This window comes from Mastacembelus armatus, chromosome 23, assembly GCF_900324485.2.
Source record: "Mastacembelus armatus chromosome 23, fMasArm1.2, whole genome shotgun sequence".
Taxonomy (NCBI): domain Eukaryota; kingdom Metazoa; phylum Chordata; class Actinopteri; order Synbranchiformes; family Mastacembelidae; genus Mastacembelus; species Mastacembelus armatus.
In genome coordinates this window covers 4,502,777-4,624,672 of record NC_046655.1, presented here as the reverse complement: position 1 = coordinate 4,624,672, position 121,896 = coordinate 4,502,777, and the positions used below count along the sequence as shown (strand labels likewise).

At 39.7% G+C, this 121,896-nt stretch overlaps 8 protein-coding genes and 1 long non-coding RNA gene across 25 annotated transcripts; 5 read left to right on the top strand and 4 right to left on the bottom strand.

Annotated features, from left to right (window-relative positions):
• Positions 1–2,160: 2,160 nt before the first annotated feature.
• ccdc3a (coiled-coil domain containing 3a) lies at positions 2,161–7,906 on the top strand. Its single transcript, XM_026327041.1, has 3 exons — positions 2,161–2,567; positions 2,755–2,932; positions 6,997–7,906. The coding sequence occupies exons 1-3, from the start codon at positions 2,161–2,163 to the stop codon at positions 7,300–7,302; spliced, it is 891 nt and encodes a 296-aa protein (XP_026182826.1). The 3' UTR covers positions 7,303–7,906.
• An 8,577-nt stretch (positions 7,907–16,483) lies between these two features.
• On the bottom strand, positions 16,484–58,804 carry camk1da (calcium/calmodulin-dependent protein kinase 1Da). The gene is made up of 11 exons (XM_026327177.1): positions 58,518–58,804; positions 38,814–38,945; positions 33,316–33,390; positions 26,339–26,477; positions 25,934–26,060; positions 23,839–23,914; positions 20,132–20,244; positions 19,753–19,831; positions 19,525–19,612; positions 18,599–18,857; positions 16,484–17,321 (listed from the first exon to the last, which is right to left on the bottom strand). Exons 1-11 carry the CDS (start codon positions 58,613–58,615, stop codon positions 17,197–17,199), a joined length of 1,311 nt encoding a protein of 436 aa, XP_026182962.1. The 5' UTR covers positions 58,616–58,804; the 3' UTR covers positions 16,484–17,196.
• Positions 58,805–61,682: 2,878 nt separating this feature from the next.
• Positions 61,683–66,531, bottom strand: cdc123 (cell division cycle 123 homolog (S. cerevisiae)). Of its 2 annotated transcripts, none has more exons than XM_026327172.1 (13): positions 66,374–66,531; positions 66,050–66,121; positions 65,741–65,807; positions 65,140–65,172; positions 64,853–64,948; positions 64,488–64,594; positions 64,180–64,231; positions 63,918–63,993; positions 63,478–63,600; positions 63,235–63,263; positions 63,051–63,155; positions 62,832–62,969; positions 61,683–62,481 (listed from the first exon to the last, which is right to left on the bottom strand). In XM_026327172.1, the coding sequence occupies exons 1-13, from the start codon at positions 66,445–66,447 to the stop codon at positions 62,431–62,433; spliced, it is 1,023 nt and encodes a 340-aa protein (XP_026182957.1). In that variant the 5' UTR covers positions 66,448–66,531; the 3' UTR covers positions 61,683–62,430. The 2 variants fall into 2 exon arrangements, with proteins under 2 accessions (XP_026182957.1, XP_026182958.1); XM_026327173.1 differs by having other exon boundaries at positions 61,683–62,478.
• A 445-nt stretch (positions 66,532–66,976) lies between these two features.
• nudt5 (nudix (nucleoside diphosphate linked moiety X)-type motif 5) lies at positions 66,977–70,103 on the top strand. Of its 3 annotated transcripts, none has more exons than XM_026327174.1 (10): positions 66,977–67,083; positions 67,358–67,458; positions 67,606–67,673; positions 67,762–67,814; positions 67,890–67,997; positions 68,072–68,167; positions 68,329–68,430; positions 68,669–68,677; positions 68,765–68,818; positions 68,904–70,103. In XM_026327174.1, exons 2-10 carry the CDS (start codon positions 67,405–67,407, stop codon positions 69,011–69,013), a joined length of 654 nt encoding a protein of 217 aa, XP_026182959.1. In that variant the 5' UTR covers positions 66,977–67,083; positions 67,358–67,404; the 3' UTR covers positions 69,014–70,103. The 3 variants fall into 3 exon arrangements, with proteins under 3 accessions (XP_026182959.1, XP_026182961.1, XP_026182960.1); XM_026327176.1 differs by having other exon boundaries at positions 66,999–67,083; positions 67,388–67,458; XM_026327175.1 differs by lacking the exon at positions 66,977–67,083 and having other exon boundaries at positions 67,090–67,458.
• A 359-nt stretch (positions 70,104–70,462) lies between these two features.
• Positions 70,463–82,052, top strand: fbxo18 (F-box DNA helicase 1). Its single transcript, XM_026327451.2, has 21 exons — positions 70,463–70,831; positions 71,113–71,280; positions 71,399–72,072; positions 72,327–72,463; positions 72,805–72,952; positions 73,073–73,254; positions 73,349–73,417; positions 74,236–74,327; positions 75,033–75,201; positions 75,760–75,979; positions 76,086–76,173; positions 77,416–77,511; positions 77,602–77,738; positions 77,958–78,054; positions 78,166–78,332; positions 78,762–78,855; positions 78,958–79,149; positions 79,740–79,865; positions 80,031–80,137; positions 81,221–81,346; positions 81,496–82,052. The coding sequence occupies exons 1-21, from the start codon at positions 70,813–70,815 to the stop codon at positions 81,655–81,657; spliced, it is 3,270 nt and encodes a 1,089-aa protein (XP_026183236.1). The 5' UTR covers positions 70,463–70,812; the 3' UTR covers positions 81,658–82,052.
• LOC113142430 (uncharacterized) lies at positions 71,576–79,057 on the bottom strand. Of its 9 annotated transcripts, none has more exons than XR_004463039.1 (9): positions 78,923–79,057; positions 77,421–77,539; positions 75,293–75,417; positions 75,083–75,180; positions 74,447–74,550; positions 74,178–74,358; positions 72,295–73,818; positions 71,797–72,044; positions 71,576–71,701 (listed from the first exon to the last, which is right to left on the bottom strand). It is a non-coding gene; the product is annotated as an uncharacterized LOC113142430 (long non-coding RNA). The 9 variants fall into 9 exon arrangements; XR_004463040.1 differs by having other exon boundaries at positions 71,797–72,491; positions 73,045–73,818; XR_004463034.1 differs by having other exon boundaries at positions 71,797–73,818.
• A 325-nt stretch (positions 82,053–82,377) lies between the features above and the next one.
• il15ra (interleukin 15 receptor subunit alpha) lies at positions 82,378–87,338 on the bottom strand. 3 transcript variants are annotated; one of them, XM_026327456.2, is made up of 7 exons: positions 86,967–87,319; positions 86,080–86,280; positions 85,346–85,375; positions 84,271–84,393; positions 83,722–83,892; positions 83,404–83,482; positions 82,378–83,269 (listed from the first exon to the last, which is right to left on the bottom strand). In XM_026327456.2, the coding sequence occupies exons 1-7, from the start codon at positions 87,040–87,042 to the stop codon at positions 83,209–83,211; spliced, it is 741 nt and encodes a 246-aa protein (XP_026183241.1). In that variant the 5' UTR covers positions 87,043–87,319; the 3' UTR covers positions 82,378–83,208. The 3 variants fall into 3 exon arrangements, with proteins under 3 accessions (XP_026183241.1, XP_026183242.1, XP_026183243.1); XM_026327457.1 differs by having other exon boundaries at positions 86,090–86,280; positions 86,967–87,124; XM_026327458.2 differs by lacking the exon at positions 84,271–84,393 and having other exon boundaries at positions 86,967–87,338.
• A 119-nt stretch (positions 87,339–87,457) lies between these two features.
• Positions 87,458–95,622, top strand: rbm17 (RNA binding motif protein 17). 3 transcript variants are annotated; one of them, XM_026327454.2, is made up of 14 exons: positions 87,458–87,599; positions 87,906–88,053; positions 88,223–88,339; positions 88,661–88,827; positions 89,068–89,180; positions 89,736–89,786; positions 90,170–90,308; positions 90,604–90,755; positions 91,323–91,373; positions 92,847–92,923; positions 93,189–93,287; positions 93,368–93,440; positions 95,334–95,438; positions 95,531–95,622. In XM_026327454.2, exons 2-13 carry the CDS (start codon positions 87,931–87,933, stop codon positions 95,435–95,437), a joined length of 1,266 nt encoding a protein of 421 aa, XP_026183239.1. In that variant the 5' UTR covers positions 87,458–87,599; positions 87,906–87,930; the 3' UTR covers position 95,438; positions 95,531–95,622. The 3 variants fall into 3 exon arrangements, with proteins under 3 accessions (XP_026183239.1, XP_026183237.1, XP_026183240.1); XM_026327452.2 differs by having other exon boundaries at positions 95,334–95,622; XM_026327455.2 differs by lacking the exon at positions 91,323–91,373 and having other exon boundaries at positions 95,334–95,622.
• Positions 95,623–99,026: 3,404 nt separating this feature from the next.
• Positions 99,027–105,256, top strand: pfkfb3 (6-phosphofructo-2-kinase/fructose-2,6-biphosphatase 3). Of its 2 annotated transcripts, none has more exons than XM_026326797.2 (14): positions 99,027–99,243; positions 100,715–100,840; positions 100,950–101,046; positions 101,143–101,209; positions 101,305–101,379; positions 101,469–101,525; positions 101,641–101,765; positions 101,855–102,062; positions 102,160–102,306; positions 102,395–102,499; positions 102,647–102,776; positions 102,861–102,988; positions 103,282–103,470; positions 105,057–105,256. In XM_026326797.2, the coding sequence occupies exons 1-14, from the start codon at positions 99,165–99,167 to the stop codon at positions 105,108–105,110; spliced, it is 1,587 nt and encodes a 528-aa protein (XP_026182582.1). In that variant the 5' UTR covers positions 99,027–99,164; the 3' UTR covers positions 105,111–105,256. The 2 variants fall into 2 exon arrangements, with proteins under 2 accessions (XP_026182582.1, XP_026182581.1); XM_026326796.2 differs by having other exon boundaries at positions 100,712–100,840.
• Positions 105,257–121,896: the final 16,640 nt, after the last annotated feature.

Below are 121,896 nucleotides of genomic sequence, written 5' to 3'. Positions count from 1 at the left end.
GTTAGAGCAGTGGTTCTCAAACTTTTCCTGCCATTCCCCACTTAAGGCCGAGCATAAAGTTTCAAGGCCCACTTCACCCCAAAAAATGACAATGAAACTTATTACAAACTTAAAATTTTCACATTTATTCAAAATAACTAATACAGAGTTGTGAATCCAAGACCCAGGTAGGCTTCATCGTATTTTCTTTTTGGCTGGCTTTTTGCTGGATTTACTTACTGTCTGTCGTGTTTTTGTCTGCTGGCGTGGAGTCGCCTGCTCTTTTATGGGTCCGTGTAACAAATGTATCCATTGTTATGCCCACTAATCATTGCGTCGCTGCGTGAAGGTTTGCTTATTGTTCCGCTACAATTAAGTGCCGACGTTAAACATTTATTTCCCACACCATGGTTCCTCTTGTTTCCCTCTGTGTTTTTTAATGACACGTTTCTTTGTATGTGGTTGTTTTATTTTCCGTGTATGGTGTTTGTCAGTAAAGAAAATTATGAATTAGGATATACACAAGATTAGACTAATTTACTCCCGTTCACTGCGCCCCACCTGTCACGGCGTCACGCCCCACAGTTTGAGAATCACTGAGTTACAGGAAGTGGGAGTGAACACGTGTATGAATCAACTAAAAAAAAACCTAAACCATAACCTGTGGCAGATTAGAAATCCACGTCTAGTTTACTTAGTCCCAAATAAACTAACTACAAAGACGCTTCACCTGCACTACACATAATAATGCTACAACGTCTAAAGGGGGTCAGAGAGGACGATGTAGGCCGGTGTCCTGCCTTTTAACTCAACTTTTCACAAATAAACACAAAATATCTTCCACAGTCTTAGTTTACAATAAAATAAACTCTGAGTTATCCCCAAAAGTCCCAAAGTCCGACAATAATCCAAGTTAAACAATTTATCCAACTTAAGGTGCAGCCTGTTACTCACGACCTCTCCCCTTCACCATCTCGGTCCGTCCGGCCCAGTTCCCGACTCAGCAGCTCCCCACGGAGATATAGCTCCCACGAGTCCAGGCCAACAGGGAAAAATCAAAAGAACATAATCCACAAACATTTTGAAACTCCGTGGTAGAGGACCCGGATCACTTTTCTCCTCCGGATGCCCACACGCGCGACATTTCCGCCTGTATATACATCTATGAGTCTAACAGGCTGCAGCTGCACTGATTCCACACTCATCCACTCATATGTTTTAGCCTTGAACAGCAGGGGGCGACACAACACCAACAGTCAGTACACAGTGTGTCTAAGGATCAGGAGTGTCTACTACTAATACTAGTACAGGCCCTTAGCAATCACTGAGCACTACCAGCTGTCACTAACCACCTGCTGGTACAAGTTAGTTACCTGTAATACCCAACACCAATTATCAATAGTAACATGTAAGTATCAGCATTTATGACTAATAATTACAAGTACCCAACAAGTACCCATTTTTCCAAGTAGGAAAAAGTATAAAATACTGGTCAGCAGTCAGCATAGTCAGAACTAGTTTGGTACTTACGGTGACCAGTAGCTGCCATTACCTGTTGATCAACAGCAGGTCCTCAGCAATATGTAAACATCAGCACCTGAAGTATCTGAGTCACTTCACTGTGAGTGGGAAGTCTGCATGACGGTCTCACTGGTTTATACTGTCCAGCAGTAACAGTATTAATACCAACAGTAGCAATCAATCAATCCGATAATATATGTTATCAGTTATCGATCTTACAAGTAAACAGGCTGGAAAATAAAGGCTAGCAGTTTATTCATCTTATCCGACAAAATAGTCTATGAATGTGAATCACCCCGCAGCCCACATGGAAACCTTAAACGTCACAGCTTTGCAGCAGTCCCTGAACGCCGCACTGGTGCGCTGTGGAGAAGTTCCTCGACCTCGAACTGATGGGATGGAAACACTGCGACCACAGCAACAGGTTGGAGGTGTTGGAGTATCTGTGCTGTGCTCTGCTCACTTTTCCTGCACACACTGGAAAAGTGAAAATCTGCAAGATTCGTTAACAGACAAAATAATCAATACTGACCGTGCCAGCGACCACCACGACTGAGACTTGAAAGCAGCTTGGATACACTTCAAGGACTGGACAAATATTTTGACACAAGCAGAGCAAACTTTTTTCAAGTGAAGCATTCATTTCCTGGGCTCTTCGGGATGTTTTCCACCGCTCTCCTCTTTGCAGCGCTCGGCGTTTTTGCGCACATGAGCACTTTTACGCACGGTTGCCAGCTGCCTTCAGAGTGGCGACCGCTAAGCGAGGGCTGCCGGGCGGAGCTGGCGGAGATCATCGTGTACGCTCGGGTCTTAGCGATTCACCGGGAGCCTCTGGGCGTCGGGGCGGGGAACCTGTACAACTCGCTGCCCTTCGGGTTTGGATATGGGTACGAGGGCGCGGAGGAAGGTCTACTGTACTCGGCGGAGGTGGAGCTGCTGTGCGACCAGGCCTGGGGCAGCATGCTGGAGGTGCCATATGGATCCAGACTCAACCTGACCGGGCTTGGTTACCTGTCTTGCCAGTCCCATACTGTGATGGAGAACTACTCCTACTACTTCTTCCTCAGGTGAAGAACAGTGTCTTTTTTGGCAAAAGGGAACATTGCGCAGAATAGCAGCCCCAGTTATTCATTATAACTGTATAGTCAGGTATTTAGTCAGGCTGCTGCTGAAGCCACTTTACAGCTACAGCTACTGTACAACCTACAAATCCCTCCAGCAACTGTAGATTCTTCCTGTTCATGTCACCCACAGGATGGATGAGAACTACAACATCCTGCCACATGGAGTCAACTTCCAAGATGCTATCTTCCCTGACACGACTGAGAACAGACGCACATTCTCCAGCCTCTTCCAGTTCTCCAACTGCACCCAAGGGAGCCAACCGTTCCACACCTTCAGCCCTGAGTGGGACACCCAGGAGGACAGCAGGGTAGGACATCAGACCACATTTGGTCTGTTACAGTATTACACACAAGGAGGAATAAATGTCCTCTCTTTTAATGTCTAAAACTAAACTAAGCACTGCCATGACTTGTGATTAGGTGGATGGTTTCCATAGTGATACTTGCTGCTTCCTTAAAAACAGACTGTAGGTTTAGGCCTGATGTCCACGTGCGCAGCATCATTACCTAGAATAAAGTAGAGAAGAAGAGGGTAAAGATGTTTCTGTCTTCAAACAGATCAGTGTTTTGGTTAATATTAGGGGACGTAAACAAACCCAGGACTATCTCGTTACCACGGAGATAAGACGTTAATATTCCAGAGATAGAGATCTGGAGTTTGGGGGGTGGAGGTATAACCACTTTTGTTTGTATCAATTTTACTCCAGGACCTGAATCTACTATGGTAGAGCTAAAATGTAAATGTGAGTCAAGTTTGTGTTTGTGTGTGTGTGTGTGTGTGTGTGTGTGTGTAGACACCTAATCCTGAGCTGAGTTGTGACTCTGCTGACAGGAATGTGGTGAGGATCAGTAGAAATATAGCTACCCCCTGGACCCCTGAGGCCCCCCCTAAACACACACACACACACACACACACAACCGACACCTCACTGTTGTAATCTTCAAAATGACAATCACACACACACACAGGGATCTTTCGCACTGAAGAATTGATTATACTCTTAATAGAATTCCAGCACATGATTGGTCCTGTGTTATCACAGCCCAGCAGGTTGTAGATCAAAGCAACTGCTGACTGGTCGAGGTCTGTTTGTCTGGCTCCTCAAGCACTGGCTGCCCAGAGGTCAAAGGTCAAACAGCAGAGCTTTGACAGGCAGCAGTTTGAAATTATGTCAATCTACAACTTGAGTCCATATCAGTATGAAGCTATGTACTGTGCTGACCTGGGGCCAGAGGTAAGTGGACTGGTGTTAACAACAGGTCACACCTTAATCAAGACAGAACAAGACAGCTGGAGATGGAATAACACAAAGCCTTTTACTGACTACAAGATACTCGTGGATGGTGAACTGATATTTAATCAGATATTTATGAACTGCTTTTAAAATATGTTCAAAATGGCTTTTATTGCTAAGGGCATCCTAAAAACATCAGCTGACTTGAGACATCAAAGCAGAAATATTTAGGTTTCATGTATTTTACCTGGTAAAAGGAACAGATCAGACACCATCAGGCTCTGCATGGCTACAAATAAATAAACAAATAAATATTTAGAACATGTTCACATTCAGGGAGCCTTAAAATGGGACTTTATTTGTTGTGATTGATTTTTGACTCATCACCCTGGACTTGAAACTTGAGTTGGACTTACCTTGAATGACTTACATGACTTAGACTTCTCTGCTACTGGATTTGTCTTCATTGACTTCAGGTCTAACTTGGACTTGTCTTCACCAACATGGAATGTGTAACCTGTTTAAAGAAACAGCAGCAGCTCAGTTATGGACACTGACACACAGGTACATTGCGTAAGATGAACGGTTTATTTATGAAAATGGAAAAAATCAGATGTTTACTGTGCTGGTATAAATACAAACTGAATAATTACACAGGTAGAGGGGAGCACGGGTGCAGTGAGGCGGAGCGGGTGGCAAGAGGGAAAACTGCAGCATAATATTAAAAGACTTGATACTTGACTTAGACTTGTCTAATGAATGAAGTCTCGACTTGGACTCACTGACCGTCTGAATCCTAGTTTCTCTGGATTTGATGAGACTGTGCAGGCTGTTGCACTTTGTTCCCAGCTCTGCCTGCAGAAGTGCAGTGGTATGGTGTCTACCTCTCCCTTTCTACGAGGTTAGAGGTCAGTCAGACTGAGGTTAAAGGCACTTTATGTGTGTGCACAGACCACAAGCTTCAGGCAAAGCAGGACAGCACACAGGTGTTTCTCTCCAGGAATGTACTGAGGAGTAAGACCATTTTTTTCTTTTGATGTTTTGTCTTTCTGTCCTGTTTTCTTGTCTTTTTCTTGTCAGATCTGCAGCAAAAGATCAAAACTCTCTTCTTTTTATTTCCCTCTGTTTTGTTTGGCCTGTAAAATTTAAGAAAACAAACATAAAATGAACAAGATCCCTGCATTATCTTGAGTACTGAGTCCAACCCCCCCCCAGAAGGACTGAGAAGAGACTTCCTCCACCTTTCTGCCAAAAGCTTCAGCTAGCTGTTAAAGCCTCCTCTTAGCAGCACTCAGAGCTATTTAGCTAAAACTCCTATAAGCCCACTGCTTAACTATTATTACACATTTCACTCAAACAGAAAGATATCATGTTGCTTGTTCAGATTTTCCTCTGGGTCCTCTAACCCTCCTTTGACTGGTCACAGTAAGATAGAGATGAATTCCCCAAATACTTTCCATGTTTATAAGCCCTCTAATGATTTGATTATAACCCCAATAAGACGTAAGTGTCACGTAAACACCTTTAACAAGTTTTCAGACTCTCATTAACATTTTATGTGGATGCTCAGAGGGCTAAAAGGAGCAGAGCGGCATGATTGTAAAACTTAAGGTGTGGAGCAATGCCCCATGTCTCCAACCATCTGTCTCGTCTTTTTCTCTTTATCTTCTTTCCTTTTTCTTCTTTTTTATCTCTTGCTTTCTTTCTCTTTCGTCTGTTTTCCCTAACTTCCATTCCCTGTTCACAGACATGAAGCAAAAATAAAGCCTGGGGAAGAAGAGGAGAAATCCAGGCTTGTCTCTTTGACACCAGCAGTGAAGCTCTAAAGGCTTCAAATGTGTGTGTGTGTGTGTGTGTGTGTGGGTTTGTGGAGAGGGGACCCATGCTGAGTCTCTGTATAGAAAAAGAAATCTAAAGTCTGAAGAAATAAATGGGCAGTGAGGTCAGGCTGGGCTCTCTCTCTCTCTCTCTCACACACACACACACAAAGGCACATCTCAGTCCCTCCAACCACTGAGTTTACCTTTTCAAAATATTTACTGTATTTTTTCAGCCTGAGCTGAAAACTGCCAATCTGGGTGTTTATTATCTGTGGGTTTGTCAGTGATTCCTGTGAGTCACTGATTCAAGCATGCAGCCTGTTTGTTCTACTGAAGTAAGAATATTCTTTATTCTGCAGTCCAGCGCGTTTTGAACAGAAGAGACACTGAAACACTTCTGTACCCTTGAATTTGCAGATATTTTGTATGTGTGTGCATGTGTGTGTGTGTGTTGTATGTCCTCTAAGTACTGTTTATACAGATGCTGCTAAACAGCAGGCAGGTAACGGATGTTTTGACAGGTGGTGTGTGGTCATGTGTGACCATTGGGAACTGAGAGCCTTCCTATAAGGCTGAGAAAAGGATCCAAGGATAAAAAATGTTCCATCGTCATGTAAACTGGATTGGGCTTTAATCTTAGTGAACAGACAGTGAATGACCTACATTAAAGGTTCAAAGCATAACTGCAACATCCCTGGTCTGATTACGGCCTGGAACCTTTATCCCGTATGAAAATTCCCCCAGAGACATTGTCTCATAAATGTACTGATCTACAGTAAGTATCTCAGTAAGTACAGGATAATACTGTAAGTTCTTCTGAGAAAATACAGTCATACACACACACACACACACACACACACACACACACACACACACAGGCCTGTTAACCCTGTTGACTCAGGTCATCTCTGGTCTCCCAATCTGATGGAAAATCAGGGGCCCTGAAAAATCAAAGTAGTGAGCCCTGCATTGTCAGGGAGGGATGGGAGGTGATACATGAACAGCCTATATTGTCCTGTTGTTTTTCGTTAATGGGAGTAGGGAGTATTGTTTAGATACATTTAAATGGCAAGGGTCAAACTTCCACTTTATTTCCTCATCCTCCTTCCTACCCAGTCTGAACCATGGTGATCTAAAGACCAATGTTTTCTATTTTCTCAAAGAGGCTGCTGGGAAAATCGCATCACTATTGTTCCCACACGCCACAACCGCCTGACAGCTGGGAGTTTATGACAGTTTGGTTAACCTGTTAAAAAAACAACATACCTTCTTGTAGGTTCATTTACTGCACCACTTTCCCTCTGCTCTGCCCTCCAGCTGCTGTGTTCCTCAGTGCAGGCGGCGCTGTTTGAGGAGGAGGAGCGAGGCCGCAAGCTGCAGGACCGCGTGGCTGCGCTGGAGAGGCGGAACCGGCAGCTGAAGGAGCGTGTCCACAAGGTGAAGCGTTCCCTGAGGAACGCCCGCAAGGCTGCACGCAGGGCGGAGCAGGAGACGCAGGAGCTGCTGGAGAAGCTTAAGGCTGCAGAGCGGAGAGCAGGGCATCACCTCAACACCATAAGACAGGAGGAGCCTCCACGGGGGCGTTACAGCAGCACAGCAATACGCCAACGAGTGCAGCTTTAACTAATCTCACCTGTGCCAACCCACCTCCCACCTGGACTGACAACTGGCTGTGGAGAGTGAGAGACTGCTGGGCGGTCTAAAAGCAGAAGACAAACAAATAGCAGCCGTCACATATCAGTAAACACACTTTTGAAGCAATAATCTACATTGTTTTCTTGTAAATAAAGTAGTCATGATTGCTAGAACACAACAGTGAGTGTCAGAATAAGGTTTCCTGAAGGAGAATCAGACGTATTTCCTGTGATGATTCCTCTTGCAGGTAGATCGGTACTTTATCTCAGTCACGTCTCAGGCCGTGATTACATAAGATATGTTTATCTGCTCCAACAGTAAGCACGACTGGGAGCAACACAGCAGGACCTTACAAAGAGTGACACGTTATTTTGTCAACAAAACAAAAATGGACACTCCAGATACATATTTCTCTCATATTTTCCCTAACCTATTCAATGGCCAGTTATTGGTTCTTATCAGACCATGGTTATGGCTCAGTGGGTTCCTACTCCCCCATTGGAAAGCTCAGTAATCATTATCCCATACATCTTATGTTGTTGTTGTTACAGTCATGAAACACAGTGTTCCTGCTTTACTTTGTGTCCTTATGTTTAAGCACAAAAACTACTGGGTCATGTTTAGGCAGTAAAACTACTTGGTTAGGTTTAGGACAAGAATGTGACTTGAGTTAAAGGTGACTACAACCACCACAGGTCACTGTTTACCACAGGTAATGAACAACATTTATACCAGTGATAATGGCTGAGAGTCAACACTGACCGCTGGCTCTGATTGGCTGGATTGACCTTTATATATATATATTGGACTGGTTTATTAGGAAAAATACTATAGAAGTCAAATTGGCTGGCTATTTTACTTTAAGTTTGATAAACGCCAGCAGCCACTCACGCTGTACTACAATCTGCCACAACCAAACAATCTAACTTAAACAAAAACAATGACAATAAAAGACATGTTCAAAATGCCTTTTATGTGATCATGGCTTAGTGAAGCATTAGAAAAGGCATTAAATTTAATTTTAAAAAATGCTGTGATTAAAATAATCTTTACTTCAAACAAAAATCAAAGCAGAGAGCGGCATGTCTGTTAGGGTTCATTTATTATTAATTCAAGTTTTGGATCATCAGCTTGTATGTGAAGAATGTTTTTCTGCAAATAAAGTTTAGTTTGGAATAATATCAGGGTGAATGTGACAGTGTTTTAAAGAAGAGCATTAAACTCGGAGCACAAAACAAACAAATACACACACACACACACACACACACACACACCAGTGGTTCAGTTAAGCTCCACGGCATCATGCAGAGACTGTAAAGAGGGGTTAAGGTCAGTGGAAGCACTGAATGTGTATATGTGTAGTAAGATAGAAAATGCGTGTGTGTGTGTGTGTGTGTGTGTGTGTTTGGTCCATCAAGTAACTGGAATGTGTTTGTGTGGGCAGCGGTGTTATGAACAGCAGGGTGTCGATGAAATATTCCTCTAATTCAGTCTGGAAAAGCAGAGGCTGTGGAGGGAGGCGGGTGGCTGTCAGGTCACGAGACCACAGTCAATATAAGGACAACAAGTCACCACAACACGACAGAGGGAAAAGCAGGGTGGATGGACGGGGAGAGACAGAAAGAGGTGGGGGCGTCAAAAACTGAATTGCAGTTTGTGGGATTTCACTAAACAACCCTCTGACAAAACATGTCATGCATGTTAACAATTAAATCTTAGTTGAATCAACAATAACAAAGTTCAGCACATAAGGATGTGGTGGTGGTGACAGTAGCAAACAACGTTTATATGAGAATAGTAGAAGAGTAACAGTAAGAAGTTTTGGGTTATAATGTCAGTGATACACACTGAGCTGGTAGCTGGTCGGCTGGTGAGGCATGAATAAAACAGCTGATCAGCTGAAACAGCTAATGCATGATGCACAGTCCCTTTGTATGCTTGTCTAACCAGAGTCCATTCAGTTTTTTGAGGGTTTTCAAACTTATCATTTTCACATTTTGATCCCACTGTTACTTAATTCTTGCACCATAGTCACTTAAAACTAATTTCACATTTTTTGGAAAAAAACGAGGCAGGCAAAATACTAATGATCGCATAGAGTGACACGCAATTCAATCAACGAGAAAAAGAACTAGAGAAAGGCTGGATAAGTAGCTACAAAAACATCCTGACAGCAGTAGCGGTAGAGTGGGCAGTTTTGGATACAGTAAGTGTGTAACTAATCCACCTCCAGTTATTGTGAGATGCAGTGAATGCAGCACAGACAACCCTGTCCTATAAACAGGCTTAACATACCCCTGACAGTCACTCAGCTGAACACATCATTAGCTAATACTACATTAGACTGTAGAGCATCTTCTGTAACTGCATTTAAAAGACCATAATCTTGTACCAAAGCCAAAGTAAAATGCCTGCTGGGGTCTTTGCTGGTCCAAAATGATACAGAACATATTTTTTTAGCTTGGTTTGTGTTACTGTCTTTTGTAATGACATGCATGGTCTGTACACTTCAAATTCTGCAGCATGCCACGATCCCACCTCCGTTTCTTGCATAAGTGTGTGTTATCTCACCGTTTCAGATCATCTGTCTGTAATTAGGTTACAGGAATATACACACATGCTACTTAGTAAAGAAAAGCACCATGTTTCTGTAGGGGAGAGGTGGAGGTGAATTAAAGATGAGCAGAAATCACTTGAAGAGGTGAGTCACAGATCAGTGACTCTGAGCACAAACACATATCACATATCTTAGATTGACAGCTAATGTCAACAAGTGGCATTTGTATCTGTGCGTGAATATAAATATGAATTTAGATTGAGCAGAAATCATTCTGCTGCTGTGCTGTTTGTGTCATGCTGCATTAGACGTGAGTGTCAAAGATGTGAAACACTGTAACATTTTTTTCAGTGCTTGTATGTGTGTGTGTGTGTGTGTTTGAGGGCTGAATAATTTTAAATGAGCCAGCACAGCGTGAGTGTTCATCTGTACTGAACCGAGATAGAATGATAGTCAGGAGGAAAACCTCCAGCTGAGACGCAGGGAAAAGCAAAATGACTTGAACCATAGGGAGCTCTAACAAATTCACACATTGTATCTGTGATGACCAACCCTTCAGACTAAGGCTGCTCAGTGGGGAAACTCAACATCAGTAAGTCGCTTCAGCTGACAACTTCAAAGTCTACTTCCAAGAATGAGATTGCTTTCACCCATGCACAATGTATATTAGTCCATTAGACATTACAGTGGCCTGGTGAATATTAAATCAATGGTAATATTTACAGCAGTGGAAAATTAAGCTGTGGCTGCTGGAGTGTGAGGTATGTTTCTATTACAACTTATTACAGTTATTCCATTCTGAGGAGAACATGGTCTACACTAAATTTCATGACTATACATACTAATGTTTGTTGAGACATTTCATTCAAAACCACAACCGTCATCCTCCTGGTGGCACTGGAGGATGTCAGATTCATCGCCATCGTCTGTATGAAATGACATGGTAAATAATCCAAATATTTTAAATAAATGTAACTTTAGCCAGTTTCTAATTAGTTTTACTCAGAATTACTCATTCACACAAATGGCAGGCAGGTGTGAAGTCAGTTATCTATTGATACAGCAAAAGTTTGTTTTCCCCAAGGCTGTAAACAAACCTATTCAACCTATGGCTGCAACTGAGACTAGAGCATTTATTGGGATTCTGGACCTGAAAGAGAATGAATTCAAGTCATCCATGTAGTCTTATAAGGGAAGAAACACCTGTCAACCAGATGTTTAGAATGTTTTAACCCTAATAATGTATACCAACACATGCTAGGAAACGTCTGCCTTCTGTCTGCCTAACACCTGGTGTACAGAATATATAAGCGACATGTCAGTCAAAGTGTCCGCTGCTTCTTTCATATCCAGGATCCTGGACTTTATGAGACAAACAGCCACGTTTTTGCCAAACATGCACACGACAGAAAAATAATGGCTAAAGACTCATGTTACGATCGGTCAGGATTTATTCCAGGAGAAAAGACAAACAAAACACAATCAACTGCTCTGGCTTGTGTCGTCATGGTAACTGATATGTGCACATGATTGTCGAAGGCATCGGATATACAAGCCCCATTAACAGAAAGTCATCATCGTCGTCAACATCACAGCACAGAACTGTGGCAGGCAGCGCCCGCTCAGACATGAGGGTGTCGTTGTGATGGTGGTGCACAGGATGGGACTTTGTTGTGGTCACATGCAGAGAGTAAATACGGCCAGCCAACTCAGGACAGGCTCTGGACAAGGACACCCACAGGCAGACTGGGTTCCAACAAGCAGCATGGACTGAGTTTCAGTCCTACAAACAAGTCTCAGAGGCAGAATTCTGCCATTATTTAGTCAGAGCTTGAAGCTGGGGGAAGTCACACCGAAAACATCTTTCTTTTTCTGTTTCAAAGTAAACTAATAATTACAGACCACCTGATACAGAACTTAGCCATCTCCTCCACTAATTAAGGAGCCTACTGTACAAAAAAATACATACATGTAGCTACATGTAGGCCTGCTTTACTTCTTTGGAAGCAGTGACTTTGGGTCCCTTGAGAAAAATAATAGAAAAGGATCAATAGTCTACATTAGCTAACTTTCACATAAACACTTTAAGCCTGTTAATAAAGATAAGATTAATTGTTAGGCTATTCTGACATAGTGGTCACAAACATAATTGCAGAAAACATAAAGACCAGAAATCAGCTGTTGAAAATGAACTGTTCTGAAACTCTGAATGCCACAATCACCCATAGAGGAAAGAGGATTTTTCCACATTTCTACAATAGAAAAATTAGAAAGTCTGAAATAGCCAAGCTGGGAAGCAGGTCTAATATGCAGCTATTTGAATCGGATCACAGTATCCGTTAATACATCCATGCTACTTATTGTAATAGCCAATGAGATTATTTGTGCCTCTAGAAGCCATTTATAGAAGTGAAACTCTGCTTCAGCTTTTCATGGACTCAAGACATCTCAGCCTGTGTACGTCTTTACATAATACAGAGATTAACATCATACAAGGGCATATAAGATTATGACAACACTCATTGTGAAATATAAGCACTTTCTTGGCATGCTTGTATGTTCGTCTTTTGTCCAGCTGCACTTCAGCTGCATCTTCGTTAAAAAAAGTGTGAGCTCAAAGGGGGACGGGGGATGAGAGCGACTTGTTGCCACCTCCAGTCCATAACAGTGTGTTTCTGAGTCGGTCACAGCTTTGGATTTCTTCCTTTAGCATGGCAAAAACATAAGCCTGAGTTCAGTAAACAATGCTTTCACTTTCAGTGGGACTGACGCTGAAGTGACGGTGGAACACTGATGGCGCTAAACAGCACTGCGTAACTCTGCAAGTGCAGCCACATGGTGCAGTTTGTGGGGAATAATTCAGTTTTTTTTTAGAAACACATTAAACATTCCATAAAAGGTACAATCAATTTCCCTCCACACACACACACGCACACACGCACACACACACACCTGAACAGCAAAATTCATAAATATTATAGTGAAAATGATCATTCATAATTCACAATCTATTTACAAGAGCATCCTCAACATGGGAGGTTTCATTTCTCAGTCTTTAGCAAACAAAAGAGCAGACACACAACATGAAAGGAGCATGAACCTGAACCGTCTGCCTGTCTCACAGCACATCCATAAACCCCAAACCTAAATAATTAAGTGAACCACATCACATTTAATGAAACATATTCTTATATTCTTACAGTGCTGGCTGATGATTCACTAACATCTTTATGTCACAGAAACACCAGCGTCACCATTTTTACAATGTAGCTCATTCAATAAAAATAACAATAGTAGCTAAATGACTGAAACTGTCATAGATCTGGCAGGGAATTGGTGTCTTACCCTTACATTTATTCCCCAAAACTAACACTTATATACATATATATTTTAACTATAGTTGCTAATGTTTTCTTCATGTTTCCTGATTCCACTTCCAAGAGAAAGCACTGACAACACATTTAAAATATTTTTTAAAATGCATAGCAATAAATGGGTATGTATACATGGTTACAGTGAATATTCAGATTAAGGTGATCATTGGAATAAAGCCCTTACATGATTGAAAGTTTCCCCTCCAAACATATGGATAATTGCACAGATTGAGTGTGGTTAGAAATCTACAACACAAGATCCCGCTGTAAAAAAAAAAAATAAATAAATACACACATTTCTCAAAGCTGAACTGTAGTCATGCAGGACACATGGCCATTGTAATTCAGTAAAAAACACAAAACCTAGCTCTGTTTAAGACTGCTTTGACACATGCGCATTTAAACAAACAATAAATCAGGTTAACTGGCCTTTGCTTACACATTTTACTCCACTATCTCCAAAGTAGCTGCTAGGACGTCATGCATAAACAGTGTTTTCAGGCAATCTGTCTAAAATCTAAAAACAAAAAAGCAGTGCATCTGCTCTGTGTGGAGTCCAAACATTTGAATAGGTTGAATGTGACAAGGTGCTTTGTAAGAGGACAGCTCCAGAGGGTTTTGAAAAGGTTTCCACACATTAAAGGGTTATTCCAGAGATTTAGTATTGCAATTTCATAAAATTAGGGGATTCAGAAATGACAGATTAGGACAGAATGGCCAAAAGCAAAGCAGCAAAAGACAAGAGATACTGCCTTCATTCGCTAGTATGGGTCACACACTGCATCCTGCATATCCCCCAATACAACTCAATGCCCATGTGTTTCTAACCCCATTCCTCCAGGCTGAACGCGGGCTTCCTGTGAAATGCTGAGATAAACTTCATCATGGCAATTTTTGTTTTTTCCAAACTTTGGAAAACTTCTTCTTGAACCATGTTCACTGTTTTTACAAACTAAACACCACTCTTCACATCTACCTAACTGTGTGTGTAAAGTAGGTGGGGAGTTCATTTGGACTCTTTTCATATTCATATACAAACATAAGTGACTATAAAATAAATCAGATTTCACAATCCTCTGAGGTTCAGTCACTCCCTAAACAACTACAACAACTACACCACAACCCAGCCAGTCTAATCTATCAATGTGAATGACAGCTTATAAAGAGACTGCTAACATTTAGTTGATCTGCCCATCCAGGTAGTATAAACCAAAAACCTCTCTGATCCATCTTTAGGTGAGATGTTTCCACTAGTTACGCCATTTAAGGCTTGAGTAAGCTTTAAGTTTTCACTTCTTTTGAGGGTGTAGCTCATAATCATTTAACAACCTTTGCTTAAAATATTTACTTAGAAATAAACAGCAAAAATCCAAACTCAAGAAATGGTCTTGAAAAGCTTTTAAATATAAGGCTGCTGTTAAAGAACAAAAGAAAATGGATGGAAAGAGAGGAAAGGCATTTTAGACTGGATACCATTCACAGATATTTTCGTATGGATTGTTTCAAAGCCAAACAGGTGGAGCTTAACACACAAAATGCAGTGAGCCAAAAGTGAATTCTAGAAAGCTTGGGTGAGTGTTGATTTACTGTCGATTTTGCTTCAATTCGACTTTCATCCAGCTGTGGTCCTACACCCTCCTGACATGCCATACAGATCAAAACAAGCACTATGAATCATTAGCAGAATCTTTTCAGCAGCCCTCAGTGTTAATAATAAAAAAGCTAACAAATTTGGGAGTAAACAAAGGTAAATAACTTCCTCTTTAGATTTACTCAGTTCAGCCCTTGGTTTTAGTTCATTTGTGTCTTGAACAGCTTTACGACTCACTAGTTTAGTTCTAGCTAATTTATCAAGTACCATAGAATGAACCAAATTGGCTTAGTACCTAGCACTAGTCTTTGGCTACACTTCACAATAAAGGGATTTGTAAAATTGCATTGAACAAAGACATGACAATCTGATATGTGTGAGTGAGCACCCAACATTGTACACTTCTGCTTTCTAAGTGTCTGAAAGGCAATGACTACAATTTAAGTTGCTGTAGTCATATCCAAGTCAAGGGAAGGTCACATTCAAGTCAAGCCAGTACCATCAAGAATTAAAAAAAAAAAGTCATATTAAATCTAGTTTATCAGTAAAGATGAGACACTAAGCTGTTGAGTGATTCTTAAATGAAACCCCAAAATGCGTTAAGATTACCCATTAACAAACCACCCAGGCAGTATGCTCACTGACGTTCTGTGTCAATAAACACATTTTCAGCAATTTAGGTGAAACTTTCATGTAGGACTGAGAAATAAAATGCAATGTTAACAGGGATCAGGTCCAAACCTTTGTTAGTGGTGATGTAGTCTGAGCCAAGCCACTGTTTGAACTATCAGTCACTACAACACAACAATATGGACACAGCTAACTTGTCATGAGCCCTGGATCATTAACTGTGATGCCACAAGGCCTGACAAAAAACTCTAAACCTGGAAACTGGTGGTTGCCAGCACACAGTGGAGCTGCAGTTTTCCCTGAGCACTTCTGAACTGGGTGCAGCTTGACAATGCAAAAAGGAGAGATCATGGCTTCATTAGAGGGGGAAGGAACAACAGCAGACAACACCTTCTCCATCTTAGATCTTGTCTCCAAACTGGCCAAATATTGACCCATGTGACGGGCAGTCAAACTTCTCCAAGGTTGTTTCTAACACATACTGAATCTTTTAGCCATCTTAAAAACCACACTGCGCTGCCTGCAGCTTAGTTTTGGAAGTTAAATGGCAAGCAACTTTTAATCACTAACATTCTCAGCTGGAGGCAGTTTTCCAGTGTATACATATCCTCTATCTTTTCCTATCCTAAACTTGCATGCTTCATAGTAATGTCCCTTAAAGGGTGATTGTTATAAAAGTCTTATAAAGTAAGAAAATTATAAACAAATTAGAATCTTTCAGACAGTAAACAAGTACAATGCTCTGACATCCACTCTGGGCTTTTTTATATACAGGTTTACAATCTATTTTCTAATAAACATAGGTAGATGGTGACTAATCTGTGTTTGAGAACATATCTGACCCTCTCTGTGCAAAATAGATAAAGCGCTTATTCATTTTTTCCCACATCTCAACAGTCGTATGGTACTTTTAAAGCACTTCTCAAAGCACAAACACACATACAAGCCCAATAGGACGTAGAACAGGTCTTAAAGGTGCTATGTGTAGCATTTTTACAAATTATTTTTTCTAAACCATTGTCACATTTGTTTGCAATATTAGTAAAATTATGTAAACAAGTGAGGTCATTACTTAGAAGACTGACAACCTCTATTCTCCATTTCACACAGTCACCAGGTCAGATTTGGAGGGAAATGTTCTCGATTGTTTTACAGCGTGTGACGGCAAGAAGGCGCTGATTTCAGAGAATCTGGTGGTGGTGGAAACAGGATGAAACAGTGGGGTTATGGAAACTGAGCTTCTAATCTAGTAAAACATTTGCACAATCAATGGCTATTAATTAGTATGAGGTAGAGGTGATCAGTCATCTTGGCTTATTATCATATTGATTTACAGTAATTATACCAAAGTAGCACTATCAATTTGACAATGATATGCTTGTTAAAAGCATATTTACTTTATAAGCTTGTCACACATACCACCTTTAAAATGAACAGTAACAATAAAAAACAAAAAACAATCCGGTTGCCAATGGTTGAAAATTTGACAAAAAAAAAATCTAAATAAGATGATGAAGAAAAGACCAGATTCAAGAGGGAGGTGGATGTTGACTGTCCTCTGCTCTCCCAGGAGCAGGGCAGGGAGCTGGCTGGGGGGCATCCAAAAGAATGTGCAGTGATGAGAGGGAGAGACAAAGAAGAAGGTGATGCTCTTCCTCTCCTGTTGTCCTCCATTTCTCTCTGCCTCACAGCGCTGTGGCCTCCCAGCTGGTTCCCCGCGGGACCTGGCGTCACTTGGTTTCTGTGAGCACCGGGGCGGGGACCGCTGAGGCATGTGGTCGATTCAACTCTGCCCCTGTCGTGGAAGAAGAGGCCGTAGATGCCAGACTGCAGGGCGTGACTGGTGTGGTTACACCTGTATGGAAGGACTTAGCAATTAAATCTGCAACATACTGTATTTTGTTATTATTCTGTAACTAGCTATTTGTACATTACACTTAGTATTTCCTTGTTATTTGTGATTTCATTGTAGAAAAATCAGAAAATGGTCTTTTAATAAGGTGCAGTCCCTTACTGCAGTGTGACCAGAGGATAAAGAACTCAACACTAAGGACATATCTGAGCAGATAGCGGCCACCCCAACCCGATCAAGATGTAGAAGATACATAATGCATTTTACAGTGCAGTGGCAAAACTGCACTGGCTTGGGAGTGGATCGGTACAGCAGAGCCTCGCAAACTGTAGCTCAGTATAAGAGGTCGAAAAAAAACGCTACAGCACTTTTACAATTACTGCTGCTCCCCCTGTCAAACTTTCCATCCTCACACAGCATATATGCAAATTTATTACACAAATCCATAGTAATTCATGAAACAAAGTGTCCTTGATTTCAGACAAAAGTAGGACGTGACTTATTATAGCTTCCTTCACCTAGCTAAGTTGTTAACATAGTCTCAATGGATTACTTGACAACAATCTATTGCAATGTTAAAAGTTTCAGACTGGTCCATTTTAAAATAAGAATCCCATAAAATCATCTAAAATATACAATTGATGGATGCATGATATCACATTAAAACACTAAATATAAAAACTAGTCATCAGGCAAAATGTTGTGAAAATGTGTAAAGGGATTGGAAGCAGAATTGCTGTGTTGCAGAACAAACCCAGTTTGCACTTTTCTTTTGGCAAATATGAAGAGGAACAACATGAGACAGACTGTTATGTGATCCTAACTGGCTGATTGACTAAAATAGTTGGAAAAATAAATAATTTTTAGGTTTTTGTGTAAGTTTTACTTCTAATGTACCAAGAGAAAATGTTTTTCTGGTTCTAATGCAGTGGGAAGATACACAGTGTATGTGCTGTTGTGTAAAGTGTCTTTTCTTTTAACGTAACCCTTAACTCCAAAATTACAAAGTGTGAAATTCTGTTTTGAACGTAACCTTGAGTTAGTAGGTTGCAAGGTTCATAGCAGGACATGATAAAATTTGCAGCTCACATTAAAGCAGACCAACACTCCCTATGTTTGTTCTTGTATTTTGGTTTTGGAAATGCTAAAGAGTTATAGAGAGTATATTTTACCCTACAGTCCTATTTCTAGATTAGTGAACAATAAATTCTTTAATTTTTGACATGCACATATGTTTTCTTGCTTTTCTGGAGCGACTGATATTACTGACTCATACTCACATTCCTTACGTGGAGCTGCCATGTTGTCTGTAGATGAGGTTATGCTGGCAGCTATGCTGGTGCTCTGGCTCTGTGCTTCCTGGCTGGTGTTTTGGCTCTGAGCTGACTGGTTCTCTCCCGCCTGGCTCTGACTCTGGGCTGGCTTCTGTGTCTGGCTCGGCCTAGTTGGCGGGTTGGAGGCATCCATGCTGCTCCCCATGCTACTGCCAAGCTGCAGCCTTCTCATGTGCCGAACCACGGCGGTGGCATTGAAGGCTTGCTGAAGAGAGAAATCAATGAGAAGATTAATAAATAAATAAATAAAAACTCTGTCTGTCTCAATTATTAGGTATCACAAAGAAATGATTTTGGTAGTATCATGCATATTTTATATTTAATTAAATTATTTCTATTTCCTAAATGATTATAAGTTCAAAGTGGGAAGGAGCAGAGCTATTTAAAAAAATGTGGTAATTGAGGTTCCTTCTTCAACCAAGTGGTTACCATGAGATCAATGCATTGTTATAAGCAGGAGGAAGGATTACTTTAGTATTTTTCATTTCATTGTGACTTTGAAGTTAAAGACCAGAATCTGCTTCCAATGAATTAAAGTACCATGATATGCACTTTATCTTCCATTAAAACCATCTGAGGTTCAAATATCACTAAAGCAGGGTGTTCTGTTAAGCACCGAAACTGACATATAATGTGACAAACAGCTCTGAAAAAAGTATAATTTGATTCATGTCTGCAAATGACTTTTTCTTATAAGCTTCAAGAGGAACGTGGATTACTCCTGGCCATATGGAGGGCCAACTTTTTTCTACAGAACACTTCTGTACTACCTTTTAAAAGCAGACAATCTTTTGAGGGATTGTGTGGGGGTAATAAAATAGTCTTGAAATAGAGTCAAAACCACAGAACAAACTGCAGTTAACAAAATTTACCCTCCATTTGCTCTTGGCAAAGTTCTTTCTGATCTGCCGGCTGACTGACTCATGGATATTCTTGCAAAGAGCTGTATCCCCAGCGATCCTGATGTATGAAGCACACACACACAAAATCAATTCTCTGTTAGCACTTCTGACTGTAAAACAATATCTATATTGATTTTATGCCTTTTTGTTAGACTGTATATGACATTAAGACCGTAGGAGCCTGTGTGTGTTTCTCACCAGGGATGCCTTAGTGCCTGTTCACAGGTGAAACGCTTAGCTGGATCTTTTTCCATCAGACTACTGATGAAATCTTTAGCTGGGAGAAGAAAATATACTTTAAAAAAAAAGCCAAGAAAGTTCAGTGAATTTTAAAATAGAAAACACCATACTATGCCAGCTACAAGCATCATTTCTTGTAGTCATCTGGTCAAAAAAAGCATTCTGTGATACAACATAATCTATGACACACACACACACTTTTTCAGACCAGACAGATGATGTCAGAGGGGGAAAGCTGGTGTGTGTGGTTTGTATGTGTCACATGGTGAATGAAGAAGGAGAAGGTAGTAAACACTGTCAAATAAAAGAAGGAAGAGGAGAAGAAAGACAAGCTCACCAGAGTCTGATATGTCATCCCAGTATGGTGCATCAAATTCATAGTCGGCTTTCAGGATTTGTTCAAACAGCTTTGAGTCGTTTTCATCATAGAATGGAGGGTAACCACACAGTCTGCAGACAAAGAATTTACTCACTGTCAGTGTCTGATTCACACATCGGGTCATTTCCTTTATTTATTCAATGATGGTACTAAAAATTCATTTCTTCTGAAATGATTAGTAAGCAATTGTCAATTTTGCTGATTAAATAATTGTGTAAGTTCATGTTTTTATGAAAATTCCTAGACTGTCACCGTTTCCTGCTCCGAAACGATCACCGTAAACACCTTTGGGTTTTGGACCCTTGATGGGACAAATGTGAAGGTATTGAACACAAACGTATGACAAATATGCCTCTTACACATATTAGTTATGTTGGTATTACAAATGTCTGAATTATAATCCTATATCCTTACTTCAATACACGCCACCAATCATCAGTTAATATAAAATCCCATTATATTTTTATTATCCCACATGTATAAACATACATCTATTACAGTCTACATGTTTGGCACTTTCTATATATTGAGCCTTACTAATATTATTGTATATTCTACATGATTAATTGCACTATTCTGGAAATCAGCCTTGCACATTTTCCTCTGTTCATTAGGAACACTTCTGTAACATACTGCATATTACATTTACTGTTTTTGTATCTGAAAGGAAACAATTAGTTTTACGGGTTTTCTCTAGTTTGTACCTACTGTATATGACCTGTTTCTTCTGGTGCTGCTGTAACACTTTATTTACCCCAATGGGGTCAATGTAATGTATTATCTTAACCCAGGTGCTGTCAATTTTTTGTTACTATTTTTCCAAATCTTATTTTATAGATTATAATAATTAATGGATTAACAAATGGATGCCTACAGTGCCTTGCAAAAGTATTAACCCCACACTGCCTTTTTCCCCACTGACCACACTCACTCCTATGGGCAATTTAGAGTCACCAATCAACCTGACATACATGTTTTTGGACTGTGGGAGGAAACCAGAGTACCTGGAGAAAACCCACACAAGCACAGGGAGAACATGCGAACTCCCTGCCGGGTTTTGATCCAGGTACCTTCGTGCTGTGAGCCAACATTGCTAACCACTAAGCCACGGTGCCACCCAAGAAGTCACATAATTAGTAAAATTAAGTCCACCCGTTCGCAGTCACATAATTTCAGCATACATATATACCTGCTCTGAAAAGCCCCAGAGTCTGCAACACTATTGAGCAAAAGGCAGCATCAACCAAAAGTTCTAAGTATGTTGTGTAAATCAAATATAAATCATTTGTAAATCAATCCATTTCAATTCCAGGTTATAAGGTAACAAAATAGGAAAAAGCAAAGACTGTACATCCATTTACTAACTGTAATGACTCAAAATCTTGTTGATATAGGTGATGGTCAAAATACTATGAACACCAATAGCCTTGGATAACGTCTGCATCATGTTTTATATTGTTTTACATTATTATATTCTATGGCAAGGGATAGATTGATTTTGGTCACAGCATAGGTTGGTGTGGCAATCTCCTTACTCTCAGCGTTAGCCATAGTTGATTGTGTCACCTTAAATAGTTTAAGCTTACTGGTGCTGTTGAACACAAATGAATTGAAACTCCAGTCTGAGTCTCTACACTAAATCACCTGAACCAACAGAAGAGCTGCTGTTCAACCAAAAACATCATCTGCACCTCATTACTTAAGTCCTGGATGCTCCAAGAGATTTTCATAAAAACTCATTAAAATGCCGTTCTCCATCAATACACACACACACACACACACACACACACACACACAAGAAATAAAAGAAAAACACACTAGGAAGAAAGGAAGGAAGACTGAGCCTGCCGTGAGGATACAGAGAATTTCCATTAGTTTTTTCTGGTTTCTCATTTTGTTAAAGACTCACCTGTCACTGAGCTTATCATCCACTTCATTGAACACACACACACACACACACACACACACACGGACACACGGACACACGGACACACGGACACACACACGGAAGGAAGAAAGGAAGGTTCCACCTGGTGTGAAGAGATGCTTCCCTTTTTCTGCTTTCATGTTTGGTTGGAGACTCAGTCGTCACTCACTATCCACTCCAGTGAACAAACACACTCACTGTGTAAACATGTTTCAGTTTCCATAATGTAGGAAAAATTCAGGCACACGCGCACGCGCTCTCTCAAGGTCCCAACTGATTATCATGGCTGATTACCTGATGTGATCTTTCCACCTGAGCAGCAGCTAAAAGCTAACAAAGTCTGAATCCCAACACTAATCGTGCTAATTGCCAGCAGGGAGTGACTGCTTACTCACAACACACACACACTCCCCCCCATTGAGCTGCCTGTTACACCAGAACCTGATTTTACTCAAATAATAATAATAATGATGATTTAATTTCACATGTTCACATACTTTACAGGACGTCTGAAGGCGTTGATCATGTGACAAACATATGAATGTTCGGTGCATGAGCGAAGGAAGGACAGAGACCAAAGGTGAGACCCTTTGGTAACTCATAGTAACCCCCCTCAGATAATATCTATGAGGTGAAAACACACACATGAAGAGACGGAAGCAGAAACATGCACATCTTAAAATAATTAAACATACAGCTTCAGTCATCAACAACATTGGACACACTTTAAGGGACATGCTCTAGATACACACACAGGGTTGAAGAAAACACATGACCCATAGCATCATGCTGTGTGTGGGTGTGTGTAAGAGGTGGTGGTTATGCAGAAAAAGAAAAACAAAGAAGAGAAAAAGAAGTTTAGACTGTTGCTCCATGTCCATACAAGGGCATTGGGCAGAGCTCCATTTGGCTCTGATGGAGCCATCATCTCTTACAAAACACACAGGTGGGGTAAAATCAACACACACACATACACATTAAGCTACAAGATGAAGTAGTCCTTTATGACCTTCGAAGGCATTAGGCTCCTTGCACAAGTTACTAGCTGTGCAGTTACTAATACAGGACACTAATGATTTGTAGCTCAATGGAAAGAATGTGAGGGTGGTTTGAAAGGTTGCTGGGTTTTATGAGTTTGTAATTCATCACAACTTAGCCTGTGGTTTTGTGTATATGCACAAGATTAAATGGAGGTAAGTCACTCATACATGTATGTCATTTGTGGGTGACTGTATTCATTAGCTGTGATACTCTTGCTAATTGTTAGAAAAGGAGAGAAAAGGTGTGTGCGGAGCTGTTTAAGACGTTTTAGTACTCTAAGTCTCAAACCCATCAGGAGCAATTTGCAATTTAAGTCAGAATGCAAGTACAAAGGCTGACAATGGCCATTTAAAATGACACAAAGGCAGTTTGAATTTGCTTTAAACTGCTCTAATCAGTCAATAACTCTGCAATGTGAAAATGCATCATTTGTACTTTTCAAACTCTGTTTTTTCTCTGATCTGCATCATTTTCTGCTGCTGCAGACAAAATGTTTCCAACAAAAAACTCAATCAACCAAAACTTCACTCCACTTTTTTTTATTACATGTGTAGCAAACTCGTTTAAGGTTCATATTTTGACAATAAGGTGTTGAAAATGTTTGTTGCAGCATTAACTGAAATCACACTAGCTACAGGTGCTTGAATGAAGCTACTTGCTGTACAGTGTGATGTAGGACAAAAGAGTTGGTACTTACAGGATGTATGCGATCACGCCAATGGACCAGCAGTCCACTGCCTTACTGTATGGCTTCTGAGCAAGAACCTCTGGAGCTAAGACACACAGAGAAAATAGTGGTTAGTTACTTTGGGTACCTTACTACAACTCTTAATGTAAGTACATTTTTCGGCAGCTTGTCGGCTGTTTAACTATGCTTAAATCTGGATGGTGTTTTTAGTACTGTTTCAATTGAGGCTTTATTAAAGCTGTATGCAATTTACATGAAAGAACAGCTGTCTGAATGCAGACAAAAGATACAGGCTCTCCATGTCTATCCAGAATTAAATCGCTTTGGTTTCTGCAGGAGGTACAGGTTCTCGTGGCTTCAAAAAGTTTTGCTGAAATCCTGTGACTTCCAAACCTAAGACATTTCGATTGTTTTCTCTATTCTCTGTAAGGCTGGCTGGCCTGGCCTTCTTCTGCAGCTCATTACCGAGGCCCTAGACAGAGCAAATTACTTTAGACAAAGAGCTCACCACATCACCTCACACATACATACACGGCTGGCTTGAAATAGATTTGGCAGAGCCAGATATGAAGAAATAACATTCATACATGGTGCAAAATATAAACTTTGCACACATGCTGAACCAGGGTGCTTAAATTTGTTTATAGGTCTGCCCTGACTCATGATGAAGCTGTGTCTCCTTGTTTTACTGAATTTTTGCACATTGAGGTCACTGTGTCTGGTGTTCACTGCTTCCAAAAAAATGTGGGGTCAAGATGTTGATGATAAACTGATTGGGGTAAACGTAATGTTTATAGCAACAATCTTGAATTTTTTAATATTTTCACTTGGTGCAACTACTTTTCTGTTTCCAAATAATCTACACTTGGGTGTTGTGTATATTGCATGTCCTACAAATAACCTGACAAACAGTGGGTTGGCAAGCCAACAACTACTCAGGCCTTCTTCTATTTCTATAGTGCAAGTCTTAGTAAACACACAGGGCTTCAGTTCTTGCAGTAACACATCCCAGCAATAGCCCCATAACCGTTGACTGCTAAATTTCATTTCTGGTTGAGGACAGTAAGGAAGGAAGGAACTTTGTACAAAAGTAAGTTAGGTAAGGAAGTAAGGAAATAACTACACTCTCAATGGATGTTTGACATAAGTAATGTAAATCAAAGCACGCAGTGACATGCATCATTCAGATCTGGTTTTTATTTAGTGCATTCACAAGTTATATTTAGACACACATAGTCTGGATCGGAAATGCCTTTTGGCCAGACAAACCTCTGCGGGAGAGTGAGGAGGGTGGGGGTCAGGGTGAAGCCCCAAGTAGGTTGAAATAAATGAGGGAGGATCAGAGACATGACAGAAAGAATGATGTAAGGCTCTGCCCATTTAAAGTCAAATTCTGGCTGATATGTGTGTGTACATATTTGTGTCACTGGTAATTCAATGAAAACCTATCTCATAAGATAAATAAATAAAAATAAATAGAGACAAAATAAAATTAAAAATCATAAAAATCAACTGAGAATTTTGTGTTGTACACCATAAGGCTGATGGGCCTCAACATTTAAAATTAAAACTGTCATTGTATATGTGTCTGTATTTCTATGACAGATTTGTTTTATAGTAGAGTTTGTCAGAAACAAATCAGAGCAGGCAGTCTGTGTTCCCATATGGAAATATGTTTGCTGTCAATGCTGAACAACTGTCCTTTATGGTAAGATACTAATACATATAAGCAGATGCACTCACACATACACACAAAACATAAAAAAAAGTATATGCACAATAACATTTTCGACTCTGCAGAACAGGGTTTGTGCCAAACAGTCAACAATTTGTGCATGTTTCTAAATAACACATGTAGATACACACATTTATTTCATGTTTCTCATTGAAAATATGCTTGTACAAATTCAGGTAAAGACATCTACACTACCATGTAATGACATGCAAGCTCTGTCACCAAACCTGATGTAGAGTAAGTGGGCTTAGGTTAGCTGGTGACTGGTAAATTTCCCATAGGTGTGAAAGTTAGTGTCTGTGTCTATGTGAAAGGTTTGTGATAGACCCCCCCAGACTGTCCAATGTGAGGGAAGACTAGCTAACTTACCCACATATCCCGGTGTGCCGCAGGCAGTGGACATGACATCACCACTACCTTCCATTTTGGATAGACCAAAGTCGCTGATCATGATCTTTGACTCATCTTGAGGATTAAAATACAGCAGGTTCTCTGGCTGCAAAGAGCAGACATAAAGAGAAAAAGTAAGAGACAGTGTATTCATTCTGTGATTTTCACAGGTTTTAAATTTATGGGCATTTCATGTAAGAGAAAAACCTGAGCAGCCATATTTTCTGTGCTGCTTTATGGAGATCACAATCCATTCAGCAGGCACATGCCACATTGATGCACTGGAACTGCCCTTTTTGCTGCATTAAATTACTAGGTGTCAAGTGAGATTGAACTGTGAAATAGGAGACTCAGTGAGTGAGTGAGTGAGTGAGTGAGTGTTACCTTCAGGTCCCGGTGTACGATACCCATCTTGTGAAGGTAGTTAACTGCATCCAGGACTTGTCGAATCAGGGTGCTTGCATCCTTCTCCGTGTAGAAACCTTTCTCCACGATTCGATCAAACAGTTCGCCACCAGAAACCCTACAAATGGGAGAAGAGTGCATGTGTCATTAGCGCACACACACACACACACACACACACACACACACACACACACACACACACACACACACACACACACACACACACACACACACACGTAACTGCCTGGGAAGTTTGCTGGGTCACAATCTCAAGTAATTTATAAGGTTTATATGTTCCTAGCTAAGTGTGCAAGGAGGTTGTGAGCCATGTGCTTCTTCACAGACACATTTATACCATGCAGTGCTTACCACATCTTGTAACATGTTATGTATGTTATTTTTGAAAGCGTGACAAAACAGAAATACATTCTCCTATATTGCTGGAAAGTGTTTCCTCTCCTTTCATCATTCCCACTGATTCCCAAGTATAATTAATTCATGTCCTCACCAGAGCAACAGTAGTATAAAAAAATATTTTTTGCAGTTTCTTGATAAAGGAAATTATAAACCATACTAGGAAAAAATAGAGCACTTTAGATCATTTTGAGTATGAAAATCATGCATGAGAGGAATCAAAGATGGTACAAGACAGAATGAAAACACTGCTGGAAAAAAAAGAAACTTAAGAGAAACTCTTACCATTCATCTCCAATTCTTCCATTCTATCAATTTCTTTCAGTAGCTTATTTTATAATTCTAGGTTAAAGGTATACAGTACGTGCACTATAACTATTGAATTTCCCCTTGGGGATTAATAAAGTACTTCTTCACTGAACAGAGGGTGCTCTTCACCTGCTGTAAAGATCCACAGCTCCCTCTGCTGGAAAATAACATACACTGCACAACATAATCTCATCTGAAAGCTTGGTTTTTATACAGGAGTATATGCAACAAAAATATTAGCAAAAACTGCCAGTAAGTAGGACGTAGTTGCAGTAGCAGTAATAATAATAATAATAACAACAACAATAATAGCAGTAGTAGCGTTAATCAGCCAACCTTGGAGCATTCAGTATTCAGCATATACTGTGTTCATACTTTGTGCACACAAACAAGGACCTAGACGCAAACATGCATCAGTGGCCACAGACATACATCATAAACACACAAGAAAGCACATTTAAATGCACACAGAGCTGTGGGGCGCCATCACAGTAACAGATTAGATTAAAGCCCATGTAAGGTAAACGCTAATGAAGTTTCTGGAAAAAAAGATCAGAATTAATTGCTAATCCTCTTTCTCTCTCCGCATCAACGAGGGCAGTTACTTGTTCAATTACAGAGGAAGCCATGTCTGGGAATGACAAGAAAGAAATACACATGCACGCACGTACACAGAAAAAGGGAGATCAGCCGCCAGGCAGCATGGTTGCATAAGCCTTTGCGTAAGGAGACCATGGCAATCAGACAGAAGCACCCACACAAGTGTACACACACACACACACACACACACACACACACACACACACACACACACACACACACACACCCACACACACACACACACACACACACACACACACACACACACACACACACACACACAATCATGTACAGTGGATACAAAGTCTATAGACCCTTATGAAATTGCAGGTTTGTAAAATATAAATACATTAAAAAAACAACAAATGTCAGACCTCAAATGTGAAACATTGTCAAAACAAAAATTAATAATTGGGAAAAAAAACACAAAAAACAAAACAAAAAAAAAAAAAAACACCCTGATTGCTTAAGTCTACACACCCCTTCCAACTAATATTTTGTAGAACTTGTAGGCCTTTTTCATCATTGCTTAAAACATAAAAACATATAACTAAGGAGGTCAAAGGTCACACCAACCGTGATTATACAAAACAATGGTTGATGACGTGTCAGCTGCTAACTAGCTTCTTACTATAGAGTAAACACTTACAGCCGGAAAGTAAAACAACTTTTTTTTAAAGTAACATCATGCAATATGCAGCACTGTGTTGCACATAAGCAAAATATCACAACAGCATAATTCATACAGACTGGAAAACATAATGCGGCTAAATCCAGATGCGAATTGTCTTTGCCAACACTTAGAGAATATAATTAAATATTAGTACATGGCAGCACCTGCAGCTGTTTGATTTTCAATTGACAGATTCAAAATTTACACATACACCTCAAAAAAAAAAAAAAAAAAAGAAAAGAAAAGAAAAGTCAAATTTGAATAATTAATAATTTGAATAAATCTGTAAATGAATGAACACAGAGGGGTGCAGTCTTAACTTTATATCACAAACTGCAAAAATTTTGTGTGAATGAAATAGAGTGATCACTGCTGTCTAACTATTAATGGATGAATTTCAGCCATCAACATGTCTCCAGAGTCATGCATCATTTGTCTTCCTTCCCGTTTCTACTGCCTCTCTGTCAGCCGATCTGTTTTAGCAGCAGGCAGTCGCATTTCGCTCTTGAGGTAATAGTTGTGCGTCATGGCTGACAGCAAGCCGTATATACTGTATGTGTGTTTGTCTGGTACATGCTGTTTACTATAGCAGAGATGAAAAGCCACTGCAGTCTTGGGACCCAATTAATCACAGATTCTGTAGCTGTTGTGGTAATTTGTCGCCATCGGGAGAGGAAACCCCTCCGTTTCTAAGGATGCATTTATACCTCCAATTTGCTTTCTTCAGTCCAAACTTTTTCAATTACTCTGATTGTATAAAACTCCTAATCTTTGCAAACATAACCTGATTAATACAGCAAGACAGTAATTAAACAATATATCACTTGTTCTCATTTGTTCCAGCTTTAAATTTGTGTAGATTATCTTTTCATTTTGTTTTTTATTTTGTGGGAAATAATTTAAATCTCTCCCAAAATACAATTCTCAAACTAAACCATGATGCATTTATCCTTACAAGGCAGTGCAAAGTAATCTAGTAAAGTTCTAACAATTTAGTTTGATTGAAGTTAGTCTTGCATAGTTTAAACCAGAAAGGTTTGATTGGGTTTATTTACAACAGTCTAATATGCTAATAAAGTACAAAACCTCAGACTTTCAACAACAGTATGATAAAGATCCATTATTTTCCCTGGTGTTTAACCTTTATCAAGACACTAGCAGGCATTTAGTTCCTGACATTCACAAATAGCACAAAACAAGAAGCAACACAAGAAAACTGAACTAGAAAAAGTAATCAAGAAACTGGAAAGGTCAACACAAACACCAGATTAAATGGGATGTAGCATGTCTCTAACTTAATTACACAGTTAGCAAAAGGCCTGTTCTCTAAGGGAAGTTAGCAATGGGAATAGACCACTGATTTCAACTATGATCCTGGCAAAGACTATATATACAAAACAGTTATATATAAAATTATAAAAAATTATGTTGAATGCAGTTAACAGTATTCCACTGTTTAAACAAAAAGTTTAAAAGCCATGCACAAGTGGTTTTAAATACTATTTGATTGATTGAATCAGGGTGGAACAACAGAACAACATCTTTTATAGACTTTACTCCAAACTGGACATCAAGCCTGCATGTTTTGATGTTTGATGAAAGATGGTTCCAACCTATATAAACTAACCTAACTACTAAAACGCTGCTGAATTCCAACAACCTGGTGATCATGTCCCTGCTGTCAAAAAGACAATTCAGCGTAAACAAATGCTTACAGTTATGAACACTAACAAATAAGCTGTCATCTTGTGAACATATCCTGCTGCTTACAGGCTCCCTATTCATCCAAGAGAAACCACAGAGCAGGCAGTATGACAAAAAGCTACGGGTTTTTAAATTCAATATAGTCAGATAGTGCCTCAGTACATGAAATTCCTTTTGCCGATTTTGTCTCTACACTATATGTATTGTATCTTTTACAAATATACAACACAAACAGCATCAGTATAAAGCCTATGTTGCACTTGATGGCATCGATTTTCATAGCAGCACGGACTGATTGCCTCCCTGTGGCCAGGGTTACGTAACACAAGCTGTGATGAACGGGAACGAAGGAAATGCTGAGAGATAGCATTGATCTACCAGACTGCAATTACATTGAAAACATTCAAAAATCCTTCTTCCTAAATTAGATTTCTGTTTGCTGAAAAGAAAAAATGACATCTCGATAAATGCACACAATTGTACCAAATGAGGTTACTTATTACAGTCAAGATAGGTACAAATCCATGTAGGAGAAACCTCTGCTTTCTGTTTGCTGAAGCACTGCTGAGTTTGGGCTTAGATAAAACACAGCTTTTGCTTTATGTTAAGAGACGTGGAGGGCAGATGTGAGAGAAGAGACAAAAAAATGCAGGGACTGATGGATGGACAAGGATGTAGGAGCAGAGGTGGGATCTTTCCTGTTGCTGTCTCTACTACTTTTCACTAAGAGGTCTTTACCTGTCAAAGTATCACTGATGCTAACAAAAGATACTGTAATTACCTAAATTAAGACAACAAATTGTACAGTCAAGACCTTTTTATTTCTAATTTCTCTTATAACTATATAATAATGTGGAGCTCTATTTAATAATGTCTAGAGTGAAAGCATTTCAAGCATCAAATAGTAACCTTGACATACAGAATAAAAGTAGACAAAAAGGTAAAACTACACTGAATAAGTTATTTTACAGCAAATTCAAGAGTGAAAAGAGATGACTGTTTTTTTTTGTCATTTAACAAATGTAAAAGTGGCGGCAGCCGGCCAGGAAACAGAAATTATCTGTTAACTAGTTTATTCATGACAATGGGAAAGTCAAATCAAAAGGTCAAAACTAAACAGCCTAATGAAAGTAAGAGCTTTGTCTGGAATGTAGCCAATAGGAGGATTTCAGGTGATGTAACAGACTTCTTAGACATGTTAAAGGGACTGCAGCTCCATGAAAGGCTGGAGGTGTTAATTTGTTCAAGTGTTAATTTGTCATTTGCCTGCATGCAAAGAAGTGAACAGATGTGATTAATCGCTGTGCTTCAGTCATCTATTATCATTTTGCCATCTTGTTAGTTAGAATACCAAGGACTAGTGATGAAAATTACCCTTGAACAAAAAAAGTTATGTAACTCTGGACAATAGAAATAGCATGTTCAATTACAAATGCAAACTAACCTAAGGCCTTTAATATTACACTTACAGCAAACTCATGCAGTCTTCCTTAGATTAATGCATTTAACCTGGATGAAAATATCACTACTGTATTATGTATCACTCTGTCTGCTGCAGACCATAAATATCAATGATGTCAAGTTTAGTTTTCCATTATCAGAGGACGTCTGACTTAACTATGTCACAGTAACCTATTTATGAAAGACATATACATTTCATGTTATGACAACAAGAATCTATATCCGCTGTAGCAGTGTTCTCATTTTAACTTCTTGTTGACAAAGGGCTTGCCAGGTGTTTCTGTATTCTTGATGCCATTTGCTCTTTAACACATCGATTAAGTATTAAGCTACTATTTAAAGTTTTGATTTGTCTTCTTTCTATTACAGGCCAGAAACAACTACTGTAAAACTATACTGAAGCTCAATATTAAGACAATAAGGTTTAAAATACATATCCTGGGATACATACAAGAATTCAGTGTCAAATATGAAGTAGGCTTTGTTTTAATTGAGCTTGTCAAACACTCGCATAACAAATTCAAAAGTAGATCACAAAAACATATACAAAGCTGCGCTCCCTCTCAGTGTCAACTGTGCACTGACATTACATAATGATAAATAAATGGCTTATCAGCACAAATTGTGAATTAGGTATTTAAGGTTCTTCAAATGTAAAATAGAGGCTTCTACTTAAGTTTATTCCCTGAATCAAAACTCAAAAGTTTTTGTGTATAGTATCAGTAGAGAAAAACACTAGTTTCTTGTAATTTGATCAGAGTTGGTGGACTAAAAGGACTCAACAGTGTGGGGTAGGTGAAGAAATAATTTGCTGGCATCACTTGTAAACATAGCCACAGTTGTGTAATCTACAGTCATGACTTCCACCTGAACTTCGCTAAAATGTTTCCAGCATGGGTTGCCAAACTTCCAGACCACCTCTTATGTAAGCTGCAGTAATCTTTTGTAGAAGAGGTTAATAGTGCACCTGTGGGTGATCTATGGGCGACCCAGTTTCCCTCCACTGCTGACCATCAAAGTACATATAAAAGACCTTGTGGCTGTGTGGAATGTTTGTGTCTGGGAGAACAGGTGGGCTTTTTGTGTTTGTATGTTAGTGTGTGAGATGTTGCCATCTCAGTACTGCTGTCACCGAAGTGAAGCTTGTACATGTGTTTGTGGTGATGGATGGGTTGGCAAGAGAACAGAATTGAAAATTATTAATTTTTTGGCTGTATTCAACATAAAACAAAAAATGTATCGGGATGAAAGTATTTTTACCCCTTTCACCAGTGATCCCTCACCTAAAAATTACACTGAAAACTATCATCTGTTTTCAGAATGTGACTGAAATCCTATCCTATCCATCATATTTGCTTAATGGGGTACTTCAGCAATTAAGTACTGTTCTCCACTTATAACAGGCACATTAAACAAAAGAAATGTAGCACAAGGTTGGGTGCTCCAAAAATGTTGTGTCCTACATTTCCCATATAACAACTGTAATTTTTCATTAGGTGGGTCAAAGTCAAAATCGAGGTTAACCCCTCCAGTGGAGAACAACTTCAACTTAGTGGGAACCAAACTCCAGTTACAACCAAATCTCAACACAGTCTGAAGATACACTTCAAACTGCTCTTACCCAATTTTATCCTTATAACGATGACAGTGAGTGAGTGGTGTTACATTTAGTTCCACACAAAGTAAAAAGCTGCACAATTAGGTCATGGTTACTAAATGTTTATATGTCCTCACAAATCAATCTCTCAAAAACTCAAGCAGAGAGCTTCTGAAAAAATATTTGAAATCTACTCACAGCTGCATAATCAAGTAGAGGTGGTCAGGACTCTCATATATGTCCTCCAGTGCCACAATGTTCTCATGCTTGATCCTGCAAAACAAAGACAAACCCTTGTAAGCTTTTAATTACAAAGCTGCAACAGATGTTAGGTCACCAACAATAACCCAGTAAGAAATAAATGACTATCCTGATGATAGCTGTGGGACTAACAGAAATTTTGCTTCCCTATTACAGTAAATTTTTGGTCACATTAATAAACATAAAACTTATTTATTTACTTACTTATTTATCCTCAGTATCTGATGAAGACAGTAAGAAGTCATTGAAAGCCCCAGGACAGAAGTATTTTGAGTTAAGATTATTTTGCCAAACTACTCTTTCCACAGTTGTGTTGCAAAGTATAAAAGGTATCGCAACAACATGCCATTAAAAACAGTATTATACCTCGTTCGACAATTTTAATAAGAGCCATATATCCCACATTGTTGTTGGACAGCAGCCAGTGCTCCGAGTGTGTGTGTGCAACGCTCTGCTTTCATTCCAGGCAGAGTGTGTGTGGTCAGCTGTTTTTCTCTGTAGTCTGCATGCAGCTACAACTGGTCAGATGCACAAAGTGAAATATGGCATTATTTCACTTATGTAGCTGACAGTCAGGGCAAGCCCATGGACAATGCGAAGCGTCTCTGTAAAAGATGCTTCACACCGATGCAAAAGGGTAGATCATATAGGGTGCAACCAAAACATTTTTTTTCATGCTTTTATGTTTTTAGTAAAATCAGCACAAGGTCATCATCGGTGGATAATAAATTCATTTTTTGTAGCACGACTTTTTAGAACCCATAGTCACATATTCATGTCACATCCGATGTGAATATCTGTGGTACATTACATTTGCCTCAGAATTTTTCACTTTTTTGTAATGTTTATTTGTGTTGTTCCTGGTTACTCAAAGTTTGACACGGAAATTCAGGGTAACTGTCTAATTTAAACTTCATATTTTTAGCTGTTAACGTACCAAGTTGTTTTCTGGCCTCTTTTCACATTCTCCACAACACTGACATTGTCAAAATACATTTTATTCTTTGGTGTGTTAAGTTCTATTAGTTTTCCTGATGCTGTGGTATCATTTCAGTAGTGTTGAGATATTTAGGCAGGTATTGAGATTGAAGTCATAATTTTGGCATTGTGACAACACTATTTTTAAATGGAGAATAAACTTTCACACTTAAATTTTGATTTTCATTTCCACTCAGCATGATGTTTATCATTTTCCAAATACTTCTAATTTGCCAAAAATCTATCTTAGTTCTCTCATCTTTCTGCTCATCTGTATCAGTTCTCTCCATGGTTACAGCATTGTGTTGAGGGTGTCTGCATCCTCTCTGTCTGTGTAGGTGTTATCCTAATACCTCATACCATGTAGAAACATGACTGATTCTGTGTGTGGGTTAATCATCTTTAGCACTGTGAACAGAGGTAATTCCCCCTGGTCTCTCTCTCCCACACATGCACGCACAGCAGCTACACAGGTGAGCATCTATAACATTTGCACGATCTCTGTGATGACAGACAGGCGGCGAACCACACAGCTAAAATGTGACTCATACGCACACATACAGGTGCACAGGTTGAAAAGGGATAATGTGTGTATTTACGCCCTGCCTGAGATAATGAAGGGCTGGCGGGGCAGTAATGGAGGAGAGCCAAGGTTTGTTCAGAAAAACCCTCCAGGCTTCATGCTACAATTATTAATCCTCATTTATGGATTTTTCTTTTCTACTGCTGCTAACAGCAAGAGCAACTGAAATATGCCACATGGCATTTTATCTATTCATCTTTTAAAATTAATATCATATAACATTAGCTCTGACATGCCTAAATTATGGATAACAATTGATAACTTAATGAGAAAATTGACAATTTTGTTAATGAATTAAGTGTTAAGTAATTTATCAAGTAAAATTGCCACACATTCTTTGATTTCTGCTTCATTATTGTGAATATTTTATATTTATGTCAAATGAAAATGATTACCCCTGAGTTTTTAAATGGTAGGCAAAAAAAAAAAAAAAAAAAAAAAAAAAAAAGGAAACAAAGCTGCAGACCTGTAATGTGTATTTCCCACATTTGAATGGCATTTTATAGACCATACAATTAATCAACAAGTAAACATCAGGTTAATTTATGATTATGCTGTAGACTGTAAAAACTAAACAGTGTTCGATCTCCTTTACAAGCACAAACAACTGGATTTTACCCTCTGGAATCAGAACATTCTAACCAAAATGTACAAAAAAAAATGTTACTGTTATTTTCTAGTGCATTCTGGGAAAATGTTAAAGTTACTGTAAATCTAAATACAATCTAAATCTGATTGAGCATAAAATTAACCCAAAGCTCCAACTTGAAATAAAAGAGTTGCCTTCATTTCAATGCTGAGTTTTACTTATGGTGAGTTTTAACATTGGGAAACTTTCATTTCAGCTGTATTAAGACTTATCTAACAGATATAACAGGAGACCATGGCAGGAATTAGCTTCAGGTTATATCTGACATGTTTCAATCACATTCGTTAACAAACGCTAACTTTAGATTTATGGGCTGTTTTCAAGACATTTAACTGCTGTTTGCTTTCATTTTGATAATTTTATTCAGGATTGGATGATTAACGTTAATGTTTAATGTTAGAGCTAATTATTCTTTTATCTTATGTGTGACACTCCTCAGTTCTAGCTCTAAGCAAGTCTGTGCACGCACACACCGCGCTTTGCCAGAACATTTTCTGTCATCCATTGTGACCCAGAGACATACTGTATACATTTATGTCTATGGTCTGACCTGCCTGGTCTTTAATATCTGGTGAGTGGGAAACTTAATGATGGTCTGCAGACAGAAACTGCACTAACAGTTAACGTTCACCTGACGTAGAAGAACAGCCAATGACTGATGTTCTGTAACATTACCAATAAACACGACAACTAAGTTAAGTAGCTTAGCTAACATTAGTTAATGTTAGCATAGCACATCTGTCCTGATAGGCTGTCAGGAAGTTGCGATAGAAACTGATTAGATTAACGTTAATATCTTAAAAACACGTGATCTGCAAATCTGATTGTATAACATTAGTAGGCTGAGGGCCAATTTGGCTTTGGATGCTTGCCTGTAACATTATGTTAGCATCCAGTCTTTCTGAGGTCATTTTAACTAGTTTGTTCACTGTCATTCACAATGCAGGAGCTGTGTCAAAGGAACAAGACCTTCTCTTACAAACTGTACTACTCTGCAGAGCCTGTCACTATTTTCATCAGGAATATCTCTATTCCAGTTTACATTAATCATTAGAATGGCATATCAGATAACAAAAAAAAAAAAAAGATTCATTTGTGCTTTTCATTTTTTATAGGACTCCTAAGTGTCACCATTCACTACCACCCTCCACACATGGCCATCACAATTTTCACCTTCAGCTCTCCAATGCTGCCCTAACACCCAAAGTGAGAAATCATCTAATGAAAGATGTTATATTACAATATTTTATGTATTCCAAAATGCATCATGAGTCAAAATTAAGCATAGAGCCAAAACATTTACAATGTCATTTATTGGCCTCATGAGATATTAAACAGAGACTTTTCATATTGGTGTTACTATAATATTGATGTGTCCCTATGTGTGTGAGAATTGGTCTTACTGTCACTTGTCCTACTTTCCACATATGTTTTCATGCAGAACCAACTAAAACTAGTTTTGCAGCATAGCGGTGTTCTGGGTGGAAACATTCAGGGTCTGTGTGGAAAGACTGTCAGTTTTAAAACAGACTTTTTTTGTATTGATGAATTACTATTGCATATTTTTTAAACTTTCACAATAAAATGTTTGTTTTTTTGCAGTTAAGTCTTCATTGTCCTTTTCTCATATCAGCTAAATAACAGTTTTTTATTAAAATAAATACAGGAAAATACACTGGAGTTTCTATAGTAGCACTAAGATAAATTACAGTAACACTTCTGTGACAGGATAATACTGCACTTCATTATACAGTATGCCAGAGAAATACTACTGTATTTAATTTTACAGTATGTATAAAAGTACTGCAGTTTGTTTTACAATAGTTGTACTGTTTTATGAAATACAGTAACTACTGGATAATTGTTGCCAGTAAGTTACTGTTAATTTAACAATAAAACATTCACAGTGTACCTTAGGGGGGTCAAGATGTAACTTTATGGAAACAACCTTCATTCAGTTCTTACCACATTTTTATCAGAGAAGTGGATATATTCTCCCTATTACTTCAAAGACATCTGACAAGTTTGCCCAAACTACCATTCATTATACATTGTATGTTTCAACAACCTTACCTGAAAACCAAAAGAGTGGATGATCTTTGTACTTGATTAATTATATTTGTCAAAGGCTCACATGACCATTACAGCAGCATCTCAGATGATGATTTTACCTTATGTGATACCTTGGTACCATTTCTGTAAACTAATGAGACTTAGGTGCATACTGGCTATTTTTAGCACTTGGTTAGAGACACTCCCAAGAAAATTTGTGCCATGGGAAATGAGGATGGAATATCCACAATCAAGGTGATGTTGTTGGTCTCTTTTAAATATAGGTGGTAACTTTAACTTTTGTGTTCCTCCAGAATGAAATTAATATTTCCAGATTTCTAGATTTTGTTTTTTCTATTATCCCCTTGACATCTGCAAAATCCTGCCTCCTTTGAAAGCTGACCTGGTGTCTCCCACTGTACTGGCTGAAACAAAGTGCCAGTCTAAGTGATTCTCTGATTTGTTTATAGTAATGACACTTACTTGTCTTGTATCTCTCCCTCATTACTGGAAGCAACTGTCACTTTCTCTTTTACAACCAAATTTATACAACCAAATTAGCATTTTTTGTTTTTAACAGCGCAATACTTCTGTGTTACCATAACCTACAGAAGCCCAACAGTATAGCTTTTTTGTGTATGTAAGAGGGACACAAAGACTAATTTTCTTATTTAAAGGCTAGCTGCCATTATAACTAACTAATTATGTCTATCAGTTATGATAAGCACAGAATAATGCATGCAGTGTGTGTCCACCACAATAAAGGTTTGTTTTATTCTTTGCAATAGAATCTGTTTACCTGCAGCACATATGCAGAAAAGGTTTCTCTGGCTTCCAATAAACACATTTCTGTCTCTGCCTGATTGACTGAGGCATAAAGATGATGTGACTCTTGGTGACTATTAAATGTATATTGTATTGAACTGATTGTTTCACTGGTTTCTTAAACCTGATTCTTAATGTTAATATTGTGCAACTCTTTTCTAAGTTTCAGATGTGATATGTTCATATGTGTATATATGTGTGGAAGGTAGGCTATGGATCGTGACCTGGGGGCAAGGGGGTTGATGGGGGGATTGCGATGTGTGCAACAGGGAAGAGATGCACAGTTGCCTGGGTAACCAGGACCTAGGATGTTTTTGTGTGGCTGTGCACATGTGTCATACCACTTACTTCCTGAGCACAGCGATCTCATTCTCAATGCTGCTCTCCTTGCCCTTCAGAGCTTTTTTAGGGATGCACTTCACTGCAAACATCCGTCCGGTCAGCTTCTCTTGGGCCAGGACCACCTCGGAAAAAGCTCCTCTGTGAACAAAGCAAAGAAGTCACACCAGTCAATCTTCTATTGGATAATATCATCATTTCTGTGGTCTCCTACTAATTTCAAGATAAAATCAGTTTCCACCATAAAGAGCAGAACAAATTGCACTGAATCATTAGTGGTGGGACACTGTACATTTTTCAGTGTCTTAATAATCTAAAATACTGCAAAAAAGAAAAGAAAAGAAAAAGAAATGCCCAAACTAAGTCACAGAAGTTGAACTTTTAGTCCTTAGGCTGCTACATATTTGGATTTGTGCAGCCCTACCAGACATCATTGATGCCCACGTTTCCAACTCCACAGCTAGTTTTCTCCACAGTTTTCATTTCATTTCACTCTTATACATTTCATTTTTAAATTGCAACAAAAACTGATTCAATGCAGCTGTAACACTGTATGCACTGGGTTATTTTCCCATTTGAGATCACATTTACAACAGGTACAGTGCATCATGAAGAAAATTACACTGCAGTGATAATGTGACTGGATCTGCCAAGTGTAAAATTACCACATTAGCCTTTTTTATTTATTTACTTAGAACAACTGCTACAGTTACAAATAATGTTTGTTTCATTACATAAACTGATGATCCTCAATAACAGTCACATAATGGGTGGTTTTAATTTCAGATCTTGTATGAGTGTGTGTGTGTATGTCTGTGCGTCATAAAGACAAGCAGGGCGATGAATGAAGATGAGCCTATTGTGAATTAATCTGCCTGAACCGAATGTTGACTCCTGTGTTGAGCTGCCTTCAGCAACTGATGCTGCAGTAGAATAAACATGTCTGTTCTTTCCTGTTCTCTAGTTCTCTCTGCCATCTCTTTCTGTGCATCATTCAGGCTACTTGCTGGTGACACTAATTCTAATGTTTTATAAGATCTGCTAAATGCACAAGACTCTTTTAAGGCACTTCATGGCCTGGGTGCTTGCACTTTTCCTGACTTTTAGTCTCATATAAGCCTGCATGTAGCTTGAGATTTTTGGTCAGAGAAACTATCTCCTCTGGAGTCCAAGAAGAAGCAGACGAACAAACACGACATTGACACATCAGGGCCTTTTAAAGATGGGGTTAATGCAGTAGCAAAAGGTTGCCTGTTTACATAATCAAAAGTTAAAATAAGCATTCATTTGAGGCCCTGTTTTGATCTCTGCTAGTCACTAACTTTGCTGTTACATTAAAAAGCAAAAAAAAAAAAATAGCTAAAAGAAGACTGCTCCATAGAGGTAAGGGGAAGTGTATAGTACAGGAATGGTCCAACTATGTTTAATATTAATGTACTAAACCGTGTTCTGTTGATTAAACATTTCACTCTCGTTTCCGTGAAGAGCCCATATTTCAAATGAATTTCTCATCTGTCTGACACATTTATCTGTTTAAAGAAAGAATTTCACATCATACTGCCTTTCATTCAAAAACATTCGACATGCTTTCACCTTCGCTTCACTGTGGTTTTCATTCATTCATTGTTCCATTGGTGTGTATATTTGTGCTGCAATTGTGTGTTAAGTTCCTCATTCAAGGGGAAAGTGGCTGTAGTGAACGAGCTCTCTGTTGCATCAATAGGTGTGTGCTACCATTTGGAAAGCCCTGAAGCCATTTAGAGAGAAGCACATGTGACAAACCCCCCATCTTCCACAAGGTCGGCTAGTCTTAACAATGCAGGCAAACCTTTATTGTGGTGGACACATACTGACAAAATTGTTGCTTCGCTTCGTGCAGTGCATGCTCTTGATTTCTCATACCTCTCAGCAAGAATCTCATTTTCTCACCTTTGCATCGTTACCCTCCCAGTGCCATTTTCTCTTTGCCTTACACCTCACATGCTATAGATCTTTTACAATGACAAGTGGGACCCAAGTGATCATACTGTGTACTGTCCCTGGTGACAGTCCTGCAACTAATCACATGCCTCTCACAGACTGTCACACAAAGCCTCGTCTTGTGAAGACGAGGATAGAAACATTGACATTTTGCATTACATGGACCCTCATTCTAAACCTAACCTTAAAACAAAGTCTTAACTCTCAGACAGGAGTCTAAAGTACTGAGGACCAGCCAAAAGCCTCACTTTGCCAAAATGTCCTCACTTAGAATTATGCTCAGAATGGTCCTCACAAAGATAGAAATATGCATACACACACGCACACACCCCACCTGTTTACACTGATAACGGCTGTTGTGGGTTTTGATGACGCCAAAGCTTGATATAACAAGGGGGCCGTACTGTTTGTATCGTTGCTTTGTTCACACATGCAAACACATGGTCACTTGGAACATTTCATTCATTACCATCAGAGAAACAGGGAGAGAAAGATAGATGAATAAGCATCCACTGAGGGAAAAAAAAAAGCCACACAGGGATGCATATGCACACAAGTTCTTAATATTTCTCACGTTACACCTCTCCTGTGTCTGTGTAGGTTTATATGGGAGTTGTCTATTACCCGACCAGGGTGCTTTATATTGAGATTTATCTCTCAGCTCTTCACTTCTATTTTTCTCTATTTACCACTGTATATATGACAACTGCATATACATACACGCGCGCACACACACACACCAATTACAATAAAGAAACTAACAGCAGCTTAAAATGCACAAAAAAAAAAAAACAATCTCTAATAAATGTAGTCATACAAAACTGCACTATTGTTTATGCTAAATATGTGTGAATGGCAGGAAGAAACAAAAGAGCAATGCAGCTGACCCGTACTGAAAGGAGGAAAAAGGTCAGAAGAGACTGAGGGGGAGAGACAGAGTGTGTGTGTGTGTGTGTGTGTGTTTGAGAGAGAGTGAGAAAGAGGTAAAAATGTGAATGGAGGTAGAATGGACTTAATATGGTCCCCTTCACAATGTGTCAGGCCTTGAAATAATCTGCTTGCAACATACATATCCATGAGTTATAAAAGACCTGTGGGAGTTCATTTGACTGGAGTAAGGGAGCTTGTATAACATCTGGCAGATGAGTTAACATGCTGGGCAGTGTATGTGTGAGTGTATCGAGGGTTGACTAGCTGGCAGTCCCCGTTTGCCGTTACCCGCGGCAACAGTGATTGCATTTTCTCCTGTATGAACCTGTGTAATTGTGTCAGTCGAGCACCACTGACTGCATCTGTGCGTCCAGCAGGAAATGTATTGGTAGCGATAGCGTGTGCATGTATGTGTTTTTCCATCAAGTGCGTATCTGTCTCACACTGGGTTATTTTCACACATGCACAGGAACACACACAGTGTAAGACAGAGATAGAAACAGAGAGACAAGAATAGGCTAACAAGGTGACAGTGACACATTTAACATTGACACTGACAGCAGCCAAGAGTGCTTCTCAAAGTCAACTTTAAAATGCTTTTATGAGAAAAAATGTGCTCAGTTTTGCTGAAAATAACAAATATAAATCACCAATTTCATTTGATGTTTTTTTTGGATAAGAGCTGGGATTTATTTCCAGCTGTGGCAGAGTGATAGGAGGTAATGCTACAGCTGTTTCAGCAACTTTACACACTAGCTGCTGGTGTCTACCCATCTGTTTCTAAAAGCAAGAACATATTTTTGTGGGCAACCATAATACAACCATATAGAGTTTACTTCAAAGAAGAATAGGCTGTGAGGTCATGGTGGAAAAACCAAAAATGTAATGCAGCAGCAAGACAAGCTGGTAAGGCAATTTAAACACAGACCAACTGACTCACCTGAATGTTCAACTTTTCATTTAACACCAAAATCAGGTGAATTTTTCTTTGTCTAGTACTTTTGTTGATAAGCAATTGCTTGAAACACTAGTAACATATCCATCTGCACCAATTAGCAAATAATAATACATTAAAATAGAAGACAGGCATAGCAAACATTATATTAATAGACATCAAAGAGATTAAATTCTTTGAGGGGAGCATAAACAGAATCACGGTTATCCCTTTTGGTATACAATTAGTATGACTTAAACAAAACAGGGTATTGTGCAAGTTGTGGATGTTGTATTTTTTTTTTTTTTTTTACAAAGTTTCTACCTTTAAAAGATAAAACAAAAATGCAGAAAGGCCAGATCTGTCCAGAAATGCTCTTTAGGCTCCAAAGAGGACCATGACCTTCATCTCCCACCCTCTGCATGAAACCCTGAATGCTCTGGAAAGCTCTTTCTTCTCTGTGTTGCTCCATCTGCAGTGTGTGACAAAGTGCTACTACTTTTTGTGTCAGATTGTTCAATTGCTGCAGTTCTCAGCGGACCGAAACAACCACTGGATGATGAGTCAATTGGATTGAAGTTGCTGTAACAAGACCAAAAATTGTATTTTCATGAATCAAACAGTGCTAGACAGGTGAGTATACCACCAAATTCCTTTCTATCAAATGCTATTGACACTGTTATCACATTACTGATTTATGAATATGTATTTATAGTTCAGGGCATAAAATAATATGAATGTGAAGTCAAATGTAACTGGGAATGAACAATGCTGACACACACGCACGCACGCACGCACGCACGCACGCACGCACGCAGGCACACATAAATAGAAAGAAAAACACTGATATAACAGATGAGATAAGGACCTAATTGACAAAAAGTTTTATAAAAATGGGGGCTGGGAAAGAAGAGGTAAGCTTTCTGGATTCATATGGCTCTTGCACAGACACACACATACACAGAGGGATTAATGCCAGCTCTGTTCCTGTCTGATCAATGACTAGCAGTTTAAACAAAGTACCAGCGGTTGTCTTTGAATGGATACTCTGTCACACATATAGACATACACACACAAACCATTATTTTCTTGTGCTCGGAATACAAATTAATCTGCTTGAATTATGCATCTTTGTCTTGCTTGAGGTTTGTGTTGACACAAAGAAAGTGCAAGAGAGAGAGAGACATGAAATGTGGTTGGCAGGTAAGTGGTGTGGTTTGGTGGTTTTTGGCACAAGCCACTTGGCTCTCAGACAGAATCATCTCATGTGAGGCATATTCCACTACCCAGCAGGCTGAGCAGAGTTGGTGCACTGGTAATGCAATGAATGACCTCAACGCAGTTAGTGCTACACTCAGCTTACCAAACCAAGAGGAATGGAGGAAGAGAAATGCATAAAAAGAGACTGCCATTACACCTATTCTCTGACAGTGACAAAGCTGACTTTGTTGGATATGATGTATATTTGTGGGTCATTTAGTAACGTGATCATAGGTAATCTAGAAAAACTCACTTTGACCTGTTGGCTCTCTATAGATGTGTGGTTTTTCTGTGAAGTGATGGATCACAACATCATGGGTGTGTTCGCTTTCAGTTTTGACAATAATCTCTTTTCTTTTTGTTTCCACAATTGTCTTAGTGCCCACACAATGTTATCAGAAAAAAGTAATTAACATTTCTTTAAACTTCTGTTTTTTTAAACACTGCACGCATCTACTTCATCATTAACCAAGTTGCCTCTTGGGGTCTAACAAAGCAAGACCTCTTTACAGCCAAAGAAGTTTTGACCTGGACTCTCCCAGAAAGCACAAACATTTCTTTTTCTTTGCTTCTCTGCCCTAACAGAACAAATTTCTATAATAACAGAACAGTTACCTTGCTGACATTTCTTTTATTACTACAGGTAATATGTGCCTTTACTGCAGATAGGAGAGGTGATAGGAAACAAGGTAGAGATGCAAAAAAGCTCACAAGATAAGACTACTTTAACATCACACATGATTTTCATGTTAATTTAATTAGATTAAAATAAAAATAAGGACAATAGTTCAGCCATAACAGATGTAACTATGTTTCTCAATGTCAAAAGCGCTCCAAAATGCGGTACAGACCCAAGCCACAGGTGGAAAATGATCTAAATCACTATAGCAACAGGAAGCAAGGCATGATGGTTACAGATTTTATTACAGCTGCGGAGTAACAGCAATACAGCAGAAAAACAAGACAGGTGAAATATGAATTCTGTGGTCATGCACACAGTTTTCAGCAAAACCTCACCTGTTTTTTTTTTTTTAAACTAACATATGAAAACTAAGAAAAAAACAAAAACAAAACACAAACACTCAGATGAGTGAAAGGGAACTAAAATCCTCTTCCCTCATGCGTCTCCCTTCCTCTTTCTTGAGTGTGTAAGCATACTATATGCCTTTGTTGTAGAGAACGTAGGCTTAAATAGCACTGTTGCCACGGCAGCAATTAAGTGCCAATTATAGTCTGTATTCTCACTGTGGCTCCAATGACACGAGATGAAGATGAGCAAGAGAGCGTTGAAAGAAAATGCCTCTACAGTGTTATATGAAATTAAGCATTAAAAAAATAATAATAATAAAAAAAAAAATTTAAAAAAAATCACCAAACAGACATGTCAACTAGAAATTGGTTCTAATAGGGTAATACAGGCAACTGGATGAGGAATGCTCTACTCTTGTACCTCAACAGATGGTACATGCAGGGCAATGAATGACAAAATTAACAAAAATATGAATCAATGCATACATCCACTGAAATTTGTCAGACATGCTGAGAGATATAGAGGAGCCTTAACACAGGCAGAGAAATATATTTAATTTATCAGAAACACAGTTATAAACCACAATTTGTTCACCCAACATAGCAGTAGAGAGAATCCCTTCCGTTGGAATATTTTGCCTTTCATTATGCTGACAAACTCAAAAGTGAAAAGTGCAAGGACAACTTGAGAAGCACAAATGAAATATCAAAAATAGCAAAGGTAAACCAAAATCAAACCATATACACGACACAAATTGTGATTTTAGATGCAAATCACATTTCTTTGCATTTCACATTCTCAGACATCTTGTCTAAAGAGAAACAGAATTTAGTTGTGGCATAAGATGTGTGTATAGAATTTATTTAAAAAAAGGGGAGTGACTACCTGCATGGACTACATGGACACATACACAAGCACACAAACACAGCCACTGAGGTATAGATTTGCCATGGCAACAACCCTGATTGCTCCTGGGCTGACTTCCCTTCTGTTTACAATAATCACCATGGAAACGGCTTGAGACTGTGTGAGAAAGGACATGGACTTTGGGTAACCCAGTGTTGTTTAAGAAAGTCAGACACTGCGTGCATTTGTTGTTCGCGACGCATGTGCTTGTGTAGCCTGGCCAGCCAGACTCTTTTCCTATTCTATACAAAGAATTTGTCTAGAATCTCTTCAGTTGAGATCATTTTCCATGGGGCAGGGCAATGGACACAGAGTAAACCAGTCAGAAAAATTAACGATATGAGGCAAGCAAAAGCCAGTTGAAGAAAGATTTGTGGACTTGGGACTGGCATTGAGAAACGTTACGAATTAGTCAGTGTGTATGTGTAAGTTTTGTTCAAATCGGATTGGACGACTGTAGTGTAAAGCCCACCCAATTGGAGATAAACGGCTGTGATTGGCCCAGCTCTTTTGAGACCGGAGGAAAAGACTCTCTGTGGTAGGGGTTCCAGACCCACATTCTTTTGCTAATAAAGGAGAGGGTCTGGCTGGCCTGGCTAGCATTTGTGTGTGTCAAGTCAGACTTTGGAAGTGTACTTTTTAAATGTAGATCAAGCTGCTGAACAAGTGAGAACATGTAAGGTGTGACTTATGCATGCAGTTGATGTTTTTAAGACTAAAATTACATGTTACAAGTTAGAAACACACCCACACATAACTCTGTTGTTCCACAGAGCTTTTATCAACCTCAGCCTTCTAGGTTCAACAGACAGTTTTCAGCGGATGCTACATGGCCAGTGAACAGCAGATGAAGTTTAGATTCAGATTGATGTTTAGCATGTAAAAAGATAGATCCCTAAGCAATATGTCACACCACAAAACAAGCTAATATTAAAGCTGAATATTGGACTTGTATTTGTTAGCTGAAAGCCAAATGAATGCTATGTGCAAACGTTTGCCATCTAGTATGTTGGTAGCCTTATATGGTGATAGTGTTTTCAATTTGCTCTATTGCTCCTTTGTGGCCTAAATCCATTAATGCTAATATAAGGCTGAAACAACTAATCATAAAATTGATTATTAAAATAGTTGATAATGAACGCATTTATCAATTAGTTAGGTCTATTGATGTAGCCAGATGCCAAGGCACACAGAGACATGGTACTCTGATGTAGAGAAGACAATGGTAGCAGAAGAGAAGAGTGAAAGTTGTTTTCCATAAATAAACAATTTTTACATTGATATATGGTGGTGCCTTTTTTTTTCTAGTTTTTCTGTTATGTGGTCAGATAATCATTCAGTAACATATTTACAGCTCTCAGGCCAACTGACACAGTAACTTGCAGACAGACTTCTGTTTCATCTAATGTCAATTCACACTTAAAGATATGAACATGAGACCTATGTCACCCTTAAGCTATGCGTTCTTTTACACTTCATGTCTATATTAGCCCTGGAACATTTAGTGATTTTCTAAAGACAGCTATAGCCTGTAGCGGACAGACAGGTGTTTTAATCCATTGTGTCTGTCAAGCTGACAGTGAAAATGCCACACACGCTGTTCTGACTCTAAACGCAGGTCAGCGTGGATTAAATGTTTCTGTTTTTACATATAAACTCCAGACAGTGTCATAAGCATCATGTGCACAGTTGTTTTAACTCATGCAGCACACAGTAGGAGACTGTCCAAGGGACACACTTCTAACAAGGGAGAAAATCCAGGTGATTTAAGAGACTGGCTGTGTTGTCTTTGGAGATGCAACAGACTTTTTTTTTAGAAAGGAGCAGTTAGGAGAATGGTCCAGGTAAAGACTGGTCTGTGCTTCTGGGGCAAATGCGTTCTCACCAGGATAATGTTTAGCAATGTTCAAGTGCACTCTAGAAAGTATGTTGCTTCATTGGGATTAATAGACCACTCACTTTTGCTTTTAGTGTGAAATAAACATTTTAAAGTATTTTAAAAGGTAACAAAATCTGTAACAAAATCTGTTAACTGGTCATCACACATAAAAATAATTTGAGTAAATTTTATGGCATTTTATTACATTGTTTACGATTTATAGTTTAAAAATATGTTGAAAAATAATTTTATTCTCTTTTGCAAAGTCTGATTAACTGAACACATATTTGATACATTTTTATAAACATTTGTTGCAGTCCTAGTTAAATACTGACAAAGAAACAAATATCAACCTATGTCAAAAATAACCACCAAGTTGTTTTATGGTTGAAGCTCTTAAAAGTTTTTTTTTTGGTTATTTTGTGTTGTAATTGTACAAAATTTTGTTAATAACTTTTTACATAAACAGAAACGTGTTTGAATAAACTATAGCATGCTAAAATCCCTGGCTGGTGTGGTAGAGGGTATTAGAGTGTTGAAAGAATGAATAAGGTGTATTTTTTTGAGTCAAGTCAGAATTTGAGTTTTGAAACATTTTTGCTTTTCTACATAGAAGTGAAATCGAAGAATTATCTTAAATCCACATTAAAGGGAGTGGAGCATCCCTTTTACAGAGAAAGAAGTTTTGATAAGAGAAGGTGAGTCAGCAGTTTGTCTCCAATGACTAGAGATTCCCTCACAATTTATACACACACAGATGGACAATCGCACACATAAGAGACAGCCCACAACATCAAGTGTTGCAAAAGGGTAAAGGCTGACAGTGACAGTAAGACAAACATTGCCAGCATGACATCTAAGACTCACAGACAGTACTATAAGAACCATGCTGGGGGAGAGAAAGGCATGGAGACTGATACAGCAGGTGGCGGTGAGCAGGGAAAGAACTGGAGTGGAGATGAAAAGGAAGATTCGTTAATGTCTGTCCTGAGAGGAAAGGTCATATGTGCTAAAATTGCCATCTGTATAATAATTTGTCATAATTGCTAAGATCTTCGATAGGTCTTTGACTACAGAGGTCATGATAACTTTTTGTGGTTTCTTTACAACTCTAAATTTCCCAGAACTAAATGCTCTCTAACTGAAGTGCCAGCATAATAAATATAAGGTACTAAAAAAATATCAAAGAGTCGCAGCTTAGCAGAACTTGCCTCTTAACCTTATCCTCTATTTGGAAACAAAACCTCAACAGGCTGCTCACTGAGAATATGAATGAGTCTTTGTTGAATGGCTGTACAGCATCACCACAAAAAAAGTGTTATATTATGCTCTTTTAGTTTAATTAGTCATTTTTCTCACCAATGGAAACCTAAATCTTTGCTTAAGAAATCTGTGACAACATTGCCTCTTGCATTGTTTGTATCATTATAAACAAGAGTAAAACAAATGTTTAGAGGTGATTTTTATAGCCAAGTACAGACAACGCACACATACATGATCATACTTGTTTTTCCTTCGGTTGAAACTATGCTTTTTTTCCCAGCAGATCCCCTGTATCTCTTTCATGCATACAAACCTAACCAAATATTCTGCTGTCACACCCAGAGTCAGTCACACACAGGAGAACAGGTGTTAACAGGACTGTGGTAAAGTATTACAGTTATTCAGTGGGCCTTATCTTGGCAGGTTCAACAGATTACAAATTCATTTAGTCACTGCTGATGTCACTAAATCTTACACATTCATCATGCACAAACAGAAGGGAGCTGTGCAAACAGGAGCAGAAGGTTGCTCAGGGTGCAGCTGACCTTGAGGTTATGGAGAATGAAAGGTACACAGCAAGAGCTAAGCACAGTCATTCATTCTAAGTCACCATGGGTAGAAGGCATCAGGAACAAATGAATGCAGTATTAGCATCAGAGACATAAAATGCCAATTAGTCAGTTTTGGGGGAGCTTGTAGGTGGGTTTGTTGGTGTTGGACAGAACCCGGCTAGCTGTTTCCTCTTATTTCCAGGCTTATTACTAAGCTAAACTAAGTATGACTTCTGGCTGTAGCTTCATTTTTAAGTTTAGAACACTAGAAACACTAAAACACTAGAAAAGTTGGGTATGACACTGCATATTAGCAAGTTTCACAAACATGGAGAACAAATCAGCCTTCACTGGGAGAAATCAATCTTGGGAAATCAGGTTTCTCTAGTTGCCCATTCTAGATTAAGAAAGAAAGCATATTTGTTTATATGGTGCTTAAAAAAAAGGTTACCACAGAAAGCCAGTGTAATCTGGTTACTTAAGAGCAAGTAAATGCACTGATGCATGTGAGGTACAGAGAATTTTTCTCACTATTGACAACATACATTTGCAAAAAAAAAATTGAGTGAAACTCAGCTAAAGAGTTTTGACTACAAATATTGTGCTTCTGAATGGCATCCAGACAAATGACTGAAAGCTAGACATTACAGCAGATAGATAACAGAAGTGCTCCGACTAGACCGATGACGTGAGCAACACACACACACACACACACACACACACACACACACACACACACACACACACACACACACACACACACACACACACACACACACACACACACACACACACACACACACACACACACACACACACACACACACACACACACACACACACACACACACAGCTGGTGTCACCAAAGAGTCAAGCAGATGACAACTGCTATGCACCTCTCATTTGCACAGTCCCTCTCTTGTTAAAACTGGTTATAAAGTTTCAGTTGTTTTAAAACTAAGGCACTCCCAAGATTTGCGTGTGTGTGTGGGGCATTAAGTGTTCTTCATAGAAGTGTAACTGGGCCAAGCTGAGCCGGATAAACAGCTACACACACATACCCACAGTGATCCAAGTACAGTAATGGGACTCAGTAAAAGTAGGTCTGCTATATTACAGAAAAAGCCTTCAAGGTGCAGATGAGTGTGTGTATATGTGTGTGTCACTCTTGTAAAGTGTAATGCTTACCAGAGCAGAAAGAGTATTTGTTATTGTATCAATATGTGTGTTCTTTTCAGTACGTTTTAAACAAAAAAAAAAATGGATTAACATAAATATGTTGAGCTTCTGTGAGTGTATGTCTTCCAATTGTGTGTTTTAGTGTGTGTGTGTTGTCTGCACTAAATTACCTGTCGAGAAGACGGACTGTGTGCTGGACAGCAATGGCACTGTTTCCATTAACGGCAGCGTTCATTTATAATCTGATGGGCAACAGCTAGCTGTTACCACGGCAACCTGCTGCATGCTGGCCAAATACTATTTGGGTACATGTTGTTACACTACAATTAATAGCAAACAGCCATCTGATTGCTAGAGACCCCAGAAATATTGTTATGGTGAATTAAATGTTAGGTCAGGACAAGAAGCAAGTGAGTTCTTTACAAACAACTTGTGAATGTCTATTGCTCGCATTTTGGACCACATTACAAAAGTGGACAGGTGGAAAATATTTTGAAATTTATACAAGATGTAACTCAAAAGCTGATGGCAATGATAATGAGACTTTGCAGCTTTCTGCTGGGATACACTGTACTAAAGTTTCCCTACCCAGGCCCACAACTGTAGAAGCTGTGTTTCCAGATGTATTACCAAAAATCATCTGACAAATTTGAATAAAGTCACAATAAACTAGAAAGTGTTTCCTTTCCAGTGATACCAAGCTCATCAATATAACCCTTAAAATGTAAGTACAACAGCTCGTTTAATTTGGGTATACAAAAGGTAACAGTTTAAGTGTGTCAGGATCCTGGTCACATCAGATTTACTGTAAATTAATTACAACATTGTAGCCTTTTAGCAAAGTAGAACTTCATTGTAAACCTACATATTGCAAAAGCATTAATATTTAAACCTAGTTACCCCGGTCCCAGGCCTGGGACTAAAAATGTATTTCTAGATTTATTAAAAAAGATCGTCGGACAAATTTGAATAAAGTCCGACAAACTATATATCAAATGAAAGGATAAAGTCTCACGATTCAGATGGTATAAAGCAATTTAGGATTGAATTATCACAGCAACTACAGTTTAAATGTTTAACAACAGTTCAAATATTGGAAAAACGCTAGTTCGTACCTTACCTAGGACAACTTCTAATGACAGTAGAATCAGCCAGTCACATTGTTTGTCGATGACTGACGTATATTGTAGCCAACAAAAAGCCCTTTCCAGCAATGTATCACACTGTATGGTGATTAAGGGTAAGGGGGATTTAAAGGGCCCCCACCCCTACGTAAGTTGCCGTGACAACGGTGGGCACGCAGCGGGCGAAGCTAGAGGGGGGAGGGGAGTCATATTTCATATTTTACACATTGAAATAATAAACTGCAAGGCTTTTCCTTTAAACAACACCAATGTCATCAATGTAACCCTTAAGATGTAAAGACAACAGCTAGTTTAATTAGGGTATGTGTTGTTCGGCCGTCTGCAGAAAAAGTGGCGGGGTGACTAAGAGGTTACTTCTGCATGTTTTTTTGGCCAAGAAATGTATCCAGAAGGTCCCACAGAACCCGTTATATGTTAAAATCTAAATTTTTTTTAGATCCATTTACAGAGCAAGAAATTGTGCATTGTATATATGTGTTAATTTATATTCATAAACTAGCAAATTATTACATCACCTTAAGCATGTTGCATCGTAACACTTCAACAAACATCGTGTATGTTAATGTTGAGGGTTGTTTTTTTTTTTTTTTTTCCCCTCCTGGTCAATATCGGTGAACATGCCCATTTACACAGGCTAACTCCATCTGTCACCCCATCAGGGGGGTGATTACTGACAAACAAACCCATAAATCAGAGAGCAGATTAGTCTGTAGATGAAACACTGTAGTACACAAATACAATACAGAGCAAAATTTAAAACACCCTTGAATAATTTCACTGAATTGTTAAAAGATTCAACTCTTATTATCTTCCAATAATTGCATTATTTTTAAGTTCAGCTATTAGGTGTTTACAGGTTTATCAGGTGTCTTTGTTTTGTACTGTAAAAACAAACATTAAAAAGATGAGGGGCAAAGTGCTCAGCACAACAAAAGTGAGTTTATTGCAACAAAATAATGCCATGCACAATTAAGTACTTAAAAACCCTTGCAGTGAAAAACAGACAGGGAGATAGTGCTGCTCTTGCAGAGCTTCTGGTAACAGCAGAAACTGGATGGAAAGAAAGGCTGATTGAAAAATCATTGCCATCACATTTCTTCTTAAGCGATGGAGCAGGTCAGCTCTTGAGGCCCCACAGCAAACGCTGTGGGCTTATACATGCTTTGATTCCCTTCTCGTTGCGATTCCTCATTTCCACTCCCTTATCTTTTCTTCTTCTGCCCCCTCCTCCTCTGTTCTAGTATTTTGCGCAGGTTCTGTCAGAAGCAGTAGAGCCTCGGGAAAAATATGCTAAGCTGCTTTCTGAATTGCTTTTCTGTTCAGGTAGACTGCCACTCAGCACAAAGAATTGTCAGCATTCAGCCATTACATTTCCATGTGCCAATAAAGAATTACCATCCTTTGAAGCAGCATTTGATGATAGTTGCTGTTTTCCCAGTAAATAATGTCTAAGGACATTATAACTTTGTTATTTGGTAATAAATATTTGATGTTTAAAAGAAACGAGATTTTGAAATAAGGTTCGGGGTTTTAATCATTTTTTGGTTGTTTGGAGGAAGTGCAAGCTGTAAACACATCACATATATTTATCATACATATCATTCCTGGCCACCTGGCAAATGTGACTCCACATACACCATATTTGTCCTTTATTTCTTCCTAGTGGAGAAATATCTGACTTTATAGCTGTTAAATGCTTCAGCATGTTCACTATGTCTGCGTTGTCAAGTGTGGGCCGGGTAGACTACAGTGGTGGTACCTGAGCTTTTTCATTGAAAACAGTGCACTGTTGCATCTGGAAACAAGGGTGATGAGAGCAATAGGACTGAACCAAAATATGTGAGCAGGAAAACCAAAACAAAAGGAATGCTGCTCTTTGCTTCATAGCAATGACCTGCAACACAGGTGACAATTCTCTGTGGGACTCTCACTACAAGGGCCACTATTCAGATTAAGTATTTTTTTCTATTGTTATAAGAATGCTGATTAATGTAGCTTTAATTAGAATGTGTTAAATGAACAATAGTGTAGCTCCTCTCTGTTGAGAGCAGAGCTGGGACTAATGTAGTTGGACATAAATTACTCCTCAATGTCCTCTGCTGACTCTAATGACATTTTGAGAGGCCAGTAGCATGCAGGAAAACAGTTAACCACACTGCTCATGTTGCAACAACTCCACTGACCCACAGCACCCTGTTGTCCTTGATCACTAAAGATATGGTGACCCACCAACTGCTAAATTCATTATAACATTTGTGCCGCAGACCATATGCCTGATTTCCCTGTTGAACAGCAAAAGTTGAGACCTTTTAGGATTGTGCAATAGGGCTGATTATGCCATCAATGTAACAAATCCATTAACTGTCAATTCTTCAAAGAAATGTCATTTAATATGTTATGAAGAAAGAGCATCCTGTCTTGCTTCCATAACTGACAAACATGAAGTCATAGATGCCCCAAACAAAAACAAGATTTTGATGCATACTGCACACGTATCTGACCATTTTATGTACAAAGAAATCGCACAGCATGAGGCAAATGCTTTTCTAATTAAATGAAGAAATGAAAGGTTATTAAAAAAAGTCCAAGTTTGGGTGTCAATTATAAAGAAATGTATTTTAACATGAAAAACTGGCCAGTCTTCCACTCAGAAAATGTTTTTTAAGCTTAGACAATGCTGCATTTATTACCTTTATAACATTTATTGACTGAACTGATTTTATTTAAGACCACATAAATCAAATGCACTTACATGACCTTTCTATATTTACCTATTGAAATGTGGTTCTATTTTACATCTATCAACAGCAACACACAACTGCCACGTGTGTCACAACAGCACAGAGACAACAGGCTTTCAGCTTGGGGTCATTATAAGCTGGATGTGGTCGCCGAGAGGCTTAAAATAGAGCGCTGATCCGATAATGGACTAAAGTTTATGAACATTAATACTCAGAGGTCTGGACACACGTGTTAATCTGTGCACAGAAATGGAAGTCTAGAAATGGAATCTGTGCACGTACATCATCACTATACACAATGTCAACAGCGTAATCAGGACATTATCACAGTAACAGAGAACACAGACAATTTATGCTACATGAGCAACCACAAACAACCTGATGGCTCATGACATCATTAAAGTCATCAACAAAGTTAGCAGCAGCAACAACAATGAAAATGACAGAAACTAACGAGAGGAAACCAGAAGAGAGGAAAAACTGGCAGAAAAAGAGAAGAGAGTAAAACAGATGGATAGCTCATAGAGGATAAGTTTGCAGACATACTGTAAGTTTCAATCCAGTGTGGAAAAATGTGCACTTATGTACACACACACACACACACACACAACAATACTGCTGGCACACATACTCTGTTAAATATGTGGGCTAGCAGTCCACTGATAAAAGTGGTTTTGCAACATAGCAAACAACCATCTTTTGTTCTATTTTTAAGATGCTATAAAAGGAAATACACTTCAGATCTGCATTATGTTCACAGGTATTGCAAGACTACAGTCTGACAAAAGCCAAAAAGGACAGTCTGTTGGAGAAGAGTATGACAAAATAAGGGCAATATAGACACTTAAAGAAAGAGGGGGGCTCTCTAGTCCCAGAAACAGCAGAGAGAACAGTGCCAGCATCAGGGAAGTAGAGCATCAATTAAGGGCGTCGTGCCCTACATTGCACAGTGATGTTTTCCACAATGCATCGCCATCATACCTACTGTTTTGCTGTCTGTTTCAATCTCACACACAAGTGCATGCACATATACAATCACATGAACACACATTTTGTCTTCACATAGGCCTACTTCACTGAGTCATTTATTTCTAACCAGAACCCAACGTCCAAATTATGGTGGATGCAAAGTTCAGGACATACTTGAGTGACACTAGGGGAAATTTTGCTCACAAACAGAAACACAAGAAGGCGCACACACAGTCTTTTTAGCCCTTCCTCCTCTTTTTCTTTTCATTTTTAATCTTCTGTTGGACCTGTTCTTACTGTGATCTTGCCTGTTGAGACCTGTGGCCTACCTGAGGTTTGCACACATAGACACACACACACACTCCTGTTGGTACTGAATTATTGAGTAGTGAGCAATGGGGACACACACAGCATACACAGCAGGGGAAAGTAATAAGACACCGAAGGGAGCCTTATGTACATGTCTGTAAACATACACCTGTCAGCATGAGCTATGTTGAGATTAATGCAGTATTAGAGGACATGAAAGGGTATGTCACACCCTAAGCACACATGATATCCCAGAACAGAAGAGGTGTTTAAAAGCACACACGGGCCAGTGAAGACAAGTGTGACCCAGTGCACAAAGACAAAACGATGGGTTAGCGCGACATCACATCCTGCGACTACAATTGCAGCTCAAAAACACAGGTGCCATTCAGCACTGCGGTAACGCTCACAGTAGTCTTAAGCTATTTTCCTACATATGCTGCTGCTGCACCTGAACACAATGCTATAGTTAGTTTTACCGTTATTATTGACAATCTCTCATTAACTGATCGACCCATCATTTGGCACATTCTGGAAAACAACTAATTTTTGTTTTGTCCCCTGCTGCTGCTTGTATTTCTACTCTTATCTTTTGTTCCCAATTCACACAGTGCAACCATCTCCTCTTCATCCTGCTTTTCAATGTTTGTAAAATCAAAAATAAATAAATAAAATCACTCCTCGCTACCCACCATATTCTGCTGATGCATCAGGTTCAAAGATCTGTCAGCAGCTCTGGTTAATGTGTGGCTACAACATGGATGACTTAGATCATTGAGTCAAGCACAAGTCTGAATTCTAGGTGAGTGTGTTTTATAGCCACCTACGTGTCAATCCTTCATCATTACACAATATAACTAAACTTCCTTCCACTCAGTAGGAAGGTATGTTTTCCTAATCCCTGTACAGTTAATCTGAATTTGCATCTGCCCTGTGTGTCCCCCTCCAGGCTGCCGTCCAACAACAGGCGCAGCTCTTTCCGCTCAGCAGGAAAACAGAGTGGGCTGACAGACGCTTACAGTGACTGGCTGTCAGAGATTTAGGGGGCGTTGATGTGTATTATGTTGCTGTTTGAATGAGGAAGACAGGGAAGGGGAAATATGAAACAAGAAAGAAGAAGAGGAAGAGAAGACTTTTCTTAACATGGAGTAAAATCTCTTTCATGACCCATATGAAAGAGAGACTGATTCCAACTAGAAATATACAGAGTGTAAGACTGATATGCCTGCAGTCTGTTGAAACCTTGCTGTCATTGACCAGAATATCCCCTCCAGGAATATTACAATATGTGTGTAAAGGTAAACCATTATATTACTATAGGATCACTTTTCAGCATCACTGTCATCCCATATCGTTTGTATGCATATTTTTTATAAACACCACATACAACAGAGCACGAATATCACAAGAGCATTGTAGGAATATTAGTCATGCCATAAGAGACCAAAAGAAATGCAATGAGAGCCTCTATGAATCTAGTTACCATGAATTCACTATAAAGTACTCCACATGACAACATAAATAGGAATACAACTTAATGGAGTCTCTAGATATTTCATAAAGTGTATGTTGTAACATACACAAAACAACAGCAATGATCAGAAGTTCGCTATTCAAAGACTTCTGAAACACAACCAGCCAGGGGAGACCTCATCAGTTACCAGGTGCTAATTTGCAGATAGCGCCTGAACACAAGGCATTGCAACTGAAAGCTAGAAAATAAGCTGTAGCTAAACGAGTAAAAGTAACGGGTGAACAGTTGAAATACATAGCTAAGTAAAAGTACTGAAATACACAACTAAAAGCACTAAAATATATCCGTGAGAGTACTGAAATACATGTAGTATTGAAATACATAACCAAAAGTACTAAAAATAAAAATATAACAGTACTGTTTCAACTGTATTATGCTAAATGTAACGGGTAACGGCTGAAACAGCTAACGTTAACGTTAAATGTAACAGCAGGTAACTAGCTAGCTAATATTGACCGTAATGGACAATGACTGACAAGGCTCAAACTGTTGGATAAATATTTGTAAAATTTGCTAGCTAAACTTAATGGACAATTACTAAAACACCTAAAAGCAGTAGAATAAATAACTACTTGTGGAAAAATACTGGACGACTGGTTAAACAGAAATTACTGAACGAATAAGTAACTAGCTAGCTAACTAATGTAAAACGGTTGAAAAAGAAAAATTAACAGTAGCTAACTCACTGTTTGCGATGGTGAACCATTAGTTGGTTAGTGGACTGTAATTTCGACTCATACAGGAATAACGTTATTACAGAAACATTATACAAATAAACTCTTATCACAGTGATAGGAGCAGAAAAAACATTAGCCAGTGATGTGATTAAATCCACCTGCTACAATCACAAAACTATCCTCAAGCCTCAACAGGAATAACGTTACTATAGAAAGTGATGCTAAAGAATAAAATTGAGTCCACATTTGTAATTGGCGAGACACACTTCGAGTCTAGTTTGGCTAAGAAGTGTATTAAGGTCACTGGAAACTGTTTGAGCCCCATATGTAACATTAAACTGAACCCCAGAGAAAATATTAAAAATAAATAAAATAAACATTAAATCATATCTGAGGTTAAAGTCGGTCTTAGCCGTTTGTACTCACGTGCCGAGGACTTCTTTAAAATCAAAAATCTTCTTAATGTCGTCGACTTGTTTTTTCCATGTCTCTCCTCTGCCGGTGTCTCCGTTCTCCCGAGCCATGGCGCTGCTTTATCAGTCCGACTCCGAGCGACACTGGGCTGCGGGAAGAGGAGTGCGAGCGGAGAAAACAGAAAAGAAAAATGGAGGAGCGATTTAAAAAGCCGAGTTGAGTATAAGGTTTGAAAAGCCCCGGTGCTCTGAGCTACGTTGCTGCAGGACCATGTGAGTGCTCCTGCAGTTACCGTGTCCCCGCCGCCGCCTGCCTCCCTGCCTCCCCCTCCTCCCCGAACCTATGGACAGCAACTGTAAAAATCGCGAGAAGACAACTGCACTTCTCATGGGGGCTTTCAGAATAAAAGCAAATAATAATAACAAATGTGAGAACGAATGGATATTTTGTTATTTTGTTTTATTTTGTTTCAAGATACACCAGTACTATTGATACTAATGTTATCTCTAGTAGATATGAGCTTTTATTCTGCTTTTCGGAACTGCTTTATAAATTTTTTTATATAATAATAATAATAATTATTATTATTATTATTAATATTATTATTATTACAGTAGTAGTAGTAGTAGTAGTAGTATATTTTCTGGACCATGAGTCACAGCTATGCATTCATTCAAATATAGTACACCATTATCACTATCATCACACAGTCCTAAGACCTCACATAATTCAAACAATACTGTCACTTAATACTTTACTGTTTTTTAAATGACTGGAAATGACACAAATTATCTAAGCATAAAGCGCAAAAGAGCATACAAACAGAGAAAGGACAAATAGAATCAGAATAGAATAGAATAGAATTTCTTAAATTATTAGTAAATTGCATACTTAAACAATGTCAGTTGTGGTTTTATTTTGAAGTCAATATCCCCCTATTTCCTGTATTACACTGATTACACATGTCAAGCTTTACCTGGGTCCTACCACAGTGCCACCTGCAAATGTCTAAACGTAATTGATTCCCGCGGTGTTGGCGCGATATTTGGGCTTTCCATTTCCCCACTATTTAATATATTAAAAACCCTCGTTTCCTATGTTAACTGCCTCTAAATAGTGTACATTGTGTCCAATTATGCTAAAACCGAGACTTGGTTGTGACAGTGTAATAAAGGGGGTCGGTGTGATGCTGCTCATGCATTCTCTCCGACACAGAAAGGCGTGTATGTGCGTTTGGTTAGGACGTGTCAGCAGTAAATTCGCAATGCGCCAACTTGCTGACAGCAAGAATCATTCATCCGTCACAGTTTAGGATTCCTAAAGGCGTCTGCGTGGCCCGGATCAGTCGCTTGGGGATCAGCAATGACCGCGGCTGGGGCTGCGATCACCTGGACGCCCTGCATAACACCCAGATTACAAAGTTTCAGTTTGTGGAGGATCACTGATCCCCCAGACTCTGACAGCTGCACCGGCTGAGGTCAGCTCAGGCCGGTTCCTGCCCACAGCACGCACGCGCACGCACACGCCCCCCCCCCCCCCCCCCCCCACACACACACACACACACACACACGTCCATACTTGTGGTCATAATTTCTGCGTGCGTGTAACACCATGGGGAGCCACAGCCAGAGAGGGAGAGGGGTACAGTGTTGCGGCCTCAGCAGCTCATGTGTATTCCGGCTGCAAACTACTGCAGCTCTTCCTCGGCAGAAGCCAAGGAAAACTCCTCTCCCTCCTCCCCTCAGCCTCCTGCGTTTCGCTGAGTCAGCATATCTGACCTCCCCTGTAACAAAGATGATTACACAGCTGCAAAGGAAGGAGGACCCGAGGAGACAAGGGCATAAGAGCGACAGAAACACTATTGAAGGTCGAGGCTGATGACGGGGCAGACTTCTTGCCTGCAGCTTTAAACACATCAATGAATTATGCACAATAACTGGAAACAGTTCATTAGCTATGTATATAAAAAACAACTCCCATTACAGCCATGTTACACATTTATCCATCAATTGGTCCAACCTTTGTCATCTGATGCCTTAGGTATCACATATGGGATGCTGTCACATTGATAGATCAGATATGATACTTAGACATAGAGCAAACCATGAGCTAATTTCATCACTGTGGCTCATCTGGATGCAGCTCAGGTCACAAAGCATAAATCCTTTTTTAACAGAAGACATTTTGACATGTCATTTAGGGAAAATGCAGGTACAAATGAAAGAAATTGCCAAATTCCTAACACATGCTGGACCTATGTCTACGTGACACGGTCGTGGCTTCCTGGGACACATAAATGGTACGAACATCATTAATGTCACTCCTGTGCATTTCTTTCTGTGACATGTCAAAATGTCTCCCGTTAAAAAAGGCAACTGAGTCAGGCTGATGATCCAGTTTGATTGTCGTTATGAGTAACCACACTGTTAATATAAAATTGATTACAAAGTTATATAAGAAATCATTTGGTTGGCAGTTTGATGCACCTTCGTGTAGCTAAAACCAATGCAGTCTAATACAACAGCCATGCAATTAGTTGCACTGTTATACTGAGTATTTATAAAAGTTTGCCCACTAAATATTAGGAACAGCACAGAGTATGACCATAGCCTCCATAAAACAAAAACTGAAGATTAGCACCTTCATGAAGGCTGGATGTACTGCATTGGGTTATTATGGTGTACCTAATAAAGTAGTGATTGCTAGTACCAGTAATAATAATGCTAATTGCAGACTATCTTTATATTTACCATCAGATATCAGATATTCCCTCAGATTCCCTCAAATGTCCTCAGATTATGAGGTTGGTCTTTAATGCAATAGTGTGTGCACAGCGAAAGCTCCTCCAGGTCAAGCCAGGACTTCTCCTCCAGATCTGGATTTCATTTTCATAATGATGATTAACATGAAGCATTCACCCCCAGTATGTGCCTTGTATGCCGTTTCCTGTCCTCAGTGTTTCACCAAGGGAGCTGTAACTCTCATCATACCAGCTCTTTCCATCTCCCTGTAATTGCTCTCTCAATCCAATGAAGGGAAAAAAAAAGCCCAAAATGAACTGCCCTGCTCTGTGCATGCACAGCTCATTTAGCTCCCAGCGTAATGAGAACTGGTTCGCAAAAGCACAATCAATTTCTAATGTGCTAGTTTACAGCACCCACCAGACTGACAGCAGAGTCAATACACGACAAGAAGTTTAATGGTGTATTTTGGAGGAACAGTCTACAGTAATGCATGATGGGAAAACCGGACTCGTAAGGAGCACCCGAAGCTGCTTGGAGCAATGAGAGTGTCAAAGTTGTTCAGGGAAAATTGGCAAGGAGAGATGTAGGAGCGGGGATGCAAGGCAAAAAAAAATGTAAAGGCGCCGTGGTGACGAACAGCTTTAGTGTTTGCCACTGCCTTGTAACACACAGACACAGAGGAACATTAAAATGTGCATGTGGGCTCAATCATTTGGAATCCAGAGACACTATTTGGGCTGAATTGAAGATATACAAACTAATATACACACTTTGAAGTATAAAAACAGTCCTTCTTTACAGTGTTAATGCATCAAACATCCAAAACAAAACAAAAAAATAAATAAAATAAAATAAACCAGCCACTGACACTGCACTCCCTCTCCCATCTCACTGAGCCATTACAATCAGCAAGACGGCGCTTAGCGTTGGAGGCAGACAAGTCGACAGAAATTGAATCCTCAAAGAGTCATTACCATGATCTGCCAATTTAACATGTTCCATTAGATTAACACGAGAGAGCAGTTTAAGAAATCCTGGGTATACCACGCACTGGGAGAGGAAACAGAGCTGAAATAAAAAATAAGCTCTAAAAGAACAGACAGTAAACAGTCACTTCATGCAGAAAACACTGTATGACTGTTGATGCGAGAAACTATTTTCCAGGTTTCTGAGGAACCGTGTCACTGTGGAGAGCTCTCCTCCTCGTCAGACTCCTCCTGTTCGCTTTTCTTCTGTGGGCAGCAGAAGGCAGAGGTTTAAGACACACCCTAGAACTCAGGTGAGAGACAAATTCTATTTCCAATTTTGTTTGCATGTCATAGTTTTTATGGTTAAATGTCACTCACACAACACACTGTGCATATCCTTGAGGCCTAAAAAACATGCTGAGGGCAATTCCTTCTTCATAAAAACACATTACACAATATCTGCACAATGGTTTTTAATTTAAATGTGTGAGATGTTCCAATATTAACTAACTTTCTATTGGTGATCATTTTAGTATTCAAAATATATGTTTAGTATATGATTTTAAGCACACATACACTACAATAAACTTCGTGAAGTTGTTTAAATTGCGTACCAGTTTGAGGAAGTCGATGAGTTTGTAGGCGTCTTCTCCAGTGGAGAGGTCAACAAAGTCTCGTGGGATTCTGTAGCTCAGACAGGGACTGGGCTGCACGGTCACCTCACTGGTGGTGTAGCGGAAAGCCGGGCATTCCTGCACACATACCGCACATCACCTCAACTTCAGTTATGTTCTTAATTAAAAAACTAAAATTGACCACAGGTGATGGCTGACCTGCTGCTGGCTTATTTCTCCACCTGACGTCAGCTCCTCCCAGGTGAACAGCAGCGAGTCTGTCACCTCACCGAACGGGTTCAGGTCGATCAGCCACACCCTGCCCTGCAAAACACAGATGCACATGAAGCTCAGCAAGAGGCTTTTTATCATTTCAGCATAGAAGAACTCAGGACTTCCTTACCTGGCTGTCTCTGTAGACATCAAACACAACTGAAAGAGAGATACAACAGTCAGCAACTACATAAGGAATAACATTATCTTACTGTATCTGCTAGTTTCACAAAGACAAAGCCCATGAAACTTAATATTACCTGAAAATTAACATTTAAAATGATAGGTTAAAAAAGGCTTTTCTGTGCATTTCTCCTGCATATTTCATGTTAGAAAGTTTCCGTTTGAGGAGAGTGGAAAAAAAGCTACTCACAGTCTTCGTCCAGAAAGTTGTATTGGATGTGCTGACTAAAGAACTCCTGTATGGCCTGACAAGTCTGCTCCTCCTGCTTCAAGATGTGCTGGTAAAACTGAGTGTAGTCCCTCTGGGAGATAGCTGAGAGATCACACACATGCACCATCAGAGGACGTCAAATTAAATTGTACCAGTGTTCCTAAATTAGCCTGCTGCACAAGTGTACCAGTTAAATAGAATTATGACACTAATAAGAGTTTTTTCCCCACCCAATGGTATTCTAATTTCAGAAATATTCTGCTCTATAAAAACAGTTCATAGTTGTTGGTTTGTGTCTAAAGCAAACAGATTTCTTGCCACCATCCAACTTGCTGGCTCATGAAGTAAAGTGTCTTCAGTTAACAACAGATACAAACATTTAATATGGAAGATGTGAGTTTGAGTGGAGAGTTTTTTACCAATGAGTTTGTTTTCTTTCACAAAGCAGCGAAACTCTCCACCAGGAATCAGCTCACTCCACTTTCTCAGGACCAACTGAGGACAGAAGATGACACAAGTGATCAAATCCATAGGGGTGTATGAGTGTGAACAAATATAATGACAGGCTTTGTCAAACAAAATACAAAATAAATATATAATAGTTAATGGACACACTGAAACTCTGTGGACTGCTGCTGTATGTGGAGTGTCTTTTCATTTAACCATGAAAAAGAAAATTACCTCATAGTTTATGACAGGATCTGGGGAGTCCTGGTCACTACACTGAAGAAATCTGCAAGGAAAAATAAACTCTGATTACAAACGCAACTAAATTTTGTGCTTAGGATATTTGTTGCTGTGTTTGAAAGAGAGGTTTTAAAAGTCAAACAGCATATATCACATACTTCTCTCCGTTCCCACACACAAACACAGTAAATCACTCCCTGCATTAAATGTTTCTCATGCAAAATAAAGAAGGAAAGGACATAAATCTTCATTGTGTGTGTGTGTGTGTGTGTGTGTCTGTGTTGATGGATAGCAGAGCTTACGGCTGCGTGAGATCATGCGTGATGAAGTCTGAACTTTTGAAGAGCAGAAATATATCACTGAGACTGTGACACTGCAGAGAACTGTTCAGAGCAATCCAATTAGCATCCTGAAAGAGACACGCACACACGCACACTTTCCAAGTTATGCTTCAATCCTTAATGCTGGCAGTGGGACATTAAGCAATTCTTATTCCTCGATATACTGAAATGTACTGGGCTTTTAGCCAATAAATAACTTGCTCATGCCATACATAAATGAAAATGTTCATCATAAAGAAACCCTTGCTGCTAAAATGCAATTCTAGCTGAGGGAAATAAACACAGTTTTTAATTTTCCAATAAAGCTGCTAAGTGCAGTGCTTTACCCTCGGAGCGCTCCAGTTGAGTTTAGGAAAGACGCGCCCACCCAGGGCATTTATGGCCTCCAGCACTTTAGAAGTGAAATCTGGGAACTCAGGAGCCTTGCAAAAACAAACACAAAAAAACAAATAACACAATATTGCATTATATAAATGTCACAAGCATTGCTTCATAAAAGAAAAGAGGAAGAGCTCTGACTTATGTAGATAGGTCAAACAAAATGTTTAATCAGGTCAGAAATAAATATAGATACAGACAGTGCACTTTGAAAAGAAACTTTTACCAAACTTACAGTGACAGTGGTGGTTGTCTCATCATCTGACCACTAGAGGGGGAGTGGAGAATAACAAACAAGAAAAAATGTTAAAAATATTACAGCTATATTGATAACTTAACTGTGTTGATGCTCTGAGGTGTGTCACCTCCACTGATAATTAATGAAAAGAGTATGATGTCATTCCTCCAAATAAAGCGACTTAGTGTCTGAGTGGATTTTCTCCAGCTTCCCCTCATAGTCCAAAGACAGTTAGATTGTAAATGTTGACTCTAAATTGCCCGTAGGTGTAAATGTGAGGGCTTGTCTGTCTCTGTGTGTCAACCCTGTGACAGACTGGAAATCTGTCACAGGGTGTACCCTGCCTCTCTCTACCAACGCCAGCTGGGACTGGCTCTTGAACAATAAATGGTAGATGATGGACAGAAAATGATTCTAAATGTGTTTATTTAATTACTAGCTCAGATAGGCTCCAGCAGATCCCCATGATCTGCTGGTTAGAAATAAGCAGGTATAGCTAATGGATGGAATTATTAGCTCATTTTTTATTGATATGTCAATTTTGTTACAATCAAAGTTCTTTCTTTTTCTGTCCTTCCATCAGCTTCTGTTCCCTTACCTGGACGTCTTCTTCAGCATCTGAGTCAATGTTGTGAATGTAGGTCCTGTCATGTGCATTATGGTCACTGGGGGGGGGGGGATAAGACACCACAGAACAACACTGGTCATCTTACAGTAGCATTATAAAACAGAAACATTACACTCATTCAAAAAAATCTAAACATTGTTTTTTAAAGTATAGATTTTACATAAAGAACTTGGTGGTTTTAGAGTTGAAAATCTGAGATCACGACAGAAAAGCCAAATGCGTATGTATAAACTCAGCTATTAGACACTGTCTTATGTGTGTGTGTGTGTGGCTTCATACCTCCCAGAGACTACTAGTGTCCCATCGTCCAGTAAATAGTCTATTACATTCTGAGGCAGTGGGAGAATCAGGCTGTAAAATAAAAAAAGACAAAAACAATAAATAACAGACAACAAGCAGGCGGTGAGGGAAATAAGGAGGCTGAATGAAGCAGTTCTGAGCACAGTCACTCAGGATAACACATAGTTAGACAAGAAGGCAGACATGGAAGCTATCGGCTTCAGTCTGGTAGCTAACGTTAGCGGCTGGCTAACTACTCTCTGTTTTACAACAATAAAAACCAAAATAATTATTGACCTTTCTGTACTAACAGCAGCTGTTTACCTTTTAATTGTGTGTTTCTTGAATATCGGATACCAAACCGAAAACTGACAGTGAACAACCTGCTCCTTCTTCATGCTGCAATATCGAGCAACGGAAACGTGTCCTTCGGTAAATATCGTCCGAAGCCAATATATTTTACTGAGGTCTAGGCAGCATTTTTAGTTTAACGCCTTAAAGATTTGAGTCACAGTTGATCTGTATTTATTTTACTGTATTTAAATTTAAATCGTAAACACTAAAGGAAACTGACTCCACAGCTCTAAACATATGATAAGTTTTTGTTTCCCAGACCATGGAGGAGTTTTTTTGAGGTGCACATCGAGGTTTGTTCAACGTATGATCTACCGATTTGAAACGTAGATCGTTTATTAAACAGAACTACCACTCAATACTTTTAAAAACTAGACGCGTAACATCAATAGTCATTTTTACAAATGGCTACAAAAATGAAGATGTTTGTAGTGAAGTGAAGTGTAATGGTAGATCCCAGGACCCGGAAAGAAGACAGCCGTAGATGTTTCGGTTTATGCTAAGACTGCGTTCAGGTTAAGGTAAGAGGAAACACAGTTTTAGTGTTTCGCATTCTTTCCTATCACTGTAGGATAAAGGTAGACTACGGTGACGTTTCCAGTACCCGGAAGTGGTGATAGAGTGAGGCCTCGCTAGTCTTTACCATCTCTGCCACTGCTTACACACGGCTGAGACTTCACGTGAGTTTGGTTTTATGCTATTTTGCACGATTGTTCAGAGATTCAAAGAAACTAGCTCTGGACTAAGAAGGAGCTGGACTTTTGGTTGACTGTGAAGTAGAAACCTAACGTTAAGTTAACAGAGACTAACAAAAAGGAGTTGAACTCGGTTGTTGCTGCTACAGTAGTTGAGCAGCTAAAGCGCATAAAGGTCCAGTGTCTTCAACATTAAACCCGAGGTTAGACCTATCCTGTTTTAGTCTGGTGTTGAACCGCATCGTATTTCCACTTAAAGCTTCCAGACCTGACTCTTCGTCCATTGCAGTTCTCCACATATTGAGAATGAACAACTCGGAGCCCAAAGTGACCACTGCCCCACATATAGTGAAGGAAGAGGTGCGTGTTTGGGTTATTTGCTGGAAAAAACTGTAATGGCATGAGGCTCTATTGTGTTTCTGTGCGGTTTTTATTGGAGTCACAAATCTAAGGAGTGGTGTCAGGTCGTGCCGGTTCGGTGTAGTCAATCTGTGCTTTCTGTTTCAGCTCATGGCTACAGGGAATTGGGTGAAGCTGGAGAAAACAACATACGTGGACCCTGCTGGAAACACCAGGCACTGGTTTCTGCTTTTCACTAGCACTGCTTCAAATCAGTGCATTTCCATTTTTGTGCAGCTTTCAATGTTTGTTTTCCTTCTTCAGAACCTGGGAGACTGTGAAAAGGACAACAAGGCAAACCAACACAGAAGCAGATGGTGAGCATCTCCTTTATGTGCTGTGTGTTCTGCATGTAACAGAGTTGTTCAGGGGGTAACACGCTTTCCCTGCAGGTGTCGGAATTATTGCCCTGCTGAAGCGGACGCTCCACAGAGACTGTGTAGTGATGGTGAAGCAGTTTCGTCCTCCGCTGGGTTGCTGCACTCTTGAGTTTCCTGCGGGTGAGTTTTCCGCTTGTAACCACGGATGAAACACACAAGCGATGAGGCCTGAGGTGTTTTCTGTCTCTGCTCAGGGTTGATAGACGAGGGGGAGACTGCGGATGCTGCTGCACTGAGGGAGCTGAAGGAGGAAACTGGCTACAAAGGGGAAGTAGTAGGAGTCACACCAGGTATTGGCCCTCACAGACGTTCTGTACACTTGATTGTTTTAGCTGCTGCTCTCAACTGTATCTTATCTGTATGTGTGTTGGAGAGGTTCAGTCGTCCCATGCTCTTTTTTATCTTGGAGAAATACAATGGGAATGTTAAATACGTTTTGCTTTGATTGCAGTGACCTGTCTGGACCCGGGTTTGTCAAACTGCACCAACCAAATCGTCTTGGTCAACATCAATGGAGACGAAGCGGAGAATATCCACCCAACACAGCAACTCGGTGAGAAAACAGGATGTTGCTTATTCAGACACTGAAAAAGAATGTTTAACTAACAAACGAGCGTGGACAAACAAGTAAATCAATCTTGTACTTCTCTCGGTTACTGTTTAATGTTTAATTATGGTTTGGGCCTCAACTGAGTGGCATGTACAGTGTGGTTATTTTATCTGTTTTATTTACTTGTAAAAACTGAAATAAAACAAGTTGGTTGATCTTTTTCTCTTTGGTTCTTCCATAGGTGAAGGAGGTGAGTTATTTCTTTCCTGTTTTTCAGAAATAGTCTGCTACTTTCATAAAGAAAGTCATCACACAGGCCTTTATCCTCTTTTTCCAGAATTCGTTGAAGTCATTCTTTTACCACTTGATGAATTCCAGCAGAAAATAGACGGTGAGCATTGTACTTTTTTAACTTTTTTAGTTATTTTATTATTTGAGCAGATATTAACTATAATCTGGTTTGTTCGATCCCGCAGATCTGCTGAAGAAAGAAAAAATCATGGTGGATGCTAAAGTGTACATCTTTGCTATGGGAATGGCCCAGGCCTTCTTCAAACCTAGAGAGCTTCCTGTCCTGAAGCAGTGAAGCAAAAATGATCCAGATGTAGACAACAGTTAGAAATAGTGTTTTTTCTTACACAGAGCTGTAACAAAAAGGAAATTGAGGATTTCTAAATTGTATTAGGAAATTTTATGAGAAAAACATGTTTCATTTTTAATTTAGAGTTTGTGTAATCTTATTTTATTTGTTTCTATCAAGTGTAATCACACCCACAGAGCCTTATGCCAGTTAGACATATGGCTCTATGGATGTCTTTAGACCGATACAGTTATGTATTTAAATTATAATGACCACAAAATACTTAAAATCAAAAGCTTTGGAGTTAGAAACTGATCCTATAAGGAGATATGTTTACACTACAAATACTGGACCACCTGTTTCTCACTATGGAGATACTACCACAAACCTCAAGGCCTGGTGCCCGGTTGTTAGTATTTGCATAATGTTTTCAGGTTACAGTCTTACATGCCCTCGAGTGACTAATAGTCTTTTCCAGCTTTTTATGAGATTGTAGGTTGTGTAATGTGCTGCAACTTGTCATTTTTCTTTTGTTATTGTAAAACATTCCTTACGTGTGCTAACACACTGTTTGACAACCTAATGCGATAACAAAAGCACCTCAAAATACGTACTAATGAAACTCGATGTGTAGCAAGCTGCAGTTCTTTGGTATCAGACCTGAGACTTAACAGGAAATTGAGTAAGCACTGGAATTTGAGTAAGAGCTACGATATTCGATTTTTTTTTTTTTTTTTTAATTTGCTATTAGTGCCAATTATTCGAGCACAAAGCTGAATCAGACAGGCTCACACCCATCTTTCTGGATTTTGTCTAATGGCATTCCAGAGAACTGAAGTAATCCACTCACTGACATTAGAGACAGTACATGAGCCAGTACCCACAAAATAACTCATTTGATTGGTTTAGTATCTGTGTTTTTTTTCTTCTTTTAACTCTACTGTAATGTAGAACAGGAACAGGTACTGTATTGATAATGAACTGATGAATAGGAAATATTACATACTGTGCCTTTATCCTCATTATAGTGCAAATAACTTGACTATGATAATGTACTAAACCTAGCAACTAAAATAATAAAAGTGATATCACCTTTGCTTGTTCTGGCTCCATGTGTCCTCTTAAACTAACTTACCAGAAATGAATGAGCAAATGACAACAGGGAAGTACTTTTAATATTGTTTGTATAGTCTTCACCTGCCCTGTTAGTGGTATATAAGTGCATTTATGGACCAGTATAATACATCTGCAAACAGCTTTATGAGCGGCATATTTCCTTTGCACTATCAAGTTTAAATAGAAACAGATATGTTTTTGTAACTTTGTAATAAATAAATAAATCTAGGCTGTTTTCTTCCTAGATGATCCAGTAGATGGCGATAACGCAATTTTTAGCTTGTTTAGTTAAATTCAAAGAAGAAGAGTCGACAACCAATCATATTCTGAATCATATTCTGACATCACTAAAACAAACTTCACAGCCTCTTAGCTACACGAAAACGGATTTAGTGTTGTTTTCCAAGCATTTAACATAGCTAATAACTTAATTCACTTGAAAAAGGACAGATAGATTGTTGACAAACATGCGGGGGGAACATTTCAGGGTTTGTACAGTTTGGCAGCTGAAAATGTAAAGGAAAACAAATCGTAGCACCGATACAACCTAAATTATGTAAGCTAGCAAAACGTGTTGGACCTGACGTTACGAAGACGGTTCGGTCCGAGGGTTTTAATAAGACTTGGTCTCTGCTTAGTTAACGCCACGTTTCCACTTGGCCTTGGTGCTAAAAGACAGATGCGAGAAGATGGAAGTGGCTGTTAAATGTAAGTAAATTAGTAAACACCGTCTGTTCCGTGAGCGGGGAAGGTTAAAGTAACAAAGTTTGAAGTTAAAGGTACATAACGTTACTTTATAAGCTTTACAACAATGTATAACCAGTGACATTAGCTGCCATTTTAATTCCATACTTGGCAGAGTAATACTAAACTAACATTAAAGTGGAGAATTTACATTTCCATAAAAAGACAAATCTGGTGTTTTCTTCAGACTAACTGTGTGAGGGCCAGTCTAACATGACATGGATGACTGTCGTGTGGTTTCTTAGGGAAAGCCAAGAGGAGGCATCTGAATGCACAGGAGTGTGATGACCTGGGACGAAGCAGAGAGGGCACAGACACTCTCACACAGCCTCATGCCATGAACCAGAGCTGGGGCAATCGTGACCCCAACAGGGGGCTTTACCCCAGGACACCCACCAAGCGATGGAAGCCTGGTAATCTACTGAAAAACCTTCTGCTGCTTTTTTGCCAGATCTTACTGTACTCAAAATACTGTTAAAAACAAACATCTGTCCCCTGAATTGTCATCCTTTTTACTCCTTGTACCACCAGGATCTGCTTCAGAAAGTCCTGCCAGAAAACAAATGGCCATCGGCAACTACTTCTCTGTGACAGGAGTCATCCGTTCCAGTCCGCACAAATCTTCCCAGCCTTGCTCCTCCACATGCGCAAATGGACTCAGTGGAGAGTGTTTCCCTGGAGAGGAACCAAAGGTTTTGAAGGAGTATGAGGAAGATGAGGATGATGATGATGATGATGATGATGTTAGTCTGTTAGCTGCCCCATTGGCACCAGTGGCAAATGTTGATGAGGTTGACGATGCCAGCCTGTTAGCTGCTGCGATGGTGCCAGACTCTGAAACGGAGGATGAGGAGATTGATGATGCCAGCCTGTTAGCTGCTGCGATGGTGCCAGAATCTAAGGCAGAGGGGGAGGAGGTTGTAGATTACCTGGAGGGAATGACAGCGGAGATGTTTGGAGATGATGACGAATTTGACGTATGTGTCAGTGACAGTCACTGTGAGGATGATGAGGTGGATGCCCTCCCTGATGCCCACTACGGGCTCCTGGGCAGCAACAGTGTCCTGCTACAACCCCAGGGCTGCATGGATGACCTTCCAGAGGAGGTGCTGAGGGAGGTACTGTGCCTTCTGCCTGCCCAGGACCTCTATCGCAGTGTCAGCCTGGTCTGCCGTCACTGGAGGAACATCGTCCAGGATGTTAAGGTTAACTATACAGATATATTAAGAAATATGTTGCTGAAGTTAACTAACATTGATCTAGTAAAAGTGCTAAAACTAAAGCTGGACAGATGTCGACTAACTGAAAAATTACTTTAACAGGGTCTTGTATAATAAAAAAAAAGACGTTTGACAGAGGGACCCTGTGTTTGTCCTCTTGTTGTATTGCAGTCAGTCCAACAGAAACAAAAAAAAAGTAAAGCTCACCTATTAAATTTGCTGTGTTTTCTTTTTCACAGTTTGTGCCCTTCAAGAAAAAGTACTACCGTTACATGATGAGAGAGAAGGAGACAGTGTTGGAGATCTTCTCCATCTTGAAGAGCAGTGGCATAATAGATCCATCAATGTCACAGAACAGCATACGAAACCTTGTTGTGTAAGTCTGCACATCCTTAAGGGGACCGCTGTAACACAAAGAGTCTCGTTAATGTTGACACAGTAGGAGGCTGCCAAACTGCTATATGGACATGGGCAACCTTTGGAACTTTTCACTTATAAACACCAAACTGAACCCTGTAAAGCAAAAGGTCAAACTGAGCTGACTAATTGTAAAAAGTAAGTTGACAGTTGACAGTTCTGTTCATTATTTTCTAATTTTCTTTGAAATTTGAAGCTTTTTTTCTGATTTCAGTGCAGACCAGAGTTTCAGTTAATTGGCTCAATTAAGTTATATATAATTACGTTTTGTGTGTGTGTGTGTGTGTGTGTTTTGGTTAGTTTAATGGCTCAGCATAAGGTCGGGGAACAGGTAAAGCCGACTGATGTTCTGGGATGCGTTAAGAAGCATCGCCTTTTTCCTCAGGCTGAGGCCTCCATCAGATTACGAATTCCCGATGCTCAGAAGTGCATTAACCTTGGCGTTGAGGTATGGCTCAAATACACAAATACACTGGCAGTTACTGGAGAAAATGGGCTTTACAGTGTGTTCATGATCACTTGGGAACTTAAAATCTTCACCTCATTCTCTTTCCTGTCTCATTTCCAGGGTCCTAACCCATACGCAGCCATGGCTGTCATACTGATCTTAAGTGAGAATGTTGGCGATGTGCAGGGCTTGGTGTCCCTGCTCAGGGGGTGCATGTCGCACACTGCCATCACAGAGTACCTCAGCCATATGGCCCTGATGTTACTTGCTTTAAAGAGGAACAATATCCAGATCAATAACAGGTAACAGCTGCAAGCATCAGCATTTTACATTCACAGTTCACAGTACATCCTTTATCAGCCTCCTTGTGATTTTTATTCTGTTACTCCTCCTCAGGGTGCACTATAATATCTACTATGTTCTTCACCTGATGGAGAATGGTCCATTCAGCTCCAGTGAGAGTGGGTGAGGTCCAAAATACATTATTTTCACTGACATGCATTGGGGTGTGTCTATTGTTTCCTATTTCTTTAGAATTAAACAATGCACGAAAGGGTACAAGAGCCGAAGTTTGTTTTACATTCAGGTTATTGGCAAGTCTTAAAGTATTAAAATGCTCTAGCGACCAAGAGGCAGGGCTTCTTTACAGACACACAAACACATGCTACTGATCCCATGTTTCATAGTTGTTAGTGTGTATCCACGTTTGAGGACAGTTTCTTCTGTGATATCCATCCATCCATCATCTATACCCGCTTATTCCTAACCAGGGTCACAGGGATCTGCTGGAGCCTATCCCAGCTCTCTTTGGGTGAAAGGCAGGGATCCACCCTGGACAGGTCACCAGTCCATCACAGGGCCTTAATCTGCAATATTTACATTTGAAAATATTCAAGTTTATATCAGCTGAAATCCTAAGCTTTGTCAGCAATAAAGTGTGTCTCATACGCTACATTACCACAGACTTGACTTGTTGACCTTTTTAAAATTAATATTGTCACTAGAAGTTCAGAATTTAAAAGCAAGATTTAAATTCTGTGTTCTCTTAAACGTGAGTGAGCTGGCTCTTGTCCTTAAAAGGCTAAACTTACCAAATTCACATGATTTTTATTTCTTTATTTTTGGTAAACCTAAGGTTTACAGGATTTCTGAGTACTAATGTTTAATCTACTAATTGCATTGCTCAGTCAACACATAATTAACTAACAATTGAATTGATGCATACCTTTACCTGAGGATGTGTGGTGTTTTTCACAGGCAGTTTGTGCTTCTGTTTCTACTAGGCAGCCTCAGATTCATCTGACCCGTGAACAGCATCAGATCCTCAGCCACGACATCCAGACAGACCATGTAGTCAAGATCATAGCTTTTGCAGGTATGGTGAGTTAGTGGGCTGACATCCACTTCTGCTCTCATTAGCCACATTAGCTGTCCACATTCTGCATTCCTTTTTCAAATAAATCTAAGACAAAACAGTAAAATATATTCACTGACCAGTGAAATTGCTGCTGGGAATCTCCCCATCTATTGTCTGGACCACTTATCGTGTGGTGGGTTGAGGGGACTGGTGCCAATCCTAGCTGTGGGAGCTGAGGGGGCTGTGGAGGTGACAGACAGGCAACCTGTTACAGGGCTGACACACAGTGACCAATAATCACACTCACAGATATGTCCTGAGTACGTCATACAAGAAATCATTTGTTGCTCCGCTAAGCAGTGGAAAGTCCACATACAGATTAATATACATGGTTGTGATAAAAGAATGTACCGGTTAGAGCTATAAGTAGTATACAGGTAACACATTTGCATCTAAACATAGAAAAACCATAGAATGATGCTTTTAGTCTCCACCACATCCTGTTTGTTTAAAATAGAAGCAGAAGTATCACCTGGGCTGCATTCTTTGTCTTTAAACAATTTATCCATTACACCCATATTTCTACAACTGTTTGTTCAGCTTCATGTCAGCTCTGATTTTGAAAAGTCTGTTTGAAATTTAGCATTACATGTCTCAGTCCTAAATGTGCCATTTTGAAACTACTCAAACTCCTGCAGATGTGATAGTTGCTGTCTGTCACAGGTACAGGAAAGACGACTACACTGATCAAGTATGCTGAAAGGCGACCACACCTCCGCTTCCTGTATGTGGCCTTCAATAAGTCTGTGGCCCGTGAAGCACAGCGTCGCTTCCCCAAGAACGTGCAATGCAAGACTGTTCACTCGTTGGCCTTCAGTGATGTTGGGAAGAGGTCAGAAAGTTTCAAATCAGTTTTGTTAATCTACCCTGCTCCCTTTTAATATTTCAGATTGATTTTAAATATTAAAATCTTTGAACATTACCCTGTAAAACTGGTGTAGTCCCAAAGAAAAAAAAAACACTGGAGCTGAAACAAAGTGCTGATATAAACAAGAGGGTTGCGTCTGGAAGGGCATCTGTCATTCAGTTGTGAGGATCAACTGCTCCACTATGGAAAGGCCCAACGGGAGCAGCCAAGGGAGAAAAAAAAGATTATTTCAAATAAATTTACAAAAGGTTTCACATTTGTGACGTCACATTTTAAACATCCTAACATGAAAGAAATCAAGTGTCTGAAGGTGTTTTGATAAGGCATAACCTGCCTAATGTTTGACTAATTTCAGCTAACAAAACCTACCATGACATCTTTTTAACCACTGAAAGGGTCTATGATATATTTCTGATAGTATCCAAAGTGGTATATGAGTGCAAGACTGGCTTGTCAGCTCTTATTTCAGTAGTATTTTGTATTTTAAAACCCTCCTGTGTTTGCATCTGTGGTTTCCCCCAGGTACTTGTTTCGTAAGAAGTTGACCTTTAACCTGAATCCTTACACTATCAACTCTGTTCTGCCTGAAGGCCGTGGTGGCTTTTCTAAGGCCAAAGTGGTAATTACAACTCTCAACACCTTCATGGCTTCAACAGACCAGAGCATCACCACCAAACATGTCCCCGACTCCCACATAACTAATAGCCGCATCAGAAAGACCATAGACCATGATGAAAAAAGGGTATGTACATGTTAGAATCCACCACTGACACACTGCTTTTGTTGGGTGTGAATAAATAATATTACAAAATCACATGAAAACTATTTCTTTTATGCTGAAATCCTAGTTGTTTGTCAATGACGCGCAGATGATCTGGAACAAAATGAAGGATCTCAGTGAGACAAAAGTGGACGCCTACTTCATGACTCATGATGGTACGTTGTAAATGAGTGAAATGAGTATAAATAATACTAGAAGAATTTCTGCCCTGGTTGTCACTGGACCTTTTTATTTGTAATTCCAATTGTAATTCAATTGTTATTGAACAAGAACAAAATATCATATATCCTTTTATTTTCATATACAATGACCATAAAAGGAATTCAATTTGAATTACATAGATGTTACAATGATGATTTTAGATTGTCATCAGTGAACCATTTAAAGTTAAACAATTATCCTTTTATCGTTTCCTCTTTCTACTCCTTCACATTGTACCGTGCATTCAGAAAGTATTCATTCCCCCTTCAAGTTTTTTGAATTTTGTTATGTTGCAGCTTGACACTACAGTTGCTTAAATATATTTTTTTGTTAACTGAAGGAGGACTGAATACTTTCTGAATGCACTGTATATACCATCCATCCATCATCTATACCTGCTTATTCCTAACCAGGATCGCGGGGATGTGCTGGAGCCTATGTATATACCATATAGAGTTAAATAACTTTACATTTTGGGGGTAGGGATACATGGGGATGACACATATACCCCTGGTAGGAGACAATTCTGTGATTAGTTGAAGTCCTGTTACATTGTGCTTTGAAACAAAAGACGAGGGGAGAGGTGATGCGAGAGCCCTCGTTCTGTCAGAGTGGGTTATTGGTTTAATTCCATGACGTGACTGTGACTGTTGTAGATAGGAAACTCATTCTGACCACAGCCTAATATAATTAGTGTGTAGGCACATATAGACAAGGTATTTTTTTTTCCATTGCACATTAACTCTATTTGTGTGTTCCTCTATTGTGGGGAAGTCAGAGCACAACCAGTGGCTGGTGATGGGTCTTTGCAAGCAGACGTATCAAAAGATTTATTTGTCCCACAACTGGGAAATTCAGTGTTACAGCAGGAAAGGTTACGACATGAGATAAAAAATAGAAGAAATTAAAATAGAGATGACCCACCAAGGTATTAACAATAAAAAAGGCAACCTTTACTAAAATGAGCGTCCCAAAGTGAAAAGGCAGTGTCTATTATTTTATGTATCTCTCTCCAGAAGGATCTTATTAGGCACGCTGAAAATATGTGCCAGTGGTTGGCATCCTGGCTCCTGCACTTAGAGTCCCCTCCTATAAAGTGTGACTTATATTATGGGGTTATATAAAATAAAAAAAAAAATCTCCAAATTCTCGCTATTTGTATGAGTTAGCATGATGACTGGACTTTTCATTCCCAGGTTACCTTAAGTTATGGCAGCTTCAGGTCCCCAGACCCTGTTTGTCTGACCAATATGACGTCCTTTTCATCGATGAGGCACAGGACTGCACTCCAGGTAATGATCCAGCAGCTGTTACACCGTGCTGCAGTGGATAAAGCAGAGTTTTGAGTATTTGGATGATCTTTTTCTTTTCTTCCTTTCCAGCCATCATGGATGTGCTGTTGTCACAGTGCTGTGGGAAAATCCTGGTTGGAGATCCACATCAGCAGATCTACACCTTCAAAGGAGCCGTCAACGCCTTGCAGATAGTTGATCACACACACATCTACTACCTGACGCAGGTACACATGTAGCCTTTCCACAGTAAAGCAGGTGTAAAGGTCAGAGCATTTCTTATACCAAGCAGCACTGTTGCTTCAATGTTCATGTGTTGTGCGGTTTTGTATCCAAGCATAAAAATATTAATGATCAAGAGGAGACTGCAGCCCATCTCATACATCAGAGGCATGTTCCATCAGCCAAATTAGTGAATAGAACCTGTTTGGACTTTTCTTGTTCAGAGCTTTCGGTTCGGTGCTGAGATCGCCTATGTTGGTGCCACAATCCTCTCAGTGTGCAAAGACGTCCAGAAGATACTTGTAGGAGGAAAGCAGGAGGGTACATTCTGAGAACTTTTTGTCAAAACAGTCATGAGCTTAATGCTCTGGAAAGCTAATATAATAGCAAAGAATTTGATCTCCACTGTTTTCTTTGCACATTTTTCCACAGGCGGTGTATGTGACAAGACTGCAGAGAGAGTTGCAGAGGCTGTGAAGTCCGGTGTGAGTATTGGCCGGGGAAAGACAGCCATCTTGTGCAGGTGCAATTTCACTGTTTTCTGCGAAGCCGTCCAGCTGATTGATGCCAAACCACACTGCCGTGTCCACTTCATTGGCGTGAGTACATATACACATGCACACAGTCAAACATTTCTGTTTTGTCTATTCTGAAATGAAAGTGTGAAAAACTGAAGAGCAACATGCCTCCTTGTCTGACATGTTCACCACTTATGTGATAAGAGTTTTCAACCTCATCATATCCACGGTGTGATGTTTTTGCAATGTTTGTGGTCGATAAAAAAACAGATACCACTTTTCTATCTGCGGCTGCTAAGCAAAGTCTGGAAACTGCTAGACTGTGACATCAGATAACAAGATACACTGGTGAATTATTCTTTTCACACCTAGAGAGTCAGTGTTGATGCTAAGCTAGCTGGTGGTTGTCTGTAGGTTCATACTGAAAGGTGTAAGAGCGGTATAAATTTCTACTAAGTGGAATCAGAGCCCATGTTGTAGAGGGGCTTACAGATGCACTATGTTCTCTAGGATATCAAAAATATCGGCCTGGATAGGATCCTAGACATCTGGCGGCTGATGCAAATGGCAAGACAGGAGATAAAAGGGAAAGAAAGACCAAAATGTAAGACTCATACAACTGCACCCATCCTTTGTTTACTTCATTTCAAAAAGAAAAAAAAAATACTGACCTTTGACATTAATGTTGAATTTGCTCTGCCTTCAGTTAAGGATCCACTTATTCGCTTCTTCGCGAATAAAAGTCAGAATCCCTTCTGGGCCCTGAAGGCATACATCACACAGACCGAGGACTTGGAACTGCAGACCAAACTCAACATTGTTGAAAATTATGGAAGCCGAATTCCTGAGTTGGTGACACGCCTTCATGGGTGCGCAGAAAAAAACTTTCACAAAGCAGGTATACACATACACAATTGCAAAAACTCATGAACATTAGGTTTCCCTAGAATGAAACTGGAATAATCATTCTTAAATAGTTGTGAAGTTTGGTCCCAAGTGGGAAAAGCTAAAATGTGTTTTTTCATTAGTATGTTTATTCTTAATATAGCCAAAGTTCTCAAAGTACTGCACATTCAAATTAATATATCCACAGCTTGAAAAGGAAAGTTAATGGCTGACCTGTAAAGTTATGACTCACTAGGTAACATTCTTGGCCCAAAAAATGGCAGTTAATATCCCATCCACAAATCCTCCGGTTTAAGAGACAATGCTATACATTTTGTTTGGTCTTTTCAAGGGAATTGTTGACCATAACAAAAGGTAAAATCTCAGCAGCCGGTACTTCGAATCTTGGTGTTTTTTCTTTCTTTGGTTCTGGATCGGTAATAATTGATGGAATAACTACATTTACTCATTCAAGGACTTATGTTTTTTAGATGTAACCTGTAGCCTGCTCAGTCTTTTGAAAACACCTGAAAAATGGTATATTGCATTCATGGCTCCTTTTTTTTTTTTTTTTGCCTGCCGTATCTGGAACTCTTGCTCCAGACTTCATAGTCGGAACAGTCCACAAGGCCAAAGGTCTGGAGTTTGACATTGTGATGGTCACGGACGACTTTGTTAAGGTTCCCTCTTCCAGGCACAACCTACACCACAGTCCTGACTTTTCATTTGGTGAGTGTTGTTTGAACAAAACTTTTTTCTCTTCTAACTTCACAGTGGTGTCAGAAACCCTGGGGGGGCAGGGGGGAGTAGTTGACACTGTCTAAAAACTCATACCTTGACTCTGGGCAGTTGTTGAGGAAATGATGTATATATTTCCTTGTGTTCCCTGCTCAGCCAACATTGCGGATGATGAGTGGAACCTGCTGTATGTGGCGGTGACTCGGGCCAAGACCTCGCTGATCATCACCAAGACCATCTGCCGCATCCTCACAATGGCTGGGGTAGGAACTAACACGCTTCATTCAAGCCTGTACATGATTATTACATCATCACAGCCACCGCCATATCAGATCTACTTGTTCCTCAAGCTTTTCCTTTCTTTTTAAATAGTAAAAGTTAAAGTACGTTCTTCATAAAGATGACATGTCTTCATCTCCTGTCACTGTTTTTTCAGACATTTTCTCATACAGTTCTCATGGTGTTTATACTTCTGCTGCTATAGTTCTGAAAGTTCTTTATCTCTCCTTTTTACACCAAGGTGGTGTACTGCTGGCCTCATGATGAACTTTCACTTCAAGCTATTAAAGACACACACTGTATTGTGTGATTAAGACTTTCTATTTTCTTAGAGGGGAAAAAGTTTCTGCTGGATTTTTTTTTTTTTCTCGTCAGTACCACCACATAAGGCATCAGTACTTTTTCTACAGAGTACAGTCGAAGCCTTTGTTGATGGCACTGGAACCCAGTGACACAAATACATAGTGCTAGTAGGCTTTTTCACATGGAGTACCTAGTGGGAAATACTGGCTGATGCTTGACTATAACTGTGTTTATGTTAGTAATGTGCTTTTCCTGCTAGGACATGTCAAAACACCATTTTGTTACTGTCAGTTATTTTCATGTCTATGAAATGTTAGACACATGACATTCGAGAAGCATGAACCAAATAATGTTGTGAAATTGTGCTTGAACAAATTTAAAATAGAATCAGATTGATTTCATACTGGGATTGAGGCCATTCTGCTCCACTCAGCCAGCTGAGTATCATCTGTACATAACAGACTCCTTGTGGCCCCAGTTGTAGCCTAAGGCATATTCTTCATTCTTCTGTCAAGTGGCAGCACAGAGTTCGACTTTTGTCTACAGAGGGTTTCAAATTTGGCTGGTTCTGCATTACTTTAGGATTTTAGTTTGAACTCTAATGACATTACTAATAAAGTACAATAAGGTAGAATACCTAAAGGAGGAAAATAGTACACTAAAGGACTATACAGTTATGTCCCCTTTTTCAGAGGCAGTTTGGTACAATAACCTAAGCTGTCATGTCTTCTGCTCTTACATCATCAACTTCTTGTCATGTCCAGGAATATTTCCTGAAGTCGGAGATGCCTGGCTCTGTGATAAAGCCTGCCCCGTGCTCCATCCCAAACTGTCCAAACTGTGTCACGCCTGGCTCAGCATTCGTCATGTGCAAACGACAGATGAAATGTGTAAGAAGATATCAAATATCAGTTGCTAGCATTACTTAGTGTTTTGTGAAGGTTCTGTTTTTATAATGTTTTAAAATTACACTATGTTCTGCTAAAAAGGGCCCAAGAGTTGTAAAAGCTTTTTGTGTTGATCTTTTACCTTTGTTCAGACGGATGGCGTGTCAGAGGGGGGCCCACTGTGCGAGAGGTGTGTGTGGACACGCATCGGGCCAACTGCCTTCCTCATGACTGACGACGTGCTTTCCATGGCTGAAATACCAGAAAGACTTGGCCCACCGGTCCTCCACGAAATGCTGCTGGCACTTTTCTAACACTGGCTCATCTTCAGGGACCTGAAACATTTGTTCTGTCCTGGACACAGGAGTGCTAGGTGACCTTAAACGCAGCAACTAGGACACGAACAACCAGCGATTACGTTAATTGCTCGTCAGATAACTGCTGACGAAATACTTGTATTACTTTTATTCACTTTTAAAAGTGTTTTGTGGTTAATGTCCTTTTTCATTTTGTGACCACATGAGTAAACACAACTTTGTCCTTTCTAAAACCTGTTTTAATACTACCACATTGGCAGTAATTTTGGTAGTTGTTTTTAATAATATTCTACATTGTGTATGTGGCAAGCAATCCTCCTATGACTGCACTGTAAAGTGGCCAAATTCTGGCTAATAAACAGCTTCGAACAGTCATTCTTTTATTTTAGATTTTAGATAATAGCAGAAAATCTGCAGTCTGCATTTCTGAGAATGTTTATTTGCCATAATCAAGTTTATATTTGGAACTGGTAAGTCTGAGAATTAATTCCACATAGAGTTGGCCAACATCTGGACAGAGGAAGACAAACATGGTGCGCTTATAAAAAAAATGTGGCAGTGGGGAGCAACCTCAAGCCATATCAGGACTGAATGATAGGAATGCTTTTTAAGTCATGCTGCAAAATTTGATTCACAGTGCAGGATTTCTTTGTAGATATGTTGGTGGATATTTTCCAAGGCTTGAATCAGTCAATAGAAAAATCAATCATAACCTTATTGGAGAAATACAGCTGTACAGTTTTAATCAATCCAAAAACACCCAATTGTCCATAAATTATTACAGTAACTGGTGGGAAATGGTACATATAAGATAAACTTTATTAATTCAAGTATTATTATAGATAACAATATAATCATGCAGGGATTAAAAACATACTTTTGAAGCACCTCAAATTTATAAGATCTATGTAACTGTCACAGTAAACATGATGAAAGGAAGGACACAAGAGCATTTTACATGATTTAACGTCTGTCTGTGCAAGGCAGTATATATGTCATGTAGCGGTGAATAATTGCTCATAAGAGATTTGTTGTACAGTTGTTTGTTTGTACAGGCTGGTGTTAAGATGGTTGCTTCCTCTGTTCACCCACAGCCCTGGCTGTAGCTACTATTAAGGGCACTTATGTAACCTTCTTAGTACTTTGATAGAGAACACTGGGACTTTTGAGCAGGGGGACATTATGTCATTAAAAACACCCAAAGGTCTGTGTTTAATCCAATATTTCCACACCCACATAGTTTCTTCTGTGGCTTGTTAATGTGTATTTACCAATTCCTACAAACCAACTTCAAAACTTCATTTCCTTTTCCACATATTTGTAAAATTCTCATCAGAAAAAGGTTAAGTTCAATTCAGGAATCTTCAGACAATTGTGAAATCTAGCCAACCATTACAATAAGGGCGACACAGTCTACAGTCCTATGAGGAGGTAATACGTCATCCTTCACTGCAGGGAAACATTCCCGTTTGTCAGCAAAATTCTGTCTTTGGCATCTATGACAGAAGGAAGTCATGGGATACGAACTCTACAATGCCAAACCCACGCTTAAGAATTCATGGGTATCTCTTCCTCTGGGAACTGAAGTGGGGTGTTTTTTCTGGACCTCCTGGAGTATAAAGTAGATAAAAACAAGCCAGTAAAAAACAGTAAAGATTGCGCAAGAATTTCACCCATGCTCTTGCTTCTGATGTGACTCAATTTCACAATTTTAAAAACTATTATGCATTTTTTCCAGCTTACCTTCTATAGCAGTAGAAGCTGGACAGAGCGAAAGCACCAATGATCACCAAGGCCACAATGACGAACACCACTGTTTGTCCTGCAGGAGAAATACAAAGCATAAAATGTTCCCCCTACAACTACACTACTACTACTTCATATTCCTGCTCGAAAAACTTTGCAACACGGCAGTATGACTGATAAAGCTTATAATGAATTAGATATAATGAATTTCACTGATTTACTCAAATACCTCATTCATCATTCACTCATTTAAAAATACCACTGATGGGATTTCTTCTTGGCAGGACATTTGGCACAACTACAGTGTCAACTTACTGTAGACAGGGAGGTTGGAAAAAGGATTAGCTGTCTTGTTGTATATGGGCGTAGTTGTGGTGGTCGTGGTGGTCGTGGTGGTCGTGGTGGTCATGGTGGTCATGGTGGTCATGGTGGTCATGGTGGTCGTGGGGGTGGTGGTTGAGGTTGATGCTGTCCCCTCCATCTCAGCTGGGACGAACAGAAAGCATGCATAAGATTCACCCATTAGTGCAATTCTTCCTAACACATAAACCACGTCCATATCCATTCTAAAAAGTGCCATCATTACCATCACTGGCAATAAACTTGACATGAACTGTAGGGGACACAAGTCAGATGTTACAGTATACATAAGAATGTATAGTATACTCTTGGCTACAATGACTGATGGGTAATCTTGATTATGACAAGGTGTGTATGAATCTTAAAGACACACCTTATTCGTGTGGGCTCAAGTGTGATTGGTTAAAATATGTTAATCTGACCTCATACATTTCACTCCATTTAAAGCAGCAGCCCTGGGAGAAAAATCCTTCAGTGCATTATGTGCGACTATAAGCTATTTACCGTGTGATGTGTCAGACAGGTGTAGCGCAGCAGCAGTGGTAGGCTCTGCTGTCTTTGCTTCTACTGTCATTGAAGGTGAGACGTTTCCACTGTGTGTTGTGTGTGGGCTCGTGGCAGCTGATGCTAAGAAAACAATAAAAGCAAGGTGTTTTATTTCTGTTATTAATCACATCTGTGTTAGTGTTATTAAACGTTCCAGCCATAAGGTTCATATGTATTAGACGTGTTAACTAACTAGTCTCTATGCCTATTCAGCAGACACCCAGAAACATTAGCAAGTCTAACAAATACCATTAAAAACGAATTCTATTTAGGTCTTCTGGGAATGGAACAAAAATAACCACAGCGTTGTTTCAAGATATAAAAGTCGGCAGCGCTGGAATACACAAAATCAGATCGAAATAACCTGATACACCCAGTGTGCTACAGCTAAATAACCACGTAGAGCTCTCACTAAAGGCACATGGAAGATGTTGGGAGGTAACTCATGTTTTTCAGCACCATCATATGTGTTGTCATACAGTAAGTACAGCTGCATGTTGGACTTTATTGTGATGGTCCCTAAAAAAGAAATTTCCTGTTTCAAACATGTAACTCACTGTGCTTTTGGATGAGCTATACTGCACTTAGTCAAATGTACGAAGAAATGCTACTTAGCAACCCTTTGGTAGTTTTTTATTACTAATATTAGTACTATTACTAATATTTGCTGCTTAAAATTATTACTACTAACCCAACTGAGGCTGCTGTTACTACTATGACCACCACTAACATAAATGATCAAGACAGATGTAGTGTTCTTCAGGGCTCATTAATATTAGTAGTTTTTTTTTTTACTATTATTTTTAATCTCCAGTAGTTATACATGTTATGAGTAAAATCAGAAGACCAATAAACAAAAAACATTAAAAAATAGATCAAATAGAATCTAAATGAAGTGTATGTTTACATCCATGCTGCTCACACGTACACAGCCACACTAATGCATGCATAATGAGGTACTTGAAATGCATCACACGTGATATAAAAATTATGGCTGTTTTTCACATGTTTTCATATGAACAGATGCACTTACTTGTTCTTGTGCTCTTTGCTCCGGGGTGGGCTGAAACACAATAGATGAGAAGTTGGACAAGTTTATTGCTCATCCGCAACCTGAAACTATGAATAAACCAGAAATAAGTTGCGGGAAAAATAAAATGACTTCCTTCCAGCTGGTGCTGCTAAGAGAAAGGTCAATTGCTCATTTCTCACATTGTTCCCTTGTGTCTTTCATGTAGTCATTGTTATTTTAGCTGGGGAGTGTATTACAACAGACATTTTGGATAGGAGGTCTCATTCAGATGTGGTTCTTGCAGTTGGAAACACAGCAACACCTTTGGCATGCACATATTGGTTTTCTTTATAATACACCACTTTCACTAGTTTGAGTGGAGCACTCAAAGAGTATGCTCTCAGCCCACACATCTGCATGACAACACTGCACTGTTAACCACTTGAGCATGAGACATTTTTTAAAAATTTCTGCCTTACAAAACAACAACAACAAAAAAAACCATAACCTAAATTTAGTGTCAGCTCCTCAACTGTTGAGCCAAGAGGCCAAGAGCTGTGGGATCTGATGAAAAGTGACGCTGAGTATCAAAAGATTATCACTGAAAAACACACCGTAATGCAAAAAGATACAAAAACAAAATGATATATTTTTTGGTGTATTGCTTCACTCAGGGAGCTGTGACTTCTGCAAACTTAGTGTGGATTTTAAAGTGAGTTTTCAAAATGTGACAACGAAGAACACAAAGATCTTACGTATACACACGAGCGTGCAGTTGGACCACTGTACAAGTCCGTCCCTGTCCCGGCATCTGATGAGATTCGACGTCCCCACTTTCCTCAAGTAACCCTCCACACACGTGTAGCGAAAAGTCTTCCCAACTTGGAAACAGGTCTTTGGGGGCTCTTGAGTGAGAGTCTTTAGAGGGATGTCTGGACACGGACATTTCATGTCATCTGGAAATAAACACACATCATATGAGCACATTAGCGCACGGATGCAAATACCTACACACACACAGGGAGCAAGGAAATGTGAGTGATCTTATATTCTGCTTTTTCCACTATTTCCACAATCTGTTTTATAGCACACGCTCCGATTGATCAGTACAGCGTCAAACACTTGTGATTAGACTATTTCTCACTTCTAACCAAGATTCAAAAGGATGTAGTTTCCTAGTGCTGCCAGGAGTTTGTTAGAAAAAAAGACTTCTGAGTCTCTAGGTCTTGGGTGTCACACAGAATCAATTGGGTGATGAGTATTTGCATATGCATGAGACATTTCCTGTAAAAAAGAAAAAAAAAACATGTATTTTTATTGTTGGCTGAAATATGTATTGAATTTTGATTTCCCCCCAAAAAAAGAGAAATTATTTCCCATTAGAAAATTCAATTTAAATGTATCATTGCTGTTTAATGAGTCATTGTTGCCCCACAAACAAACCGTGGCAGCCCGTGTAATAAAAGTTATTTTTTTTAAATAACAAACAAAAAAAACTGAAAAAGAAATAAACAAAAACTAGAAAACAATAACAATAGAGTCACTGTTATGTTTCACTTGGCAGCAGACGTATACAGTCAAAGTGAAGATTATTTAAGGGCAGTCCTGAACATGAGCTCCTGCTGTTTCTGGAAGTACTTACCGCCGCTGGAGCAGCGCGCAGCCCCGAGCAGACAGGCCATCAGATAGACCGAGACGGAGAGAGAAGCCAGACCCATCTGACCGCTCTGTGTAGAATTAAAACATGTTCACCCAGCAAACCGGGGCCGGTAAAGACCATCCTCCCAGCCGCTTTTATTCGCACTTTCTTTCTCTTCTCTTATGCCACACGCTTTCACTTTCACCACTTTGCCACTCCTCTAATCATTAAGAAATGATGTGTAATACGTGTGCTACGATTGTATAGGCTACGCCTGCAATCGTTAAGCTACAGACGCCATGTTTGTAGTTTTATAACAAAACAACGTCCACACTTGACTCCGTGTGTATTCTCCAAATACAGTCACTGTATAGACGCGCTCATATGCTCATTAAAACACAAATCTCACGTTTATAACGCATTAAAATGACAATATAATCTGCCGACGGTCATCCGGCCGCTAGATGGCGAGAGCGCGGAAGATGTCGCCAAATGTCGTGGACTGTCGCGCCTCGTTTTGTTGTTGTTTTACCGTCTTCCGTTGCGTACAGCGAGGAGCTACACATCAAATGTGCAGTCTGAGCTTTTTGTTCCAGAGACTTACGTGTAGTTAATGTCCATATATTTCCCACACTGGTAGGTTGAACACCAGTTGAAACAATATGATGTTTAGTCCGGTTCGTTCAGGAATAGACAGTTAGGCAGCTCTGTCGGCTTTAGCTCCCGTTGGCTAACTTAGCATCCACTGTCCCCTGGCCTCGTCAGAATAAAGCTAAATGCCGACAAATGGCTTAACTAAATTTATTGGATAAAACCGCTCAGTTATAAAATGTGAAGTTTATTAGTTAGTCAACGCTGTTGACTTAACACATGACTTTCTCACAATGATGCCTGTGGCGCCCGTTTAGAGTAAATCAGTGAAAGCCTGGTCTGTGTTCGTAGGTGAGAGAAGCGGTCAGGAGCAGCAATGTCGCTGTATGATGACCTCGGTGTGGCTGCCAGTGACACCAAGACCGAAGGGTGGTCCAAGAACTTCAAGCTGCTGCAGTCCCAGCTGAAGGTGAAGAAGGCGGCTCTGACCCAGGCCAAGGTAAGACCCGTGTGTCTCCTTTAGCGCCCGCCCTTGCTGGGGTTCGGGGCTGGCACAGGAGACTGGCAGGTTGGAGATACATAAATAGTAAGTGAATGAAAGTTCATGAGGTCACAGTGACAATGCGTGATTTGCATTTGGGCTCTTTCCGATTGTTTTGTGTGTGTAGACTCAGCGGATGAAGCAGACCACTGTCTTGGCTCCTGTCATCGACCTGAAGAGAGGAGGCTCCAGTGATGAGCGACAGGTCACAGATATTCCTCCACAGACTACTGCTGGACTCAAGGTCAGTCTTCTGCAGTGAACATGATCATCGGTTTTATTGAAATCCAGGCCTGCTAAGTTAAAACAAGTGTTTCATTTTTCATTTTATATCTACTGGAGCCTATCTGACGATGCATGAAATGAAAATATTTGAATGTAATTTTAATAATATGATACAAAACAGTGTGTAGGGTTATGATGCAGTTACCAAAGGACTTTACATTTTGCACTTACAATAAAATGTTCATGTCCATATTTCAATATTGCTTAAGTGATTAGGTCATGCATCGGAGGAAATCATCTCATGCTCATGTTTTGGATTTGTCCTGTGTGGTTGTTTCAGGATGCTGTGCCTACTGGGTTTTCATCCAGCGACGTGCTAATCCCGCTCGCAGACGAGTACGACCCAATGTTCCCCAACGACTATGAGAAGGTTATGAAGCGACACAGAGAGGAACAACAGCGGCAGAGGGAACAGGAGCGGCAGAAGGAGATTGAGGAGAGAGAAAAGTACAGACATGCACATTTATTTGCTCAAACACCATTAAAAACAGCCTCAGGCGTTCAATGTGAAAAAAAAAAGAACACAATGTAGGAGGCAACGATTGTACAGAATAAACGATCTATTCTTGATGCATGAGGAATGATACAGAATTAATCAGTTTGCTCATTGTCTTTTCAAAGTACTGTAGGTCATTTGTGAGAAACTAAAGAAAAACAGTTCTCAGAACAGAACTTGGTGTGTTGCAGGAAGAGGAAAGACCGACACGATGGAGGAGCTCCAAGTGGTTTCTCTCGTTTCCCGGCAACAGAGGGTGACTCAGATGAGGAGGAGGAGTATGAGAAAGAGAGGAGGAAACGAAGTGAGTAATGCCCACCACTTGGCATGGAGACTTAGGAGTACCTCCAACACTGAGTGATGGAGAATATAACTGGGATGTTTTGACCTTGATAAAACCAGTTAATCTCAAAGATCTAAATTAAACCAGTCATTGTAAGTCATGTCAGATCTTGTGTGGCTATTTACTATTATCTGATTTGAAACCAAAGATTTTGCTTTTCAAAACCAACACATTTTAATTTTTCCCCCCTCAAACACAGGCTGTATGCTTGTTTCTCACAGTTGTTTTGTGGGAGTTTTTGTGCTTTTGTTACATCTGATTTATGGTCACAGGGTGCATTATGGCTATTGTAGAGCCTGAGCTGATTCAACAGTCCTTATGTGATATTCACTGGGATTATAAAGGGAAACAAAACTACAAAATACTTTAGTCTTATGGAATTCTATGATAATTCAATGACAGAAGAGATATCTGAGACCATACAATCAGTTTTGTAGTTTTGTATAACTCTACCAATCAAAAACTATTATCTGACATTTCACTTGTCTGACTCTTGAGTTTCTCTTTTTTTCCCAGGTATGGGTGGAGCAGCCATCGCTCCTCCTTCATCACTGGTGGACAGGGATGGTATGTTTCCTGTCAGTTTTAACAAATCAAAGAACAGTAATAGCAGCGGAAGCTCAGCAATAATAAACAATAGTAAAGGAATTTGGTTAGATCATTGAAAATCTAACTTAATTTTAGTGGACTTAGTTTAATTTTAAATTCTGACCACTGAAGCCATTTGTGTGGGCAAATGTAAAAATTCTTTTGGGATTTTTTTTATGATGCTGACCAAGAGAGTCATCTCTGATCATCTGTAAATACAAAGCCTTAAACATGTCAAGTATAAATTTTATGCAAGCTTGCAAAAATAAAGATGATCTAGAACTGAGAATTGAACTGAAAACTTGCTTGAGCTGCATAGTACAGGAGTAGATGTAAGCGATTGTGCCTTATCGTGGTTTTAGGCTCGTCTTCGTATTCCTACGAGGATGAAAGTCGTCCTGCCAGAGGCTCGAAGGCCGCCATCCCTCCACCGGTATATGAAGACTCAGACCGGCCACGTTCACCACCTGGACCAACCAGCTCCTTCCTGGCCAATATGGGGTGGGTTGAACACATAAACACACACACACTAAGAAATTTATTTTTAGAATGAATTTTTTTTATACGCAAATATAACTTAAGTTCCGAAGATGTATGACTTTTCTCAGTTACTGCAGTACATCATTAAATATGATAACAAACATGGACTTATTATTATTTCAGTTATTTATGGCTCTAACAGAAGTGTGATATTAATTAAACTACAGTGGTGACAACCAGGTTGAATTATCATACTTTTTAAACCTGTTTTCGTTTTTTGTTTTTTTTGCTCCTGTCTTCCTGTCTACTCACACAGAGGAACAGTGGCCCATAAGATCATGCAGAAATATGGCTTCAAAGAAGGCCAGGGTCTGGGGAAGCACGAGCAGGGTCTCAGCACGGCTCTGTCTGTGGAGAAGACAAGCAAGAGAGGTGGAAAGATCATCATAGGTGATGCTGCAGAAAAACGTAAGGGCACCTATTTTTTGCTGTCAGTGTTCTCCTGGCATGATCACTGTTTACATTGCCAAGAAAATTTAAGTGAACCCTTTGAAATTAGTTACACCCAGTTATTACATCCCAGGGTTCACTTACTTTTTCCCCCAGCACTGTGAAGATGTACGTGTTCAGTCTTGTAAAGACATCAAATATTTAAATTCTTTGTGTGTGATAATAGCGAAAGTACTGTGTGTTTGTGTCTGGTCACATTTTATAAACCAGATCAATCCAAAGGGTTCACAGACATTTTTTGTCACTTTTTCATCCTTTAACTTTGCTTGCTCTCAAAACATTTTTACCTGTCAACTGCATGAAACATGACTTTTACTTGTGTTGTTCCAGCGCTTGTTTTGTATCTGTCAGCAGTCCCATTTCAGCATAAGTTTCATGTTTTACTTCCCCTTGTGTGCATGTTTTTGTACTTTTCCATTGTGTGTGTGTGTGTGTGTGTGTGTGTGTGTGTGTGTGTGTGTGTGTGTGTGTGTGTGTGTGTGTGTGTGTGTGTGTGTGTGTGTGTGTGTGTGTGTGACTGAGCAGCAGGGTCCAGCCAGTCAGGTGCTGCTGAGACTTCAGGCGGAGGCTGTACAGGTTGGCCTCCACTCCCATTTCCTATCTCTCATACGTAGAATTTGCTGTTCCATTTATTAATTTTGTTATTATTTATTAATTATTTTTGTAGAAAAATGTGTGTTTTTGCATGTGTTTTATCTATGCATGTCACGGTTTTATATTTTAAGATGTGACAGGGCAATGGGTAGAATAGTTTTGCATGGTTTTCTGCTGGATGTGCTAATCCTGACATTTTCTAATGCTGCAGCCTGTTCTCACTTTGTGGTTTGACTTTTAATTTTGATCCATTTTCACTTTTCTTTCCACATAAATGGGTTTCCCCCTACTTCATATAGTCTTTTTCTGCCTAAGTGGAACTGTAATTCACCCTTGTTTTCCCTCTCTAGCTGCTCTGCTTCTGATTCAGGCTTGCATGCATCTATCAAATATTTGAAGTCAGCACTTTTCAGTGTTTTCTGATTCTTCTAACCTATTCTCCTAATCTAAGAATGATACTATGCATCTAAATCCACAATACACATTTCGACATACCTGAGAGGCTTGGAAAATACACGCATTCACTTTCTTGAATATAGTATTGTAATAGTATAGTATAGGTGACTGGTTGAAAATACACAAGCTGAAATGCATAAACATGATGTGTATTAATTTACTAACAAATATAACTGTGTAATTAGGACAGTACAATCAACTGCTTGCTGCATGCAGTGTTCACGTTTAGCCTCTAGATGTCATGGTTGGATATCGTCATTGCAGTTGAGCGAGTTAAGCCCTTCTATCAGTGCTGTGCAGAATGAGAGTGTAGAGAATATAGTTCCCTCTTGGACTATATGCCTCTGGAAACCTGGACACCAAAGTATGCAAACACAAACTAGATTGCTATATTGTGGACCAGTTTGTGTACTGGCATGCACTCAGTTGCCATTGTATTAGGTACACCTTGTTAAAACTAATGCAGTCTACTGCAGTAAATCCTTTTTTATGGTGATACAGTTCAGTTTGTTATTTAGCCTAGCCGCAGTGATATAAATGAGCTGCAGCTAATAGTTTCAGCTCTGTATTTGTGTATATGTTTCAGTGTTTCATTGAGCAAGACATTTTCTCCTCATCTATAAGTCAGAAGTCCAAGAATACTAACTCGTTTTGCACTTGTGACCCTTGTAGTAGTCTTGCAGCAGCATGTACTGCATAACTCAGCTAAAGTGTCAGTTTAAGCTATTATGAAAACAGGTTGGCGTGACAACTGGAAAAATAAGATATCACATTGGCTCAACAACCCACAGCAGAACAATGGAATTTGAACAAAACGTGCTGAATTGTTTCATTTGTCACATATTGAAACAAGCTCCTTGTCTTGAACGATACAGTACGATAAACATCATTGTTCCACACGTTGAGTTGCTCAATCCAGCTTCACCAGCAGCATGCGAATATACATTTAAGGAAAGAAAAAATAAGAGGTACCTGTTGTGTCTGTTTCCATCCAACCAGCGGACTCCTCCAAGAAGACAGACGCAAATCCACTCACAGAGATCCTCAAAAACCCAACCAAAGTGGTTCTGCTCAGGGTACGAAGTAAAGGTTTTACAAATATTTTACCAAACATATCAAACACTGCACATTCAACATTGTCAAAGTATATCATTAAGTGTTATCCAGTTCTGGAAATCAGTCAGAAATAAGAAAATTGAAACACTACTCACACGTATATTACTGGTAACTTTAGTTTGTATTTGTACATTAGAAAATGACTAAAATTGAAATTGAGGAACCAGATTTCATGACCCTTTGCAGTGAATTAGTTGGTCTAATGTGAATGTGTCTGTTTCGTAGAATATGGTGGGCCGAGGAGAGGTGGATGAAGACCTGGAGGGAGAGACAAAAGAAGAGTGTGAGAAATACGGCAAAGTGGTTAAATGTGTCATTTTTGAGGTGAGAGATGTGAATCACACTGCTTGACTACATAGAAGTGACCGAACAGGGCACTCACAAAAACACACTTCATTTCTCAGATTGCGGATGTGCCGGACGATGAAGCTGTCAGGATATTTCTGGAGTTTGAGAGGGTAGAGTCAGCCATCAAAGGTCAGTGTTTTCTTTTACAACTCATTTCAATGCCTGAACGAACCACAAACAAATAATCAGCACAGGTCATTTGACAGTTGAAACTCGAATCTCACATTTCAGCAGATTTGACTTGGTAAAAACATCCGAATCAGGTTGTGTTGCTTCAACATGGGTCACATGGCTCCAGGAAGCTCACACTGTTTTGCCTGCATTGTCTTTCTATATGTAAGCAGTCATGGTAGGAGATCAACTTCATGTCATTGAATCAATTTACCACCATTGTATAACTGTTCTGATAGTGTGGGTGAAAGTGTGTCCCATTCTAAATGGGTTGGCCCAGATCAGAAACAAGGTGAGACTTGGCTCCCTGTGGTGTTACATCATATATGGCCCAGCATCCCAGCCACCCCCTGTGGCAGCGGCACAACTGCGCTTACATCACAGCTTTTTTGAAGCAGGACAGACGCTCAAAGAACTGGTGTCGCAGCTTATGTTCCTATACATGATAATGACACATTTCACTGCTCCCAGGAGGGAAGGTCTATTCAAGGTAAAGGAATTGTTCAGCATTTTGAAAAATACTCGTATTTGCTTTTTTGCAGAGAGCAAGATAAGATTGTTAAGGTCAACGCCATGACTGAGAGGACGCAGTGAACGCTGTGTATCTCAGTTGTCCTTTTTACAGGAAGGTTACATTTGTGTGTGTAAGAACTAAGCATTTACTTCACGTTGCCTCTAGACATAAATATGGTGGGAAACCACATTAATGTCACGTTTTTCCTCTTCCCAGACTGAACGAGAAGTCAAAGCAGAGTTGTTTTTCTTTTCGGGGCCTTTTATCGCTCACACTGTGGCATAATTTACCCTAATTTTCTCAACTGTTTACTTCACAAATCAAATTTTTTTTTTTTTTCTAACAATAAGAGACATGGGCATGTCCTTGAGAGTTAGAGGAAAAAAGTTCCACTCTAATGCAACAATGGTACTGCTAAAACAATGCTGGGTTTCTTTGTACTGTGTATTTGTGTTCTTTTTTTAGATAACTGATGTGTCATTACAGCCACATATTTTCTGCTACTAATGAATGAGATCAAAAGAACAATGGCAACGACTCTTATGATATTTCAAAAGCAGAACTTCTTTGTAGAGCTGCCATTTTGCAGCTAAGACTCAGGGAGAAATAATCATGGAGCTACAGAGATGATCATGACGTCGCTGCACACTGGATGGATTCAGAGAAAATCTCACGGTCCCTTAATTACAGCTGCATGTGCTTCAATGCAGTGAAATAGCAACCCTTGTTATTCTGGTTATGTAGTGTAGAGACGACAGTTTCCTCATAAACACCACAAAAACCAAAGCAGCCATTGTCGACTACAGGAGATTTAGGTAGACCAGTCTACATAACAAAAGAACTGTTGTGGATCCTTAACACCCTCTTCCTGGTGCAGAAATCACAACACAAGCTATTGTGGGCTCTGTTTGTCCCCCCCCCCCCCCACCAACTGGGAAGAGATACTGAGCTGCCAAATCCTGTACAAACAGACTGAAGCTCAGCTTCCTTACCAGACCTCCATCACCCCCCATTTCTACAGACTGAGGACTTCAAAGTCAGTCTTGCATATCCACCCCCAACCACAGCTAATGCACTCCACAGCACTTAGTCACACATTGTATAAGCTAACACATATGTCTACAGAGCACCTCATTGTATGGATGGGCTGTACATTTTAAATGTATGTATATTTTAATGTAATTCTATTGAAAGGGCTTTTTGGGACACAGAGGAGTATTGGAATGGGGTATTTGTGGTTTCTGTGATATTTCAGTGCTATCCTGTTGTTGAAAGCTTTATCTGTGCACTTGAGTACATTCTGACCTTAACTGTCTGTCTGTCTATCTCTTGTGCAGCTGTTGTGGATCTGAATGGACGTTATTTTGGCGGGAGAGTCGTCAAAGCCTGCTTCTACAATCTAGACAAGTTTCGTATTTTGGACCTTGGCGAGCAGGTCTGAGGTCAGCCCGGGCAGCTCGGTGAACAACAGACACTTTGAACACACAGCATCTCCGCAATTGTACATAAAACTTTTTTTATATTTCCTCAACAGTGTCTGAACATAGTGGTGACAACAACTCCCTCCTGTAGATTTTTTTCTCTGTGATGAAAATACCTTTATTTCAAAATAAAGTTCTACAACTATGTTGACTTGACCCTTTCTAGTAAAATCATAACTTCAACTTGAAGCTTGGAAAAATCATGTTGTGGATCTGTCCATAGTAACTGAGAAGCCTAGTTTTTCTACGAATTTTTCTGACATAACACAGGTCCACAATGGTGTTAACACATCCCCAGGGCCTATAGTTTTAATTTAGCCTTGATGGATTATGGGAAGGGGATGGGGACATTGAATGAAGACTCAGCCTCATTCAGAACTTATGTAAGTGCCTCAAAAAGGCCCTGGAGGTTCCAGGGAAAAATGTCAGGAGGGATCCCACTGGAGCAGGTTTATTACAGATCAAGGAAACGGGGTGATCGAGAAACAAACGAGAGGAGGCTGATTAGAAAAACTGATTCTAACATTCACACTGCTGGAGTCACAGGTCAAGGGGAAGTGAGTTAGGCAGAAACTAAGAGATAAAATCATGCTGACCAGCTGTACAAAGACAAATAAAGTGAAAATAATGAATTTATTAACGCAATTCAGAATAAAATATAAGTCTAAAAAAAAAAAATTTAACCAAAGTAAGCAAAAATGTATGTGTCCATATTCAGTTTGTTTTGGCTACAGTTGAGCCTCTAGAGGTGATGTGTGTGTGTAAGTGTGTGTGTGTGTAGTATGTGTGTTATGTAGGAACCAGGCCTGAGAATAAACCTGTCCTAAACAAGGACAGCATAGCGATGTGATTGGCTGTTGGTGGCCTATTAAAACCCCGACATAAATACCAGCTGGTCTGACTCAACACAAGGTCGAGGGGTCATGATGTATGTGGCTTAAAGTGTCGGCTCACTGTAGGTTGACCAGGATATGTTGTCCAGTTTCTTTAGAAGAGAACAAGCCAATGACATATTTTGAAAAACGGAGACAGTTTAAAACAAATGAATAATGAATAAAATGGTACATGATTTTGAGTTTGTGTTTTACAGGTAGTGACACACTTTTAAACTGTTCCTCCTCTTCAAATGGATATCACAAATACTAATGCATCAACGTAACAAGTAAAAATCATGCATTGAAAGTAAGTACTTAAGTACAATTACTCAAGTATTATCAGAAATATTAGCAGACAACACACTGGTTTTGCACTGACTACTTGTTGGGGTATTTTAGTACAGCGGTGCCCAATCTAGGGGTCAGACCTCCTGCCAAGGTTCAGAGCTGAGGAGGGAAATGAGGATAAAAACATCTTATGTGATCTATCTCTGTTTACCTCTTAAGGCCCGGAACATTTCTTTAAAATAAACAATCTGAAAAAAAAAAAGTTGTTTATTTGTCGTGACAGTCTTCTCTAAATTGTAAAAGCTTCAGTTGAATCAGCAGCGGATATATTTTTTTTTCCATCTGTCTAGTGAAAATAATAGTCAGCTGCAGGGGTGTAATCTCAAACACACCCAGAATCTGATTCTGTGTTCCTGTAAACTTTCCTGCTCTCTTTTTGTGAGGCAGTTTAAAAAAAGAAAAGTTTGCTACCGAGACAAAAGGCAGACACAAACCCTTTCCCAACCAGTTTCACCACCTGAACACTTTCAGTTCAGCGTGTGACACATTTGAATCCTTCACGTGGAAAAATCACAGCATGAGTGCATGACTTTATGAAAGTTTGACTTGCATTTTTTTTTTTTTAGGAAAATAAATGCAGTCATGGTCTATGGAAATATTTTTGTTGGATGTTCAGTACCGAGGCTAAATATCACAGCTGTAGCTGCGCCCTCTTTTGTCTTCCAGCTGCCCTTTGTCCAGGTGGGTAGCCGGAAAGTGTTTGTCATTCTCATTAGTAAACGCCATTAAGTAAACAGGATCAGTATGAGTGACACGAAGAATCATGGTTTGGGAAAGGTTGAAAAGAGTTCAGGGTGTTTTCAAAGTGGAAGTCCAACCTGAGGCAACAAAGGAATTTCAGTACACTGTAAAATCTTATGAAACTAAAACTTGGTACTTGCAAGTTTGGTAAGTATTTTTTTTTTTCTTTCTGTGCAGCCAAACTATAAGGGCAATAAAACAATTTTACACCTACAGACAGGAAACTGAATAAGTTACCTACAGAGTAGTAAGTAAACATTATTATAAGGTTCTTTTTACAGAGACTTTATTACACAGAACAATAAAGTCAAAGCAAAATTGAGTCAGGATAAAAGCAGTAATGAACAAAATAGATGCACAGCAAATAAGAGATTAATTCCAGTGGGATTCACTTTTTTGTTAGTTTTTAAAGTCTGATATTTTGCATTATGTCTGAAAGGTCTGCAGAGTTTTAGATCAGAAGATGAAATGAGATTGAAATTGCAGCTATAACAGTGTGAGCTGTTATATTAAGTCTGCCCTTTTATTTAATCCTACACGTTTTTTAAAAACTGAACTATATTTGTATTGTATTTGTATATATCGCATCTAGTGTCGTCCTTACTTTTATCGATCCAGGAAGTTTGATTCTTCCTCATCATTTCCTTGCAGCACCCTAAAATAAAAACCCGCATAATCAGTCTGGGCTTTTGTGTAATTATACCCATTATGACTCAGTGGGGCAGCTCGGGGTAAGGAGGCAGAGTGGGGTGATGTGAGGAAACGCACGTATTCCAGGTTTGATCCCAGACTCAGACTGAGGGAGCAGAGACAGAAGGTGTTAAAAAAATGTTTAAGACAGAGTCAAATTTCAGCTCAACCTGCACAGATATAACGTTAAAAAAATAACTATTAATCTGCTTTTTTAAAAACTGCACTTTTGTATCGGACTAATGCGCAGGATGAATCTAATCACGGCTATAATGACTTTTCTCTTTTACAAAAGCAAAAGAAAAAGAAAAATAGTTTTCTTTAAAAAACGCCACTTGCAGGTAACTTAATAAAATAATAATCACTTTTCCGATTTGGAAAATCCACAAACAGCCTGTATTAATTTGCAGTGGGGAAAATCAGTGCATTTTCTGGAGCAGGCTACAACAAAGAATCAACAGCCTGCAAAACATACATAAAAAGCGCCTCGGTCTAATCTTCCCAAATGTAACATGCAGGAAGTGTAAACGATAAAAAACAATCCTAAATATCACCAATCATCAACAGCTGCTCCCTTTATCAAGCGGTAACAGCTCATTTCTTATGAACTGTTCCTAAGAACAACAATAATTCATATAGAAATGATTGCTGCTTTATTTAAAGTTTGATAAATACACTTAACCGATTGGTTTGAATAAGGGACCGAAGCCTGTGTTTAAGTTCTACTGCACTAAATACCAATAGTGCTAATAACAGTCTGCGTGTAAAGTGATGATATGTAGTTTTCCGCAAAGAGGCGCTGTGGCTGCCTTTGTGTGTGTGTGTGTGTGTGTGTGTTTGAATTTCGTCACGTCAGTGACGTGGCTTCCCGGCCGGGCGGGGTTAAATAGCGGATGTGTGCCGCAGACCGGCACATTAGCTCGGCTCAACGTGCTACATAGACCTGATCAGCTCAGATCATTGGACCAGGCTCCACCGGCTTCTTTTTTTCTTCTTAAAAGTCTTTTCGTCCCGGACCTTCAGTTGCTAAGGAATGCCCAGGGAGCTGACACAGAACAGGATCCAAAAGATCTGGGTTCCCAAAAAAGATGACAAGGCGGCACCCCGGAGAGGTAAAGACTTCATTTTCTCTCATACATGGCCAGTTTCATTGTTGGTGTCGTGGTGTCGTAGTGTCGCTACAGATTTATGTTTCCATGGTAGCGTCCTATTGTCGCCTGTTGCTACATGACAGAGTCTGGAGGTGTTTCATCAGCACCGGCAGACGACACGCGTGTCGGTTTTCCCGTAGACTCCCCGTAGCCGGTCCGGGTGTTTGCGGTGATGTAACGGTGTCTTCGCTGCACCTGTCCCCCTCCGGCCACGCGCTTTTTGTCCGTCATTACTTTGATTGGTGGTCTTCATCTGCACGCGCGGCAGGTCACGTTTCCCACCGGTGGTATGACGAAGCATCGGTCGCTATGGTTACACGGCACCTCTGCGCGAGCCTTCGATTCAGCAACGTTTCCTAATTGGTCAGAGGCAGCGCGTGAGAGTGACGCGAACCTGATGCTCATTTCGGGCTTCACACCGAAAGAGACTCAGGGGAGCGATGAGGAGAAACGAGCCTGTGTGGGTCTGAGCTGATTTCTTCTTTAATTGTGCTCGTGGACATTTTTAATGGAGGCTATTAAAAAGTATTTTAAAACTAATAAAAGTAGTTTTATTTTAATACCTTTAGTATTTTATATATATAATCGTTTTTAGTATTGACTTTTTATCCTAAAATAACAGAGTAATTAAATCTGCTGAGTTACTTCAGAGCAACCAATAGGATTCTTGGTGAGAAAATATTTTTTCTTCAGCCATAGTAGCTGCACATCTGGATTCACACTAGTCACTTCAGCCTCTGATGCTCATTATTGATGGGTTATGGATAGTGTTTATCAAATATCTCTCTAGAGGACCCTAAGGATGAGAAAAGAGGCATGACTATTTAAGTGCAGTGATGTGGTACAGGACAGGATGGAGATGGTGGCACAGAGGTTGGAGAGAGATGGATGAACCAGATGCCCAAGCTTTAAATTAGAGTTTAATCCGTTTTTCAGTTTAAGCAGGGACGCTCTCCTGTTATGGAAACAAGATTATCAGCACTGTGAGGAAGTGTGAATTAGAGGTCTTAAACTATTATCAGCTAATGATACCAGCTGCTGCTGATGACCGCAGCCTGAAGACCTAGTCCAAAACAAACAAACAAACAAACAAACACACACACTTTTGAAGCTGCAGAAATTTGGCTTAGAAGCTGAAAAACTGAAGCAAAGAAAAACCATGGCAGAAGTCCATAAGAGACTTTTTGCTTTAAATTGCTGTTTGTCTTCAGTTTCTTTTAATAGCGTTAGTGCTTACTGCATCACAATTTCATAAACCATCAACATCCTGCATGTCTCAGGTTGCCGAGAACAAGTTGTTAATTCTGTCCTTGTCGTCTTCTGCGCCTTCACTGTTAAAGTTCAGATTGAGATGCGTTGTCATGTAAGATATTTATTTTTTATGTAGTTGTATTCATGATGTATTTCCTCCTTTCATCCGTCTCTGCAGCAGCTGGTGCCCCCCACTTTGCCAACCCCCCCACAGTCATTGTGATGGTGGGCCTGCCTGCCCGAGGCAAGACATACATGTCCAAGAAACTCACCCGCTACCTTAACTGGATTGGCATGCCCACCAAAGGTACACACACAGACATGCTGGCACAGTTTGGTCAGCATCTTATCAACACTTAGCTTATGTTTCTACTTCCAGGACATGATGTGCATACTTGTTTCTCTCTGTGTTGTAGTCTTCAACGTGGGAGAGTATCGCAGGGAGGCAGTCAAGAACTACAGCTCCTATGACTTCTTCAAGCCTGATAATGAGTGTGCATTGAAAATCAGGCAGTAAGTCCCTCAGAGTAGTGGTGTGTTTTTTTTTTTTTTGTTTTTTTTAAGCTGTAACAAAAAAACATAACTATTTCCTCCAATGTTGTTCTCCAGGCAGTGTGCCTTAGCAGCTTTGAGGGATGTCAAGTCCTATTTGAAGGACGAGGGAGGCCAAGTAGCGGTGAGTTTTCCCATTATTCGTCAAGTTTTCAAAAAGGCTGTCCTCGTTTTGTTACACGATGAACAACCTCTTCTCCTCTGTCATGTTTCCTGTAGGTCTTTGATGCCACAAACACAACACGAGAAAGGCGGGAGATGATCCTGAAGTTCGGCAAAGAGAATGACTTCAAGGTAAGTGTTGCTATGACGACTTGAGGAGTGAAAGTGTGACATCGTCACCACTACAGTGACTTTCAATGACTTTCCCTTTTTCTGACCAGATCTTTTTCATCGAGTCAGTGTGCGACGATCCCAGTGTCATCGCCTCAAACATCATGGTGAGTCTCAAACATGATGCCGCTGCATTCTTTGCTGTGTTAAACAGCTTCAAATGTTTACAACCGTCTGGTGTCAGGCGTCACTGGCCATCTGACAGTCTTTCTACCCGTTCAGGAAGTGAAGGTGTCATGTCCAGACTACAAGGATTGCAACAAAACAGATGCAATGCTGGATTTCCAGAAGAGAATTGAATGCTACAAAACCAGCTACCAACCTCTAGACCCTGATCAGCATGACAGGTAAATCAGCAGCACAGAGTGAGACCATCCTAACATCACTACAGACTGTTACTGATTGCTCATCCTGCCTCACTTCTCCCTTCCTTCAGGGATCTCTCCTTCATCAAGGTGATTGATGTAGGTCGCCGGTTTCTTGTCAACCGGATCCAGGATCACATTCAGAGTAAGATAGTTTACTACCTGATGAACATCCACGTCCAGCCCCGAACCATTTACCTGTGTCGGCATGGAGAGAGTAACGACAACCTGGAAGGACGGCTGGGTGGTGACTCCGGCCTCTCAGTGCGGGGCAGACAGGTATGAACCACCACAGGCAGGTCTTCAGAGTAGATGATAAAATTCTTAAACATCAGATAAACGTCACGTGTTAAATACTGTCCACTCCGTGCCGCAGTTCTCTACCGCCCTGGCTCGGTTTGTGGAGGAGCAGCAGCTGAAGGACTTGAAGATCTGGACCAGCCAGCTGTGTCGCAGCATCCAGACTGCCGAGCACCTGGGAGTCCCGTATGAACAGTGGAAGGCATTAAACGAGATTGATGCCGTAAGTGTCACCGTAACACACACCATTAGATCACACCACGCATTTAAGTCTCTGACCAAACTGAACTATTCTATCTGTATTCTTTCAGGGAGTGTGTGAGGAGATGACATATGATGAAGTGAAGGAGAAATTCCCAGAGGAGTTTGCTTTGAGAGATGAAGATAAATACTACTACCGCTATCCTGCTGGAGAGGTACACACAGTCCACATCCTTCACATCCCTAAATACATAGCACATAGTTCAATTTAGGTCATTTGCTCATAAGTGTGCCATCTTACCACAGAGCTTTTTAAAATATCTGTGATCAAATAATGAACATCATCTTCTTCCTGATTGCAGTCCTACCAGGACCTGGTCCAGCGGGTGGAACCGGTCATCATGGAGCTGGAGAGGCAGGAGAATGTCCTGGTGATCTGCCATCAGGCCGTCATGCGCTGCCTGCTGGCCTACTTTTTGGATAAGAGTGCAGGTAGGTACTACAATTCCCATAAGTCCTCTGGTTTAGGGTCAATAATCTGCTGCATCTCTGCTCATACCTATGCTTCCCTTCCAGATGAGATGCCCTATCTGAAGTGTCCTCTCCACACAGTGCTAAAGCTCACCCCAGTCGCCTATGGGTGCAAAGTGGAGTCCATCAGTCTGAATGTGGAGGCGGTGAACACTCACAGAGACAGACCAGAGGTACAGACATTCTTGATCAGAATTATTACTGGGAACTTCCTGCTGGTTTACACAGAACTGACGTTGGTGTTACATCCTGTAGAAGTGCATTGCAAAATAGTTGATTTCAGTTCATTGTAACAGGAAATGATTACCAAGAACTGTGTATGACCTGTGTTACCATTATGGTTTTGGCAAAAGCCATTTATGATTTTATGTTTTCACAGGAAACCACACAGAGTTACACATTCATTTGCCTAAAAGCCAATTTCTGACTCTAGGCCTCATATGTACAACTTTTGTTTCCCCTGCAGGAGGTGAAGAGGGGTCCTGGCACTTTGATCAGGAGGAACAGTGTTACTCCCCTGACCAGCCCAGAGTCGAACATCAAGAAACCTCGTATTAATGACTTGAATGAGGCGCCGATCCATGAACTGCAGCCCTCTGTTGCCTCGTTGCCCATCTGCAGCTCCTCACACCTTCCTCTCTCTCTGGCCGGACAGGTGAGATTATCAACACACTTTATGTTTTCCTACACAGTCGGTATCTTATGGCCAGGACCGAATTATCTAGACTCAAGTCACAGGAAGTTGATACTTCATGCCCAACTTTATGAAAACTATTAAAAAGAAGTTGATAGTTCTGCAGAGAAGTCTTTGTATTTGGATGACAAACCATGTAAGAAACATTTCCTTCAGATGTTTCCTCTGACAACATCTGCCTGTATGTTCACTCATGTCTTCTCTGTCCTCTTTTCCTCCGCTGCCTTCTCCTCCTCTGTACTTTACAGCACTGGCTGGGCAAAGTTTGCCTGTAAGTACTGCTCAGTTCAGCATCTCTTGCTGCCTTCTGTCTATCTCATTCCTCCACTCTCTTCCTGTTGCTGTTCTGTGTTGACATCCCCCCTCTCCCATTTCTGGAATTACTCACTGAAAAAACAAAAACAAAAATCTGTTCTATGTAAATCTAATTTTAATTTCTCATATTTTCATATGTATATATCATACCTCTAATGGTCATATGTGAATACAGTTTTCTATTTCATCAAATTGGCATTTTCTGAATATTAATAATATTAATGCTCTTATTAAGACACAGTTCAACAGTAGCTCTGTACTTTTCAGACTTGACTCATGGGGAAACGATACTTTGTATTGTATTGTTTCCTGTCATTGGGAAAAAAGACTACACATACTTCATACTGTAATTGTTCATGGGGAACTCTCACTCCCTAGTTTGCATTCTTGTCATTCCAAAGTTTTCGTCATCAAGATTAGTGTGTTACTATAACACTGATTCATGCCGTCTGTCCTGTTCTTGCCTGGTCTATTTTTGGTCTGTCTTACGCTGATTAAAGCTGAACCATCCTCCAATATGTCAAAGTGGTAAACACCATAGAGGCTTCTCAGTTAAGTGTAGCTGTAGATCCTTAGCTAAAGAGCTGACAACATTCATAAAGCTAATTACAAAGCATCAGTCTCCATTCACAAACAAGCAGATTTTGACTGTCCGTTGTGTCTCTAGTGAAACCCCTTTATAAGTCCACTGGATTTTCCTTTGACTTCTCTCTTAAGTAGTTCCTTATTTTGGTTAGTGCAATATAACTATTGACTGTGCTGTTTCCTTGTTAGAATGACACCAGCTTTGACCAAACATGCGTCTCAACAGCACCCAACCAAACTGTGGCAGTTAAATGACCCTACTGTCGTTAAACTGCAGACTGCTTGAGAGGAAATGGCAGGTCTGCACTAGCTGTGCTGCTGCAGTGGCAGAGCGTGAATAGCACTGCTGGCTGTGTGAGGATCTTGTCAGCTTCATTCATAATCACCTGAGGATTAACTGGGTGCAGGGACTCACAGTCGTCCCATTCAACCCATTCACACACTCATTAACGCAGTGCTAGACTTCACGCCTTCTAAAAATATCAAAGGAAGTTGGGGCCTAAGAAAACACTGGTGATGTAACTTGTTGTTTAGGCTAGCGGTTATTTCATTTCGTTGCTGAGTTTGTCGCTGAATGTGGTGTGTCGTTAATAGTTACCTCAGTACAGAAGCTTTAATGTTATCGATGCATGTTGTTGTGTTTGCAGAACCTGAGGAGGAGCTCATCTGGCCGCCATGACATCCTGCAGCCCTGCCAATGAAATTGCACTGACGTGTCACGAACTGCAAGTAGCCACTGAATACAACCTGAAACAAGGAAAAGTCATATTGAAAGGGGACATCTCTTTAAAATGTAAAAAAAAAAAAATCAACTCGTTCGAGGCTGTATCATTTTGTCAGCCGAGGACACAAGTCACTGTCTCTTTCACTGTTCAAAAAAAGGGCCAAGGTTAATGAAGTTGGTGCCTGATCAGCTGCTCATTTCAAAGCTAATTCTCTCTGGTGTAAAACTAATTCATACTGAAAGAAGCAAACTGTGACTTCATTAAATCCAGTCATTGCCGTTACATCTCCCAGCTCAGATCATTAAATGTGTGGAGAGACCAAAGACCAAACGTCACACCCAGATATATAACATTAAGATCCTTTTATCAATCATGTACTTATGGTTATAGTTAACCAACAGAGCAATACAGTGCTTAGTATACATTGGACACTTCAGTTTTGTTTTCTTTTCTTTTGTAAATGTGGCGGAGCACCATGATTCAGTTGACTCCTTTCTATGCTAACGCTAAAGAAGCGATGCATTTTGCACAGTGGGGATATCTTTATTTACTTTTGGTGTCACTATGTGATTCTACCAGTAACAGACGATTTTTGCCGTAGAGTGCCTGTAGTGCTTGTTAAGCAAACCTGATGCCTGCTATTTCTCTGAGCTCGACTGCGAAAGGAGAGGCACTACATTTCACCTAATAACTCCCCATATCATTTGAATACTTTGTCTGAATATTTATTTTTCGTTGTGTTTTTCAGTGCTACTTGTTGATCTTTTAACCAAGTTCTCTTCCACTGAAAGTTCCCTTGATTTTCTTTTGGTGTCTGTCTGCTACACATATCCAAGCACCTACGTTTTTTTTGTTATAACAATGCCTGATGTTAATAATGTCTTTGTAAAATGATTGTGTACATACAGTGTAACTGGAGATGTGTGGGGACACAGTTTGGAAGTCTCTTGGGACTTGTATTGTAAAAAGTGTGTAACAGGTTTTTGTTTTTTTTGTACTAATATGTTGGGACTGAATGGAAAAGCATCTCCTGAGAATAAGCTGCTGCTTAACTCTCTCAGAAAATATTTAACATTTTTGCTTGAGATACTTGAATTCTTTTTTTTTTTTTGTAACAATTATATTCTTTATTTATTTTTATGTAGTTTTGAATGACTGACTAGAATGTTCCTTGTTTTATTTTGAGGACTATGGATGAAAGGACAATATGTTGTACAGTTGATTTTTAAATCTGCTGGACCAATAAATCTCCTTTGGAAAAACACAAATGTTTGACTTCTTCTTTTCATTGGTCCAAATCCAACATTAATCTTCTGATTGCCTTTTTGTATTCCCATTTATGGAGCTTGTCTGCAGGAACCACAGCGTGTCCTGGCACTCCTGCTGTCACCATCTCACCTATTTGTGAGTCACACACTGTGTGAGCATGCTACTTATCAGCCCGTGACTAGGCCCATTCAGGTTGTCGCTGTGAAATGACATCAGTGAGGACAATAAAACAGCCCTAGGTGAATTATTGTACTTGGAAGTATATTGCTGATGAATTCCAAAGTAGATAAAAAATGTTTTAGTAGCTTGGTTGATTATTGACTGATGCTTAGTAACTTGAAATGGATTTTTTTTTTTTTTCTTAAGCCATGCTCTCCTAATGCCACCATAAAGTCAACAGTTGTAGTTTTGAGGATTGCCATAAAATTTAGGTATATCCTGAATGAATGAACTAATATTTTGTTAGACTTGCAGTCCAGAATAAAAATAAAAACATACAAAGCTGAGAATGAAGTTTTTAATTTATTGATTCATCTACCAAATCAAATTTTAGTCCAAAACACACTATGTTAGCACCATTTTCTACTTGAAAAGTTGATGGGAATCAGTCATTTCACACCTCTGTCACCACAAATTATAGATATCTGCTTCCCCAGCACCTGTCAACAGGTGAACAAACACTTCACTCTCTCAGACTACACCGCATTAGTTTTAACCAGGGGTACATATTAAAGTGCCAACAGAGTATATGGACCTCTGTGACAGCTCTTTTATCATGTGATGACAATATTGTCTTTAGGAGAATCTATGGAGTCAGATACCTTAACCTGCTGCCACTGCATGCACACTATTTAACAAGAAGCTCTACTGAAACGAGGAGATACGCACTTTGTTTTCAATGATGCACACTAAGTTGAGAAGCAGAACAGGTGTCCTTTTTACTTGGAAAACAAATTAATTGTGTTAATTAGAGGTGTTAGGAGCTGTGCACATTGCGTAAGCACTGCTGTAATGTCCCCTGAGCAGGGACATGTTTCAGACGACAGTACGTCCAGTACTGTCTGCATTTTAGCTTTTCCATTATCTTTATAGAAGCCAAGCCAAAGCACTTAAAATGTGTCTTGGTGTTGCCTTTTTAAAGTTTTGAACCAAATCCCAAATGGTTTATTATTCTAACACCCATCTGTGCCAGGTTTTACACGCCTGCTAACCAACACAGCACCAGTGCTGATGCTGCTGGATGTGGTATTGACCTGCTGCCACACTGCTGCTTTGAATAACCATAATTCATTTGCACCGGTCAGTTTTACAATGTCGGTTGCTTACAGTATGTGGATCACTTAAGGTTTAGGTGCAGGTTTAGGTTTAGAAGCACAGGATTAAACTTTTCAACTATTGGACTATAACTCTGTCTCGGGGTTAAAGGTTGCATTCATTTTTTTGTTGATTTAACCTGTGTGTCTGTGAGCCACACTGGCCTCCCTGTCCTTAACAACAAAGCAGCTGGTTTATCCCTTAATAATAACATGTAGCATATGTGTTTCTGTTAGGCAGCGATTCCATTACCTATGTAAGTCCCCTGATTGTCTGTGTTTTTCTGAAGATGATTACTGATGGTTTTGGTGACTACACCATTTGTCATGCAGCATCATCACTGGGTTAAAATTAGAAAAGCTTTCTAGTATTTTTTTTTATGTTTTAATGCTAATTGATAATTTATAAAAATTGGCCACTATAGATGCTGTATGCATTAGCATATCATGCTCCCTCTTCGTCTCTTTATCCCACTCATGCATTTACAGACTCTGACAAACCCACACTCTGCATTTGCCAGTCGAATGTGGTATTTCCTCAGGCCTGAATCATGGGCAGACTCAGTGTCTTGGCTCAGTCTGGTCATCCTGTGTGGGAAGAGTGGCTATGTGACTGCTGTCAGGTTCACCATTTACTGCTCCGCCTCACTCCCTCTCTCTCTCTCACACACCAACACACTCACACGCTCACACCACACTCTTTTTCACACATGCACACACACTGATGCTGACTTGCTATGTGACTCCTGACAGGTTTGCCTTTTCCTCAGCTGTCACCAAGTCTGTAACTCAAAAACCTAGTTTGCATTCTGACTTTGCATTTTGTTGTCTGCCGCATTGGGCCACTTTACTTATGCAAGTTTCTTATTGTGAAGATGCAGAGTCTTTGCGTCACACACCCTGTCATCCCAGTATTTATTAGCCTTGAATGTGTTTTACTTATTTTTATCTTTCTCTGACTGAAGTTGTGAACATAATGAAAAGTACTGTATAAATTTAATCACTGGTGGCCCAGCTGTCTAACTATGTATTGTGCTGGCAGCTACTTCCCAAAGTAGAGCTGCATGTGGCATGATGTTGTACCAGTGGTTGTGCTGGTGTGTGTGTTTAATCTCTGTAGGAGAGAGGTGCTGCTGTGTCAGGCATATGAATGGTGCATGGGCGGGGTGTTAACAGGCTGCACTAAGCCAGCAGCTCCACAAATAGATGTTTAATTCTGCGCTCACCAAGGACTGTGTGTGTTTTAGATCAGCCAGGTTAAAGGTATGCAGGAAGACAAATGGGCACAGGCTCGGCTGCTCAGTGGAGATCAGTCCGCCTAAAACTGTCTTACTTCAACTGGGATATTTGAGTTTTACATTAAACACAAAGGCTTTCACAGGCTTGTCCTTATTAGTTTCATCATGAGCAGATGTCATGTCTCACACTGTCTTAATCACTGCTCTATCTTGACTCAGCAGCTTATCCTCTGCTATCTGCTTAGCTCTTCCTTATTTGCTAGGTATATTGCTCTGTCTCGTGTGAGCTCAAGGTAATTTTGTCTACAGGTCCCCGTCACATACAAAAGTTTATATACACAAACACACACATACACCCAAACATGAATTCTTTGACCCATAAAGACAAAACATACACATTCAAGATAGGCTACATCATCTATTCCCAACCAGGATGCATTTCTGCAGTTTCTATGGGATCCTTAGAGGATAAATAAATAAATCAATTAATTCATTGATAAGGCAAAAAATGTATAAGCTAAACGTATGGTTAATAACTGAAAGCCATAGATAAGTGGCTTAATCCCACAGCGTCTTATAATCAAACAGTGGTGGCTGTGAGCTCATCCAAACACTGACTAATGGTTCAATAATACCTACGTTATTCATTTTAAATAAACACTTAGAATATAAGCAGAGGTACAAACATACCTTTGTACCTGCTGTGCATTTCTGTGAGCAGATTCAGATTTATGTCTTTATGAACCCCTACAGCTCATTGTCAACAAGACTTGGAAGCTGCACTCTGAGAGGAGTGAGACGCTGCTACCACATACCTGCAAACAGGCCAAACCAGACTGAAACAACAGACACGTGTCTTCATAAACTTAAATTTAAAGTCAAAAGTAAGCAGGGCAATGGAGTTAAAATATGTTGTACTCATGTACTTTTCTACCTTGATGTGCATTTTTACCTTTTGATGCAAAGTTAAGAATTAACCATGGACCCCTCATTGTCTTTGTGCCTGCACAACAACTGATATGTAAATATGAAGGCTGTACTGGGCACTGTGTCTGAATTTGATCATACGGATATAAAGCAGCGTATTACCATGAAAGAGTATGTGCTCAAGTTGACTTTTTGTTTTGTTTTGGTTTTTGTTTCTGCTCTGTAAAGAATGCATTACCTCCATTATCCGTGCAGCGGAGTGAAAATTCATCCCTCTCTTTGTGCAGAGGCTATTGATGGGGAGATTTTGCACTGAATAGAGAGGATAGGTCATTGAGCACACATTGAATGGAGCATGGAAGATTAAATAGAGCATGTGTTATCCGTGATTACACTGGCGCTGATATTAAAGCCCTTTTACGTGATCCTCTGCATAGCCCATCACCATCACAAAAACTATCCTACTGTAGTCAGTCATTCTAATGTCTTTGTTTTGTGTCACTGTGCGTTAGCAGATGATGGATTTCACAGACTGCATCACCATTTTCAATGTCTTGATATTTTGTTACTAATGCAAATGTACAGCATCGATCTTTCAATTTTCAGCGTCACTGGACAGTGAGAGTGGAGTTTTGTTTTGAGTGGACTGTGCAGCCTGTTTTCAGTCAGGATGAAACTCCTTACAGAAGTTCCCCTGAAACATGACATGCTTCCTACATCTTACATCCCCTATTCACTCTCATGTTGTCAGCAGAGATAATCACATCTACTGTACTTCACTTTTGTTTTAATTGTACTTTTCTAAAAAAAATACCATTAAAATATAACCCGAAGTTAGAGTTTATAATGCTTGAAATACCAGTGGGTAAACAGAGCTGCTCCTCTTGGGCAGCCTGTGTGTTGTGCAGGTGTGTCTTTGAGGCTGGCAGCTATAAAACAGAACATCAATACAATGTTTAGAAGGAAATAAGAAGCCAACTAGATAACAGGTTATCGGTTAGTTTCCCCGAAAGATCTGCCCTCCACACCTATTCTAATTACATTCTATTTATTCTCTCGTGGACAGCCGGTAATATCAATGCATGCCTGTGTGGATGACATGTATTTAAGTGTAGCAGATAATCCATCTGATTGCTCAGAGCTCTCTAACCTACTGTACCCTTAGATGATACAGAAGCTGAATTTTAGAGGTGGCACAGCTGCACACAGAAAGCAAAAGATTTGCATTTATGGTGCAACTTAATGAATTCACTTCAGGGAGAGTGAAGGGGAATAACAGAACTGGTCTGTCCTGAGCTCTTGGTTTAGTTGAAGGGAGAGCAGAACACACACAGTGACCATAGAATTATAAAGTTGTCATGATGATGACTTTTTCATACAAAAATGTTCTTTTATTAGTTAGTTATTTACATTTTGTATAGGTTTTATTTTTAGTTTAAATCTAAATTATTATTATTATTTTATTGGACAGTGTGCAGTGGAAATCAACAGGAAGTATGTTGAGGGAGACTGTGATGAGAGGCGACAAAGGTCCCTGGATGAATTTGAAACCAGGATGTTGCGGTTCCTAAGAATGCGCTTTACACTGCAGGGAGCCCAGGACACCCCTGCCAGAAAGAATTTAAAATAAAAAAATTGTTAATTTAAGAACTAAAGTCTGAGTGCATTGGTAAGTCAACTGCTCCCAGCAGGCTTTAGAACTGCAGACCGAAGTTACTGATGTTGTTACTGGGGACAATAATGTAAATACTACTGTAAAAGCCTTAGTAAATATAAGCACCGCTTAGCAATCGATTACTTTTTCTTCGTAGCTGCACCATCAAGGTAGGTGAATCTGCTGATGTTGGCTCTTATCACGGAGCTGCAGTAAAAAGAAGAAGGCACAATGCAACATATTGTATGTCTTGAGTGCATGTGACTTCTCATTGCCTGTTCACATAGCACCACAAAACCTGTCTGAATTAGTCACAGTGACAGTAGATGGCAGCCACCATGGCAGATGACACATTACCATCATTTCCTATGGCTCCAAATGGACAGCGGATTAGATGAGCGACTGAAAAAAGCTAAATCTCAAGTTGATGTTATTAGACAACAGCCGCTTACTTCCTGTTATATCCATGTCCTGACTCACTGAAAAGCTTTGCCAAGTTAATGGGTTAGAAACAGCTACTTAACAGGATCAGCCAGGGCTACAGACATTAGCAGGTACAGGAGGTGAGACAGGAGAGCAGGTAGGGAAATGAAGGTATGAGATGTAAGGAAAACACAGGCAAATTTAAAGAAAGGAACAGGTTGGATGCTAAGACAAGAAAAGGAGGAAAGAGAAAAGAGGACAGAGCAAGAAGTACAGCAGGAGAGAAAGGGTGAGAGGAAAGAGATGAAGAGGAGAAAAGATGAAATTCGAGGGAAAAGTTGAGATGATGAGCAGAAGAAAAAATGGCGACTAGTCAGCATGAAGACAGTCACGTCCACCTGAACACGCCCTGCTCTCATCCCTCCTCCACCAACATCTCTCTTCATCTTTCTCCTCCTTCTTTTCCTTTCTCCTTCACATGAATAATTGATCTCAGAGTGTGATGTGTAGAAGCTCACGTAGTCTCAGCAAGGCAGAAAAAAAACCAAGCCAGTGTTACCACTGATGGGGAGGGAACTAAAAGAGCAGTGGGGATGAAATAGTTAGACAACCACATGTTGATACATCTACTTCCTCTGTAAAGTTGGGGAGAGTGGGGGAAAGGCTAAGAACATGAAGGCTTTCAACATGTATGGTAAAAATGTACACACACACACACACACACACACACACACACACACAAATTTCTCAGCAGCGGAAAAAAAAAAAAAAAAAAATTATGCCACTTTGTAAAAACTGAAAGACACTTGTACCACACTGATGATTTCATTTCCTCCACTGACATCTGTTGCCACTTTTTCTGACTTCTGCAAAGAGCCAAATCTGATTTCACGTACACACTGCAGCTCTACATCAAAAGCCAACATATCCCCAGGCAAAGAAATGTCTAATGTCATTCAGGACTTTTTGAGCACAGAGACGGTAAGACTACTCCAGGTGAAATTAACTGGTGTAGTTAGGATAAAATACGCTCAGAAATCATCTCAAAAATGTATGCTCCTACACAAAAATAAAATGCCTGGGACACTCACAAATAGTCATTGGGCCTTATTGCTGTGTTCACGTTATGCAGGATGTTTAGGATTTACAACCTTTCATAGAGTTTTAGTTAGAAATTGTTCATTTGCATTGACAATATACGATTATATCCAATGCATCTGGAGCTTTGGCTGATGGAAGACGTGTATTTGTTTGGCTTTCAGCTGCTTTTGTCTAAGTGCCAATCTGGATGGACTGGAGCTTTCCGAAACATTTTCCCAGTTGTAATTATGAATGCTATTATAATTATATTTTAAACATAAGGCAACATACAAGCTGGAATAATGTAATTACAATAACTCCAATATAACTGTGGAGAACTGCTGAGTCAAGATTTTTCTCCGTGGCTTCATCGTTGGAAGCGACACCTTTCACATCAAGTACTGTAATATGATTCTATAAATAAAACAAGACTAATGCAGCCTTCACCTTGGCATGTGTTCACATGTTCCTCACTCCCTTTACACCTTGATGTGTATTTAAATGCTCAAAGTATAATACAGAGCAGAAAAACAAGTTTCACGTTTCTTTAGCAGTCAGTGTTAAAATATTGGGATAATTTATGCAAAATATAACATCACATGGAACATGAGCTTGAAGAAAATAGAAAATATAATTTGATCCTAGGACAGTTTTCCAGTCTACCCCAGTAACCAAGACAGCACCAGCATTTTAGGACCTAGTACCTAACCCGATGCAGATATTACAGAACACACCCTGAGTAAGCAGTCAGTGTCCAGACCACCTCCTGCTGCTTGTGCATATCATATCTCAACTTAACCAATGAGCATATTTCTAGCTCTTGGAAATATTTGCACAGCTAAAAGTACAATTGCTGGAACAACAGCAAACATTCCACTGCCATTAAATATTAGACTGTGTTTTTTTATATAAAAAATACAGATGACCTTTGACTTTATAGCCTGGCAGTAACCTTGGCGATCACAGAATATGTAATCCGGTTTTCTTGATTCCCATCCCTCATGCATGTGTTTGTCTCTGGGGCAAATCGAGGATAGTGCAGTCTATATTATTTGCCAGTGTTTTTCATTACATTTTATAAAGAAACACATTGGAAAACGACCTCCTCCCTGCATGTAGACTCAATGTGGGCAGTAACTGGTGTTTGGACAGAGCATGCTGTGTGCTCAGCGAAAGGAAAAATACTGAAATGAAATGAATTTGCCTTTGTTGGTGAATCAGACAGATGAGGTGATGTGTCCTCAGTGCACCAAGAGTTCATTGATTCTGAGTAGCCCTCAGCTATTGTGTTTGTGTCTGAGCGTGTCTGTGTATGTTGCATTCTGGTAGCGAAGTGCAGAATGAGGCCAAGACTGTGGATTCCCTGACCTGCAAGACGGAGGAAAATATTCTACAAAATCACAGAATTCCAAACCTGCATAGTGATATTAGTGATATTATTATGTCCTGTCACTGGACACTACCAAACCTTTTCTCTAGCCCAACCTGTAACTACACAGGAGGCTGAGTGGCACTTCAGGGCAGGACAGACTGGCAGTGAGCACCCATGGAGCTAATTGAGCTACTGGGCTGTTCTGTGTACCAGCAGCAGCTCACTGTTTACACTTCAGGCTTTTGGCTAATGATTTTATGCAGTTATAGGAGCTACTGGACATTCAGGTTTAAAGTGTTTTAGATATAGCGGCCACTTAGTTCTGATGTTACCGTCCTGACAGTATGTTACTGCTGCTGCATATACTGTACTGCTTCTCTTAATGTTACAGCATTAAACATATTTAATTTCATAAAAATGTTAGAAAGCTTTAATAACACAACTTCAGAAGTCTAGAGGTCATTTGTTTTACTACAGAGACGTTACCTCTTATTGTTTTGAGACATTTGGGAAGCTCTGAATGACTGTAATCAAGCTCTTGACTTAAAAATTGATGTCATTTGATTTGGAAATAGCACTTGCTAAATCAGTTCAAACTGTTCTGAGTTCAAAGGGCACATTAGATCCAGGCCTTGTCCATGTCATGTGTGGAGGCCTGTATGGTCAGTACAGGTCACTGCCATGAAGTCCTGGTGTGAGCCATCTGAATGTACAGGGCTCTGGTACAAAATATCTACAGCGTATTCAAGAAGTTAAAAGTATTGTATGCAAAAATGAGATATGATGCTATAGTGTGGAAACACCTCTCTACACTCAGAATAAGCTGCATTTCTCATTTGTTCGAACCCAGAGTCAACCGTTTTTTTCAAATCTGACCTTTGCCCTGAGGGATTATCAAGGACACAGAATGGAGCTGTGATTTTGCTTGACTGTGAGAGCTGCTTGTCCTCGGTACTATTTGTAAAATTGAATTGCTCATGTCTGACGTCACAATCCTTGATACTCAACTTGACCTCCAGTTTGTTGATGCTACCTGCGCAGAAGGAACAAATCCCCAAATCAATCTGATTCACTACAAAGAGCTGTATTGTTCTGAGCTACAATGCATCATTATTTTTGAGGAAGCACATGAGGACATATAACACTGTGTGAAACACAACAGTTGTGGACTACACAAAATCAGATTCCTACGATGCTGAAATAAGTGATGGATCAGATTTTAGAGTGTCTTTTCCAACAGGATGACAAAACTAAATATCTCTCATGTAGCCAAATTCCCAGTGTTGCAACAAAGCACTTCTGCAAATTATTAAGAAATGTCAGGTGGCAGTCAGCTCAACATCAAGTTCACAACCTTTGTGGTTTCACATTTATTTCAGTTAAAGACATACAAAGTTTCTGAGCTTATTAAACCAATTTTATTTGAAAAACTATTTTATGTGGCTTTATTTTAGTGCTCAATGTGTCCTATATATATTTATACACACTAACAATGACACTGTATTGAATCAACTAAATTCCCCACAGAGTTCTAGTCTTTACACACCCATCATCGACTGGACGAGAGAAGCTAAAAAGACACAAACCAGACACATTTGTCATCATATCTGTTTTCCTTCATGATGAATAATACAATCACCTCAAACTAACTCAAAGCTACAGCTTCAATATCCAAAGACTACAAGTCTATATACCAGACTTTTTGTACACTTTCCGGTCAGCGCTGCGCTAATATAGAGTCTGCCTTGCTTGCATGTCTGTACTGTGCTCTTCATCTAGATTATTAGATACGTGTGGGCTTGTGTAGTTGTATTATTTTACGTAGCACCATGGTTCCTGTAGAAATGCAGTTTCACTTCACTATTCACTGTACATGGTCAAAATAATGATAAAAGCTATTTGACTTGACATGACTTGAGTTTGTTAAGCCGTTGCATGACAGACGTCACATCAGGTGGATCATTCCAGGAAACTTTTGACCTCTCTCATCCTCTTTTTCCTCAGTCGCAGGGCAGCTCTAATGGTCTTATCCAGGATCCTTCATAAACCTGCTCTCTATCTGCTTTTCCACACGTCTACAGCACAAGCATGTAGCCTTGGAACCATCATTTTAAATGACTTTTGTCTTCACAGTTGCAACATGAACAAAACAATATGAACCAAAATAACAAACCAGTGGTGGCTTTTTATCAACCTGCAGGTGTCATCAAGGTTTCTTTGTTGTAGGTCTCAGAACGTAATTGATTCTTAATCCATGAAAGCACCAACATTTGCACAATCCTCTTAGCGCTCAGGATGCATGGCCCACAAACAATGTAACTACAACATGAACAGTGCAGGTGAACATAGAAAGCCAACATTAAACACTAAACTGCTGATCTTTGCTACAACCAGTTCCTTAAAGTTCCAAACTAGGAACTTTATTGCATTAGTACAACTAGCTATTACAAAACACAACTATTCGCTGCATCCTGTTGTTGGAAAGGCTGTTTCTGACATTGTGATGTGATATGATTTAACTTCCTTTTGGTCCACAGCTACATACTTAGGAGGACATGTCATGTCCAGAGAGGTCTTTGAACATCACCTGTCAAAAACAACACCTTGGCAGCTCTCTCCCCTGATCACGGTTCGGTCAACAACACAACATTATTTAAAACTTGAGATTGAGACTTTATGTCCCTTAATTTAACTTCTGCCACAAATGTCACCACTCAAGTTTCAGATGAGAGTTTCTTCTACTTAGATTGAAATTAAGTTTGAATCAGATTCTTAAAAAAATCCAAATCTACAGGTAATCCACAACCAATCAGATCCTGTAGTCTCAGTAACAATGCTGGCCTTCAAAAGGTCATTATATGAGACCTGAAAATAACCTGCAGATGTTGACTATACACCAAGAATAATAAAAGCCAATCATCTGCAATATGAGTCCTCTCTGAACATCTGTATGTGGTTGTATAAAGTGCCTGCACTCACATGGCACACACAGACTGGTGAAAACCACAGCATGTGCAGTGACGGACAGATTCCCTTTGAACAAATGCTATGCTGGAAAAATTACTGTGTCGTCTTTCATACTTGAACTGATCTCGACTGAAAGCGGCAGGTATAAGCCTGTTCTCCTTGTTAGCTGTAGAGAGGTTCACTGTGAGTAACACAAAATGCACAGAACATTGCAAAAATACATTCCACTGAAGAAGACACTGTAAGAGTACCTTTGTATTAGCATATGGTCCTTTGTAAACTATCATCAAAAACTGACCCACATCTGTATTAGGTGAACAGGACTTTATTAAGACATGACAGCAAATAATTAATTTAATTGACATTAGACAATAAAAAATTGGTTAATACTCTATAAGATTTTTCTAAACTATGACTAATGAATAAAAAATGGAAGTGTCGTAATGTCAGTGAATCATCCAGTTACTTTCATATCTGTATAGTATCTGATTAATGATATGAATGAATGAAAATCTTTAATAATAAAACAAATCAGCATGGCCTCTGTATTCTAGTCTTGTTGGCATTGATATTTTTTTACCATTATATAACTGTTTGTGTGTGGGTGGTAGTGATGAAGACTAACCAGTTCTTACTGTGAACTTGCAGTACATGGAAGTCAGTACGTTGTGATGGATGTGGGATGACTGCAGATTGATGTGTATGGTAGAAACATGGGAGTGAGACTGACTGAAGTGATCAGTGAGTCATAAATGTGTTTGGGGTTTGGTGACCCTGTTGACACTGTCCACTGATACACATACCTAATGTGAAAACCAGCTTCGCTTCTTCAGCTAATTTTGATTTCTGTCACCACTTACTTATCTTTGCTATACACTCAAAGAAATCGCTCTTCATTTCTGGAAATAGGCTGGTTTGCTTTCTTGGCAAGAGTAAGATAAGAAGACTGATAGCGTGCTCAGGTTTATACAGTAAACAGTGGACTATAAAGATTGGAAATTGGGGAAACAGCCTGTCTTTGTCCAAAAATAACAAAACCACCCTACCACATATAATGAGTTTGATCTCATTTGTAAAAACGCTTCCTGGTTGTGCGTTACAAGGGGTTATGTTATCTATCCAAATTAAAATAGTTCCTGCTAGGAAAGCTCCTCCCTGTAAAAAAAACACTTTCCTGAACAACTACAGATTCAGTACAGATTCTGGACCAGCTACTGCATCTGCAGTAAAACAAGTTGTTTTGGAGATTCAATTCTAATTACAGACTGGACAGAAAGAAGCACATTCAACCCGTACCAGACATATCAGACAACCACACCGTTCAACATATTGTACCAGCACAACAAACTGCAGTACAGATGAAGATTCAGATTTTATCTGTGACCCCAGTCATTTGCAGGAGTGTGTAAGTGTGTGTGTCTAGAGGAGCAGCCGTGATTAATCTGTCTGACTGACTGTCTAGAGGCCTGTCCATGTCGAGATCAGTGTGTACTGTTAGATTCATAATGCCTCCTAATCTGAACTGGAGGCCTTTCCTCACATTGACTAGAGATTAAAATCAAATAAAATGCCTTTAGATCCCTTTTGGAATTATTCCCACCATGACTCAGTCACTGACCACACAAATGAGTCAGACCCATGTGACACTTTACAGAAAGGAAAAGCAAGTGTTCCTGTTGGTTCGTTTTTTGCTAGTGATAGGAAGGGAATTTGCGCCCTCTTCAGGAATAACAGTATAAAATCACCTCACTTGATGCCACAAACTGTGATGCAATTTCATGAAAGCCACAATCAGAAATCAGGGCTCATGACTGCAATGAAAATGAGGCAACATCCTGGCAATGCTTCAGTCACTGACTCACATGAACTCAGCAGCAAGGTGACCGTATTTGTACTGTGGTGGCAGGCAGGAGCACTGAAAGGTAAACAGGAAATGTGCAGGCTAATGGGATCATGGGAGAGCTGGAGGAGCACAGTGAGCAGCAATGTGCAATGTTGGGTGTGTTGTTGTGGCTGTTAATTTAACCATGTCACAATGACTTTGTGGTTTTCAGTTTGAGGAAGAGGAGGACATTGGTTTCTTTTTTGCTTCTGGCAAAACTTTTTTTTTTTTAAATGTGAAGTCTGGTAGCAATTCTAGGATCCCTGAACATTTCAGTAATTTTTTACTATTATAATTCACTTTTATAACTGTTGCTATTTTGTATTATAGATATTATTCTTACACCCTGCACGCAGCTAAATTTTAATATACGTCTCAACTTGCAAGCAATAGCAAGTTTAAAAAAATATTTCTCTGATATTTCCCACATATGATATGCAAAGACAAGCACAAGAAGAAGAAGTTTTTCATTACCTGGCTCAGTGTGATGACAGAGGGGAGGTGGGTCAGGACTAAGCTGGCATAATGAAACTCCACGCTCCCGCGTCTTCACAATAAAAGCTGAAACATAAAATATTAAAAAGGTGAATGAGAAAATGAGATAGTTTCAGTAATAACTGACTTTTGCTCAGGCAGCCAGCACAGGAGCTGCTTAGAGAAACAGTAAAATATAAACTCAGTCCAAGTCCTCCTGCTTTAAATGTATCCAACAGAACTGCTCCACCTGCTGGACACAAAACAGTACTTACTAATCATACTAAGCAAACCAGCATACACACTTTATCTTGATGTGGATTACCATACTAACACAACAATATAGATCATATTCACGTAATGTAAATTCCAACATGTTTTATGTGGAAAAGTATGTCTGTAACTTTTCATCATATTTTCACCAAAAAATGTCTAAATACACACTTGCAGCTGCAGACCAGAAGCCGACAAAGGAATGAACCTGAATGTGGATGTAGTGATGTGTAGAACTAATACTGGCAGTTTGTTGAATTTAGCAACAAGAGCAAACTAAGTTCTTACAGCAAATGAGGAGTAATGATTAAAATCTAAATGAACTACTTTAATCCAACGTGGTCAGACCAACATCTGTGCTCTAATCTCAATAAAAAATGTTAAATGTGGCTTAAGCAGGGACAGTGGTGAATCAGTCTGTACTGATCTATAAAAGAATATGATCATAGTGCTGATATTGTTATGTAAATGACACAAGGTTGCTACAGAATAACCAAAACAGAGAAAATGGTTTTAAATTGCAGTGGAGATCCCAATATGAAATATAGACTATTCAAACATAAGTCTAACAGTTTAGGAAACAGGAATTACTTCATATAGACACCTAGAAACATTGTCTATAAATGAATTCTGCAACTATGATAAATATGAGTGATTATTTGGACAAATATATATTCTATAGGCCTGCAAAGATACTGGAAAAGTTGTTAGAATTTGTTATATAATCTCTACATTCTGTGAGAACAGGGGAAGTTAGTCCACCACTGGGAAAACAGTAGCTCTCTCCAAAATGAGCATCCTAAGTGATGTAGGTGCTTGGATCTCTGCAACTACTGGGAACCTCCTTAGATCAGCTGTTCGGCACGCTCAGCCAGTCTGAGTCACCAAATTCAGTGCAGTCAATAACTGCTTGCTGTCACATCTGTATTCAGTGGTGGGGTTTACTGGAGTAACACTGACAGATGAACGCTTCAACCTCCACTTCCTTCTACACTCATACTCTGGCCATGCCCAGTCAGTTTGAGTCACCAGCTCCAAGGAAGGCAACAACTGCATACTCTCACTTCTGATTTCACCTACGTGGTTTACTGGAAGGTTTCAGGCAGAATCAGGCTTCAACCTCCACATCCTTCAACTTTTCTCTCTCACTTCCTGTGATGAATGACGTCCGACAAAGGTCTCTGGATGGAGACTTTATTATTTGGCACAGGCAGGTACCTTACCTTGCAAGGTACAGGTATATAGTCATTGTGTGTGTGGAAGCCATCCTAATCCACAGACTGACATCATCCCAGTACTTGCCCACATTATCACTTTGCCACTGATCATAGACCTCCTGCAGCTTTATGGAGAAGAGGTCTATCAAGACTTAGCTCCGAATTTAGATGGGCTGCTTCCTGATATGCATGTCCAGTTGCTGCTCTATTCAGTTTGGCTGAAATTTTCTCCAGTTGCTCCGGTTTCTTCCCACAGTCTAAAGACATGCAGGTTAGCTCGATTGTGAAGTGTGAGTGTCTGTGTCTGTCTTTCACTAAATTACTCCTAATGTTCTAAAGTCAAAGCTGAAGTAAAATACTTAAAATGATAAATAATAACAAATAAACAATATGCTATTTCTAAGTGAAGGATATGAAGCCAAATGACAGCAGTCGGCTTTGTCAGACTGTATTGACTAAACAAATGATCTACATGTTAATGTAAATGACTTTTAACTTTTTGGACAGTGGAAAAAAACAGACTAGTGGTTTTTCCTGTGTACAGTTTTTATCCTAAGCTAAGTTATAACTTCCACATTGATAGAAACTATAACATTTTAGGAAATTGTAAAATGAGTAAAATGAAACAGGAGGCAGCAGCTGCTAAAACAAAAAAGAATAAATGCATAAATAT

What these genes read in the sequence shown, in the direction of transcription:
- fbxo18 (XM_026327451.2), top strand. An exon ending in CACCAAGCGATGGAAGCCTG is followed by an intron (nt 71,281 to 71,398) that starts GTAATCTACTGA and finishes TTGTACCACCAG; the next exon opens with GATCTGCTTCAGAAAGTCCT. An exon ending in ACATCTACTACCTGACGCAG is followed by an intron (nt 77,739 to 77,957) that starts GTACACATGTAG and finishes TTTCTTGTTCAG; the next exon opens with AGCTTTCGGTTCGGTGCTGA.
- ccdc3a (XM_026327041.1), top strand. Translation starts at nt 2,161, where the DNA reads ATGTTTTCCACCGCTCTCCTCTTTGCAGCGCTCGGCGTTTTTGCGCAC. An exon ending in TCCTACTACTTCTTCCTCAG is followed by an intron (nt 2,568 to 2,754) that starts GTGAAGAACAGT and finishes TGTCACCCACAG; the next exon opens with GATGGATGAGAACTACAACA. An exon ending in ACACCCAGGAGGACAGCAGG is followed by an intron (nt 2,933 to 6,996) that starts GTAGGACATCAG and finishes TCTGCCCTCCAG; the next exon opens with CTGCTGTGTTCCTCAGTGCA.
- nudt5 (XM_026327174.1), top strand. Translation starts at nt 67,405, where the DNA reads ATGAACAACTCGGAGCCCAAAGTGACCACTGCCCCACATATAGTGAAG. An exon ending in GACCCTGCTGGAAACACCAG is followed by an intron (nt 67,674 to 67,761) that starts GCACTGGTTTCT and finishes TTCCTTCTTCAG; the next exon opens with AACCTGGGAGACTGTGAAAA. An exon ending in ATTCCAGCAGAAAATAGACG is followed by an intron (nt 68,819 to 68,903) that starts GTGAGCATTGTA and finishes TCGATCCCGCAG; the next exon opens with ATCTGCTGAAGAAAGAAAAA.
- cdc123 (XM_026327172.1), bottom strand. Translation starts at nt 66,447, where the DNA reads ATGAAGAAGGAGCAGGTTGTTCACTGTCAGTTTTCGGTTTGGTATCCG. An exon ending in ACGCATGATCTCACGCAGCC is followed by an intron (nt 64,232 to 64,487) that starts GTAAGCTCTGCT and finishes TTTTCCTTGCAG; the next exon opens with ATTTCTTCAGTGTAGTGACC. An exon ending in GAAAGAAAACAAACTCATTG is followed by an intron (nt 63,601 to 63,917) that starts GTAAAAAACTCT and finishes GTGATCTCTCAG; the next exon opens with CTATCTCCCAGAGGGACTAC.
- pfkfb3 (XM_026326796.2), top strand. Translation starts at nt 99,165, where the DNA reads ATGCCCAGGGAGCTGACACAGAACAGGATCCAAAAGATCTGGGTTCCC. An exon ending in CATTAAACGAGATTGATGCC is followed by an intron (nt 102,307 to 102,394) that starts GTAAGTGTCACC and finishes GTATTCTTTCAG; the next exon opens with GGAGTGTGTGAGGAGATGAC. An exon ending in CTCTCTCTCTGGCCGGACAG is followed by an intron (nt 103,471 to 105,056) that starts GTGAGATTATCA and finishes TTGTGTTTGCAG; the next exon opens with AACCTGAGGAGGAGCTCATC.
- il15ra (XM_026327456.2), bottom strand. Translation starts at nt 87,042, where the DNA reads ATGGGTCTGGCTTCTCTCTCCGTCTCGGTCTATCTGATGGCCTGTCTG. An exon ending in TTCCAACCTCCCTGTCTACA is followed by an intron (nt 83,483 to 83,721) that starts GTAAGTTGACAC and finishes TTTCTCCTGCAG; the next exon opens with GACAAACAGTGGTGTTCGTC. An exon ending in AGCTTCTACTGCTATAGAAG is followed by an intron (nt 83,270 to 83,403) that starts GTAAGCTGGAAA and finishes TTTATACTCCAG; the next exon opens with GAGGTCCAGAAAAAACACCC.
- camk1da (XM_026327177.1), bottom strand. Translation starts at nt 58,615, where the DNA reads ATGGCTCGGGAGAACGGAGACACCGGCAGAGGAGAGACATGGAAAAAA. An exon ending in GGCGTGATCGCATACATCCT is followed by an intron (nt 20,245 to 23,838) that starts GTAAGTACCAAC and finishes CTTTGTCTGCAG; the next exon opens with ACTGTGTGGTTACCCTCCAT. An exon ending in TTGCCAAGAGCAAATGGAGG is followed by an intron (nt 18,858 to 19,524) that starts GTAAATTTTGTT and finishes TTCTCTCTTCAG; the next exon opens with CAAGCCTTCAATGCCACCGC.
- rbm17 (XM_026327454.2), top strand. Translation starts at nt 87,931, where the DNA reads ATGTCGCTGTATGATGACCTCGGTGTGGCTGCCAGTGACACCAAGACC. An exon ending in TCCTTCCTGGCCAATATGGG is followed by an intron (nt 90,309 to 90,603) that starts GTGGGTTGAACA and finishes CTACTCACACAG; the next exon opens with AGGAACAGTGGCCCATAAGA. An exon ending in TTAAATGTGTCATTTTTGAG is followed by an intron (nt 93,288 to 93,367) that starts GTGAGAGATGTG and finishes TTCATTTCTCAG; the next exon opens with ATTGCGGATGTGCCGGACGA.